The sequence below is a fragment of the Lissotriton vulgaris genome, chromosome 2_1, assembly GCF_964263255.1.
Source record: "Lissotriton vulgaris chromosome 2_1, aLisVul1.2, whole genome shotgun sequence".
Classification (NCBI taxonomy): Eukaryota; Metazoa; Chordata; class Amphibia; order Caudata; family Salamandridae; genus Lissotriton; species Lissotriton vulgaris.
This window is the reverse complement of record NC_141687.1, coordinates 1,396,561,982-1,396,706,160: the sequence shown is the minus strand read 5'-3', so window position 1 is coordinate 1,396,706,160 and position 144,179 is coordinate 1,396,561,982.

Below are 144,179 nucleotides of genomic sequence, written 5' to 3'. Positions count from 1 at the left end.
TTATTGAGTTATTGAAGCTTTAGTCACGCAATCGTTGACTCACACATGCTCTACTCATGCACTCATCCAAACACCCAAATACTAGTGATATACTCATGTAAACACGCAGGCAGTAGGTATGCAGATATAGAATGACCCATGGAGTTATTTATTTATTTTTTATTTTTGCCATTAATAGAGCGCATAGTTACTCCGCCGTTGTGTCCCCGCGCTAGTTGCCAACACATAGCAGACAGTATGGGTTGCGAGTCAATCCTCTGCCTCTGGCCTGTAACAAGGGGTCACGGGAAAGTCTAGTGACTAGCTGGTGGGGAAAAGCCAAGTTTTCTTTTTCTACGAAAGGTCATTTCAACTGGCTCTGTTCTTATTTCAGCTGGTAATGTATTCCATTGTTTAGCTGCTAGGAATCTAAAGGAATGGCCACCCATCCAAGCCTTCCTGATTCTTGGAATCCTTGTAGTGCTTTACCCTCGGATCTTAGGTTTCTGTTGGGTGTGTAAGCTGCTATCAAGGTTTGAAGGTATTGTGGCCCTTTCTTTGCCAGAATACGGTGGCAGTGGCACATTTATTTAAACATTATTCTCTTTTCCACTGGTAGCCAGTGCAATATGGCTAAGGCGTTTGATATGGGTGTTCTTTTAGGGTGGTTCAGCACTAGGCAGGCTGCTGCATTTTATATGGATTGCTGCTTCATTATTCCTTTTTTAGCTGCGCCTAGATACACAACATTTCCGTAGTCAATTTGAGAAGTGACTACAGCATGTACTTTAGTTTTTCTGGTGCTGACAGGTAATAGGTCGAGGACCTTCCTCAGGACCTTTAGAGTCCCAAAGCATTTACTGGTGACTCTCTGGATTTGACTCTCAAATGTCAGGTTGGAATCGAGCCAGACTCTCAGATTTTTTACTTCTGTTTTAGGAGTTGGCAGTTGGCCCAGTGCCTCAGGCCACCATGCTGATGACCAGATAAATGGGGCTTTTCAGGCAATCATCACCTCCGTTTTGCTGTCATTAAGTTTAAAGCAGTGATTTGACACCCATGTTGTTACATCTACCATGCATTGGGAGAACTGATGTGCAGCCAGTCCCGGGTTTTGGGACAATGTAATAATAAGCTGAGTATCGTCAGCATAGGACACAATGGGCACCTTGTGCTCTTCCACTATAGTAGCAAGTGGCACCATGTATAAGTTAAACAAAATGGGGCTAAGGATTGAGCCCTGTGGAACACCCTGTGGCAGGGGAAATCTCTTGGACGTATAAGTGTCTTCTTTGATCTGAAAGCCTTGTGGGGCAAGGAAGGACATCATCCAACGTAGGGCCATGTCCCTAACTACACATGACTCTAATCTTTGGAGGAGGAGACCTTGGGAGACAGTGTCAAAAGCTGCACTGAGATCCAGAAGGATGAGAGCAGCTGTTTGACCATCGTCTGTGTGCTGTCTTAGAGTTTCCATAGCAAGGAGAAGGGCTGTCTCCGTGGAATGTGCAGCTTGGAAACCTGAATGTGAGGGGTGCATTAGGTTGTTACTGTCAATGTGATTGGTCAGCTGTATATTCACTACTTTTTCTGCTATTTTCGCAAACAAAGGTAGCAGTGACAGAGGGCATAGGTTCTCTAGAACCAAAAGGTCTATTTGACGTTTTTTAGTTCAGATATGAGCAGCATAATGCAGTTCTCTCCTTGCATCAGCAAATCTGGGCGAGCCGGATCCAGGATCGGATTTGATTCCCTTCGCTAGCTTCCTCAACTCATCTGGCTCTGGCATCTTAAACTCCTCTAGGCCACATAAAAAAGGGGGCGAGCTCGCTGTCATCTATCATGACTTCCTGGGAACTAACTTTCTCCCGGTCTCCAACACGACATGTGAAGCATTAGCTTTCAATATTCATTCTCTAAATCACCTTTAAAGGCATATTTTTATTCCGCCCACCGGGTCCTAAAAATGGATTTTTGGAGACAGTAAGTACCTTACTTGAAGAAGGACTATGTCTAAGATCCTATTCAGTAATGGGTGATTTTAATTTTTATTTAGAAAGCCATTTGGATTCTGACACTAATTGGTTGGAGCAAATCATGGGGGCTGGAGGTCTTCGACAATTGGTGAATGCCCCTACACATGAAAAAGTACATACCATTGATGGCATATCCTCGAACGACCATGACCTTGTCTGTACTTCCACCCTTCCCATCTCATGGTTGGACCACTGTGCCATTCAGAATTAATTGAATAGTTATGGGAACCAATTAGCTAATACTAAACCAGCCCTGGAGATTGTGACCAGAGCCTGGGGAAAACTGGGTATTAATAAATTCGGAAACTCCCTCAGTAGCTCGATGTGATCCCCTCCCACAGGAGTAGAAAATGCTGTGGCGGCCTATAATCAATGGCTAGCCACATTTTGCAATCAGCTAGGTCCTGGGAAACAGTGGACTCCCAAACGAGCCCTACCGTCAGCCCCCTGGTATTCGGAAGAACTCAGAGCTAAAAAACTGGATTGTAAATTGTTAGAAAGGGCATGGCGTAAAAATGATGGTGAAGCAGATAAGGAAAGCTACAAACACTGCATCACTATTTACAAACAATTGTTACTGTAAGCCAAAAGAAAGTTTTTTCACTCAGATAGCATTGGCCAAGTCCAATTCAAAGGAACTTTTTAACACTATTAAATAATTGTCTACCCCTACTGCCCCAAGGAGCGATAGCAATCCATTATTTTGTAATAAAATTGCTGACTTTTTTAAACATAAAGGTGAAATTATATTTTCTTCCTTCACTGAAGCCAATAAAACAGCACAGTTAAACTTGAATATGAACAGACCAGGCAGTAGTGGTTCTTCATTGGTATTTGACCAATTCTCACCACTGGAGGTATCCGACAATTAAGGTCCTGACTTCGATTCTCTCAGGAGCCCCTAGTGATCCCTGCCCTGCCTGGGTCATTAAACAAATACCTGAAGTGATAGGAATGGCTTTGACGCCCCTGTTAAATGCAATTTTTGCGTAATAACTCTCTGGATCCATCGCATTATGGGTTCAGGGCAGATCATAGCACTGAGCTGGCTCTGTTGAAATCCACTGAGGAATTTAGAGAGGCGGTGGATGGAGGAGGTAGTGCGGTACTAATTTTTTTGGACTTGTCTGCGGCCTTTGACACGGGCCATCATAAATTACTGATGGACCAGTTGTCTGTGATCGGTGTTAAAGGCACAGAATGGAAACTCTTACAATCTTTCCTAGCTCCTCATTCAGTACAAATAGGGGGAACCGGTTCTGGACAATATTTAGCGGGGTCCAGTGAACATGTCCAATCAACCATGAAATGTAGAAGGTGCAAAGTTCCCCGAGAACATAGAAAAAGGAGTGTGTGTGTATGTATATTAGGAGAGTAGAGGCAGGGAGCGGGAAGCTCCCTTGTTGGAACTGAGAGGCCTCACACACCCAGTGAGCTAGATGTCAAGCTTCATCATTGGCCTCTTGCTCCTTGTCAGACTGGCGCTGCAATGTCTGACGGGCGCCAAAAAGGCGCTCTTTGTCGGAGTTCTTTTGTTCCAGCCAATGGTTGTGTGCATGTGGGTGGTAATGAGAAGGTGTAGTCATGTGGGGATAGTGATTTAAAAAAAATTGAGTCAATTCACAAGGACATTTATTCGCGTGACTGACTCCCTTGGTTAAAAGGTGGGAGGGGAGATAGAGACTGTAAGGGGCACAGCGGAACTACCTCAAACCCTCTGGTCAGGTCGACATGTTTCTTGCTTAATTTGCAATTCCTCAGGACCTCAAGTAACATTACTACACAGTGAAAAGAAAAAGGAGTGAATACAACCTCTCTGGGTCTGTAAGGGGGCAGGCCAAGTGGTTCTGCGGTAGTGGGGTGACCTAGAAAATATGTAAGAAAATAAGCCAAACATTTTATAATGGCATTAGCGCCTCATTGAGCATTTGGTCACCCTTGCTCTCCAAAGAAATTCACACACACATAGGAATATTAAAAATTGGGCATGTCAGCAGAATAAGCCCATAGACACATTAGTACATAACAATGATTAAAAACCAGGAAATGAATGAAGACGAAGGCAGATTCTTACCCTAAAGGTGTCCCTAAAGGGCCCCGCAGTCTGTTTCCGTGGGGCAGCACAGTAAGGTATGGTAACCTGGAGAGACAGAAATGTATACACATACCAGGTACCAGGTTTAAAAAGGTATGGGGATTGGACCGCTCACAAGGTAATGGCTAAGAAGATGCCATGATATCAGGAGTCTAGGCATGTATGTGGCAGTACCAGAGCCCGATATCCGGATCACCATGAGCCAAAACCGGCCCCCAGAACCCCCCGTCTGGCCAGCGTGCAGTGCGGCCCCATGATGCCGGAAGGTGGACATTGCGTGCATCACACGCCAACTGATGGCATGGTTCCACCTGAAGTTCTGGTCTTTAAGAGGGCAGTCCTGAAGACTCTAGAGACTAAACCAAACAAGAGAAGCTTTAATAACCTTACCCATGCCGAAAGGCTGGCCGTCAAGACACTTGGTAATGACAATATCATTGTCATAAAACAGGCGGATAAAGGGGGAGCCACAGTGATCCAGAATGTCATTGACTACGACACTGAATGCAAACGACAACTTGCCAACATTACCCATTGCAGACCATTAACAATTGATCCCACCCCTAGGCTGACCACCATGATCACTAGTCTGATTATGGAAGGAGAATCCAATGAGCGGATTACTAAAAAAGAGGCAGAGTTCTTACTCACTACTGATCCGGTCATCCCCTACTTTTACACCCTACCCAAAATTCATAAGGGGACATCACCTGTCCCAGGTAGGCCCATTGTATCTGGCATCGGCTCACTTTTGGAACCTCTTTCCAAATTCTGTGATTTATTTCTCCAACCATTGGTCAAGAATATTTCATCTTTTCTTCAGGATACCAGGGATGTGCTCCGCCTGATTGATTCCATCAAGGGGAGAGAGAGCGTCGACCTCCTCCTCACGTTGGACGTGGAGGCGCTCTATACCAACATTCCCCAACAGGCCACCCTGGAAGCAGTAGAGAGCACTCTCCGGAGGGAAGAGTGGACCTCACCGACACCCATCTCCTTCATTATGGCTTGCGCCAACATAGCTTTAACTGAGAACTTCTTTCAGTATGGGTCCCAGTTATATCATCAGATCCAGGGGACTTCGATGGGTTCCACCTTCGCCCCTAGCCTAGCCTGCATCTACATGGCCACATTTGAGGACCAATACATTCGACCAGCACACAACCCCTTTTCTGAGAATATTGCACTTTGGCGCAGGTATATTGATGATATACTAGTCCCCTGGCGAGGGGACCGGGAGAGCTGCGACACTTTTTGTGCGTGGATCAATCATCAGAACTCTTTTCTGAGATTCACAGGAACTATCTCAGACACCACAATACCATTTTTGGACTTAACTATCAGTCTGGACCAGGAAGGACTGAGTACCTCCCTGTTTCCCAAAGAGACGGATAGAAACAGTCTTCTCCTTTACAACAGTCATCACCCCAAGGCCTTGAGGGATAACCTACTCTTCGGTCAGTTCCTGAGGATACGCAGAAACTTTACCACTAGTTGCAACTACAAAAAGGAATCTGTCCTGCTCCAACATAAATTGCAGGATAGAGGGTATCCCACCAAATTGATTCGTGAGTCACGCAAAAGGGCCCTCAACAACCCAAGAGAGGCACTACTGGAGACACAGCCGAAAGAACCTGACAACTTGATTACTTGTGTGACTTGTTTCACAAAAAATTCGGCCTTCATAAAACAAACTGTGAATAAACACTGGGGGCTATTGAACACAGGGGACTTAGACATCCCACGTCCCCGCTTTGCCTTTAAGCGTACATCCAACCTCAAAGATGCCCTCATTCACACACGCGCAAAAAAACAAACCACCACCAATCAAAGTACCTTGTGGAGCCTGCCACCTGTGGTGGGTCACTACCAATGCGGGGGTTGTGTTGTATGTCCACAGACAGTACAGTGCAAAGAAATTAAACTGTCCGATACATTCACATGGCATCTGAATAAACATATTTACATGCTGATTTGCCCATGTGGGAAAAACTATATCGGCATGACAATGAGGCAGGTTAAGCTAAGGATAATGGAACATAAGAGCAACATCCGATGCTCCAAAACACACACACGCCTCTATGAACATTACATGCAACACGGCCACCAGGCAGATAGTATCAAGTGGCTGGTACTTGAATCTCACCCTGCAATCACGCAACAAGCTCTGTTCAGGATTGAACAGCGATGGGTTCATCGCCTCCAATTGGACACTCTGGGCCTTAATGACTCTGTCCCTTGGTCATCTTTGGCCAGATAATATCCGTCCCATCTGGGTACATAAGCATCCTTTCACTACTTGCCTTGACTAATGAATGTGTATTTACACTGGCCCCCTTATCCCTCTGTGGGGGTGGATTTCAACCCCCTTCCCTCTACTACCATGTTTAAGAATTTTATGATCACCAGTTCTATTATATCTGGCAGTAACTAGGATATATATAACAATGGTCTTCCTTCATATATATTTATATATATCTGGCATCTAAATAAAAGTACTACGGTGATACGATCTTACCGATGTGTTTACATGAGGCATGGCCCCCTTTACATGTTTATAGCAACCTTGGGGCTTATCCCACATTCGAGAGACAGCCCTGTAAGATGGCCGCCGCACTCCCACGATCTCACACTTAGATTTGGCATGGAAACAGCGTACCCCGCCTACGCATGCGCAGACATGCCTTCCTTGAGACCACGCCCACTCGCCCGGTCCCTGACGCTGAGACGCGGGCTTCTTTTAAACCCGATACACCGGAATACTGGTACCAGCTGTTCCGCTCTACTGCAGGAGTGCCTAGCGTGTGGGTAGGTTTGCAAGCTCTGGCTGCACGCACTATAGGTAAGGAATACGCTTTTATCCTGCTCTGCCGGGTCTCATTGATGTCACTGTCTCTGGTCGCGTTGTTGTTGGCGGTACTCCAACCGCGATGTCTCATGGTTCGCTCAAATCTGTTGCTTGGCCTCACTGGACTTCTCTACGATTGGTGGGCGGTGCGTGTGGCCTCCATGGGTTGTGATACTCGTTATGCATTTTGCTTCACGGCGAACTTTGCTGCTTGCCTCACTCCTTGCCTGCATCATACGGGGTCATGGATGGCTTGATTCCTGAGTGTGCATGCCATGTGTGATGCACGCAATGTCCACCTTCCGGCATCATGGGGCCACACTGCACGCTGGCCGGACGGGGGGTTCTGGGGCCCGGTTTTGGCTCGTGGTGATCCGGATATCGGGCTCTGTTGCTGCCACATACATGCCTAGACTCCTGATATCATGGCATCTTCTTAGCCATTAATGAAACACAAAAGAGAAGACCAGGTCAAAGTGGTGTTAAGCTATACTAGTGTCTAGGAGACAGGGAGGTCATGCGATTTTTCTGAAGCCATTTGTGACTCAACTTTTTACGCATGACCTCCCTGTCTCCTAGACACTAGTAAAGCTTAACACCACTTTGACCTGGTCTTCTCTTTTGTGTTTCATTATTGACAGTAAGGGAGTGAGTAGACAGGTCGGTAAATATTTCCCTTTGACCCCCCACACAGAATTGTTTATGAATCTTCTTAGCCATTACCTTGTGAGCGGCTCAATCCCCATACCTTTTTAAACCTGGTACCTGGTATGTGTATGCATTTCTGTCTCTCCAGGTTACCATACCTTACTGTGCTGCCCCACGGGAACAGACTGCGGGGCCCTTTAGGGACACCTTTAGGGTAAGAATCAGCCTTCGTCTTCATTCATTTCCTGGTTTTTAATCATTGTTATGTACTAATGTGTCTACGGGCTTATTCTGCTGACATGCCCCGTTTTTAATATTCCTATTTGTGTGTGAATTTCTTTGGAGAGCTAGGGTGACCAAATGCTCAATGAGGCGCTAATGCCATTATAAAATGTTTGGCTTATTTTCTTACATCTTTTCTAGGTCACCCCACTACCGCAGAACCACTTGGCCTGCCCCCTTACAGACCCAGAGAGGTTGTATTCACTCCTTTTTCTTTTCACTGTGTAGTACTGTTACTTGAGGTCCTGAGGAATTGCAAATTAAGCAAGAAACATGTTGACCTGACCAGAGGGTTTGAGGTAGTTCCGCTGTGCCCCATACAGTCTCTATCTCCCCTCCCACCTTTTAACCAAGGGAGTCAGTCACGCGAATAAATGTCCTTGTGAATTGACTCACTTTTTTTAAATCACTATCCCCACACGACTACACCTTCTCCTTACCCCTCACACGCACACAACCATTGGCTGGAACAAAAGAACTCCGACAAAGAGCACCTTTTTGGCACCCGTCAGACATTGCAGCGCCAGTCTGACGAGGAGCAAGAGGCCAATGATGAAGCTTGACATCTAGCTCGCTGGGTGTGTGAGGCCTCTCAGTTCCAACAAGGGAGCTTTCCGCTCCCTGCCTCTACTCTCCTAATATACATACACACACACTCCTTTTTCTATGTTCTCGGGGAACTTTATACCTTCTGCATTTCAATCTTTCCTAGCTGGCAGGTCACAAACTGTGGATCTGGATGGTAATTCATCTAAACTATTCACACTCCCTTGTGGGGTGCCACAGGGCTCTTCTCTTAGCCCAATGCTTTTTAATATATACGTGGCACCACTGGCAGGAGATATTAGATCCTTTGGCTTTCAGCTCACCTCCTAGGCTGATGAGACACAAATAATGTTGTCGTTGACACGGGGAGGTGAGAAAGAAACTGGGGACCTGTTTCATGAATGCATGAGCTCAATATCCTGTTGGATGTCCTCCAATTGCTTAAAACTTAATTTCAACAAGACTGAGGTCTTAAAGTTTGGGAATTATCCACAGGTGTGGACACCGGATTGGTGGCCGGAAGACCTGGGCTCTTGCCCTGTATCCACCAGAAAGGCCAAAAACCTTGGGGTATTAGTGGACAACAAACTCACCAAGGGTGATCAAGTAAGCATTTTGACCTCAGCTTGTTTTATGACTCTTAGAATCATAAGGAAAATCAAGATCTTCTTGACCAAGAGCAATCTCAAGACAGTAGTCATGGCCCTTATAACGTCGCGCTTGGACTGTTGTAATAGCCTATATCTGAACATACAAAAACAACATATTATAGGCTTCAATTAGTCCAAAACGCAGCGGCCAGGCTGCTGTCCCGAACATCCACATTTGTCTCTGTGAAAGGAGAGCTTAAGAAGCTATACTGGCTTCCGATAAAACAAAGAGCTCGCTTCAAGGAACTCTGTATTGTTTTTAAGGCCATCAATGGAATTGGTCCTGAGTTTCTTACGCAAAAGTTCCACTGGTATGTTCCTGGTAGAACACTACGATCTACCAGTGCTAAACAAGTGCAAGTCCCCATGTCAAAAAAAGTTAATTGGGGGGGCAGGAGTTTCACTCTTTGTGCCTCGAGAGCCTGGAATGAGCTTCCCTTTTTTCTTAAGATTGCCCCGGATCTTCTTTCATTTCAGAAGGGCCTGAAGACATGGCTCTTCTCGCAATAGTGCAATAGTACTCTCTCAGCTTCCCCAGGTAACCAGTACTTAGCGCCAGGACACTCAAGGGTAATCATGTGCTCTACAAGTGCAAATAACATAACATAACATAGGTTTTCTCCCTTGAATATTGTGGTCAGAATGCCATCATTGCTTTTACCGTGTTGTTATGACATAGTCAGGGAATCATCTGGGCACTACTTGTATCCTCAGGGAATCACCTAGGCACCACCTATACACTTATTTAATCATCCAGGGAGTATTGATGTGTTCAACCACAAACCCATGTATCTACAAGTTTTACTTAGGAATATGTAGTCTTTAGACAATTTGGGAAATAGATTTACTACAATTGAACTCTCTACATAATTAGATGAGTGCATGAGTAAAGCCGGAGTGTTTCATCAGTTTAAACCTGTATTTGGTTTTGAACAAGTACACTGTAGCTCGGTCCGGCTCAATCCATCTAGCCTTTATAGATCTGTCTTCAGCTTTCGATCATGTTAATAAATTGAAGTTCTGGCAGATGATGTCCTCTATTGGCATTGACAGGGGCACTGTTTTGTTTCTAAGGGACCTCCACAGAGACTGAAAAGCGGTTGTCCGCTATTCAAAAGATCTTAAGGTAACCCGCGAGTTCGATATTAGGAGAGGGGTGCACCAGGAGTGTATACTGGCCCCCTTCTTTTTTAATTTATATTAACTCTTTGGGAAGGCCCTCTTGGAGGATAGAGGTGACTGACCACAGGTGGGTAAGCGCAGCCTGTGGGTTCTCCTCTATGCGGATGATGCTGTCCTCATGGCGAGGACAGCCAGGGGGCTACAACTTCTGTTGAACTCCTTTGTCAACGTCATGGAGGACCTGGATCTGTTTGTTAATCACAGCAAATCATTTGGCATGCAAGTGGGACCTCGTACAGCAAAGCAGTTTATTTTTAAGTTAGGAACCTTGTCAATCCCTACGACAAATGTCTTTTCTTACCTGGGAGTGTGTTTGACTATGCTCTGAGTTGGTCCTCCCTGATTACCCGGAGGAAGGGGGACCTGGTCAGAGAGACCACAGCTGTTTTTAACTTTGCTTCTAAAGTGGGGGGAACCGATAGGGGCCTTTTTGAATATTTACAGAGCCAAATGTATTGCAGAGGCTGGTTTTGGGAGTGAGATATGGGGCCACACTGGGCTGGAGGCCCCGCAAGTTGCAGGAAACACTATCCTGAGAAGGGTACTCTCATTACTGCAGAGTGTCCAGTCCTATGTCGTGCACCAAGAGTTGGGGATGGCTTTTACCTCTGCGACGGTCGGTCTCCTCAGGACATGATGCGCTTTTTAATGTTTTGTGGTTTTTGTATGCAGTTCCTAGAAAGTGTTTTATCATTCCTATAATTAAAAAAGGCCTGATTTGGGAGGGTGAGACTTGCTTTTATCTTTTTACAACTTCTTTCAAACAATACCGTATTGTATACGCTCAGCTTTTTAAGGATACCCATCTGACTTGGGTCGTGCTGTGATTACCTTTGACAGTGGGATTTATTTTTAAACTGTAATTAGATCACACTGGCCACATTGTTTGGTTATTCTGTACATATGTGGAGTTTTATTGATGTTTGTAAGACTTTTATGGTTTTATCTGAAAAAAACGGACATAGTTTGATTTGATTTGAGTGCATGAGTAAAGACTGAGTCTTTCATCAGTGCAAGCATGTGGCTCAGTATTTCAATTACTGGATGGGTTTGGTAATCGGTGTTTAGATGGCTGCCTAGGTTCTCCACTAATGTTATAATGATTTCATAGTTACAGCCTTGAAAATTTTGTGATAAGTTTTAAAAAAAGTAAAAGAAGGAGAGATGCAGTAAAACAGAAAGAACGATTTGAGAGAGTAGTTGATAGGCCTTTGGTTTGAAGAGGAAGCTTTTTATTTTGATTCTAAATAGAATGAAGACTCTTGACAAAATAAAATTTAGCATGAGAAGACAAAACCACAAGAAAAGATTAGTGAATAGAAGTAACTATTGTACAGTGTTTTGGGACAATGGATACATACTTCTTGTACAGAGTCTTTCTTTAATGAAGAAAGCTATCTTAGGATAACAAATTAGTTCATGCTATTAAAAAAATAGGACTATGTTATGAAATGAAGAATGGTAGTCATATAGCAAAAGAGTTGATGGTACCTAGAAATGTAGAAGAAGTTATTGCAGAAGAGGTACAAGGAACGTGTAGTCAGGGTACTGTATACAAATGGAATTGTAGTAGTGTTTCTAGTATTAGACAGCAATCCATTGATAAATTAAGAAAATTCCTTTGTATCCTACCAAGGCAAAGTTTAAAACACAAAATAAGTTCCATCACTCAACAATGGCAAATGTAGGTTGGAGGCTTTATTATGTGGAAACCTCTGCTTTATGTTTAAGAGAAATAAATAGAGTGCTTTTGCATGTTAGTGTGGCACATGTAGAAAAGGTTTGTGGTGAAGAGCAGTTTTGTTTCTATGGTCCCGAATAGCAGTCTAGGGAAAATGAAGGGTTGTTAAGAAGAAGAGTTGCAGAACAAGACACATATATCACAGCTCATAGTTTTAAAAAAGAGATTACAACATTTAACACAGTGTTCTGTAAAACAACAGAGTATATTTGTATATGTTGCTGATGCTCTTACTAGAAGATTTAAACACAGACTGTTGACTTATATGTAAAAAGTGAAAAAGTAAATTATGATAACTGGCAAAAGTTACCTGTGTATTTATTCGTAGAGAGATGGTTTGACTTGTCTATAAGGCTAGTTATATGTAAGTAGTGTTACAATAAATTGGAAGATAGTCAAATGAATAACACATAGCTATTAGATACCAAATTTGGAAGATAATAAAATGCCTGCTAATGTAGACAAGCATTGGCATAGCCAATAGGTCTCGCCTTTGGGACCTTATAAGTGTTTAGCCATGCAACAGTTGATGTTGTTGCACCAAGGACATTGTGCTGCATAAATAAATAATTATAAGGTACCAAAAGCGAGACCTATTGGCTATGTCAATGCTTGTTATTTATGTGTTGGTTTTTAAAACAAATAAAAGGTAATGTCATTCACAATGCCAATAGATTAAACTTATGCAAATTCAAGACCTATTGAATTGCACATGCTTGTTTGCAAAAGCGCCCCATGCTCCTCTTTCACTTTAATGGTGGGTACGCCCTTTTCTTTAGCTGACCCGCGTCTAAAGAAAGGTGCGCGGCTGCCATTAAAGTGAAAGCGCAGTATGGGGCGCTTTTACAACAAAAAAAAACATTTTTTTGTAAAGTTGACAAACAAATGTTTTTTATTTGTAAAAGTGCCCCATGCCATGCTTTCCCTAATAATATTTAATGTTAAAGCGTGACGTTGCAACGCTTTTAAAAAAAATACATTAATATGGTGAGGGACACATAAATAAAGGCGCATGCTCGTTAAAGAATGGCTCACACTGTTTAAAAAAACATAAAAGCAGGTGAGAGCATGTCCTGACTGCAACGGCAGGCAGGAGAAAGTCATTAACTCTAATTTGAAGATTTTTTTTTTCTTTTTCTCATAACAGGACTTGAGGTTTACACAGATGTATTACACGATAAATTTCAATATACTTTTTTTTACTCTTGGGTACTCACAGTCTAGGTGGGTCAGATCTAGCTAGACAGCATCATCGGCATAAGTTAATCAGGCACCCTGGCATCAACACTTTTTTGTTGACTGAATTTGGCCTTCTATTGGAAATCCAGTTTTTACAATGGTACAGAACGAAGAGCAGAGGCGCTAAAATGTACATTTGCTCTTTAATCTCACTACTAAGTTACAAAATGTGCAAAGGAAGCAAAAGAAAAATTCATCTGATCTAAGTAGGAGATAGCCAGAAACTGGTCCTAGGATGCTTGATTCCAGTCCAGGGAAGACATGGCTTGGCAGTTCGGGCTGGACTGTTCCCATGAGGCACAGGGTCAAGACTGATTTGCATATGGCCATGTCTGAACTGGGGTGGCTTGGTGAGCAAAATAACGATGGATTAAACCCAGATCTGTGACTGGGGGTAAATGTTTTGCCATTGTGCAACATTCCGTCCATCATCTTGTGTGTTTTGCTGTTCACCCTATTTGGGACGGGTATGCCCAGACGTGGGTCCCGTGCTCACTAAGCCACTGGAGTCAAGCTATACTGGATGAAGATGGCTGATAGCCAGAAACCGGTCCTAGGATGCTTGATTCCAGTTCAGGGAAGACATGGCTTGGCAGTTTGGGCTGGACTGTTCCCATGAGGCACAGGGTAAAGACTGATTTGCATAATGGCATGTCTGAACGTGGGTGGCTTGGTGAGCAAAATAACGATTGATTAAACCCAGATCTGTGACTAGGGGTGAATTTTTGCCATTGTGCAACATTCCAACCATCATCTTGTGTGTTTTGCTGTTCACCCTATGTGGGAAGGGTGTAGGAAGGTGGATATCTGACTATATGGTTACCCCAACTTTTTGCCTAGTGTTTAGCTGGTTTTTGACTTAGTTGGCCTGGGATCCTGCTACTCAGGGCCCCAGGCTATCTGCTCTCACTGTAAAATGGACTCCATGTACTTTAGGTACATCTTCAATTGGATATTGGGTCACCTTATGAGCCCCTGTATAGTGTACCTTAGGTACCCAGGGCATAGGTGCATCCAAGGCCTACCAGGGGCTGCAGCATGTATTATGCCACCCCTGGCTGGCCATCCAAATTGAAACAACTGGTTGATCACTCAGCTGGGGCAAGGTGGTGTAATCACCCTTTGCTTTAGATATAGTATACCTATATCTAACCTTATATATAGACACATATACACCGATAAGTCACTCCTATGGCAGGCCTTAACAATCCTGGAGGCAGAGTGCTTGGTTTTATGTGAGTTGGTGCTCTAGCATGAGATGCCCAGATGTGGGTCCTGTGCTCACCTTGGGCCCGATTCACAGAATGAACTGAAGACTCAATCCTAAACTTACTACTGTTTTGGTATTCACAGATTGCACTTACTACTTTTGGTATTCACAGACTGAACTTACTACTTTTGGCATTCACAGAATGCACTTACTACTTTTGGTATTCACAGAATGAACTTACTCATTTCGGTATTCACAGAAGTTAGGACTCCTAACTTTAGGACTCCTAAATGCCTTCTGTGAATACCAAAAGTCCTAAGATTACGATTTTTCTCAATTTAGTGGTAGTAAAGTTAGGACTACTAACTTTAGGACACCTAAATGCCTTCTGGGAATACCAAAAGTCTTAAAATTAGGATTGTTCTCAATTTAGTAGTAGTAAAGTTAGGAGTCCTAACTTTACTACTACTAAATTGAGAAAAATCCTAATTTTAAGAATTTCAGTATTCACAGAAGGCATTTAGGAGTCCTAAAGTTAGTAGTCCTAACTTTACTACTACTAAATTGAGAAAAATCGTAATTTTAGGACTTTCGGTATTCACAGAAGACATTTAGGAGTCCTAAAGTTAGGAGTCCTAACTTTACTACTACTAAATTGAGAAAAATCCTAATTTTAAGACTTTCGGTATTCACAGAAGGGATTTGGGAGTCCTAAAGTTAGTAGTCCCAACTTTACTACTACTAAATTGAGAAAAATCGTAATTTTAGGACTTTCGGTATTCACAGAAGGCATTTAGGAGTCCTAAAGTTAGGAGTCCTAACTTTACTACTACTAAATTGAGAAAAATCCTAATTTTAAGACTTTCGGTATTCACAGAAGGCATTTAGGAGTCCCAAAGTTAGGAGTCCTAACTTCTGTGAATACCGAAATGAGTAAGTTCATTCTGTGAATACCAAAATTAGTAAGTGCATTCTGTGAATGCCAAAAGTAGTAAGTTCATCCTGTGAATACCAAAAGTAGTAAGTGCAATCTGTGAATACCAAAACAGTAGTAAGTTTAGGATTGAGTCATAAATTCATTCTGTGAATCGGGCCCTAAGCCACTGGAGTCAAGCTATCCTGGCTTAAGACGGCTGATAGCCAGAAACCGGTCCTAGGATGCTTGATTTCCATCCAGGGAAGACATGGCTTGACAGTTCGAGCTGGACTGTTCCCATGAGGCACAGGGTCAAGAGTGATTTGCATATGGCCATGTCTGAACTGGGGTGGCTTGGTGAGCAAAATAACGATGGATTAAACCCAGATCTGTGACTGGGGGTGAATGTTTTGCCATTGTGCAACATTCCATCCATCATCTTGTGTGTTTTGCTGTTCACCCTATGCGGGAAGGGTATGCCCAGACGTGGGTCCCGTGCTCACTAAGCCACTGGAGTCAAGCTATCCTGGCTGAAGATGGCTGATAGCCAGAAACCGGTCCTAGGATGCTTGATTCCAGTCCAGGGAAGACATGGGACAGATCACTGAATCACAACATGATTTCTGAGTATTCGGATGCACTGAAGATGCATAGACACCAGCCTTTAATGAGAGGACTAAATGTACCTCTATTTTGTGCCTGGAAAATGTATATGCTGTTTTTCAAGACGCAGTGGAAAGGGATTTGTACAACGACTAAGATGTTTTGAAATATCGATCCACCCTATAGAACGGGACAATTTACAGACTTGGACTAGTGTCAACTAACTGGTATCAAAAAATCTCAAGCGGCCCAAAACTATACATTATGCTTCGTACGGAAATGTGGAAGATCCAAAAGGAGGCATGTAGTCAAGTTACTCAGGAGCCCACAATGCATGAAATTGTTTATATACTTTAACTCGCTTATGCAAAGTAACATATATTTGCCAGTAGGTAACTATTGTTTGTCTATAACAAGCAATATGGTTCAGAAATCAGGGCTACCATCTTTACCGTTCTTGATCGGGCAGTGATTTCAGCATCTTGATGGATTCCGCTTTAAAAAGAGTCTGGCGCATGCGCACTGGTTAACTGTAAAAATGAACAAAGCGTTAAGCTTTCATTCTTTTCTTGCCTCATAACAAAAATGAAATTTAGCAATGTTTGGCGTCCTCAAGGACTGGGAACAAGGTACAAGGCCCTGCGCCATTTCAGGACTTGTAGTAATATAAGTCAGATTTCTCTAGGATTTCAACGTTATGGATGCTCCACTTGCTGGTACTGCTCTGTCAGCATAGCAGCGGACCTCTTTGAAGAGCATGAAGTGGCCAACCACCCTAGCGTAGGACTGAGCTCAATGAGACTCTCTTGCCTCATGCCATCTCTTCTCACGAACTTCTCCTCTTGTCTCTGATCTCTATCTACATAAATGAGGAAACAAATTCAGTCTACATAATGGAAATGTAAGGGTTTATCACTATGGATTTGGTGTATCATAGTTCATATGATGTCAGGAATTTCATAATGGTAGCTGCATCAATTAGGAATAAGAAATGTCTGCAAATTATTTCCTGTGCCTAGCTGCTTGTACCTCAGTGCACAGCCTTGCAACTCTTGCGATGTAGTTCACTGAACCAGCTATTTCAAACTAAGACTGCCTCTAACATGTAAGTGACCTTGGTTTTTAATAAAGATAAATAGTTTAACCTAAAATGTGATTGACCCTGCTGTCAAAAACTGAATGATGCCACCTCCTGTGATGTCATGTGTGGGGGGGGGCAAAGGGCGGTTTGTGTCACCTAGACTACCCCTATGGTTATCGTGAAGTAATGGTTGTACATAAAGGATGTTACTGCTGGAACGTAAGTGAGTGCTTTTTTTGCAATGAAAATTAGTTGGAAAACATAACATTATTCATTAAAAACTTTTTCTGTGCATTATTCAGTCGAATTTAAATTGTGTCTTTCTGTTAATCTAAAGGTTGCCAAAATGAACGTGATGAGGATGTCTTAGACATGGATTGATGTGAAATACCATTGCAACTGCTAGGAGATTTTTTTCTTTAAAGGAGTATTGCGAAATACTTTGTTTTGCCGGTTTAGGAAGAGTAGAAAATAGCAACTTTCCAAAATAAGACTTGACATTTAATTTCCGGAAATATTTGTAAAGCCAAACGCATTTCATTAGCTTCAACTCCCTTGAGCATGTGACTATCACAGAGATGGGGAATAGTAAGTCAACTGTCCTTCCTCATCCTTTGGTCCCAATTAATAACACTTCATTAGTGTTGCATGAAGTAATGGCAGAACTACTTTGACTTCTAGCATCAAAGACAGTATATGTTAAGAGACTTTGTAATATAAATGATGGCAACTTTCATCAGTACCAGGAAGTTAATTGATGCCGTTGTGAAAACCAGTATCCAAAATTGCCCTATCTCAACAGAAGGGCCTTAGAGAGGTCTTGTGACAACTGAAATGTATTTCTGAAAATCCGCACTCCAATGATGCTAGAAATGTATTTCCATTGAACAATAATGCCAATCTGTTAGAGGTCCAACTGAAGATGTTACATCACAATCATCTCGGCATTGGGTGACAGCACACACCTGCGATCACACTATCAGTTTTACACTATTAAATTTCATTACAAGAACGGAGGCTACATTATGCATTATTTCTTTAATGCAGTCCAAGCAGCCGCTTACATCACAATATTAAAAGGTTCCAGAATAGAACAATAGCAACACATGAAAGGCATGAGCCAGCAACAATCTGCCTCTTTTAAATGCGGCTCCAAGCAGATAAGTTAATTTTCTTTCATTACGATTATTCATTTTTATCTCTATTTAGAAGTTCCCTAGTGTGTGAGTTAACCCCACCTCCCCTTCCTACTGCCTCTATACTGATCTCCAATTTACGGAGATCTTCCTAGACCCCCTTCCCTAGTCCCATCCTTGCATGATCGACCAAATTAACCTGCCTTTTCTTTCAGCTTATGTACTATTTCTAATGTTTGAATATATTTAAAGATTTTTAGATGTTTAATTGAACCTTAATATTTTGTTTTTTGTGTAAACGATTATTCTTCAATTTCATCCTTGTTCTACTTCCTCATGCCATAATGAGCTTACCTAATGTCTTCGTTTAACTCCCGTTTTTCACCTCTTTCCACCGATGCAGGCTGCGCACTCCAACGCAGCTTTGCATCGCTACCTTTTATTATTTCGGATTTTATTCGCAAGTTGTTATTGTTTCACATACTTATTCATAAAAAAAAGGGTTTTAGCAGGAAATCCTCATTTAACTGGCCTTTTCAACATTCTATAGCAAAATTAATTATAAAAAGAGAGGAAATATTCTCTTGACATTCCTTCATCTATAAACCTTGTCACTATTATTAAGGGAAATCCTCCCTAATTATCTTTCATTAAAGGGCTTTACCACTTTTTACAAGTTAACATTTCCTATATACCATGTCTGACTCTGACTCAGACAAGGCTTCTGCCCCTACTCTTAACATAGACAACAAAGCCCTGCAAAAAATCCTTCATAAGGAATTGAGGTCCTGCATGTTTGAGACCTTGAGTCAGATCATGTCCTCTGAAAGGTCACTCCCTGATGAGGACAAAATGTCAGATATTCCAAACCTCTACTATGACAAGATCACTGAATTAAGGGGTAAAAGACTTAAGAAAAGTAAAAACATTAATAAGAGCAATATAGGAGGTCCAGGCACCTCATCAATTCAGGGAGGTCTTAGCACCTCAACTTCTAATGGAGGTCCTCGCACCTCAAACTCCCAAGGTGTCCCTAGTGGCACAACTTATCTGGGTGTCCTTAGCGGCACAACTTATCTGGGTGTCCTTAGCGGCACAACTTATCTGGGTGTCCTTAGCGGCACAAAACATCTGGGTGTCCCTAGTGGCACAAAATATCATAATGCTCTTTACAATGTGGGAGATAATAAATCTAATGATCTATAATCCTTAGACACACCTGATGAGTATGTCTTTGATCTTGATGAAGATAATCAAGAATTTTACAATCCATAAGAGGAACTCCCATCATCTTCTAAGGACATTATCCTTGACCCCTTAGGGGAAGAAATGTTTTCCCCATTAAATCTGAAACTCCCAAGAAGTTCTGAGTGGTTCCCGCAGGAGCACGTCACAAAATTCATTAAAAAATGGGATTAGAAACCTCTTAGAAAGGGACACTCGTAACATCCCTAGAGCTGAATGCTCTAGACCTTCTACTGAGGATAAAAGCTGCTATTCCCCCAATTTGGACCCTGAACTCATTAAATTCCTATTCAAACTTGGACGATATCCAAGAAAAGGGATGGAAAAATCCCTGAAAGGGTTCCAAGATCGTCTTCTCAACGTACTGGGACCATTAGCCAGCAGAAGACAGCCACATCTATGGCACCCCTCTCAACACCAATCTCATCAGGGGATGGAGCCAGAGAGCATTAATTCTACAGGGTAATGCCAACGCTAGCATTAATGCAGAAAGACAAAGAATCGTTTTGACTAAAATAAATCCAAAACTAACTGACATGGTGGATAAAGAACTGTCAGAGCTCAAGTTTGTTTTAACACTCGTTTAATAATTCTTACCAGTTCTTGCACAGGAACAGAGATGCTTGGTCCCAAATCCCTTTTGGCAATGCCAGAAGGTCTATACTCAGAACCCTCTAGTCATTACCTTAAGGGAAGGGGGAAATTGGATGAAATAATAAACAAAGAAGAGACTGGTCCAGATAGGGTCCTTCCGTCTAGAGTCGGCGGGCACCGTCTGCTCAGTAATTGGAACCTGTAATTTAATGCACAGTTACTATCAAAACCTTTCTACTCTATTTCTCTATTTATCTACTGAATTTTCTCACCCACCCTGGCTCTTCTGGACTTTTGCTGCTCTTCTGATTTTAGAATGATTATTTTGATCTTCCTCATCAATTAGCTGTTACTAGTGAAGGAAATGACATCATTAGTCTCCTTATTAATATACCCAACTAATTGCTATTTTAATGATAGGAATTTAACTTACTTCACTAACTGAAGGGTCTAACTATATTTGGGGTTCTGTATGTAAGCTTCTTCCTATTTAACCTTTTTTTTCTCTCAGACTCTTTTCGGGTTTCCTTGAAGAAAATTGCTGCTGCTTAGGTGAGTATTTACATATTTACAATTTCTTCAATATGAATTCTTTGTTCCATTCTTATCCTTGAAAAACTAACTTCCTCTTTATTTTCTCTTTTATTCTTCAGGTTAAGGTCTTGGAGTTGAACTGTTAACCTTTGAGGACACGAACTTCCTTCAGGTAAGAACCACATTTTGATTTTAACTTGGCTAACACCTTTTGTCCTATTCTTATTTAAATGTCAAAACTCTCTCATAGATTTCAGGGTTCTATTGTAACCTTTTCGTCATCTTCAGGAAAACGTTTTCGTCTTCAGGTGCATGAGACGCGATGATTTCTGACACTGTTCCGGTTCTTTTTCTCTTCAGGAAAACGTTTTCGTCTTCAGGTGCATGAGACGCGATGATTTCAGACACTGCTCCGGCTTTTCTCTTCAGGAAATAACTCGTGCAAGACTAATTGCCGAGTTGGAACATAAATCTTGTCAATAACTCTCTGGGAAGAGTTTCAGAATATTCACTAGACTAATTCAAAGGATTTTCAATGTTTAACTAGCGCTCCTATAATAACGAACTCTTCAGCCTGGAAACTTCGGTGAAGTGCGTCGTTGTTAACACACTCGCGCTGCGTCTTGATTCTCAAGCAGCTGTGCCCCAAGAGGCTAGAACGCCCACCTCTTGCTCTGTTCCGGCGGCCATCTTAAGTCTCCAGTAGTGGACCAGCCCTGTCCAGTTACTGCTATTTGAGAACTCCTGACTCTTTTGTGGGGTATGTATACCGCAAACACGGGCATCAGCTTTATCGGTTCTGACAAGAACCCTCGCAAAACCCAAAAGGTTTACTCTTTGGAGAAGACCTCATTAAATCCTTGGGGAAATACACCTCCACTTTCACTGCCCTGGACCAGGTACAGCAAAATATGCGCAGAATTTTCAATCCTAACCTTTTATGGCTGGCCAGAAGACGGGTCCTCTCTTTCGGCTGCTTCAATCAAAGGCCATTTCCAAGATCCTGCGGTTTCGGAAGAGGGTATCAGCAGTACAACGTGCCTCAATTCTACCCCCAGAGAATTAGAGGCCAATGCATCAAAGGATTTAGATCCTGTGGAACCTTCTTCTCAAACAACCCTGCAAGTGAGAATTCTCTCTCCTCTCCCTTTTCCTTCTTTCCCCCAAAAAGTGGGTGGCAGTCTCCAATACTTCCTTCACAATTGGAGATTGATCACTCAAGATCCTTGGTTCTTAAACACTGGTAATGGGTTTATGATAGATTGGACTCACATGCCATTACAAACTTCTTTCCCAAGAGACATGCCTCTCTCTCCAGAGCAACAAAAAATAATAGAGGAGGAGATCTCCTCTATGCTTCAGAAAGGAGGTATAATAGAGGTCCCATTAGAAATTTTAAGATTTATAAGCACACTCTTTCTTGTAAAAAGGAAAGACAAAGGTTGGAGGCCTGTCATAAACTCAGGAGAACTAAACAAATATTTGGTTTACAGACACTTCAAGATGGAGGGCATCCATCTCTTGTGGGGTTTACCTCCAGAGGGAGACCGGCTAGTCAAACTAGACCTAAAGAATGCTTACTTCACCATTCTTATGGGCAATCCCACCAACCCTTTCTTTAATTTGTCTAGGAAAAATCACCTTTACCAATTTCAGGCTCTCCCCATTGGACCTCCTTTGCCCCTTGGTGCTTCACCAAGGTCATGAGAGATGTTGCCTCATATCTAAGAATAAGGGGCATTTGTTTAATCATTTACTTAGAGGACGTTCTTATAATGTCTCAAGAGCCTTCACAACTAGCCAAAGACCTGAAGCCAGTGATGGATCTCCTAGAAAGTTTAGGATTCATCCTAAACAAAGATAAATCAATTCTGTCCCCTTCCAGATCTCTGGAGTTCCTAGGTTTCACAGTAGACACATTGAAATGTCTCCTTTTACTACCTTCAAAAAAGATTACCAAAATCAGGAAGGAAATAGGACACGTCCTGAAACAGCAAGACTTATCTCTGAGAGAGCTAGCCAGGATTCTGGGTCTCCTCTTCTACTCCATCCAAGCCATCTTTCCCGGTCCCCTAAACTATCGGGCCCTCCAAAGGTTAAAGGCGAGAGCCCTAAGAACTGGCCTCTGGTACAGAGATCGGATATGCCTTGATCAAGAAGCCAAATCGGAACTAGCCTGGTGGCTCGAGAACCTAGACACTTGGAATGGAATGGAAAAGCAATCTTTGGTTCAAAACCAGAGTTTGTTTTAGAATCAGATGCGAACCTTCATAGCTGGGTAGCTTGCCTTCTCAATCAGAACACTGGTGGTATCTGGTCACAAGAGAAATCATCTCGCCACATAAATTATTTAGAAGTAATAGCTGGGCTTTACGCCCTCATGAGCGCAACAAATCTGCGGACCTATCGAATCTAGCAAAGAAACTTTGGATGTTCTGTCTGGAACATAAGATCGCTCTTCTGTTTGGAACATAAGATCACTCTCAAAGCGGAATACTCTGCAGACTGGAACTCAAGATTCCTGATAGATCACTGCAATTGGAAACTGAATGTTTCCATGTTGAGTACCCTAAACAAGATCTGGGGCCCTCTAGAGATAGACTTATTTGCGAGCAGACTAACCTTTCAACTGGAGAACTACTTCAGCTGGATGCCAGACCCGGGTGCTCTAGCAGTCAACGCCTTACTACAATCTTGGAAAGGAGCCAAGGTCTACACATTCCCTCCCTTTGCCATGATTTAGAGAGTTCTTCAGATAGTGAGACAGGATCAGTGCTTCCTTGTCCTAATAAATCCCTTTTGTCCATCCCAAGCATGGTTCTCCACCACTCTAAAACTAGCTTGCAACCCCCCTTCTTAATTCCTGCCCTAGAGAATCTTCTTGCAGACATAGACAGAGGAGTTCACCCCCTAATTCAGAACAGGAGTTTAACCCTTCTTGCTGTGAGAGTATCAGGAGATCCAATGAAATCTCAGGACTTTTGGCGACGGCTGCAACTCTCCTGAGAGTCTTGGGCCCCAGGCACTCACTACAGATATAACAACATATGGAGAATCTGGGTACGTTGGTGCCTGGAAAGGAACCTGGAATCCTTGGAGGCACCTAATACTCTCAACAAAAAAAAACCTTTCCATTAAGCTGGCTAATCTACAATCTTTTACCCACGTTTTTATTTATGTCCAAAGCTTTGCGTTGTGGACTGCATGAGAGAGTATGATCGCAGAATGTTTGCTCTTCACCCTCAGGATGTTAATCAATTACTTATATCCATTGTTAAACCCCACAAAGGCATAACCTCGACCACTAGTGCTATATGGGTTAAGACTGTTATGAGTTTTGCAGGTTTTGACTTAAAGAAATTTCAAGCTCACTCCCTTAGAGGGGTGCTATGGCCAGTAAATCTCTCTGGTCTGGAGTTAAGTTGGACAACATTCTCAAAACTGCAGACTGGTCAAATTCTAGCACCTTTGCACGTCATTATTGCAAGCCTATTGAACATATGTCTGATGTTGTTTTACAGAGCTACCAACATGCATAATGTAGCCTCCATTCTTGTAATGAAATTGTGATTCTCATATTAACATGACTAGAGAATCTGGATTTCATTAAAGCCATGGAGGCTGACATTACCCCTCCTATCCCACCCCTTGGTGGTCTTACAGTGATTTAATTCTGTTTTTGTGACAGTTTATTACTGTAATTGTTATTAACAGTACTTGTTTCATCTCTTGTTCCTTTTAGCTTGACACTATTTTTTACATTCAAGAGATATTTACTTCTTTCTCTTTTCAGGTAACGCTCCTTAACTGTGTGTCGTCTGGCCTTTGATTTTACCTTCGTTCTCCTTCATCCTGCTCATCAGATCGTTTTGATGTTTCAAGTTTCATAAACTTATTTTCCTCAACATTTAAAAGAGGCAGATTGTTGCTGGCTCATGCCTTTCATGTGTTGTTATTGTTCTATTCTGGAACCTTTTAATATTGTGATGTAAGCGGCTGCTTGGACTGCATTAAAGGAATAATGCATAATGTCAGCCTCCGTGTCTTTAATGAAATCCAGATTCTCTAGTTATGTTAATATGAGAATCGCAAGTGGTCACTTACTATTTGTACTTTATAAATGGCTCCCATCTAAACCCGTGGCATCTACAACACAAGTGAGGCATAGATTTTCAGAAAGCACGTGCAAGATGGCACCGCGGCAAGCGCAACTGCAACACAGTCAGGCCAAAACCAAACTTGCCCAGAACCTACATGAAGTAGACACAGCTGACAGATCCTGGCGCAGTTGCGTAGTACGCTGACCTTTAACTTCCTCACTAGTAAGGAGACTTTACGGGTTGATTACGAACTAAATTTAAAAGAAAATACCAAACATTTGAGGGCATTTGCCTTTAATGTAGTCTTGGATGAGTTATACACCAAACATATATGAAAATTCTGGCCATTAAGAACCAGGCAATGCCAACCTGGTCACGTCATGCCTCGAAAAACACACCCCATAAACATCACAATTAATGGAGCTCCTATTATAATTACCAAAAGTTGGCCAATTTTGTCTAATGAAAAAGAGAGCAACTGGAAACCTATCCAACCTTCCAGGAGGTTAGTGACTACCTGTCTGAAGTCAGTTTTTCAAATGCACACATTCTTCCTTAAAAGGAGACCAGCGTGTTCTTGTTGAGGGCTTAACAAAATGCTCCTTGTAAATATTTGCAGACAAGATATAAGCTTTGCACAGCAACATATGTATGCAGACAGATATCAGTCCCTCGTCTAGGCAAGTGAATGCAAACAGGCGTATCAGTACATAAAGAACAAGCATTGTCCTTGCGGCTGTGAAAGCGACGTGGCCGCGAAAGTGAAAGTAATCACGCTAGGAAGCAGCAGCTGTTTGCGTGTGTGTGTGTGCGCAAGCAGTCTTCTCTTTTTTGAAGCACATACTTGTGCTTGTGGCGTGACCCTGCTCGCTCCTGCAAGGTGGATGCCACCACAAGCACAAGTATGTGGTTCGAAAGAGAGCCGAACGACAGCAAAAGGTCTCATATGCAGCGCATGTGCACTGTGTAGGCGAGACCTAAAACACTATGAAGGGCAAAAATAAAAATGTAATATTCTTTCGGCATTGCGAAAGGCCGTTATGGACTGCTCCCAAGCACTAACTAAAACTCCACAATCCATGCAGTATGATGCCACTGGGGCAAACTGTAGAGCCAAATCTTGAAGTTGAGATTGGACTTTTGAATGGACTCTCTGCTTCAGTGTTGTTGTGCTGCTATTGAAGTCGAGGGCTCTTCAGCTTTGTGTCGCCTTCTTGCTGCTAACTATGAACACCTCTTATGAAATAAGCAATAAATATAAAAGGGGAAAAAATACCATGTATGATTTTTGACAGCATTGTGAATAGCTGTAACACTGCTCACCAGCTGTTATAACAACACTATAGTCCATGCAATACATCATCATTCTTGAAAACTGTGGAACCATATTTGTTGCAGTAGTCTATACCTCTAAATGGACTTTCTGACAGGATATTGTTGCTGCTGTCACTGATATAGATGGTCCTCCAGCTTCCCTCTTGTAGATCACCAGTTGGAGACGTTTCCTATAATAGGTTCTAAGATAATATGAGATGGACATCGTCCCACATTAATATTTTTATTCTGTCCCTCTAGAGAGGATCTTGTCACACATTGTGCATTCCACTAGTTTTGCAACAGATTTTGATTCCCAATGGGTTTGGGTATACATGGATCGTTTAATATTTGTTTGGAAGTTATGCTGTGTTCGTGAGTTCAGATGTTGAAAGTTGTTTTATGAAACTGTTGTTTAAAAACAAATATGTTGTTAAAATAAAGTAAAACTAATATGTTACTAAACAGCTAGACTCAAACTATGTGCAAAATATGTTTATATATCTGTATAACCTTTTTCATTTGTATTTGTGACTACTGATGTCATTGCGACTGCCGGTGTTGCTGTGAAGGAAAATGCATTTTTGATGTAGTTATTTAGACAAATAAATATCAAGGGAAAAGTTACATTAGTATCTCACTAAATAGCTACACTGAAACATTATGTCAAATATGTCTAGATATGTGTTTTGCACTTTGCAAAATACAACTGGTATTGGCAGTCTGTCCTTTGCAATGGCACTCATAGAATCATACCGGCACTACCTGTGCAATCATCAAGGAAGTCCTTTCAGCATCACTCTGCAAATGGGCCTCCTGGCATAGAACTAATTGGGGGATGAAGTCCCCTTGGCTATTGTGGGTATTTGGGGGCCAAGTATCTCTCTTGTTACCTCCAGTAAGTTCCACACAGTCAGTTTGCTAAGAGGTGTTATGAGGCCACACCACTCTGCAAGCACGTCTCCTGGCACACTACTGGTTGGATGCAAAAGGATCGTGGGGACCAAGAAGCCCTCCTGGTGCTTTCCATAAGTCCTACTCAGCGGGATTTCTGAGAGCTGGTCTTTCCACACCATTCTGCAAAGACCCTTAATACTTAAAAAAACATGGAAATTCACTGAAAAACCAAAAGGTTACAGGAAAGTTATAATTAGGAATTAGCATTTAAAAAACCTTAGAAAATCACTGAAAAAACAAAGGTTACATGTCTGTTATAGTTAGGACATAGGATTAAAAATGCCTATGGGGTTCATTAGGATGGCGGACGGAGGCACATCTGCGGTGCTGGCGGTAGCGGAAAACGTCCTTTTCCGCACTCCATCGGCGGTCCTCGCCTCCGCCATATTACGATGGGCAAACAGAGTCCATTTTCCATCTCCTATGGAGTTACGTGAACCACCAGAAATTTCCGTCCGCAACCGTGGCAGAGGGAGCCAATAGAGAAGCACCGCCATGCGGAATGATGTTCTGTCCGCTGTTCAAATCACGATACTGCAAACAGCCCATCACACGGCAGTGGAGAATCCAGCCACCCGGATATGGCAGAAGCACTACAGTGGAGAGAGAAACTTGACTCCTGATCCCCTCCATGCGGTCCTGACCACTATGGATCCAGCTCTTCAAGCCTTTCCGCTGCTGTACCTCATCCCCTACTAACAAATAAGACACCGCTGCGGACAACACTGCAGGTACGCAAAAACACAACTCTGAATACAACCACAACACACTACTTCTGTGCTGACATGGGGTTCCTGTCCACATCAGACACTCTGTAGGGGACAAAAACATATCCCCAGTGTACTCACACATGTCCTACCTGATAGAAAGCCACACCTCCTCATCAGGGTCACCCATCAACCGCAAAATCACTGAAATATCCTGGGAAAGTCACCGCAGCGGTGAAAACGTGGGAATACCTCCCCACAAATGTAGGAGGCAGGGCCTGCGCCAGGCATGGGCAGTCCACCCAGATTCACTGGGCTCCACCCTCACACTTCCCATAGTATGCATCACACGACCATTTGGGCAAAAAGCTGTGTGCCCCTCCTGTGCCCCCCCTGCAGAATTAATCATCCAGGTGTAGCCAGACCTCACACCTCACACATCAAAGGACAAGGGAGATTGACTGGGAAGGGGGGGTGAAGAGGAACACCCTGCACAGAAGTTCAGGGTCTGGACATCCCTCCTTCTCACACCTACCTTCCACTCATGTGAATCAAGCAGTGCATAATTTCACAATGCATATGATCATCCACTGAATTGTTCACACTGCCGGTCAAGTCTCTTAGAAAGACCCCACACTGACACTCTGCCACATACTCATACCATGGGTCTGCAGCAATGGAGGATAATAAATGGGCCAGCCAAAAGTGAAGGGGACAGTGCTGGAAAGCCATGGAGCAAGCCACATAGCATGTGTTCATCACATGCAAGAGAAGGAACATATCACACCACCCTAAGGCCATCAAATCAGACATGGGTGGCACAGTGAGTGAAATGAAACCAAAGTGACCTCTGTGCAACAAGTCAGGGATACATCAAGGTAAGTCATGCATAGGCACATGAATGATAGGAAGTCTTAGAAGTCATACAGTGACCAACCACACATCTGTGTCAACTCACTTGCCATGTGTATATCATCAGAACAACACACATGGCTCATTGTCACACTCCCTGACAGTCAAACACAAGTAGGACCTTCACATATGCCCTTCACCTACCCACCTCACACCTGAAACACTCTACACCCGCATGAAACACACATAATGGTGCAAATGATGTCCTGTGAGTTCACTGACAACCAATCAGACTCCCTGTGGTGCCTCCACAAATATCAGACTCACACTCCGGGATGCCTGAACCAATGCTGACACAAAACCAATAGCCAAACACAAAGCTCACAAAAAACAGCCACAGAAGTCCAACAAGCCCAGCCATGTGCACCCAAACAGTGGAAAGGCAATGTGACCCTAGACAGAACAGGAATACACAACATTGTCACTCTGGACAAATGCACAGACACCATACCCCAACACAAACAAGAATTGCCTCCTCAAAAAACAATCATGAACAATAAGTGGGATCAAGGCGACAAATCAGCTGATACACACATACACACCACAACAGTTATAAAGTGAACATGGTGTCATAGTGTACCACAAGCATGCACATGCACAATCCTGACAAGTGACAGCCCAAGATAGGAGGACACACCACTAGTGTGCACTTAAAACAAGTTCATGAACATGAATCCACATTGCTGCATGTGACATACACACAAGAAATGCACACTAAACATGCAGCACACATATGAATGTATTACAATGCACCACAAACTAATGACACACAATGTCATGCAAATATAACATCACACACACATTGCACCTGTCAGCAGAAAGAGCCAACACAGCACAACACTGTATACATCCACAAGAACAACACAACAGAGGCACATCCCAATCCATCACATAGCAAACTCAGCTGGTCTTCAGGGGGATGCACACCAACCAAGCACAAGACAACATGCACTGACAGCACTGCATGCACACCAAGCAGTGTGTGCACAACTACAAAACCAGTAGCACACATATCTGAATGCCACACCATGAACTCCCACAACACAAATCATCACAGCACAAACATAACATCACACTCAGGAAGGGTAGCAGTACCTCAGCAAACACATAAACACCTTAGCCTTTACCCACAGATGCACATCTCATTTAAACCCAGATGCAAACCATGTGGACACAAAGGTATCCCCCTGTCACTTTGAGGCCGAAGAGGGGGGGGGGGGGTGAATAAATACAAATGGAACAATCTCTGATCTGGCCTTTCTTATTTTCAACATGGTAATAACTCTAATGATAACATTTTCTCACAGTATAGAATCTCAACACACAAATAAGCTTTCTTTTTAGTTTTGTTTATTTATCCAAAAATATTTTTTTATATATATTTGTTTTTTATTTTCACACTCTTTTTTAGATTCAATTATATAAGCATACATATTTGTACATAAAATGAAATCACATTACTGTTACAATTAGAAAAGAGACATCCTTTGACTTTTCTAGACAGTGATTTATATTTCTAGTGACCCCCAAGATTACTCATCATTCTTCCATTCTCACCTTTTATTCTACTCACACATATCAACTGTCATACCACACAAACAAATTCACAATAAAGGCATATCTGTACAAGAGTCCTACTCGCTAATTCTGTTTGTATTTTATCCATAGGTTCCACAGCTTAACACCAAAACACAAGTCCATCGGTTTAGTATTGGTTAATTCTTCTTTTTGGCTTGGTTCTTGGGTAGGGCTCTCAGATGGGTGTCACTGGCCTAAGTACGTTTTGGTGAAACCAGATTTGTATCACCTTCATCAGGACCAAGAAAGCGCATATTTCAACTTTTAAGTGGTCTGGGGGTCTATATTTCTCACGAACCCAGATGCAAACAACATGACTAGAGGACTGTGATGCTCAAACACATGCACTGCACATGAGCAACCATGACTGCAAACCAGTAGAAGAAAATATCCTACAACTAATTGTGAAACAGTCCTGAGTAGCACATTGGTCCTGTACACAGATCATCCTCACATAGCATAGTGTCACACTTTGAAGTGGTGGGGAGGCTCACACACTGGCAAGGCATGGGGTGGAAGATATGAGATTGAAGCGGTGTGTACTTCAGAAGTGGACAGGGGAGGAGTGTACAGCCAACAAACAAAGAGAGGAGTAACTCACAATGTGTAGGCATCAGAAGCATATATAGAGGATGGTATGACTCCACATACCATACTGGAGCCAAAAATGTGTCAAGTGACAGCAATGCATGAGAACATTCACAAATAATGTCAGTGTGGCTGAGCAGGTCTGCACAGTGAGCACAAACAGAAACAAGATTCTTGGCTGATCAACAAAACACAACATAGACTTGGCTGTCACACACTCTGCATACTCACAACTGGCAGCGACAACAAGTAGGTGTCCCCCAGGAGTGCAAGGACACACCAACACAATGCACAGTGCCCAACCTACAACTCCTACATGTGCCCACAATCTGAAGGACATGGCTGACAATTTAAACAAACAGGCACTCGTTACCTGGATCATACATGTGTGTAGTTGACATTGCAGGGGCACACACACATCAACACTACTGACAATGACAGCCCATTCACACGGTATGACTACTCAAGTTCACACATTCAAATGTACCCAAGTGAATATGAAGATAGGCCTACACAAGATGACCACACATCAACACTGCTGTTCACACCTCAAGAAAGATCACACAGATATGATGGACCCTGGCACCCCACAAGTAATCCTGTGGATATAATTCACCTCTGTTGTCGTATTGCATCCTACCATGACATGTGCACAATTTAGCAAACCTGACCATATAATGATCAGGATAACAGTAGATCATCACAAACAACCATCATTGCACCCTCAAGCCTCAGAGTCAACAAGAACAAAAGTGCCTGGTACCTGTGGCAAACTCAGAAAAAGTAAAACAAGCAATTGGAAATGTTAAAGAGGCATGCAGAGCATGTGTCACATGCAACCATACCTATACAGAACACATTTTATTTAGCAAGGACATTGACAAAGCAGACAACAGGAGTAACTGTCTTTATTACATCAGACCCAGATAGCCATCAAAAGTACAAAACAGTGAGGCCATTGGCCGGGTAAATGAAAAGTATGTACAAGGGTGCATGGAAAACTGCACAGGGAATGGGCATCCAAAGTGACAAACAGCAAGGCCATTGGGCAGAACAAATACAAAGTATTTACATGTGTGCATGAGAAACTGCACAGGGAATGGGCATTCAAAGTGACAAACAGCAAGTCCATTGGCCAGTCATTGGTTCCGATGTGCTCATGTGTGCATGAGAAACTGTACAGGGAATGGGTAACACCATCCACTGCCATGGGAATCACCACAACTCTGGGAATACAAATGGGAAGTCCAGGCACCGCTGTGGGAGGGATGGGGTCGGGAGGGGGACTTTGCCTCAGATGTGGCTGTCAGTTGAACTGGGAGGTGGCTGATTGCCGGCCAGTTGGAGGACTGGACCTGGGAGAGAGAGGACCAGCTGAGGTAGAGGCATCAGTGGCTGTGAGAGCTTGAGAGCTGCTTGGACCGGGTGGGGTGGTGGCACAGGGAGGCGGAGACATGTTGCTGTGAGACACAGTGTGTGAGGGTGAATGTTGAGGGCTGGGTCTCAACTTCTTGGGGATTCAATAGCCAACAATTGTCTTGGCAGGAGTGGGAAGTGGGGTGGGCACAACAGCCTCACTCTTCACCAAAGGTGTATCAGGTGCAGATGGCTCTCCCTGTGGGGATTTGATGGATCTGGTGGTACGCTTGGGGTGTCCTTGCCTTTTCCCCTCCAGCCCCTGTTGTCCAGGAAAACCCCCCACTTTGCTCTCCTGTCCCAGCTTCGCAGAGGTGTGGGTGGGAGTTGACATTGTGGGTGAATCTGCCTTAGAGAGGTGTTTGTGCTGAGTCTTTGCAGGCAGAATGTTCACAGCAGACAGGGCAACTGTTTGTTTGTCTTTGGAAGAAGGTCTGGGGATGGGAGTGCCCTTGGATGTGTGTGATTTGGATGAATGTGAGCTTGAGGCCTGCTACTTAGCCTGATGCCCCTGAGTGTCTCATGAAGGGCTTTTGCCCTTGCCCTCCTGTGTGCCTGTTTTGTGTTTTGGGGCTGGTGTCTGTAGACTGGTCCACTTGGAGTGCTGCTGTTGTGTGCTGCGTGTGGAGGTCTTGGCACCTCAGGGCTGTGGCAATGTGGCACTCTCGTCAGGTGGTGCCACTGGCAGGGTGGTTGCTGAAGGGACTGGAGCTGGACTGGAAGCCTGTGACACCAGAATTGCTGCCGTCACTGTTGAGGACAAAGACTGGACAGTTCTGTGTAGCCCATCCACATCAGAATGAATGCCTTTCATGAAGACAACTACCTGTGCCAATTTCTTGTCAGGATCCTGGAAGGCATTCATGAGAGCAGCCTGACCCACACACAGCTGGTGCAAAAGGTCCACCTCCTCCACACTGAGGGCAGCAGAGGAGACAGAGGCAGGGGCAGGGGCAGCGGTACCTGGGGGGAAGGACACTCTACCCTTCTCAGGGCTGTGGGTATGGACAGCACAAGTGGTAGATGCCGGGAGGGTGGGCACTGGACGATGTGTGGTGGAAGAAGAAGCAGATCTCAAACTCCCTGTGCCCGCCAACATCAAGGAGTCACCACTGGGGTCAGAGGATGTTGAGGTTGGTGTTTCCGGGCGTGATTCTTCCAGGGCACTCCAGTCCCCCTCTGAGGCGCAGGTCATATCAGTGTCAGGGAGCTCATGGGTAGCAGTCATGCCAGAAGCTTTACCACTGGTGTCTGTCCCCTGTCCTACCATGCCCTCGGGAGATGGTGCAATATACAGAGACGTAGGTTCAGTATAGTGCCATACTCACAAACATCATATGCAAGCAAAGCACAAAACTATAAAATTATACCCCCATGTTGCCCACCACCATGTACAGTCTGCATGTGCAACCTTTATGCAATCCTCAGAAGATGCATAGAAACATGCTCATTGACAATAATGACCCATATGACGTTGAAACAGCCAAATAGCTGGCCCTTGCCTCCTTGTAACCTAACATACTAATCTCTGTGAGCATACCTATGTGCCTGTAGGTGAGATACCTATACATCTCAACATGTTGTCTCTGTCACATATGGATTCACTTTAAGGGAACAACGCAGATACTGACTCCCAAATGTCCTTTTGCAATGGTCCTGACCCACTGATATCAACCATGTTGTGCTTTGAAGCACAACAACAGTTGCACATTGGTGTCAGATGAGTAGTTCTCACAATTTCCAAGTTAAAAACTGCACATATCTACAAAAGCAAACTAAGATGATGCACACTGCTGTTCACTGCCCAGTGATGTCTATGACAACCATAATGCAGAAGATGTCAGAAGGCCACATCTCATCTTGCAATGTCAAGGGCCATTGATTAAACACATAAGAAAGTACATGTAGCAAAAATACATGGCAGCTGCACTCAACGCAGAAGCCACTTACAAGCCATTGCATCACACTAGAACCATCACTGAGCTCCGCACTGGCTCAGGGGTGGGATACATGCAGTCACTCACACCCAAAGTCACCCTTCGCAGAATACTCACCCCAACTTGCTGCTGATGGGTCCTCAAACGTCCATCCAGCTCTGGCTGTGTCAATGCCAAGATGCGGGCCATTAGTGGTGTCATGCTCCTGCACGCCAACCCTCCAGTCTGAGGGAGCAACCCCAAAGTCATCTCTGCCACAGTTTTGCTCAGCCGGCAGATGGGATCCCACCTCCTGTGACAGTGTGTGTGCCGTCGGTTTGAGACACCCAGAGCTCGCACCTTACATGCAATGGCCCGCCTTATGCTGGTGGACTTTAAGCTGCAGGCATGGGAGACAAGAAGAGGACGTTTCAGTGACACTGTGTTATGTACCACTGTGTGTCAGTACAGGGGCATGAAAAAACATAGCACACCAATACATAAATGTTGAGCCGAGCCCATACAGCATGAAACGTAGGACTTTTGCATCAAATACTTTCATAGAAATGTATACATGTTTGATGATGGACACAGTACCCGGCCATCTCATACACATGCAGAGTGCCAGCACAGAAACCATTGTGAAGAAGGCCCTCATCCTTGATGCAGTATGTGAGTAAGCAAAAAATATAATGCATTTGAAAGGATGTATCGGGCAGACTCACTGTGTCCAACACTACACATCCCTCAATGTCCTTGGCCAGTGAATGGCTACCTGTGTCATGCAGGTCACATTTAGGGACATGATCTTACATTCTCACACTCTTCTCACAGGGTGTAGGCCTGTCTTGTGCAATCCACTGGCCTATGATAGCTCATTGAGAAATAGGGTGGTGGACAACACATATGTTTCACTCAGTCCATTTACTGATGGGTCCTTCTGTGCAGGCCAGGGTGACTCACACCGAGGTGAAATGTGGGCCATCAGAAAATTCACATGCATGTACAATATGAGAGGGCAAACAGTGCCTACACATGAGAGAACACATAAGGAAAATAATGGAAGGATCATATCTCCGAATTACATTTATCTGATGTGTCTTAGGTGAATTACCACCGAGAGGGTTACACTCATGCGTTTTAGTCTTGTGCATAATGCACACATATCCAAGGGGGCAAGATGAAAAATGTACACACATTCTTCAATACCCTCTGGATGAAATACATTTGTAATGTCACAAATGAGCATGTGAAAACCTCATAGACTATGACATCACATAGCACAGGCAATGTTTTTTCTGACTTCAACTGTCCAAACCAGCAGTGTTACTGTATGGCTGCAAAAACACTGCATGTCTCTCCCATCCATAAATGCAGCCATGGATCTGCGGAAATAAGGCTACATACCCCATTGACATTAAGTCAGCATGCTAGGCAGTGTATCACACATTTACATTACCCAGTCTCAGACCTACGTTTGAATTTTTATTGCTGAAGAAGGGCTGTAGAAATGTCCATGTTGCCATCCTCCCCAAATACTCAAGTGCAATATGTACTAGGCCATGTATGGACCATGGTATATGCAAATGAGGATGCATCCACATTAACTTGCACTCACAGGCACATACTACTGCAGAGAAACATCATGTGAGCACTCTTTGCACTCTCACTCAGAAACACTTACCAGTACATCTGGAGCACCATATAACCTCCCAAACTGTGAAAGCACCTCTTCCACCAGCTCCTCTGTGGGAAGAGACAGGCCCTGATGTTCTCAGTTCTCGCCATCAATGGGTCCAGGAGACAGGAACAGCAGCAGTTGGGGGTGAAAAATGGCAGGCAGCAGTGTCTGGATGCAGTGGAAATGTGTGCCTCTCTCACAGACATATATAGCCCCCTGGGGTTGTTTCAGTGGTACTCAGCTACTGCAATTGGTGTTCCAGGTCAGCTTTTTTCGAATGTAGACAAGGACCGGGACAGCGGTGGCGGTGCATGCTTACCACAATTTTCAAATGTGTATTTCATTACCTTGATCGTGGTTCCCATTGGCTATAAGGTCATGGGCACAGGTGGTGTCGCATTGCGCGGCCCAGGTAGTCGATATCGCAATTGTGCATTTTTCAATTGTACACAATGACCGGGCCCGCGGTAGCGGAGCACGCCCACTGCGGGTTTCACATGTGTATTTCACTACCGCGGTCACTGTTCCCATTGGCTGGTAGGGCATGGCATTGGCAGTGTCACAACGCGGGCCCAGGTGGTCGCTACCGCAAATTGACATTTTTCAATGATTGCGGTTGCAGTGCACACTTACAGCACCTATGGACACATCATGCTGCAGCAATGGCAATGGCCAGTTCTCATCATTGAAGAATAGACACTCACAATGAATCATGCCACCAGATTGTTAAATTCAGTGCTAGTGTGACATTGAACTCACTGATGACTACACATGCCATGTCAGTGCACAGGATTACATGCATTGGCATGTACTCCCTCACATGTCACATATGATATTTGTGTGCATGTACACAGATCTGTTGTGTAATAGACTCTCAAATTTGTAAACATGTCAATGTGTGAGATGGCCAATCAACCCACAGTAAGGATGGACTGACTACATAATGTGCTTATTTCACTGTGTAGATTGCTGAACTCCTGTTGATAGTTGATCTTTATACACACACTGTGCTCATTGTGTTGTTAATGTGTGCTCTGTCCGACTCACACAAGAAGGTGTGGCAGGTACAGCAGCTACGTAGAAGCCAGCAGTGTTGCTGTTTCAGACATGTGCTGTGTCAACTACTCTCAGGGCAGGTCACACAAGATGTTGGAATGTACCATTTTACATTCATAATGTCTGAATCTGTTTTGGGGGTACTCAGCATGCACATACAGAACACATGTTCAACTACTTGAGATCAAGGTGTCTCTGCATGTGACTTGTGGTGTAAACTGTTGTTTCAGTCCAGTTATTGTTGGTGCTGTGTCCATCAGGACGTAAGATGTTGGACACATCTCATAGAGGAATTTAATTGACAAGTGTCCCCTTTTATTTTATGTAGGAGATGGTCAAATGGGCATCGTCCATTTACATTGCTGGCGGGCATGGAGGATGAGGACATCATACGTAAATTCCATTTGGATCAACCTACCCTTCAAGACCTATGTGGTCAGTTGGAACCCCATCTGAGGCCTCGCAGAACCTATCCGACTTCGTTGACACCAACATGTAAGGTGATGGCGGCCCTGCATTTCTTTGCAAAGTGTTCATTCCAGTACTCGGTTTCCAGTGCAGGTGGGATGTCTCAACCAATGTTCAGCATGGTGCTACGTGATGTTCTGTCCGTAATGATGACATACAAGGACCACTACATCCATTTTCCCAGGAGACATGAATTGGCAGCTGTGAAGGGTGATTTTGAGGACCTGGCCCACATCCCTAATGTTGTTGGCGCCATTGACTGCACACATGTTGGCTTGGTTCCACCACAGGCACGTGAGCCCATATACAGGAACAGGAAGCATTTCCATTCCATTAATGTGCAAGTGGTATGCCAAGCGGATATGATAATCTCCCATGACTGTGCCATATTTCCAGGATCTTTTATAGCAAGGAACAAGGGAACCTTACTCACAAGGACCCTAGGGTGAGTTAAGTATTTGACTAGAAAACAATGGCTCCTGTGGACTAATAACCTTTAAATAATAGTAGGAAGGTCTGAGCAATGGCAATAGAGTTATAGTGTGATATCTGAGACAGAGCAGCGAAACACACACGGAAAGCAATAAACTATTTTGTTTATAAAATAAATTGAAATAATGTGAATTAAGCATGGGCGAATTTTGCGAATCTCGCGTTCGCGAATTTTGCGGATTTGCGAACTCGCAATCCGCAAAATCCGCGAATTCTCGCGAATTTGCGGATTTTTTTTTTGTGTTCGCGCGGGTTTCTGCCAGTTCGCGAGGGTTTTGTACAATGTCGCAAAACGCGAACTTACCTGTCGGGTCGCAAGTTTCGCGAACTTGTTGTTTCTACGTGTCCAGCCTGTTTGGGACACTCTTCTTCATCACTGCCACTCTCTGTCACCACTGCCACTCTCTGACTACTCATGCCACCCTCTGGCCCACCCATGCCACCCTCTGTTTCATCACAGCACCCTCTGGTTGTCCAGTCAGTGTACATTATTGTGGCAACGCAAGCACACCTTCCCTGCCTCAAGTGACCTGAATTAATTTGGGGCTGATTAATGTGTCACAGAATATTTTTTTAGCTGGCACCTGCTTCCTTAGTGCTTCCTGATTAGTGATCTTTTGCACTTGCTAAGTGCTTTCATTGTTGCAAAATTAGTTACAACACCTGCCCTGCCCCAACTGACAATAATGAATTAGGGGCTGATTAATGGATTTGAACTTCCAGCCTGGCTCCTGCTTGTCTCCCTTAGCTGTAATTCTGGACCTTTGTGGCATATGTGTAACTATTCTGAGGTTCAGAGCAGGGTCACATAATAGTTGCAACTGGCAACTGAACTCTGGAGGGGCCCCTCAGGAAGCACTACAGGAAATGGCTACTAATGATGAGCCTGAACTTTTGAACCTGGTAAGTAGTTTCAGTTTTGCTAAAATCGTATTTCTGCAATTTAGCGCTTATTCGCGGGGCGCGAAGTTGTACTGGGAAGCCGCGAACTCACGCGAACAGTGCGAGCAAAATCTGATGCTCGCGGATTTGCGGATTTTGCGGGAGATTCGCGAATCTCGCGGATGCGAATTTACCGAAAATCCGCAAAATCCGCGAGTGAAACGGATTTTCCGCCCATGCTTAATGTGAATGGCAATGAACAAAAATACTTTTTTGTGAAAGGGGTCCCAGTGAAAGTATAAGGAACCTTTAACGAAAGTGACATATTTTTGTGACATATGTACATGGTTTCCTTAAAAACAAAAAGCGATCATTGACAGATACATATTTTATAATCAACACTTTATACAATAAAAAGTGCTGAATGTTGATTCGCTTTTAAAGTAGTCAACGGCGTTTCAACCCTGTTGTGCAATGAAGGGTCTCTTCAGGACCTACAGTGGTAGGGACACCTGAAGGAATATAGGCACTATCTTGTGTGTGAAGTGCCTATTGCAGTGAAGAAAAAGGAAAAGGTTACTCACAGGGTGACCCAGCCGGGCACCCATGTGAGGGTAGAGTTCGACAGTGCTTATAATGGATGGCATGTCTTGTATAAATCTGGGGTGTGGTTGATCCAGAAGAGGGTGCCAAAGGTTGCGACTGCCCGCCGAGTCACCGGGAGACTGATTGCTTCTTTAGCAATGATAATGTTCAAAGTTATCTTACATTTCCTGGATTTAAAAGTATCTTCTCCCGGGTGGATGCGAAGCAGACGTGTGTTAATCACTCTGCTTGGTACATCGAACCAAGCAGAGTGATTAACACACGTCTGCTTGGTACGATGTACATAGTTTTTAAAATGCGGATTAGCCAGCGCTTTCTTGGTTCGTTGTAGAACTTGCAAAATAAAACCGTATGCAATGAGGATTGGGGGGAGTCGTCATCGCAGGGGAAGGTTGATAAAATCTATGCCCACTCACTTATTTTTGGAAAAGTAACTAAATGGTGGAAAATATCCAGTTTGAACCGTGTTAGTAAAAATCTTTCATACCTGCTCAGGTTGAAAGATAAATAGGGTTGCATGGTCAAGGTCGTTAGGACTGTTAACATATGCTGAACTGTTGTTTTGCTGGCCTCATTGGTCAGCTCCAGCTGTTATAAATGCGTCAGACATAGTTTTTAAGGACTTTTTGGGGGAATTCTGACATTAATATGGGTCAATGATAGTATTTTGCCATGCCCAGATCATACAATTTTTTTAAATGTAGGCAATCTACCCAATCTTGTGAGCATTTTCAAGAAAAAGACAGCCCTGTATAAACCCTTGACAGAAAGCAGTTTTAGTAGACGTCCAAATACAATGCCATAACAGAAGTGGTTTGATTTTAATTATAACTATCAAATATGGCAAACCCAATTCCATATGGCATGAATAAGTCGAGGTACCCTGAGGTACAGTGAGAAGAAACCTTAAAGAACGGTTTTCAACCTTTTGCAAAACGTCCACCTTCCCGTAGCCCCACACTCCTGCCCCGTAAGTCGTAATGCTTATGCATTTTGCCTGCTATATCTACATAAGTTCAGTGGGGGGCCTTTTTCCTAATCTGCGTGTAAAATTGACTAGTGCGACTGTTGCCCTCATGAAGAGCAATTTTCTAGTCTCACTTGTTTGCCTCCAGGAACATTTATTATCTATTAAGATGCCTAGGTACGGGTACGTCTTTGTGTTCTCAAGTTTTATATTATCGATAAAAATAGCCCTAGTTTCTTGATTCTGGAACCTGCAGACATAACAAAAGTTTTTTTAATGTTAATTTTCAGGTCCAAATTGGCCATGAAAGTATGATATCTGGCTAGAGCACGTTGTACTTCTAAGGGGGTACGGGCTAGAATCACGTCATCATCAGCGTAGAGTAAAGCTGGTATAGAGCGTTTGTTGATAAGTGGTAGGTCCTGGCACCCTTTTACCATGTCTTGTTCTAAGCCTTTGGTATAGAGTGTAAAAAGAAAGGGCGCCAGGACGCAGCCCTGCCTAACCCCCCTCTCTACCCTGAATGACGCTGTTAATTCCCCCCCAACACCATACCTCACTCTTGCTGTGGCATCAGAATATAGTTCATGTAAAATTTTTACAAGAGCTGGTCTACCCCCATATCCAGTAAAATGGACCATAGTTTAGAATGACTTACGCACACTAAAGCTGCTGATACGTCGACATACGCCATATACAATGCCCCGCCCTTAGCATTTGCATATTTACCCATCAAGAGGGTCAAGTTAAGAGCTTGCTCTATGGTGCCAAGTCCTTCTCGAAAGCCGTATTGAAGCTCTGATAAAATCTTGTTGTCATCCGCCCAATGCTGGAGTCGCTCGAGGATGACACGTCCTCCCACTTTCCCCAGCAAATCCAGCAAGGATATCGGACGGTAACAAGAGGGGGATTGGCGGTCCCCCTTTTTGAAAATCGGTACCAGAATAGATTCTGACCATTGAATCTACCAACCCTACAGCACAGGAGAGCTTCCAAAACTCTGGTCAAAATTGGGATCCACAGTTCCATATTGAGTTTAAAAAAATCAACTGGGACCCCGTCGGGGCCTGAGGCCTTTCCACTTTTACTAGCCAACAGGGCTAGCTCTACTTCACTATGCATTATATCGAGGACTATAGGAAACGAAATTGCTTCCGTTTCTATATTTTTTCCTTCCATGTCACTATGTTCATCTTGTCCCTCAAGGGGCAGGCCAAATATCTGGGCAAAATGTTCGACTCATGTTGTTCATCAATCGCTATTTCGATTTTTGGATTATCTCTAATTTGTAGAAATTGACCAGCACAAAGATGTCAGTCTTACTCAAGTGCATAATTATTATTTGGAAGTTAGGTTCCAATTTAAATGGAACGATTTGCTTAATTTCCAGGAGATTAGAAACAAAGATGGTCATACCTCCTTTGGCTCTCCCAGAAGGTGAAGGAAGTGCTTGCGAAAAATAGGTTTTAAAGCCCTCTATACTCTCCAGCAAGAGCAGCCATTGACGCAGCCCAGTTCACTATCCCAAGTTCCCCCTCCTGAACTTGTCAGTAAGCGCAAACTCCATACCCTGTATGACGGCTGCAATGACCCTTAATTTACATGCAGCATGCCTTCTGCTTTTCTGTTGCGCGCTCTTCCTTTTTTCACTACTACGCCGATCGGCATGAAAAAGAATATGTGTCACTACTACCATGTATCATCTAGGATCCAACTTGCTGTGCTTGCAATTACTATCCGTACCTTGCTCCGTATTTCAATTGTTTTATTGTACTGTTCGTCATGCCAAAATTCCGTACATAGGTTGAAATTGATTGTATATGGTTTACACCTAAATGATCAACGGCACATGCATATACCTTGTAAATTTTTCGTCTAATGTCACTGATTATATGCATAGCTTCTTACTACGGCTAACTGTCTTATCTATAACAATGGCTTTTTGCACCTAATGACACTGTCCTCATGCACAGTTCCTTCCTGCCGGCAGACTGCATACCCTGAAAATTCCACAGCGTAACCTTACTGTTAATTGCACGGATTCCGCTCCTTCCAATTTAAACACCTTGGCAATGCATCGCTATTCCCCGAATACTCCCTGGTTTTATCCAGGGTCACTACAAACCCACCACGCACAATCTCTATACTTTCCACATCGCAACAGTAATGTACAGATCACTTATCTGGCCCTGCTCAATTGAACACTTGATACTGTATTTCACTCCTTGGCTTCACCAAGCGCCACCACACCTTCTTAAACCTGACTTGCATGCTGCGTTGTCACTACTTTTATACCAGCACAATTGCGTACCAATGTAATCTTAAAACCTCTCCTAATTTTTCGTTTATGTATTTTCCTTCCTCACCATGGTCTCCCAGGTAAATAAGGCTCTACTTAACAGGCATGAATTGAATGTCCTGATGATGATCCGTATATTACCACAATGGATCGAAACGCAGTCAACACTTTAAAACACCTTATACGCTCAAAATTCTCCATTTTTATATTGTAAAAGTGTTCTTTGCGATTTGTTCTCAGACACTGTGAATTGCTTCTATGTAACAAACCTCGAGCTTTGCCTGAGCCCCCTGTGTTGCTTTTTCTTTTCTTGTTTTGTACTCCACTGGTTAAATAGGACACAGGCTTGTGTCCCATCATATGTATCAATGTTTAACCACTGTTTAATTATTTATAAGTAAATATTAGACCTCTGTCTGGCTGGACATGTCCACTTAATATAGCAACAAGTGAGTCATTCATTGCTTGGTTACCTATCTCGAACGACCCTGGCATGAACAGGCACATTGAATACCTCACTATTTGCAGCCTACAGGACTGCACTGGCAGGCCATCCGCAATTAGACACTCATGCTAGATCAGGGTGGGAATGCGGAGGGCTAGTGTCTCATAATACTATGCAAAATAATCTGCAATGATAGGCACTCCTGTGACACCATTTCCCCCCGCTTCCTGTACTGGAACAACGCTCGATTCCTCCTCCTGAAGGGCTAGCCATAACAGGGGTTTGCCCACGTTATCCCCCATTCATATATTTTATGCTGCAATATGAGCATATGTGGCCCTGGCCATGGCCAGATGCTTTCTGTGTAGTGTTTCCCTGACAGCCTCAAGCTGTCCCCGGATGATGTTTTTGAAAGTATCCACCTGCACCTTCATCTCCGGGAACACCATATCCTTGTCCCTTTCTATTGCCTTTACAATATGGCAATGCCTGTCCCCTGACAACAGCTCTAAAAGCCTCAAAAAGAACAACCTTGGAACTAACAGAGCCCTCATTGAGCCGAGAATATTCTTCTGCACCTTCCAAACGTTGGTCTACCAGCTGAAGGTCCAAAAGCCTTCAGGCACTGAGTCTCCAGACCCCTGGCCGTACCCCCAACTGCCTAGTGGGCAGGATTTTCATCAGGAGTGATCAGACAGACACTAGGGCAGAATCCACACCCGCAAAAGAATGGCAGTCTCACTAGCTGGCTTGAAGATGTAGTCAATGCAGGAGAGTGAACGGTGCACAGCTAATCAGTGTGTGTGTTGCCTAGTCATCATATGCCATCTGTACCAGGTGTCTATTAGGCCCAGTAATGACTCAAACCAGATAATCTGTATCTCCTGCCCGTTTGTGCCACACTAAGCACATCTAAGGTCAGGTCCATTACTATATTAAACCCTCAGCCAGTGATACCCACCCCCAAGGGTAACCCCAAGATCAAACTGATAGACAATCAAGCTTCTCACCAAGCAGCCCGGGCGGGATATAAAGGCTAATAAGTGTTCTGTAAGGATCCTCCAGGGCATCTCTTGTCACCATATATATAAAGCAAAACCAAAGGGGATGATGGACGGAATGTTGATCATTGCATGCAGTCATCCCCAGTCAACCGATCTGGGTTTAATTCATCATCATTCTTTTGCTCACTCCGCCACCCCAGTTCAGACATGGCCATATGCAAATCAGTCTGACCCTGTGCCTCATGGGAACAGTCCAGCTCGAACTGCCAAGCCATGTCTTCCCTGGACCGGAATCAAGCATCCTGGGACCGGTTTCTGGCTAATCAGCTGTCATCAGCCAGGCTAGCTTGAATTTAGTGGTAAAGTGAGCAAGGGACCCACGTCTGGGCATACCTTGCCAACTTAGGGCGAACAGAGCAAAACCAAAGGGCATGATGGATGGAGTGTTGAACATTGCAAGCACTCACCCCCCATACAACCGATCTGGGTTTAATCCATCATCATTCTTTAGCTCACTCCGCCCCCCCAGTTCAGATATGGCCATATGCAAATCAGTCTGACCCTGTGCCTCATGGGAACAGCCCAGCCCGAACTGCCAAGACATTTCTTCCCTGGACCGGAATCAAGCATCCTGGGACCGGTTTCTAGCTAATCAGCCATCATCAGCCAGGCTAGCTTGAATCCAGTGGCAAAGTGAGCAAGATACCCACGTCTGGGCATACCCTGCCAACTTAGGGCGAACAAAGCAAAACCAAAGTGGATGATGGACGGAGTGTAAAACATTGCAAGCACTCAACCCATTTAACTGATCTGGATTTAATCCATCATCATTCTTTAGCTCACTCCGCCATCCCAGTTCAAACATGGCCATATGCAAATCAGTCTGACCCTGTACCTCATGGGAACAGTCCTGCTCAAACTGCCAAGCCATGTCTTCCCTGGACCGGAAACAAGAATCCTGGGATGGGTTTCTAGCTAATCAGCCAGGCTAGCTTGAATCCAGTGGCAAAGTGAGCAAGGGACCCACGTCTGGGCATACCCTGCCAACTTAGGGCGAACAAAGCAAAACCAAAGGGGTGGATGGATCGAGTGTTGAATATTGCAAGCACTCTCCCCCAGTCAACCGATATGGGTTTAATCCATCATCATTCTTTAGCTCACTCCGCCACCCCAGTTCAGACATGGCCGTCCATCTGTAAATCAGTCTGACCCTGTGCCTCATGGGAACAGTCCAACCCGAACTGCCAAGCCATGTCTACCCTGGACCAGAAACAAGCATCCTACTGGGGTGAATGTATGACATTGTTCGGCATTCAGTCCATCAACTGTTGTTTTTACCATATATATATATATATATTACCTACTGGCTATCGCCAGTAGGTATATATAGTTAGGATTTATTCCCTATGGGATTTTTGAAAATTCTATGTCTAATAACTTTGGCGTTTGTGGACGGAATCGGCTGAAATTTTCAGGAAAATGGCACATTTTGTTTCTGAGCAGCCCTTGAAAATTTGGGGGGGTTTTGTCGAGGGGGGGCCGAGAAAAAAGGGGGGTCCCAAAACGCGTTTTTCCATGTTAATTTCCATAGGGCGGTTGGACTCACTTTTAGCTCGAACGGCTGAATGGATTTGCACGAAACTTGGCAAAATTGTAGGGACTGTTAGCCCGATGTGCCTTTGCTAGGTCTCAATATATGTGCTCCAGTAGTTTTTGAGAAATTAACGTTCAAAACAAGATATATATCTGTAACAGCGCTCCGGGCTGCGCTCCGGTTCGCTTACTTTTCGCGAAACGGAACTTTGCGCGCAGAAAGCTGATTGGCTCTCCGGTGTCTGTCAACATTCCAAACAGTCCGGTGCGGCCGCCATCTTGTCTCTCGGTAGGATCGAGGGAGAAGAAGAGGTGAAAAACGAAGGGGGAATTTAATGAAAGGGGGCAAGGTATACCTCTCTTGACCCCCTAGGAATGTTGTTGGGGTTATTAAAGGGTCCCGTGGGGAAAATAAAAAAAAAATGATTTTTCACGGTAGAAGCGCTTCACGGGCCGCGAACTGGGCCGCAAACTGGTAGCGAAACAGGAATTCGCCATTTTGTGTTTCGTTTTAATTAAATTACTAGGTATAAGGGGGTGCGGGAGACGTATCCTGACCCCTTATGTTTTCTGAGGGTGGCTGAGGAGGCTCATATATGTTGATACATGTCTTCCAGCGGCTGTGCGTGAGCTTTTTTTTTTTTTTTTGCTGCGTGACGTTTGTTAACGTTCGATTCGATGGAAATCAGGAAGTGTTGACCGCCATTTTGACACTGCGAGTAAATATTTTGTTATAAATGAATCCTTATTGATAAACATTGTCTGCGCCATCTTGCCTTTTTGTCCAATGCCACAATTTTGTCGTGCACGGCAGCCATTTTAGATGCCTTGACCAGACCTAGTCTCTGCACGTTGTCGATTCTCAGCACGGCTCCCCACCCTCGCAAGCATCTTCCCCACGCACTGGTCACCCCCGCTCTCTCTCTCATGCATGGGTCATATACTTCTCCCCATCTGCGCTGCTCTTCCCTGAGAATCACACCCTGTGCCGGCCCGACACCTCCCTTTCACCCTATTCACTACCGCACCCTCTGACACTCCTCTTCCTCTGTGTCCGATTGTGCAGGCCGGACCCAGGCTATCACCTAGCCCTGCGGATGTAGTTTATGGCCCCAGCTGTAGAGAATCCAGACATACCAACCCTCCCGATTCAGGCGTGAGACTACTGATTTCAGTGCTAGTCTCCCGCCTCCCGATTTCTGCAAGCAAAAACCCGGGGGCATATTACCAACAACTAGCGATAATTTTTGTCTCTAACTTGTTTAGAGACAAAAATTATCGCCGCACATCGGCGATTTTTATCGCAGATAAACCTTGCTATTAGCAAGGTTTATCGCAAATGCGATAAAAAACGGCCGCAATGCATGAATATCGCTGAAAAGTCAGCGATATTCATGCATTATCGAGCAAATGCTCTTAGCCATGTTATCCACCTCCCATTGGATAACATGGCTAAGAACTGCTCAGGGCAGGTGTTAGCTTTTGGAGATATTCGCGCTTAGCGCGAATATCTCCAAAAGTTGGTAATAGGAGATAGCGATGTTAGGGACTGTTTCCAGTCGGTAACATCTTGGGACGCCCACTTTGCATGTCATTAGTGATAAATATCACTGACATGCAAAGCGGGGCCCAAGATGGTCGCTATCTCCTTTTAGCTGTCACTAACTGGTGTTAGCGACAGCTTGGTAATAGGGAGATAATTTTATCTCCGCTTTCTTGGCTTTTAAAGCCAAAAAAGCGGAGATAAACCCCCTTGATAATATGCCCCACGATTCCTCGGGGGTTTCAGCTGACAGGGCTTGGTATTGTGTTACGTGGTAATTTTTCCAGGAAACGTCAGAGGGTCGATGCAGGGGTTCTAGAAGGGGTGATAAACCATTTATGCCTCATGAACAAGCGCATGGTCTTTTAATGATCTGTGAAGTACTCGGGGCGGCGGTGTGTGTGTGTTCTCTTTCAGGAGCGGGCGGGGGGGGGGGGCACTGCCAGCAACTTGCCAGGCCAGGCAGTGTTCAACACTTGCATCACCCTTTCTCTGCCTGCTATTGCGCTCCATGCTTCGAAAAGGTAAGAAAAAGAACGTGCATTTGAGTTTGAAATGTCCGATCCTGTAGCAGTACACTTGCAAAGCCCACACATGACAATAACCCGATTCAAGGCCCCATTCACCCGATTTTTTAAAAATATATAGCACTCCAATAAAGTGGGATTATAAAACTTTATTAACTTTTAAATATAACGAACGGAACAAAAACTGTAACAAACATTTAAACATTTTTGACAAAAAAAGCAACAATGGTCAGAAGCTGTCTTTTGTGCGAATAGTCCCAAGGCAGCACAACGTGCTGAGTTCTGGACGGCACCCAGGTGATGTCACCTGGGTGCCGCACAGGTTTTTGGGATCCTACAATGCAGCAAAGAAAAACAGCGTGGGGCGTCCCGGGTGGTGCGGAGGAGGCCTCGTCAGTAGCGGTCTGTTGTGCAAATAGTTCCAAGGCAGCAGAACGCGCTGAGATGTTGATGGCACCCAGGTGATGTCCAGTAAACTGCTGCACTGGTTTTGGTATCCTACAATGCTGCTCCGAAAATTGGCGTGGGGCGGCCCGGGGGGGGGGCGTGGGGGAGGCGGCGTGAACGGGCCTCCCCAGGTGGCGGCCATCCAGCTGAGTTGCGCCCGCTCTTGCGGCTACAGCGTCTCGCTCACCATGTTGTTGATTTGCTCCCACTCTTGCAGTGCAGCGATAGGCGGCTGCCACATGACTCTTGAAATGGCGGACGGCTCTTCGGTTTTGGGCCTGGTCCACTAAAATGGCCCTGGGACACCTTGGAACTCGGACGCTTGCCTGCTAGGGCTTGGGCTCCATTCTCGAAAGCGTCCCCTCAGCCGTGAAGATTCTACAAAAGTCTTGGGGGCCCTCGACTCCTGCAGGCTTCCGGTGGGGAGCGGCTGCCATGATTGCTCGCGGAATGACCACGACGGAGCCACGAGATGGTGGTGCTCTCATGCTGACGCCAGCTTCAGTCTGAATCATCCAGAAACAAGGTGAGGCTTTCATCGTTTGGGAAAAAAAAATGTTCTAAACCAATGAAAAGTGTTATTTTTAGGTCATATGACCAAGCCTTCCATCTTTAGGAAACCAAAAGTAAAATGAACCAATGAAAAGTTTTATAAACAAGTCACATGACCTGTTATGCGGCATAGGGCTACAAAAAGCGTAGAAAATCCGTTGGCACGTGAGGCGGCGTCAGTAGCGGATCGATGTGCGAATAGGCCGAAGGCAGCACAACGCGCCGAGATCCGGATGGCACCGAGGTGGTGTCCAGCAAATTGCCGCACTGGTGTGGCTATCCTACAATGCTGCGCCGAAAGTCGGCGTGGGGCGCCCCGTTGGCCTGTGAGGTCACGTCAGTCAGTGGGGGCTGTGCGTCTCCCCCAAGATGGAGGCTCCTCGGCTGCAGTGCGGCGCCCCTTAGCGTTTCACTCGCCGTCCAACTGAGTTGCGTCCGCACTTGCGGCTACAGTAGGCCAAAGGCAGCACAACGCGCCGAGATCCGGATGGCACCGAGGTGGTGTCCAGCAAATTGCCGCACTGGTGTGGCCATCCTACAATGCTGCGCCGAAAGACGGCGTGTCCAGCTGAGTTGCGGTCACTCTTGCGGTACAGTGACTCGAACGAGCAGAGATCCGGATGGCACCGAGGTGGTGTCCAGCAAATTGCCGCACTGGTGTGGCCATCCTACAATGCTGCGCCGAAAGACGGCATGTCCAGCTGAGTTGCGGTCACTCTTGCGGTACAGTGACTCGAACGCGCCGAGATCCGGATGGCACCGAGGTGGTGTCCAGCAAGTTGCCGCACTGGTGTGGCCATCCTACAATGCTGCGCCGAAAGTCAAATGAATTCAAGTAAGAGGCCTAATTTCACTTGTGTGTGTTGTCGACGCACTTATTATAAGAATCAGACTAAGTTGAAGACTGTCTGAAGCTTATTTGCACCTGCTGCAGCTTCACTATTGCCCTGGTGTGGCCAAAGGTCGCACATGACATAGGCGGCCGGCTCCCGAGGTCCGACGGAACTTTTTTCCTTTTCCTTTTTGCTTCTTGTTCCACAATCCGTTTCATCTGAAGACATGACCAGGTCCCTGAATGTGTGCAGGGGGACGTTATTGATTGAATCAAAATGGCGGCTTGACACAAAGCTGACTCAAGCGTTGCTGTTGATGCTATACAGACAAAAATTGGTTTTCAGTTTGTACATTCTTCAGGATTTTTTTTTCCATCCAAGGCTGATTGAGAGTTTGTAGAAAAATGGCTTCAGATTTTCCACATACTACTCTTCAACATTCTTCCTAAATGTAACAATGTGAGACTCACTAGGAGAACGGCTGTTTATGTTTCCTTTCAAAATGCTGCCAACAATATTTTCTGAATGGAAGACACCATCTTGTAGCATAAAGGGCCGAAAGGGGTTCTGGTCTGGCCGATTGTTGGTGGAGACATTTTGACTATATCTTGGACCTGCCCGGCCTCGTCCAAAATGGCGCCGGTATAAATGGGACTCGTAACTCATTGTTGTGTACTGGTTGAACAACCTTGATATCACGAGATATGAATGCAGTTTTGATGCTCATGGCGGGCGGGGACGAGAATTGATTGAATATTTCGACATCCCTATTGATATTAAGTTCTGATGTGTTATTGATTACTGTACTATTGAAAGTTCGAATTTCAGTTTGTTCCGTGGCCGGCCCACGTGGTTATAGGCCCGTATTTGTATGCTGACATTTTCACAATAAAGGTTTTTAAAACAAAACATGGTAGTAGTATTTACATTGGTAAAGTTTTTACTTTTAGTCACTGTTTTCGAATCAGTAAAAGGCAAGTGAAATAAAGTAGTCCAATTACATGATGGATAAAAGGTATAATATGTAGGAACGCAGTAAAGATAAATGGTCAAGGGCAGTTGTGTTTTCCTCTCCTGCAACATAAAGTGATCGATAAGAATCTGATAATCAGGCGTATCGGCGACTAAGACAGCAGGCCGAGTCTCTTTTACTCAACGGCTCCGTCATGGAACGAAGAAACGCCCTTTTTCTCGAAAAAGGAATATATTTTACTTGCAGGACAGTTGTAAATTTTCGGGGAAAGTACATTAGCCTGGAATATTATAACATATATGTTTTTTAAAAAAAAGTTTGAAATCAATAAAAAGCGTATTTTTTAGGTCATATGACCAAGCTTTTCATTATTAAAATAACAAAAGTAAAATGAACCAATAAAAAGTTTTATTAACAAGTCACATGACCTGTTATGCTTACGTTACGCGCTGCGCGCCGCGCCGCGGATTACTTCCGGGTGCGCTAACGCGGCGTGTCATGTAACGCATTACGCGACAACGTAGGTCAAGAATATAGTCAAAATGTCTCCACCAACCAGCGTTCGGAACACAACCCCTTTCAGCAGTCCAAAAAGTTCTGTAAAATGACAACAGATGGGACAGGCAACAAGAACCATCAGTCAAAGAGGGGAGGGCAAGTTCTTCTCTACCGGGTCATGTTGGGGCGCTACCGGAACTGATCGAATTGGTAGTCTACAGTGTTTCTGGATGTTTCAGACTAAAGCTGGCGTCAGCATGAGAGCACTACCATCTCGTAGGTCCGTCGTGGCCATTCCACGAGCAAACATGGCAGCCGCTCCCCACCAGAAGCCTGCGGGAGTCGGGGGCCCCCAAGACTTTTGTAGAATCTTCACGGCTGAGGGGACGCTTTCGAGAATGGGACCCAAGCCCTATCAGGGAAGCGTCCGAGTTCCAAGGTGTCCCAGGGCCATTTTAGTGGACCACGCCCAAATCTGAAGAGCCGGCCGCCATTTTGAGAGTCCTGTGGCAGTCGCTTATCGTTGCATCGCAAGAGCGGGAGCAACTCAACTACATGGTGAGCGAGACGCTGTAGTTGCAAGAGCGGGCGGTAAACAGCTGAATGGCGGAAGAGGCACAGTGTAGCAAAAGCGGGCGGAATGGCAACTAAAACGGTAAAGGGCGCCCCACTACAGCGTGTGTTCAGGTCAAACGGATTGTGGGACAAGGTCCAGAATAGAAGAGTCATCAAAAGGCAAAAAGTTCCGCCGGACCCCGGGAGCCGGCCGCCTATGTCGGGGGCGATCTCAGGCTACACCGGTGCTATAAGACTTGGGGAGGGGGTCGGAGCCAAGCGTCTTCTCCGAGTCCATGGCCATCACACCGCCCCTCGGGGGCCTCCGTCAAGCGGTTTAGGAAGGTAACATATCACATTGTTTTCAAATGCAGTCAGGTCCACAAACGACACTCACTTACTTTGAGAATAGTGAAGCTGCAGTAGGTGGAAATAAGCTTCAGACAGTGTTACAAGCGCTGCTCAGAACTCTGAACTATGGCACCCAACATCCAGAACTTATGCCATTTGAGAATGGCAGTGACATTGAAGCAACTCAGGGACCAAAACCATTAACGTACTTTCACGTATGAAAATCTTACTTGGGGAGGGGGCAGGAGCGAAGCGCCCCCTCCCAGTCCGCGCCACCACACCGTATGTTGAAAATCTGAAGCCATCGTTCTACAAAGTCAACCAACCTTGGATGGAAAAATCTAGAAAAATGTACAAACTGAAAACCAGTTTTGGTCTGCATAGCATCAGTAGCAACGCTTGCTATCAGAGTGCATGAGTTTCATGCTCGATCGATTGAGCTAGCCGGATCGGGCAATAAAAAGTATAAAATAGTTATGTAAATAGTTATTTAATAAAATGTTTTACCCTGTTTCTTTGCTGGTGTGTTGTCTATATTTTTAATATTTGCATAGGGTTTGTCGTTATTTTGGGCGGGGTGGGTGGCGGAGCCGAGCTGTCTTGCAGCCCTCATGGTGTGGAGCTCAGTTCATCTCACTATTTTCGTATTTCTCATGAAGGGTTGTTCCTAATATTTCTATTTTTGCGATGTCAAAAAGAGATCCAATTAGTGGCCTACTGATTTGCTTGATTACTTTTATTTTTTTACACGATTTTTCACGATTTTTCACTATCTGCAAAGACTAAACAGAGTATTGCGACTTTGTGCTTGTTTGTAAATAGAGAATGAACCAAAGAGAATCAATTGTAAAACAGTAAATGCTTGGATAACAATCAATCAAATGGAGAGACAAGCAGGCACGACGGATTACAACGGGGGTAAAGGCCTGCGTTAACTACTCTTCACTATCTGCAAAGAGAGAGTACTACTAAGAGAAAAGAGGGGAGGGGGGCAGCGTTCAAAGCACATCAGCGTGCATAAACACGAAAACGTTTTTACCTATCACGTACTTGACATTTTACAGCTTTTGATATTTGCTATTAAAAAACCAATGAAATTCACTGAAAAAACCATAGGTTATAGGCCATATATAGTTAGGAATTTGCATTTACAAAACCTTGAAAATTCAATGAAAAAACCATTGGTTATAGAACATATATAGTTAGGAATTTGCATTTACAAAACCTTATTTTACTCGCATAAAACCATTGAAATTCCATATATAGTTAGATGCCCTAACTATATATCGCGCACCCGCAATCCACTGCTGATGATGTTACATATTACATCATTCATGACATGGTCAGTGACATCACTGATGACATCACTGATGACATCTCAAATGACATCACTGATGACATCACTGATGACATATCAAATGACATCACTGATGATATCATTCATGTGATAATACGATGAACCTCTTCAGACTCTAATATAACCTTAGATACAATCAGTGTAAACAGACACTCACAGACTGTCACTCATTCATGGAGTTACTCACACAACTAGTCAGTCATGCAAACAATCAATCACACCTCCATTTCCTCAACTATACAGTTATACAAACTTTACTTATTCAAACATATACTAACACATATTTTCTCTCTTATACAATCACTGATACAAGTTGTCAATGATCCATGCAACCACTGACACATTCACTAGCTCTTATACAGTTATTTATATATGTCAACTCTCACATGTACTGTGTTTTACATATGTACTTACTTTGACATGTAGCACTGAGATATCCTTTCACTCACCAATACACTCATGCACACAGTCAACCGCCCATACAGCTGTTTCCACATGCACTTTTGAAACCATACATCTAGTGAATCAACTGCTCACACATCTATGCACAGAGTCACACACCTCCCAGCCACTCACACACATACTCAGTCTCCCATACAAATACTTGAGCAACCAATCAATAACCCATATAGTTATTCATATAGGTACTGATCAACACATGCAGCAGTTTACAGAACAACAGATATAATGATGCACAAATTAATACAGTTTAATCACTAACCCATGCACTCAGTGAGACACATTTAATCACTCCCTCATACAATCAGTCATGCACCTACTAAATCCTTCATCCAGACATTTATACATCCACTCATTCTTCAATATGTAAGACATATTTTAACTTTACAGAAACATACAGTCACTGGATGTTGTGATCAGTGATGTCATCAGTGATGTCACTGACCATGTCATGAATGATGTAATATGTGACATCATCAGCAGTGGATTGCGGGTGCGCGATATATAGTTAGCGCATCTAACTATATATGGAATTTCAATGGTTTTATGCGAGTAAAATAAGGTTTTGTAAATGCAAATTCCTAACTATATATGTTCTATAACCAATGGTTTTTTCATTGAATATATATATATATATATACACCCAAGGAGTCCAATTACACCATGATAAATGTGAGAGGGAGCAGCTTTTAAAGGGGAATGCCCCCCGTAGGAGGACCTGGTGAAGCTAACATGGAAAACCCATATGTATCCAAGTTTGCCCAGGAACCAACACCTGGTACGCAGAAGGTGCTTCACTTGTAGAAGCAAGGTATCTGAGCTGTGTCGCTTAGCATAGGTCAGGTCTGCCCCACTATATTGGGATTGACGTGGATTCTACATAGTATGTGGTATTTGTATAGTGTACAAATAAGAAAAATAACATTAGAGGAGATGGCAATCTCGTGTGCGTGCTTATAGTGCATCCCTTCGGCCCCCCCCTCTAAGTCTACCATCTATGGGGTGGGTGGTCCAAGTGTGTGATCTGCAGAGGACTGTGTGAGGGCACCCATCACAATGGAATTATCTCAATCCCAAAAGCAAGAGCCAAAAACTAGAAACAAATGTCAACAACAGTGAAAACCATTCCTAATTTACCTCGCCCTACAGTTCTTCCCCTGAAGGATTTGCCACACAGTAACTCCCAACTTACACATGTAAGAGACAGAAAGTCAACACCCCTCCTCTGAACTCAACAGGGGTGGAGGAGATTGAGTCAGCAAGACCAAGATAGAAACAATATGTGTTTCCTGGAAGCACAATAAAAGACTTGAAGCACAGTAAAGAACATGAAAGAAAGATGAACGATGCCTGGACCCCCTTCTATGGTAATCAGTTTGCTATAAACCTCAGTCTTCCTTATATAACCACAGTATCAGTAAGAATTGCTGCTGTTGACAAGCATGCCCTCGGTCGTACCCAAAGGAAAGGGGAGGCTGGGTACCATCTGAGTTGTCACAACGCACAGCATCTTCAGGGCTTGGCAATACCCTACTCTCCTCTACCCTTTTGCAGGGAGCCTCTAGAGTTTCAAGGAAGAAACCCTTGTCTTCAAAAATCACAGAAAGCTTAGCTGGGAACATCAAGATATAGTCTAGCTGCATGGTACGGCATTTCTGCTTGACAGATTGAAAGGAATTACACTGCTGCAGACTGGTAAAGTCTGGCAAGATAGAGATATGCCTGTTCTTTTAAGTCACGTCCTCCATAAAGTGGGCAGCCCTAACGATGTTTCAGAATGAAAGGTACGAGACAAATTGTCACGACCTGACCCACTGCATAGCAAAATTACAATTTACACTTTCTTTTTTACGATTAAACATTGAATCCTTAAATAAACATTGATTCGTTTTTGTTAATGAATGCTTCTATTTCAGTTTTCAATAGATAAACGAACAGAAATTTTTTCAAAAAAATATATATACATGAGTACTGTATCTACAAAATACAGTTATTGTTTCATAGCATAATACATCAAACTTTTCTTATCATTAACATCATGCAAGATTTTGCAGTTCATTGATGAATATCCATCGGAGAATACGATGGTTGGTAGTTGGCCCAATGCATTTCGGGACAAAATTTCCCTTCCTCAGGGGCCACTGTGTCGGAGAAACAACAGGAGTAAATCAAGTTATATAAAGCAAAACGCTGCAGGATTCTCAAGGAGCTTTCCTTAACACCGTAGTTGAAACCTTAACACCTGGCGTGTAAGCTGTGGGTGAAATTCCCCAATGTATTTGCACGCGTGGAAGTAGCCCTAAAGATGTTGCCACAATCCAGGCAATTTAGAAGTCGAGTAATGATAGGGCAAAAGAAAGCCCCTCAGTAATTTGTCTGTAGGGACCCAGGATTTAGGCCTAGTGGTCATGAATACCTCAATTGAAGCGCCCTCAGCCCCTTCTGGTATGCCAACAATATGGATATTGTTTAGTAACACATGGCCCGCACTATCATCCACCCTCTCGTTAAGGCGGCTCCAAAAACTGAAAAGTTAATGATGTTGATGTAGGTGGGGAAGGTGTTGTGCTGCTCTGGCCAAATTCAGAGTGTGTTGATGAGCAATTGCTTTTTACCACACCCAGTTAAATTGGACACCACAGGGTTTTGGAATTTCTTGAGTGCGAAAATAGCACCTATTCTGGGTTCTTGGGGAATAACATGCATATTTTTGGTGCATTAGGCAAGAAAAAATGTCCTCTTTTCCCCTGTTGAATTTTTAGCAGGTTTTACCTGCTGCAATTCAATGAAGAGTGAGGTATTTAGAGCACCAACTTGAGATTATGAACTATACACAAACATGGGGTTTATGTAGGGGTTGGAAAACACCAACCACCTCATAATCAGTGCCTCTGATGTGTGAGGACTGACAGTATAAAAAGTGTTTCCAGCCAAGCGACTGGATAGCTTTTGTATGGACAAGATTGTTCTGGGCTAGCTGGTGTAAGGTATCTGTAAATTATAGTTGTCCCTCACTTATTTGGCTTGTATACTTTCTTTGTGCTGCAACCACACTATTGAAGGCATGCTTGTTTGCCCTTTCTGCCTGCATTTGAAAAATTATTTGGCTTTGTCTTGCCCTTTGTTTACACCACAATTATATTATGTGACATACTGTAGTTCTTGCCTCTTATCTTTGCAACGCTAGAACATTCTACAGTGAATTCCTTATATAAGGTAACACACCCAATGCAGAAGCATTTGAGTTCACTATAAGGCTCTAATTTCCACTCAGAGCCTCCAGCCTCAGAACTAAGCCCACCAACTCCTTGCACTGAGTTCAGGGACTCAGGATGTTCTCCATGATAAGTGTCACAACTATCCTCATGTTCTGTGTCCTATGGCGCATGCTGTGGAGAACCATGCTCAGTAATTTGTTCTGTCACCTAGCTCCCCGTCATTTCTTCAGTGGTGGTTGCAGTTGATGATGCATTGCAACAGTAGCTGCAAAGGTGGTAATAGTTACTGTGGCAGAACTTCCTACACTGGACCCTTGTGGTGTTGTGGTGGTAGCTTTGGTAACTGATGGTCCCCTTCTCTTCCTAGTTGTTTTCCTTGGTGGCTGGAAGGCGAATCCTCACCCTGACCAAGATCACCAGCAAAATAAAGGTACACGTGATCAAGATTATTAAATGGCCAATACGTTTTGAAACATTTTTTAAACAACATAAGTAAATGGTTGTTGATTCTGAGCAGTATTGCCTCCCAAAATGAAGTATATGCGGCATTAAAATAATAGGAAAGTTTATACATGTATTGCACTTCTTAATTCATAAGCTTAAAGGTGCCATTAGATGTGACATATGACATCTGCCTGCCAAATAAAATTTTATGATGGTGGCCTCAAATACTTTCATGTTCCACCTTATTTTTGTTTGTACATTATTAATGCAACTCTTAGAGATGTGTGTGATAGGTTTCATTTATTAAATTATGTTAGATATATGAATATAACAATAAAATATTACTAACATTATGAATCACTCTTATTGAGGAGTTAAAAACAAATTTTACGTGTTATGCAGCATTTATTACCTCACATAACAATTTCTGTAAGAAATGGAGGTAAACATAATGGGTTCATGACCCCTTCAGTCTTAACACCATAAGGCAGCTTCCTCTAGGCTTGCAGGATTTATGATGGTCCTGACAATGTCCTCCAATAGATTTTCTTTTAATTCAGGTGCAGACCTCCACATCTGGCAAGTGTGTCCCTCTGGTGCTTTGAATGTAGTTCTGACACCCTTCTCATGAGGCAACTAACCTGTTTTACAGACTTCTGCTGTACATTGGATTGTAGAGACTGTATTAACCCGATCTGTCCTAGTCTGCCAGAATTAGGCCCTCACATTCCGACTAGTCTTTGTGATGAGGTTACCTGCTAGGCATGGTTCCTCTTTGACTACCTCAACTGCAAGAATGTTAATTTATGAAGCCTGCCAGATGCTACCTTCATCAATGAATCAGCTGGATTTAAATGGCTGCCTATTACTTTAGCTGCAGGTTCTCCAAAGAGTAGCTCGGGAAATGCAGGTAGCTTGCCAGCACCTTAGAAAGAAGTAGCTCTTAGAAGGGAAGCTCAGCTAGTATGTCATGCAGAGGCGCTAGGCAAATTTAGGAACCAACACAAAAATCCAAACCTTCACTACCAAGACCACTTAATAAAATTATATCAACAGTGGTTAAAACCGTCGTGATGCATGCGTCCCTCAAGTTCCGAAAAACTTTGAGTGGCATTGGAGGAAGATGTCGGTAGATTGGAAGCCAAAACTGGACAACACCACTGATGGTTCCGAGGCAGGCAGTCATATCAACAAGATTCAGACTGATACAATTCCACTACCTACACTGAATAGAGTATACAAGACAACAACTCTGGCATTTGCTGAACAATTCCACTCCACATTGCTCGAGATGTGGGCAAAACAAAGGCACTCTCTTGCATACAATATGAGAATGAAGCCTTATAAAAAGAGAGTGGAAAGGCGTTGAACACATTCGGTCCAAATAATCGTTGTTACCTCAAATTGCCCTGCTCACATTTGAGAATTAGATATAAATAGATTTCAGCTTTAATTTGTTGGTCTGGAATTGGTAATGGTCAAGTGGGATACTGTGAACAAATGTAGAGCAACTGAAGCACCTTACCAAATACAAAGGAAAAGATATATGAACGCAGAAAAATGGAAAAATCCATATATGAATCGAGAGGGTGCCCACAAAAACTTCAAAAGATATTCAGGCACAAGCATCAAGCTAGGATTTTGCGAGTCCTTAATTGCGATTATTAAGGAACCGCAATTAAGGACTAGCAAAAGCCTATGCATGTAGGAAACGCTATAAAAATAGCGATTCCTACACATTCCTAATTTGCGAGTCGCAAATTACGATTCGCAAATAAGGAATGGCTTCCCATTCATTCCTATGGGCCTACAGGCCCATAGGAATGAATAGGAAATTGCATGCGCAATTTGCGAGTACCAATAGGTTCTCGCAGATTGCGCATGCAATTTCAAGGGTGCAAGGGTGTCAAAAGAACACCCTGGTGCACCCCTGAAATTGATCTGTGCACAAATGTTGCGCACACACATGTCCCAAGACATGGGTGTGTGTAACCCACAACTTTGAAAAATGCACTTTAGTGAATTTTCAAAGATTTTGCAAATTACCATGAAGTTCAACTTCATGGTAATTTGTGACCCCTAGTAGCGAAATCGCAACTTCAAAGTGGTTCTTGCATTGCATTTCAGGAAACGCAAAATGCAAATCCTTAAATGGAATCGTAATTTGAGAACTCACAATTAATTGCGAATTCTCAAATTGCGAGGGCCTTGACCCTTGATGCACCGCAAAAGCTAATTTTGCGATCGCAAAAAGCTTTGATGCATGTGCCAGATTGTGTGGAATGGACAGGTTTACATAATCATTTCGAAGTGAATTCATAACGGAGTGTAATTCTTCTTTGATTTGATAAATATGAATGCTGTGCTGTTGTTACACTTATAACATTTTGATAATAACAAAATGATATGTTAAAGAAAAGAAAACAGCCCTGCTAAGATCAAGACTGTTAAAGTAGCAGCCCGCCGAACAAGTGTCTGGCCCTTTTGCTATCACACACTGTGTCAGCCAATGGGACCGTCTGTCCCTCACTCAATCTTGATAAGTCACAAGGATCTTGGTCTTGTTGTAGGCTCCACTCCACCAATCACAATTTGATTATAACAGTGGTAAATGAAAAGAGAATGGCAGCAGTAGCCAGCTAAGGAGCCCAATTGAAGTTACTGAAGTTGGGTACTATAGAGAGAAAGTGTATGAAACCATGATTAGCCCCGGATCTGAAGAGAGTAGAGGCTGAATCCAAAGCTGAGACAATTAAGACCATCATTTCTTTGAGAAGGAGGGATCTAGTCTGTGCGTGCGAAAGTGTATTTGTTTGTGTGTATGCATCAGTTTTTGTTTTGTGTGTGTTTGGGATAATCTCCGGCACAATTATGTCCATACCAGGCTTAATAGTGTACTCCGCATAAGGATGGTCATTCTTCACATTTTTTACCATTCTTGGTCAATTTATTTCATACTGGCAGCCATTATTGGCACATTGTGAGCATGACTGACCTAATTTTGGCTATCTCATATTTAATGGTGGCCATTCCTGGCATAAAAAAAGGCAATCACTAAAGTACTGTTGGCGTCCTAGCCATTGTGATATCAAGCCTTGAAGCCCTAATAGAATGGTGTGCATTATTGACATATCATGGGCATCTTGGGTGTTATGGTGATAATCCCTGGTTTGTAGAGTTATCCTAGGCATTTAAAATAGAATCTGTCAATGTGATGCATTTGTACATCTGAATAACTGATGAAAATGACAGGCTGATGTTTGGGGACCATGTATTTATTACATATGAAAACTGGTATATTGAAGGCAAAAATTGTGTTTAATTTAAAAACTGTTTTCCTTCGGGAAATTGAATTTGTTTCAACAACATTAAAACAGGTACTTCAGAAAAGTGGTGTGCTTTTTCTCATACTGATATGGTGATGAAGGCAAATGGTTACACTTTCAAAATATATTTTAAAGTGATAGTTGCAATTCAACCTGTGTTGGGGGGGTCTATTGCTGTGGATTGGCCTTTGTGACAGAGGGCATATATGCTCCTCAGACTGTTATTTATTTACTCATACTTATGACACTTTTCTTGCCATTTCTACTGCTAACTTTGGGCCCGATTTATATGTTGGTGGAGAGAAACCTCTGTCGCAATGGAGATCCCTCCTAGTAGTAAATTAACCGCGATTAGATTAAGCATTAGCAGATAACATTCGGTATTTTGAGACTATCTTGCCTGTTTTACGGAATCCATTTTTTATTTTTGTCGGCCATTTTGCATGCCATGTGCTCTGTCCTACCTTCCTGTCAACTGCTCTTGAAATCTGCCTAGAGACAAGATATGTTTAGTCTCCTTTGCTTTGCACATGCCCAGTAAAGCTTACAGCTGTCCCTAACTTGTAACTTAACTGTCAAGAGATGTCCACCAGAATTAGGTTACTGTCAGCCCTTCCCACTTGTTGCTAGCACACTCTCTGTATGACCTTATATGTATTTGAAACCAATACTCTGTGCCTTGTACCGCCTTCTTTTGAGCCCCTGTGTGGGTATAAAAGGACCCAGCTCCTTCCAGTCAGTGTGCTACCTCATACTAAACCGAAGGGTGTTGTGTGATTGTAGTTCCACCTCAAGAGGTTTAATAAATACTGTCTTTTCTATTCCAGTTTCTGTGCCAACTTCTTACCATTGGTCTAAGGACTCTAAGCAGAGAAGGGTGAATCCCTTGCACTAGTAGGCCTGGCTGGGGCTTGCTACTACAAATTGGCGCGTCCAACGTGGGGCTCATCAGCGACTCGGATGCCCGAAGGATTGGTCGAGACGAAGGATTGGAATCTCGCTTTGGACGTGATCACTGCCAGAGGAGACTGGAGTGTTAGCATCCACAGCGTTTTCCCTTTCTTTCTGATCTGACCATCCAGGTGGCGCCAGTCCTCGACTGAGATCTCTTCTGTTGATTCGCTGTGTAGTGACCGTTTGGTCGATTTGAGAACTTGGCAGGCGGAACCTGGACCATTTCACTGGTAGGAGCCGTTTTAGGGCACTTGCTGTAAGTATGAAGCCTTGTAATTAGTAAGGTAGTTTAGATACGCTTACTACGGCAATTTTCTATGTATTGGCCAAAAGTTTGAAATGATTCTATGTAAAGTTGATATATGTCTTGCAACACATATAGGCAGGTAATGAGGAGATTTTTCTCTACTCCTATGAAATTCGAACGGCGCAACGTACAAAGAGTACTTTAAGCACTACTTTTTTATAATACTGCATATTTTGCACTATTTTCAGCATGCCTGTTTTTAGCACACTTCGTAAGTTGTGTTGCTTTTGTAGTGGGTCCACTTTGAAACTTGATGAAGCACAACCGGCCCCCCCGGAGGGGACGCCTAATCGGGATATGTATATTAAATATGGTATTTCATCCATAATGTACAGCAAAATGTGGAATAAATACACTCGCAAGGATCCTGAGTTGCGTTGGCCTATGCATGGGTCATTTGATTTGCGAAAGATTCAGTATGTGGAGCAATGAATGTTTAAGCGAAAGGCTAGGCAAGATATGTTTGACTGTGTGCGAAAGTGGGAAAAAGAAGTGCGTGAGCGAATGAAGCGTGAACTGGCCTTGATTGAAAAAGAACAGCGTAAAAGTGTGCACGCAAAAGACTTAGATATGAAAAATAAAGAGATGAGAGAAACTAAAGAAAGGGAAGATATGGAGCGTCAGTTACAGGTAAATGGCCAATATGCTATTCGTAGGCCTCTCTATCCTATTCTTAATAAACACCAAGATGATTCGCTCTTGTTAGATCGTTCTCCACCTCTGTATATTTTCCCTTCTGCTCCTAATGAGTCAGATGAGGACTCTCCTACAGATCAGTATAAAGCCTGAGACACTCGCTCAATGTTAAATACCGAACGTTCCTCTGAGATTAGATCTGCGGAGCGAAAAGCCGATCGTGGTACTCTCACTGCTTCTGAACTTCTAGATACTATTAAGAATTGGTCAGAAAAGGAACAGAAATATTTTACTGAGATATTGGCTACAGAGGTTGTTGAGCGATTCAGGAAACATTCAGTGGAAGTAGAGCCAGATGATATAGCAGCTGATTGTAAGCAATTACGTGAAGGTTCTTTTGTCTTTTCCCAGGTGGCTGACACGATCTGACCCTTGGTTAAACTACGTGATGAAGCAGTCCGTTTGCGGGAGGAGAAAAAGACCGCAGACGCAGCTGCACAAAAATCTTGAATTAATATGGCACGAGCACCGACGCCTGAAACAGATAAGAATGTTGTAAATGTGAAACCCATGCGGGAAGCCGCGCCTTTATATGTTACTCCTAAAGGAACAGGCACACGTGATGATAAGACTTCTTTTGACACAAAAGGGTATTTTAATTATAATTGGGTTTACACTCCTTGGAATAGAGCAGATGTCATGGCTCTTAAAAATGCATTGCCTGATCCGCGAAAGAATCCGACAGCTATTTATGAAGAAATTGAGGGTGCCATTAGCTCTTGTATTATGACTTTGTCTGACATTGATTTGTTTTTTGGATTAATATTACCGCCTGATATGTGGAGAACTGTGCGTAAAATTGACAATTGTGCGGTATTTGGAGCATTGTGGTCAGATATAGAAAAATCAGATAAAGATAAAACCTGCACAAAAACCATGTCAGCAAATTTTAGATCTTCCAGCAGCTATCTTGGTTAAATTAAAGGCGATTATTCCCCTTAAAAAGATAGATTGGACTATGTTAGCATCCTGTAAGCAAAAGACGGATGAATCGGTTTCAGACTTCTTCACATGCTCTGAAGAAGCATTCCACGATTTTAGTGGTCAGACATCGACAGATGACACGGGCAGGCATCTGTTTGTCGATAAATATGTCACAAACCTTTTGCCAGAAATAGCTAGTCGCCTAAAAGCCAGCGAAAGTTCATGGACTACCTCCTGTCCGGCTTCTCTCCTAACTATGGCTCAGTATTATGAACAACAGGAATAGAAGCAAAAAGTAAGTAGGATAAAAAATCTAAAGAGTTAAAAACAAAGATTATGATCGCTAAAGCTTATGGCCCACCTTTTAGAGGTTATAATAGAGGAGGACGTGGATATTATGGTTTATCTTTTCCTCCCTCTCCTCGTGTACATTTGTCTATTAATCAGTGTGCGTGTTGCAGACAATTTGGCCATTGGATTTCTAATTGTCCGGTGCTACGTGCCCAGCAGGGTTCACGTGGTCGGGGACAAATGAGAAATTTCTCAGGATATTCAGGGCCTAGAGGAAATAAAAATGATCGTGCTAGGTTTGACGCTAATACAAGTGGACAAGAGGGGGCAAATACTTTTGACAGACGGAATCAATATCGAATGTCCGATTATGAGCTGTCTGATTTGCAAGATTCTGCTTATGCATAGGATTGCCTAGGATGGGGTAAGGAATCAGTTGAAGTTCCAGTAGATCAGAAGAGTCCCTATGTTACAGCACACGTTTTGGGTTCTACTGATCAGTTTCTGGTTGATACAGGAGCTACTTGTAGCGCCTTGTCTAAACACTTGATTCCAAGGGCTCCCCTGGCTGGCTTAACTATTATATCGATAGGTTTCGATGGAACACCTTCCCTTAGCCCATTGTCACAACCGCTTGCACTCCATGTTGATAAGTTTATTGCTCCATGTTCATTTTTGCTTTCTCCAAATACACCAGACAACATTGTGGGTCTTGATATGCTCAAATATTTCAGAGCCACGATACGATGTTCTCCGGAAGGAGTACGGGTTATCTTAAATGACAACGACCCGATGATTGAGAGATCCTGTATTGTTAAAGAGGACATTGCCCTAGCTTCACTCCCTAGTACTTTGTGAGCTACTTCAGATACAGATGTAGGACAAATGGTTATTCCACCAGTACATATTAGTGTTAAGGAATGTGCTATACTGCCGAGATTGCCTCAGTATAAAATTTCTCGAGAAGGAGAAGAAGCACTTACACGTATTGTACAAGACCTGATTGAAGTGGGGGATGGTGGAAGACGTTCCTTTTAATGTCTGCAATAGTCCGATTCTCCCCATTTTGAAAAAAGATACTGACACTAAGATTTATAGATTTATCATAGATTTGAGAGAAGTCAACAAGATTGTAATACCACAGTACATTGTAGTATCAGACATAACGACTCTGCTTACCCTGGTCCCTCCAACAGCAACTACATTTTCAGTAGTGGATTTGAAGAACGCTTTCTTCTCAATTCCTATTCATCCTGATAACCGATATTTGTTCGGTTTCAACTTAACTAACAGATCATACAGATTTTGCAGAGTTCCTCAAGGGTACACTGAGAGTCCGAGTATCTATAGCCAAGCCTTCAAAAGACAACTCGATTCTTTTACTTTGTCTAAAGGAGTGGCTCTCACACAATATGTCCAGGACATCTTGTTGGCAGCCGATATGCCTGAGCAGTGTGAAAAGTGTACTTTGTCTTTACTTTCTTTCCTTGCTACACACAATCATAAAGTATCACGGAAGAAATTGCAATATTGTAGACCGAAGGTGACCTACTTAGGTCATCTTCTGTCTAAGGAGGGACGTGCATTGACACCAGATCGCATTCAAGGAATTTTAGACACCCCAGTACCTTCCACATTGAAAGATGTCTGTGCATTTATTGGTTTGATTTTGTTTTGTAGGCAAGGGATATTAGGGTTTTCACACATTGTTAAACCTCTGCTGGCGCTTTTGACTAAGAACACTCCTATCCCCCTTCCATGGACAGAAGAATGCCAAAATGCTTTTCGTCAGTTAAGACAAGCTCTTTGCTCTGCACCAGTGTTAGGCACACCAGACTACATGAAAGCTTTTACACTCTATGTACACGAGAAATATGGATGTGCATTGTCAGTTTTAGTACAGACACACGGTGACAAGCAGCGTCCCTGTGGATATTTTTCTGCAGTTCTTGATCCTGTTGCCCGTGCATTGCCTGGATGTTTCCGTTCAGTTGCAGTGACAGCTGTGTCTATACGTCAGAGTTAAGGGATGGTTTTGTCACACAAACTGTTGGTGCTAGTACCCCATGCAGTAGATGCCCTTTTGAATCAGACTAGATCGCAGCATTTAACTAGTGCTCGCTTGACAGGATACGAAATGACATTGTTAGCACCTCATCTTACATTGAAGAGATGTGCTACACTAAACCCAGCCACTTTGTTGCCATATCCTGGGACTCAGTCCCAGTCAAAGGAATCTCATGATTGTATATTCCTTACTGAGGAACAGACAAAGGGTCTCATTGATTTGCAAGATACGCCCCTTTCAGATGTAGATGGGGAACTATTGGTTTATGGGTCTTGTTTGAAGTTACCAGATGGCACGACCTCAGCTGCATATTCAATCACCATGCTTGAAACAGTAGTGGAAACAGCTCGCATACCTCAGAAGTCGGCTCAAGCAGCTGAACTAATAGCTTTGACACAAGCGTGTGAACTTAGCACTGACTTATGTGTGAACATTTACACAGACAGCCGCTATGCTTACGGAGTGGCCCATGATTTTGGCCTACTTTGGAAGGAAAGAGGCTTTCTTACATCCTATGGAATGTAGATAATGCATGGAGAACTGGTACATAACCTTTTGACTGCACTGACATATCCAAAAAATATAGTGATTGTGAAGTGTAGTGCACACAAGAAGATCACTGACAAAATAGGACAAGGAAATGCTTTTGCAGATTGTGTAGCTCGTGAAACTGCGATGTAACGAAGCAATACTTCCATGTATGTAGGAAATCTCAAGCTGAACGATGGCATGATGTTAGAGAAGACGTATTAGATGTACAGAGATCTGCCTCTGTAGCAGAACTTGAGCAATGATCCAAAGAAGGAATATTGGACGATGAGGGTTGTTGGCGCAACAAAGATATGGATAAGTGGAAGTTACTTGCAACCTATTTACAACCTATGGGCCAAATGGCACATGGGCTGGCACATGTTGGAACTCTAGCGATAACAAAACTACTTACACGAGTTTGGGAGCATCCTGAGATTGCCAGCGCAGCTAAGAGAGTAGTACACTCCTGTTTGATCTGTTGGCAGTACAATCCTGGAAAAGGGACACAAACCCCTACAGGAGGGTTTGCTACACCAACCGCACCTTTTGAAGTTTTGCAGATGGATTACATCCAGCTTGAACGCTGTAATAATTTAAAATATGTCCTAGTGGTGGTATGTGCCTTCAGTAAACGGATAAAAGCATACCCTATGAAGGATAATACAGCGCTCACTACAGCCAAGGTGCTTTTAAAGGAGTTTTTCCCACGGTATGGTGTTTGTACAATTTTGTGGAGTGACAACGGACCTCATTTTATTGGGCACGTTGTTGCTTATGCCATGAAAGGATTAGGGATCAAACAAATTCCATGCAGTCTTCCACTCACAATCAGCAGGGTTGGTGGAAAGGTACAATGCTACCTTGAAATTGAAGCTGGCGAAAATAGTGGCTTCCACGTCCCTAAAGTGGCCGGATGCATTGCCTTTTGCACTGCTTTCCATAAGATCAGTACCACATTCACGATCAGGTCTCAACCCATATGAGGTGGTATTTGGAAGACCGATGAACATTTGGGGAGTTCCGAAGCCACGCCCTATACATGATGTACCTTGTGTTCAGTTGAATGATTATTTGGCACAGTTAACTGACAGTTTGACTTCTATTCATCAACAGGTTCGAAAAGCCCTTCCTGATAGATCTACAGGTGAGGCCCATGATCTCCGTCCCAGTGACAAGGTGATGGTCAAGGTCTTTGACAGATCGAACAGCTTGGAGCCGAGGTGGCGCCAGATCCAGATTACCCTAGACAGACGAATGTATTCAGCAAATTCTAAATGGGTCGTCTGTAGTAAATTAACTGTGATTAGATTAAGCATTAGCAGAAGACATTCGGTATTTTGAGACTATCTTGCCTGTTTTACGGAATCCATTTTGTATTTCTGTTGGCCATTTTGTATGCCATGTGCTCTGTCCTACCTTCCTATCAACTGCTCTTGAAATCTGCCTAGAGACAAGATATGTTTAGTCTACTTTGCTTTGCACATGCCCAGTAAAGCTTACAGCTGTCCCTAACTTGTAACTGTCAAGAGATGTCCACCAGAATTAGGTTACTGTCAGCCCTTCCCACTTGTTGCTAGCACACTCTCTGTATGACCTTATATGTATTTGAAACCAATACTCTGTGCCTTGTACCGCCTTCTTTTGAGCCCCTGTGTGGGTATAAAAGGACCCAGCTCCTTCCAGTCAGTGTGCTACCTCATACTAAACCGAAGGGTGTTGTGTGATTGTAGTTCCATCTCAAGAGGTTTAATAAATCCTGTCTTTTCTATTCCAGTTTCTGTGCCAACTTCTTAACATTGGTCTAAGGACTCTAAGCAGAGAAGGGCGAATCCCTTGCACTAGTAGGCCTGGCTGGGGCTTGCTACTACATCCCCACCAAAATAATGGTCCGCCGATCTGATTCAAATGTAGATGGAACACAGTTTGATGATGGCGGAGACTACTTTTTTGCCATGGTCAAAATCATGTGACTGTCCGACAGAGTAAAGGATGTCGGAAGTTTGGCTGAATGTTTGCCCACCTAACTTAGATGGGCAAACATTCAGGCATTTTTCAATGTCCACCACTGCCAGGGAAAACCTGGTGGCAAGGGTCACTGAAAAGTGCTCAATGCTCCCTCTGCATGGGAGGATGTGGGATTTGTTTTTTTTAAGATTCTAAAACAAAATCTCACTTTGGATTTATTTTAATTTTTTGAAATATAAAAAATTCTATAAGTTTAGCATATGGCTCCGTCATGTTGGCAGAGCCGTCTGTCGAACTTACAATGCTTTGGCAGGAACCTCCATGTCAGTGTTTCCTGTCAATGCTGGAAATGTCTGCATGGCTAGCAGAAATTCAAAATGTGGTGGACGCATCAGCAAGGAGCGACCCTTAACCCCACCAGGTAGGTCGTTCCCCCTCCGCAAAGCACCGCATGTGTGTCCCTGCCCCAGCTGCTGCTGCTGAGGAAGTTCGAGGCCCTCCACCACCCGTAGGCTACCACCTGGGCCTCACCCCTTGTAGCCAGTGGTAGGCCGTAGGTTTGTTCATCTTCCGCTTTATTGTTTTATTGTCTTGTCTGTATTTTATTGTTGTGTCTGTGGCTGCTGTTGTTCTGTCTTCCCCTGCTGCCTGTTCGTGGTCCGTGCCCGTTTTCCTCCCTCTGTTCCCCTTGCTGTCCCCGTGTCTCTCAGCCCAGATTTTCCTTCTGAACCCCTCGCTGTCCCCGTGTCTCTGTCCGGTTTTTCCTTCTGTACCCCTCGCTGCTCCCGTATCTCTGCCCGGTTTTTCCCTTCTGTACCCCTCGCTGCCCTCGTGCCTCTCGGCCTATTTTTGCCTTCTGTTTCTTAGCTGCCCCTGTATTCTTGTGCCGTTTTTGCCTTCTGTGCCACTCGTTTTCCCACTGTATTTCTGTGCCCTCTTGCCTTATGTGACACTCGTTTTTCCTGTATTTCTGTTACCTTTTTTGCCTTCTGTGCCACTCGTTTATTTCCCCCTGTATTTCTGTGCCCTCTTGGCTTCTGTGACACTCGTTTTTCCGGTATTTCTATGCCCTTTTTGCCTTCTGTGCCACTTGTTTTTCCCATTATTTCTGTACCCTCTTGCCTTCTGTGACACTCATTTTCCCAGTATTTCTGTGCCCTTTTTGCCTTCTGTGCCACTCGTTTTTTCCCTGTTTTTCTGTGCCCTCTTGCCTTCTGTGACACTAATTTTTCCTCGATCTTGTGCCCTTTCTGCTTCTGTATCCCTCGCTGCCCCCGTGCCTCTGCCCGGTTTTTTCTTCTCTAGCCCTCGCTGCGCCCGTATCTCTGCCCGGTTTTTACCTTCTGTTCCCCTCGCTGCCCCCATGTCTCTCAGCCCGGTTTTCCCTTCTGTTCCCCTCGCTGCCCCCCTGCCTCACTTCCCGTTTTTGCCTTCTGTTTCTCAGCTGCCCCTGTATTCTTGTGCCTTTTTTGCCTTCTGTGCCACTCGTTTTTTCCCTGTATATGTGTGCCCTCTTGCCTTCTGTGCCACTCGTTTTTTCCCTGTATTTCTGTGCCCTCTTGCCCCACCCCCCTGACTGCCCACTCGCTGCCCCCGCCTCCCAGCTGCTCCTCCCTCCCACCTCCCCATATATGCTGGCCGCTGTGCGGCCGTGCCACTGGCGCTCCAAAAGGCAAGCCCGTCTGCGCCGTCTGGGTCTGGACTGCACCCAGTGGGAGATCCCCTGGCCCCCACACCCGCCACAACAACTGCCGCCACTACGACGCCAGCACTCTGCACGCTCTCAACTCCGGACCGACCCACACCTGCTTCAAGGCTACCCCGAAACGCACACATGGTCCCTTCACCTGCCGGAACTGCAGCTACACCAGCCTCAGAGCTGATGAACCACCTGCCAAGAAAGACCCCAACCACCTCTGATGCATACTACTGAACACCCACTCCGCACGCAAACACGCCATCGAGCTCTGGGACCTGCTCAACACAACATCCCCGGACATCACCTTCCTGACAGAGACCTGGTTGAACGACTCCTCCGCACCCGACATCGCCATAGCCATCCGAGACGGCTACAAGATCACCCGCAGAGACCGCACCAACAGAGTCGGAGGAGGAATCAGCATTGTCCACAAGAACAGCATCAGGGTCTCGACTAGCACCGATGACACATTCAGCACTGCCGAACACATGCACTTCCAGATCCACGCAGACCCTAACTCCACCCTCAGAGGCACCCTCGTCTACTGACCCCCATACCCCGCATCCATTTCAGCGACTCCATCGCCGACTTCATCAGCACTCACGCCCTGACCTCCACCGACTACATCCTTCTCAGGGACTGAAGGACTGGGTTCTTTAAGACCCAGCGGTGCCAGGGCACAACACCTGAAACCTTCGTGGGTAACCTGTTCCGGCGTACGAATGACAGAGACACGGGACACTTCCTTCGGCGTCAAAGATTTCAAGGTTTATTTACTGCAGGGAACACAGAAGTCACGACAAGTACAACACGTGCAACTTGGGGAGACTGCTTCAAATTGGTTCTGTGGATCGCTCCTTTTATACACGATCTCCCCTTAGGTTTGCATAGCAGACAAAAGTTTACAACCCGGTTCCCACAATTATCCCCCAGAGGGGTCGTTTTGGTCACTTTGATATACATAAGGTCCGGAATATAAGTGCGGAAACATTTGGCGGTTCCCAACTGTAAAAACCCATCTTCCCACCATTAGTACATTCCAATCAGCAGTAAAACAGATCGTAATAGGAACAAGGACAGGTGCAGAGGAAGATGGAGACAGTGGGGAGATCGGAAAAGGGTGTAAAAGGGGAGGTATCGGGAAACACGAGATACAGGCATCAAAGGGACGTGCCTAATGAGATGCACGGCTGAGACAACAAGCCGGCCGCTCGAGATGGGCCTCGAGTGGCGCCATCTGCCGTACAGTATCATCCCCCTCATCATAAAGACACTTACAAAGGACATGTGTCTTCCGCAAAATATCTTGGGAGTCCCAGGGTCGCGAAGCGGACAACGTCCGTTCGCTGGCTACTTGAGGGCAAGAGACAAAATGGATGCCGTATCTAAGATGGAACCCGTGGGTACAGATGAAAAACCCACATAACAAACGAACGGTTTGAGTTAGCACAGCGAAACTGCGCTCACTTACTAAACTCGTCATTTGCGGTTCATAGATACCAGACTCGACCATATTCGTGCGAGTCGAGAACACCACTTACAATTGTCACGGAACCTCAGACGCTCCTTTTGCCCTCATGTAGGCAAGCACTAGTCGGAATCATACTCGATATTCATCAGACCATCTAGATGTTGCTGAAGCATAGCTCTGTCCAACCGAGTTCCATTGGTAACAGGCGGCTGTCTTATACACGTTGTAGCACAGAGGCCACATAAGGCAGGACCACACTGCACACAAAGGCAACACGTGAACAGGAACGCCACGACAAATCCGACGATCATCAGAATCTTCCAACCCCAAGTCGACATCAGGCCCCAAAACCACCCAAGTAGCGTCCAATCCCCTACATCCACGTGTATGGATTCGGAGATCTTATGCAACTTTGAGATGGCTTGATAAACGGTCGGAGCGTTATCAGGAATGAAAATACAGCAGCTCGAATGGATCACCTTACATACCCCACCTCGATCTGCTAAGATCACGTCTAAAACCATACGGTTCTGTAACGTCATAAGCCTGTCCGCCTGAAGTTCTGTGGTGATATTACCAAGGGCACTGGCGGTAATGTTAGCTGTCGATTCTACCACTCGAGTCAACTGTCTCAGGTTCCTACTATTAACCATAGGTCCCCAAAACGGGAGGAAACCCTTGAAAAAGTCTCCTGCCTCTTGACCGGCAGTATCCTCTTCGCTAATTACGCCTCTCACAACTCTAGTCTTGTGATAATCTGCATCTACAGTAAACGTCGGAGGCAACAAATTTGCGATAAAACATGAGCCCATAAAGTCAGAGGGCAACCATGCATACGCACGATCATGACAGAAAAAGTATGTACCCTTGGCAGCCAGAAACACAGGGGACGAGACCATCGGCAGAATGTAATTTTCAGTGCAAGCACTCTCTCCAAGTCGGGCTTTCGATCTTCGGCCTCGACCTATGAGACAAAAATTACCAATGTGGGGTACGACCCATATCGGTGGCGAGCTTTTAAGCTGTTTTTCACTAGTGAACACACTATACTCGCCTCTACTCAGGACCCTATAGGCTTGTACCTCTTCTTCGGGAATAAGCGAGGGATCATAGATATCGCTATCTAAGTCCTCTATTGCTATAGACAGAGGTTTTTGATACGAGCTAGAACCAGAGTAGGGGGAACGTGGTTCTCGAATGGGGTGGAAGCCTAGTGCGCTTCGAAACATTGTTTGAAATGCTCGAGCAGACCCTTGGGAACTATACGGTAACACCAGATATGGAATTCCCCTATCCGTAGTGTGTGGCATCAACCCACACACCCAACAATTAGTAGTGTTAACCACTAACTGGTGCTGGTGAAGGAGCTGAATAAAGGAATTGTTGCGGAATTCGGCACGTCTAGCATGCTCGTGTTCAGGTAAGATATGGAAGGAATGAGGAGAAACAGTGGAGGTAAGTTTAGGATCAGGGGTAGGAGTAGGTATAGCAGAAGGTAAGAAGTAAGACATCGTGTAATATGCCCCACCCGCCAATAATGCAGAAACAGTCAAAAACAATACAAATATTTGGAGCATAAAACATTTGGTACGACTAAGTTGTTGCAACTTGAACCTTTGCGCCTGAGCTTCTTCCAAGTCCATCAGCTTTGAAAACGCCATCCCCTATGACCGTCCGCTACGTTTCTTGACGCACTTCGTTCTGTGTAGCAGTAGTCAATTCCCAGGAGTTCCCAGGAACCAACGGTCTTTAACCTAGCGTCAAGACCTACTAACCAGAAAGAAGTACGCGCGCGGCCCTACGGCCTTTATTTTATAATCAATGTCTCTCAGCTGTGGAAACAAAAATATAAGGAACAAAACTCAATGTATATATATATACAAGAATAATCACAATAATACGGATTTTCAAATTGATCACGGAAAACGGGATACTGCAGTTGTCAACAAATTAAAACAGGATCTTTTATTAGTCTTTCGTGCTAGATCGCAAAAAGTATCGGGTTTTCCCAGGACGCGTCTTGAAGGACTGGGCTATTTAGAACCCAGCGGTGCCAGGGCACAACACCTGAAACCTTCGTGGGTAACCTGCTCCGGCGTACGAATCACAGAGACACGGGACACTTCCTTCGGCGTCAAAGATTCAAGGTTTATTTGCTGCAGGGAAACACAGAAATCACGGAAGTACAACAAGTGTAGTTCAGAGTGACTGCTTCAAATTGGTTCTGTGGATCGCTCCTTTTATACACGATCTTCCCATAGGTTTGCATAGCAGACAAAAGTTTACAACCCGGTTCCCACAATTATCCCCCAGAGGGGTCGTTTTGGTCAATTTGATTCACATAAGGTCCGGAATATAAGTGCGGAAACATTTGGCGGTTCCCAACTGTAAAAACCCATCTTCCCATCATTAGTACATTCCAATCAGCAGTAAAACAGATCGTGATAGGAACAAGGACAGGTGCAGAGGAAGATGGAGACAGTGGGGAGATCGGAAAGGGTGTAAAAAGGGGAAGTATCAGGAAACACGAGATACAGGCATCAATGGGACGTGCCTAATGAGATGCACGGCTGAGGCAATAAACCGGCCGCTCGAGATGGGCCTCGAGCGGCGCCATCTGCCTTACAGTATCATCCCCCTCGTCATAAAGACATTTACAAGAGACATGTGTCTTCCGCAAATATCTTGGGAGTCCCAGGGTCGCGAAGCGGACAACGTCCGTTCGCTGGCTACTTGAGGGCAGGAGACAAAATGGATGCCGTATCTAAGATGGAACCCGTGGGTACAGATAGAAAAACCCACATAACAAACGAACGGTTTGAGTTAGCACAGCGAAACTGCGCTCACTTACTAAACTCGTCATTTGCGGTTCATAGATACCAGACTCGACCATATTCGTGCGAGTCGAAAACACCACTTACAATTGTCACGGAACCTCAGACGCTCCTTTTGCCCTCATGTAGGCAAGCACTAGTCGGAATCATACTCGATATTCATCAGACCGTCTAGATGTTGCTGTAGCATAGCTCTGTCCAACCGAGTTCCATTGGTAACAGGCGGCTGTCTTATACACGTTGTAGCACAGAGGCCACATAAGGCAGGGCCACACTGCACACAAAGGCAACACGTGAACAGGAACGCCACGACAACTCCGATGATCATCAGAATCTTCCAACCCCAAGTCGACATCAGGCCCCAAAACCACCCAAGTAGCGTCCAATCCCCTACATCCACGTGTATGGATTCGGAGATCTTATGCAACTTTGAGATGGCTTGATAAACGGTCGGAGCGTTATCAGGAATGAAAATACAGCAGCTCGAATGGATCACCTTACATACCCCACCTCGATCTGCTAAGATCACGTCTAAAACCATACGGTTTTGTAACATCATAAGCCTGTCCGCCTGAAGTTCTGTGGTGATATTACCAAGGGCACTGGCAGTAATATTAGCTGTCGATTCTACCACTCGAGTCAACTGTCTCAGGTTCCTACTATTAACCATAGGTCCCCAAAACGGGAGGAAACCCTTGAAAAAGTCTCCTGCCTCTTGACCGGCAGTATCCTCTTCGCTAATTACGCCTCTCACAACTCTAGTCTTGTGATAATCTGCATCTACAGTAAACGTCGGAGGCAACAAATTTGCAATAAAACATGAGCCCATGAAGTCAGCGGGCAACCATGCATACGCACGATCATGACAGATAAAGTATGTACCCTTGGCAGCCAGAAACACAGGGGACGAGACCATCGGCAGAATGTAATTTTCGGTGCAAGCACTCTCTCCAAGTCGGGCTTTCGATCTTCGGCCACGACCTATGAGACAAAAATTACCAATGTGGGGTACGACCCATATCGGAGGCGAGCTTTTAAGCTGTTTTTCACTAGTGAACACACTATACTCGCCTCTACTCAGGACCCTATAGGCTTGTACCTCTTCTTCGGGAATAAGCGAGGGATCATAGATATCGCTATCTAAGTCCTCTATTGCTATAGATAAAGGTTTTTGATACGAGGTAGGACCAGAGTAGGGGGAACGTGGTTCTCGAATGGGGTGGAAACCTAGTGCGCTTCGAAACATTGTTTGAAATGCTCGAGCAGACCCTTGGGAACTATACGGTAACACCAGATATGGAATTCCCTTATCCGTAGTATGTGGCATCAACCCACACACCCAACAATTAGTAGTGTTAACCACTAACTGATGCTGGTGAAGGAGCTGAATAAAGGAATTGTTGCGGAATTCTGCACGTCTAGCCTGCTCGTGTTCAGGAAAGATGTGAAAGAAATGAGGAGAAACAGTGGAGGTAAGTGTAGGATCAGGGGTAGGAGTAGGTATAGCAGAAGGTAAGAAGTAAGACGTCGTGTAATACACCCCACCCGCCAATAATGCAGAAACAGTCAAAAATAATACAAATATTTGGAACATAAAACATTTGGTACGACTAAGTTGTTGCAACTTGAACCTTTGCGCCTGAGCTTCTTCAAGTCCATCAGCTTTGAAAACGCCATCCCCTATGACCGTCCGCAACGTTTCTTGACGCACTTCGTTCTGTGTAGCAGTAGTCAATTCCCAGGAGTTCCCAGGAACCGACGGTCTTTAACCTAGCGTCAAGACCTACTAACCAGAAAGAAGTACGCGCGCGGCCCTACGGCCTTTATTTATAATCAATGTCTCTCAGCTGTGGAAGCAAAAGTATAAGGAACAAAACTCAATGTATATATATATATATACAAGAATAATCACAATAATACGAATGTTCAAACTGATCACGGAAAGCGGGATAATGCAGTTGTCAATGAATCAAAGCAGGATCTTTTATTAGTCTTTAGTGCTAGATCGCAAAAAGTATCGGGTTTTCCCAGGACGTGTCTGTTCGTCGAACAAAGGATCCTTTGAAGAGACAACGTCCTGCTGATCAGTTGAGTGTTCTGGTCTTGAGTCTTTTGATGACAAATGTTCAACGGTGTCTTTCTGCTGCACTGAGGATTCTCCGACAGGTTGTGCGTCGCTAAAAGGTACAAACGCCGGTAATCCTTCGGTTTCAGTAGATGCAATGCCTCTCCTCACCCACGGGTCCGCCGGCAAAGGGATAGGGACTTTTTTCGTGTGGGTGGCGTGCACCCAGTTCTTCCGTCCCTCAAGACGAACAGCAGTCCTCGTGGCGAGGAGAACCTGGTAGGGTCCAGTGAACCTCGGATCCAAATTGTTCCTGCGCGAAAAGTTCCGCGTCACCACCCAATCTCCGGGTTGGAGCTGGTGGCCTGGACCCTCCGTCTGCGTCGGCAGTGCGTCGTAAACCTGTTGGTGAATTAACCTCAGTTTAGCAGTCAAGTCATGAAGATAATCGATCAACATTGGATACTCAAGATCACAGAACGCACCTGGCCTAGGAACCCCCCACACATTCGCAGGGCGACCGAACACTATTTCATAGGGACTAAGCCCTACTCGGGAGTGTACAGTCGCTCTAGTTGACAGTAATGCTAAGGGTAAAGCGTCAGGCCACGAGAGACCAGTCGTAGCCTGAATCTTTGCTAGTTTCAGTTTAAGGGTGCCGTTGTACCCTTCAACCAAACCAGCGGACTGGGGATGATTGGCGCTATGGAATTTCTGATTAATTCCAAGGCCCTTACACACACTCTTCATCACACTCCCCACAAACTTACTTCCGTTATCTGACCACACGACTCTAGGCATTCCATACCGAGGAAAATATTCCTTCAGTAGGATTTTCGCAGTAGACAAGGCAGTATTGTCTTTGAGAGGATAGGCCTCGATCCATCGGGAGAATGCGCAAACCACAACTAAAACGTATTTCAGGTTATTGCATCGCTCCATATGGATGAAGTCCAATTGAATCACCTCAAAGGGGCATGAAGGGGGAGCAAAACCTCCAGGAGGAGTTGGGGTTCCCTTACCAGGATTGTACAACATGCACACCATACAATTCTTAACCAAGCGTTCAGCACATTTCGTGATACCCTCATTCTTCCACACAGGGGACAGCAACTTACAAATACCTTTCGCGCTAATATGTGCTAACCCATGCGCCATTGTCACAACAGCCAACACATACGTATCAGGCAACATCCATCTTTTCTGATCCGATAAATCAATCCAACAACCATTCGCATCCAACTTTCCCGTACTTTCTTTCCACTTCGTCTTTTCAGTCTCGGTGGCCTCATTCTGAATTTCTTTCACACTCTCAATAGTGTCTTCGCACATGCTCGACTCTAGAGGCCACCTAACCGAACTCGTCACATACATTCGAGTGCTAAGGTTCCGGGCAGTCTCCTTAGCAATCTCATCCGCAAACGCATTACCACGACCAACATCATCCGTCACCTTACGATGCGCACTACATTTAACAATCGCTACCTGCTTAGGCAACGTAAGTGCATCCAAAAGATCATTCACAAGCTGACCATGCTGAATCTTCGTACCATGCGATGTTAGAAAACCTCTCTCTCTCCACAATCGTCCAAAGCTATGAGCGACGCCAAACGCATATTGGCTGTCGGTAAACACATTCACACGTTTCCCTTTCGCTAACACACACGCTCTAGTGAGAGCGATCAGCTCTGCAGCTTGGGCAGAATTCTGATTCAACCTTGCAGTCTCAACAACAGTATTCAATGTTACAACAGCATAAGCAGTAGTCACATCGCCATTCGGCAACTTAAAACATGAACCATCCACATACAGCGTTCCATCTGGGTCTTCCAATGGGGTGTTTTTAAGGTCCACTCGACCTTTGGTTTCCTCTTCTGTCCTCAAATAACAATCATGTTCTGTTATTTCATCTGACTCTGAGTTAATTGGTAACAAAGTCGCCGGATTCAGAACATTGCAACGTTTTATCTGGATATGACTTGCCAGCAACGTCAACTCGTACCCAGACAATCTCGCACTTGTCAAGTGCTGAGTTTTTGTACGATTCAGAAGAGTGTCGACTGCATGCGGAACCATCACCGTAAGCATATTATCCATGACCAATCCTGCTGATTGTCGGATGGACACCGCAGCTGCCGCTGTTGCTCTCAAACAACTCGGCAATGCTCTAGCTACCGGGTCCAAGGTCGAGGAAAAATATGCACATGGACGTTGCTTACCACCAAAAGGTTGCGTTAAAACACTCAACGCACAACCTTCCCTCTCGTGAACATATAATGTAAACGGCTTGCTATAGTCAGGAGTACCTAGCACAGGAGCCGAACACAATGAATCACGTAATTCAGAAAAACTTTTCTGACATTCTTCCGTCCATGGTAAAGGAGTTGAAACATCCTTGCACGTAAGAGCCACTAATGGTTTCGCTAGCAATGAGAAGTTAGGAATCCATTGCCTGCAGTACGACGTGATACCTAGAAAGGCACGCACATCTCTTTGGGTTGTTGGCACAGCCATTCGCGCAATCGCTGCGATTCTCTCTGGGGTCAACCGCCTTCCCTCCTTTGACAATAAGTGACCTAAATAGGTAACTTCTTGGCAACAATATTGGAGTTTAGAAGGTGACACCTTGTGATTTAACTCGCAGAGATGTTGCAGCAACGACACCGTAGCAATTTTGCAAATGTCCTGAGTATCAGCAGCCACCAATAGGTCATCGACGTATTGGATTAAGGCCGCACCATCCGGCAACCTAAACGCATCCAGTTGTCCCTTCAAGGCTTGACTGTAAATCGATGGACTTTCACAGTAGCCCTGAGGAGCGTGTTTGAACCGGAAGCTGCGTCCACCGAGAGAGAAACCGAAAAGGTCTCTGCTCTCCTCTGCAATCGGGATGCTGAAGAACGCATTCTTCAAGTCAATCACCGAAAACTACGATGCAGAAGCTGGAATCAGAGTCAGTAGCGCCGTGATGTCAGGCACAACAGGCAACTGAGGAATCACAATTTTATTTACCTCCCGTAAATCGATAACAAAACGATAAACAGGTGGTTTCGAAGGATCAGTACGTTTTAGAATGGGCAGTACAGGGCTGTTGCACACGTTTCCCCGTGTTTCCTCAATAACGTCTTTCTCGATCAGATCATAAATGATCGCTAACAGTGCTCGTTCACCATCAAGAGAGATACGATACTGGGGAATACGTGGCAACTGCACATTAGATTTCAACTGAACAACATAAGGGGAGATGTCAAGCAGGCCCACATCATTGGGACCTGTTGCCCACAAAGACGCAGGAAGAGAACTCAATTCCGGTGGAAGCTTATCGAGAGACAAATACATAGGAGAGACAACCCTCTCTCCCAACGTAAGCTTTACACCCGCAGGAGAACAATACAGAGTTGCATACAAACGTTTAAGCAAATCCAGCCCCAAAAGATTTTCACCACAACCAGTAGTCAAAATCAACGGAGCTTGGAGCTCACGAGGCCCAATTTGAAGGGGCAAAGGGCGCGAAACTGGATTGCTAACCGGGGCGCCAGAGAATCCAACAGAAACATTTGTTAAGCCAGACAAAGGTGCGCCAGGGAGTTTCGAATGCATAATGGAACTTTTCGCTGCACCAGTGTCCAACAGAAAAGGCTCGACGACGCCCGAAGTAGCAACTGCGACGTAAGGCCCTCTCTGATCAACCGGAACTGATACCACTCCCTCTCCTTGTCTTTGGCTGTCCTAGTAATTACTGTCGTCAGTTCCCTGATCGACGTAGTAATCGTCTACATTGTACTGCGCAGATCGTCCTTGCGATGATCCACGCTGATCAAAACAGTTGTTAGAATTTGATGAGTTATCTGAACGATCATTCTGAGCGCCACGACCTCTACCACGTGACATCTGCTGTGAACCACCACGACCTCCTCTAGATGAATTACCACTATTACGATCGTTCAGAACAGGACAATTGAATTTGATATGACCCTCCTGTCTACAATAGGCACATTGATTGTACCCTAACGAGGATCTTTGGGAGGAGGAGTCATTACGTGATTGTGATCGGTTCGACTGCGGCTGTGATCTATTTTGTTGCGAAGCATTCTGATTCGAACGCGGAGGATACGCTTGCTGTAACAACACTTTAGTTTTAAGCTCTTTCGTCTTTTTCTCAGCACGTTCGTTCTCTTCTTTCTCTCTATTCTCATAATATTGTGCTGTGGCCAATATCTGTGCTGAGGTAGAAACGGCCCACGCACTTTCTGAATTCTTTAATTTATTGCTCAAATCGGGCAACAAGTTGGAAACAAATTTATCCACGAACAACCGCTGACCACCCTCAGTGCTCATATCCTGACCACTATGATCAATGAATGCCTCCTCAAACCTCGTAAAGAAGTCGGAGACACTCTCGTCCTTCTTTTGTTTACAAGCTGACAATTTGTCCCAATTTACCCTCATAGCTGGCATAAGAGTTTTCATTAACGTTATTATTCTTTGAGGAAGATCAGCAATCAGCTGGTCGGGTTTAGCACCACCAGTTTGTCGGGCATCCGCCGCTACTATGGCAGCCCAAGCACCACCTAATTCATTCGGATGATTTTCCTGACGAATCTTAGCCCACACCGGTTGCGGTACAACATTGCCAAACAGCATATCGATATCAGCAAGGTTCATTATCGTAGCATCTACGAGCTGCGATAATTCTTTGTAATACCCGGTAGGATTTTTGCGAGGGTCAGGCAGAGATTGCTTTACCTGTAGCACTTCTGATCGTTTCCATGGGAGATGTATCCATACTCTCTGGAAGAACGGCAAAATCGGAGGAGCAGCTGCGGGATTACCTGGCATCCACACTGGTGGAACTTAGCGCATAGGAAATTGACCAGACTCATCTGGCTGTCTTTCAATATCCTCAACAAACAAGGCTTGGGGTATAGGAGTGGGACGAAAAGATAGCAACCGCTCAACAGCACGTCGAACGTTGGTATCCACTATCAGTCCAGTCGAGAACTGAAGCTGTAGGTCAGACAAAGCGGTCAGCACCTCGTCAGGTGCATCAGCCGATATCTGATCACGAAGGACCTTACACATTTCCTCGAACACGTATCTTTGGGTTGGTATATTGAATTGACAAAATGTGTCGAGTACAATACGGGGTGGATTTCTAAGAGGATGTGTCATCCAACCCATCGCCATATTGTATAGCGAAGCGCGTTCTCTGTTACCAGGAAGCTGACTACGTCTCTGAGGACCATCGGAACCAGCGGACCCAAGAACAGGTCCGAGCGAATGAAAGAAACTAGCCGCAAGAGGAGAATTACGGCTACGAGTAGAGGGAGAAGTATAGGACATAGGACTAACAAGTGAAGGAGTAGAGACAGAAGCAACAGCAGGGTTTAACAGAGCAGGAGCAGTAGCGGGAGCAGGAGTATGTGGAAGCGGAGGAGCAGTAGGGATAGCAACAGACAAAGGAGCAGGAACAGTCGGGAGAACAAGTGCAGGTTGAGGAACAGGCAAAGGAAGAATAGGTGGAAGAATAGGTACAGGAGGAACCACTGGAGCAGCGGCACCCTGTACATACGGAGGTGGTGACTTCAGAAGATAAGACATTAAAGGATCCTCAACTGGTTCTTCCTTCTTATCCGACTCCGTAGGCAAAGCAGGATAGCATTTATCTATGGACATACGCTGTAGCCTATCGAACACTTCCTTTTCCTTATCCTCCTTATCACGCTGAAACTGCTCTGCTTTCTTTACAATGGTAGCAACACCATCTCTCTGATTTCGTTTAGTCTGTCTGATTTCTTTCTGTCGGGCTTCTTTACGCCACAACCGAAAGGCATCAAACATGGCCGGCCTTGACTTTTTCGCAAATAGCTTAACCTCTAGATTATCTAAGATTGGAGTCTCAAAACTACCATGAGGTGGCCAACTAAGGACACCGTCCTTCTTTGTATAACGGATCCAATGATCATTAAAAGTAATCGGGCCTAGCCCATGCTTACTGTACAATTCATAAGTCGGAGTTCCAACCGGAGGTATCGGACACGAGTCCTCCAGTCGGGAATCCACACCACAAGGTCTGAAACAACTAAACAAAGTACTGCGACTAGGCATCTTGCACACTAGCCGAGTTTCACAAACTTCAAGGGTTACGGGATTTACCAAGTCCCAACAAAGAGCGAAAACCCTCGGTTTTTGGCGGCTGCAGTCGTCAAACAACACAACAAAGTACCAAGAACTACAAATGCAATGGAACCATGCAACCACTAAGTAACCACAACCAAGAACTCTGGGAGCGACCCACAAATACTTAACTCAAAGATCGATGGCGTCACCAGGAAGGCCCGTCAATCGTCTCGCTCTACCAAGGTCTACGCCAGGCGCCAAAACAAGTCTACAGTCAGGGCAGCAGTCCGTCGCAGCCGTCAGGAGGCGGGAATCTTCGCGGGAAAAAGTCTTCGGGCCACTTATTTCGACAACAGGATCGATGAAGCGGAGTGCACCTTCCCTCGGAGATTTCACACGAAGTTCCTCACGATCGTCGGGCTTGGACCGGTACCACTGATGCAGCCCCACGTTGGGCGCCAACTGAAGGACTGGGCTATTTAGAACCCAGCGGTGCCAGGGCACAACACCTGAAACCTTCGTGGGTAACCTGCTCCGGCGTACGAATCACAGAGACACGGGACACTTCCTTCGGCGTCAAAGATTCAAGGTTTATTTGCTGCAGGGAAACACAGAAATCACGGAAGTACAACAAGTGTAGTTCAGAGTGACTGCTTCAAATTGGTTCTGTGGATCGCTCCTTTTATACACGATCTTCCCATAGGTTTGCATAGCAGACAAAAGTTTACAACCCGGTTCCCACAATTATCCCCCAGAGGGGTCGTTTTGGTCAATTTGATTCACATAAGGTCCGGAATATAAGTGCGGAAACATTTGGCGGTTCCCAACTGTAAAAACCCATCTTCCCATCATTAGTACATTCCAATCAGCAGTAAAACAGATCGTGATAGGAACAAGGACAGGTGCAGAGGAAGATGGAGACAGTGGGGAGATCGGAAAGGGTGTAAAAAGGGGAAGTATCAGGAAACACGAGATACAGGCATCAATGGGACGTGCCTAATGAGATGCACGGCTGAGGCAATAAACCGGCCGCTCGAGATGGGCCTCGAGCGGCGCCATCTGCCTTACAGTATCATCCCCCTCGTCATAAAGACATTTACAAGAGACATGTGTCTTCCGCAAATATCTTGGGAGTCCCAGGGTCGCGAAGCGGACAACGTCCGTTCGCTGGCTACTTGAGGGCAAGAGACAAAATGGATGCCGTATCTAAGATGGAACCCGTGGGTACAGATAGAAAAACCCACATAACAAACGAACGGTTTGAGTTAGCACAGCGAAACTGCGCTCACTTACTAAACTCGTCATTTGCGGTTCATAGATACCAGACTCGACCATATTCGTGCGAGTCGAAAACACCACTTACAATTGTCACGGAACCTCAGTCTGCTCGTCAAACAAATGATCCTTTGAAGAGACAACGTCCTGCTGATCAGTTGAGTGTTCTGGTCTTGAGTCTTTTGATGACAAATGTTCAACAGTGTCTTTCTGCTGCACTGAGGATTCTCCGACAGGTTGTGCGTCGCTAAAAGGTACAAACGCCGGCAATCCTTCAGTTTCAGTTGATGCAATGCCTCTCCTCACCCACGAGTCTGCCGGTAACGGAATAGGGACTTTCTTCGTATGGGTGGCGTGCACCCAGTTTTTCCGTCCCTCAAGACGAACAGCAGTCCTCGTGGCAAGGAGAACCTGGTAGGGTCCAGTGAACCTGGGATCCAAATTGTTCTTGCGCGAAAAGTTTCGCGTCACCACCCAGTCTCCGGGCTGGAGCTGGTGGCCTGGACCCTCCGTCTGCGTCGGCAGTGCTTCGTAAACCTGTTGGTGAATTAACCTCAGTTTAGCAGTCAAGTCATGAAGATAATCGATCAACATTGGATACTCAAGATCACAGAACGCACCTGGCCTAGGAACCCCCCAAACATTTGCAGGACGACCGAACACTATTTCATGGGGACTAAGCCCTACTCGGGAGTGTACAGTCGCCCTAGTTGACAGTAATGCTATGGGTAAAGCGTCAGGCCACGAGAGACCAGTCGTAGCCTGAATCTTTGCTAGCTTTAGCTTAAGGGTGCCATTATACCCTTCAACCAAACCAGCTGACTGGGGATGATTGGCGCTATGGAATTTCTGATTAATTCCAAGGCCCTTACACACACTCTTCATCACACTCCCCACAAACTCACTTCCGTTATCTGACCACACGACTCTAGGCATTCCGTACCGAGGAAAGTATTCCTTCAGTAGGATTTTCGCAGTAGACAAAGCAGTATTGTCTTTGAGAGGATAGGCCTCAATCCATCGGGAGAATGCGCAAACCACTACTAAAACGTATTTCAGGTTATTGCATCGCTCCATATGGATGAAGTCCAATTGAATCACCTCAAAGGGACATGAAGGGGGAGCAAAACTGCCAGGAGGAGTTGGGGTTCCCTTACCAGGATTGTACAACATGCACACCATACAATTCTTAACCAAGCGTTCAGCACATTTCGTGATACCCTCATTCTTCCACACAGGGGACAGCAACTTACAAATACCTTTCGCGCTAATATGTGCTAACCCATGCGCCATTGTCACAACGGCCAGCACATACGCATCAGGCAACATCCATCTTTTCTGCTCCGACAAATCAATCCAACAACCACTTGCATCCAGCTTTCCCGTACTTTCTTTCCACTTCGTCTTTTCAGTATCGGTGGCCTCATTCTGAATTTCTTTCACACTCTCAATAGTGTCTTCACACATACTCGACTCTGCAGGCCACCTAACCGGACTCGTCACATACATTCGAGTGCTAAGGTTCCGGGCAGTCTCCTTAGCAATCTCATCCGCAAACGCATTACCACGACCAACATCATCCGTCACCTTACGATGCGCACTACATTTAACAATCGCTACCTGCTTAGGCAACGTAGGAGCATCCAAAAGATCATTCACAAGCTGTCCATGCTGAATCTTCGTGCCATGTGACGTCATAAAACCTCTCTCTCTCCACAATCGTCCAAAGCTATGGGCGACGCCAAAAGCATATTGGCTGTCTGTAAACACATTCACACGTTTCCCTTTCGCTAACACACACGCTCTAGTGAGAGCGATCAGCTCTGCAGCTTGGGCAGAATTCTGATTTAACCTCGCAGTCTCAACAACAGTATTCAATGTTACAACAGCATAAGCAGTAGTCACATCGCCATTCGGCAACTTAAAGCATGAACCATCCACATACAGCGTTCCATCTGGGTCTTCCAATGGGGTGTTTTTAAGGTCCACTCGACCTTTTGTTTCCTCTTCTGTCCTCAAATAACAATCGTGTTCTGTTATTTCATCTGACTCTGAGCTAATTGGTAACAAAGTCGCCGGGTTCAGAACATTGCAACGTTTTATTTGGATATGACTTGCCAGCAACGTCAACTCGTACCCAGACAATCTCGCACTCGTCAAGTGCTGAGTTTTCGTACGATTCAGAAGAGTGTCAACTGCATGCGGAACCATCACCGTAAGCATATTATCCATGACCAATCCTGCTGATTGTCGGATGGACACCGCAGCTGCCGCTGTTGCTCTCAAACAACTCGGCAATGCTCTAGCTACCGGGTCCAAGGTCGAGGAAAAATATGCACATGGACGTTGCTTACCACCAAAAGGTTGCGTTAAAACACTCTAAGCACAACCTTCTCTTTCGTGAACATATAGTGTGAACGGCTTACTGTAATCAGGGGTACCTAACACAGGGGCCGAACACAATGAATCACGCAATTCAGAAAAACTTTTCTGACATTCTTCCGTCCATGGTAAAGGAGTTGAAACATCCTTACACGTAAGAGCCACTAATGGTTTCGCTAGCAATGAAAAATTAGGAATCCATTGCCTGCAGTACGACGTGATACCTAGAAAGGCACGCACATCTCTTTGGGTTGTTGGCACAGCCATTCGTGCAATTGCAGCAATTCTCTCTGGGGTCAACCGCCTTCCCTCCTTTGACAATAAGTGACCTAGATAGGTTACTTCTTGACAACAATATTGGAGTTTAGAAGGTGACACCTTGTGATGTAAGTCACAGAGATGTTGCAGCAACGACACCGTAGCAATTTTGCAAATGTCCTGAGTATCAGCAGCCACCAATAGGTCATCGACGTATTGGATTAAGGCCGCACCAGCCGGCAACCTGAACGCATCCAGTTGACCCTTCAAGGCCTGACTGTAAATCGATGGACTTTCAGAGTAGCCCTGAGGAGCGCGTTTAAACCGGAAGCTACGTCCACCGAGAGAGAAACCGAAAAGGTCCCTGCTCTCCTCTGCAATCGGAATGCTGAAGAACGCATTCTTCAAGTCAATCCCCGAAAACCACGATGCAGAAGCTGGAATCAGAGTCAGTAGCGCCGTGATGTCAGGCACAACGGGGAACTGAGGAATCACAATTTTATTTACCTCCCGTAAATCGATAACAAAACGATAAACAGGTGGCTTCGAAGGATCAGTACGTTTAAGAATGGGCAGTACAGGGCTGTTGCACACGTTTCCCCGAGTCTCCTCAATAACGTCTTTCTCGATCAGATCATAAATGATCGCTAACAGTGCACGTTCACCATCAAGAGAGATACGATACTGGGGAATACGTGGCAACCGCACATTAGATTTCAACTGGACAACATAAGGGGAGATGTCAAGCAGGCCCACATCATTGGGACCCGTTGCCCACAAAGACGCAGGAAGAGAACTCAATTCTGGTGGAAGCTTATCGAGAGATAAGTACATAGGAGAGACAACCCTCTCTCCCAACGTAAGCTTTACACCCGCAGGAGAACAATACAGAGTTGCATACAAACGTTTAAGCAAATCCAGGCCCAAAAGATTTTCACCACAACCAGTAGTCAAAATCAACGGAGCTTGGAGCTCACGAGGCCCAATTGTAAGGGGCAAAGGGCGCGAAACTGGATTGCTAACGGGGGCGCCAGAGAATCCAACGGAAACATTTGTTAAGCCAGACAAAGGTGCGCCAGGGAGTTTCGAATACATAATAGAACTTTTCGCTGCACCAGTGTCCAACAGAAAAGGCTCAACGACGCCCGATGTAGCAACTGCGACGTAAGGCCCTCTCTGATCAACCGGAACTGATACCACTCCCTCTCCTTGTCTTTGGCTGTCCTAGTAATTACTGTCGTCAGTTCCCTGATCGATGTAATAATCGTCTACATTGTACTGCGCAGATCGTCCTTGCGATGATCCACGTTGATCAAAACAGTTATTAGAATTTGATGAGTTATCTGAACGATCATTCTGAGCACCACGGCCCCTACCGCGTGATGCCTGATGTGAACCGCCACGACCTCCTTTAGATGAATTACCACTATTGCGATCATTTAGAACAGGGCAATTAAATTTGATGTGTCCCTCCTGTCTACAATAAGCACATTGGTTGTACCCTAACGATGATCTTTGGGAGGAGGAGTCATTACGAGGCTGTGATCGGTTCGATTGCGACTGCGATCTATTCTGTTGAGGTGCATTCTGATTCGAACGCGGAGGAAACGCCTGCTGTAGCAACACTTTAGTTTTGAGCTCTTTCGTTTTCTTCTCAGCACGGTCATTCTCCTCTTTCTCTCTATTCTCATAATATTGTGCTGTGGCCAATATCTGAGCTGAGGTAGAAACGGCCCACGCACTTTCTGAATTCTTTAATTTATTGCTCAGATCGGGCAATAAGTTTGAAACAAATTTATCCACGAACAACCGTTGACCACCCTCAGTACTCATATCCTGACCACTATGGTCAATGAATGCCTCCTCGAACCTCGTAAAGAAGTCGGAGACACTCTCGTCCTTCTTCTGTCTACAAGCTGACAATTTGTCCCAGTTCACCCTCATAGCTGGCATAAGAGTTTTCATTAACGTTATTATTCTTTGAGGAAGAGCAGCAATCAACTGCTCGGGTTTAGCACCACCAGTTTGTCGACCATCCGCCGCTACAATGGCAGCCCAGGCACCACCTAATTCATTCGGATGATTTTCCTGACGAATCTTAGCCCATACTGGTTGCGGTACGACATTGCCGAACAGCATATCAATATCGGCAAGATTCATTATCGTAGCATCTACAAGCTGCGATAATTCCTTATAGTACCCTGTAGGATTTTTGCGAGGGTCAGGCAAAGATTGCTTCACCTGTAACACTTCTGAGCGTTTCCATGGGAGATGTATCCACACTCTCTGAAAGAACGGCAAGATCGGGGGAGCAGCTGCGGGATTACCTGGCATCCACACTGGTGGAACCTCTCGCATAGGAAATTGACCAGATTCATCTGGCTGTCTTTCAATATCCTCAACAAACAAGGCTTGGGGTATAGGAGTGGGACGGAAAGATAGCAACCGCTCAACAGCACGTCGAACGTTGGTATCCACTATCAGTCCAGTCGAGAACTGAAGCTGTAGATCAGACAAAGCGGTCAGCACCTCGTCAGGTGCATCAGCCGATATCTGATCGCGAAGGACCTTACACATTTCTTCGAACACGTATCTTTGGGTTGGTATATTGAATTGACAAAACGTGTCGAGTACGACACGGGGTGGATTTCGAAGAGGATGTGTCATCCAACCCATCGCCATATTGTATAGCGAAGCGCGTTCTCTGTTACCAGGAAGCTGACTACGTCTCTGAGGGCCATCGGAACCAGCGGATCCAAGAACGGGTCCGAGCGAATGAAAGAAGCTAGCCGCAAGAGGAGAAGTACGACTACGAGTAGAGGGAGAAGTATAAGACACAGGACTAACAAGTGATGGGGTAGAAACAGTAGCAACAGCAGGAGTTAACAGGGCAGGAGCAGTAGCGGGAGCAGGAGTATGTGGAAGCGGAGGAGCAGTAGGGATAGCAACAGGCAAAGGAGCAGGAACAGTCGGGAGAACAAGTGCAGGTTGAGGAACAGGCTGAGGAATAGGTGGAAGAATAGGTACAGGGGGAACCACAGGAGCTGCGGTACCCTGTACATATGGAGGTGGCGACTTCATAAGATAGGACATAAAAGAATCCTCAACTGCCTCTTCCTTCTTTTCCGACTCCGTAGGCAAAGTAGGATAGCATTTATCTATGGTCATACGCTGTAGTCTATCAAACACCTCCTTTTCCTTAACCTCCTTATCACGCTGAAATTGCTCTGCTTTCTTTACAATGGTAGCAACACCATCTCTCTGATTTCGTTTAGTCTGTCTGATTTCTTTCTGTCGGGCTTCTTTACGCCACAACCGAAAGGCATCAAACATGGCCGGCCTTGACTTTCTCGCAAATAATTTAGCCTCTAGATTATCTAAGATTGGAGTCTCAAAGCTACCATGAGGTGGCCAACTAAGGACACCATCCTTCTTAGTATACCGAATCCAGTAATCATTAAAAGTAATCGGGCCCAATCCGTGCTTACTATACAGTTCATAAGTGGGAGTTCCAACCGGAGGTATCGGACACGAGTCCTCCAGTCGGGAATCCGTACCACAACGTCTGAAACAACTAAACAAAGTACTACGACCAGGCATCTTGCACACTAGCCGAGTTTCACAAACTTCAAGGGTTACGGGATTTACCAAGTCCCAACAAAGAGCGAAAACCCTCGGTTTTTGGCGGCTGCAGTCGTCAAATATCACAACAAAGTACCAAGAACCACAAATGCAATGGAACCATGCAACCACTAAGCAACCACAACCAAGAACTCTGGGAGCGACCCACAAATACTTAACTCAAAGATCGATGGCGTCACCAGGAAGGCCCGTCAATCGTCTCGCTCTACCAAGGTCTACGCCAGGCGCCAAAACAGGTCTACAGTCAGGGCAGCAGTCCGTCGCAGCCGTCAGGAGGCGGGAATCTTCGCGGGAAAAGTCTTCGGGCCACTTGTTTCGACAACAGGATCGATGAAGCGGAGTGCACCTTCCCTCGGAGATTTCACACGAAGTTCCTCACGATCGTCGGGCTTGGACCGGTACCACTGATGCAGCCCCACATGGGCGCCAACTGAAGGACTGGGTTCTTTAAGACCCAGCGGTGCCAGGGCACAACACCTGAAACCTTCGTGGGTAACCTGTTCCGGCGTACGAATGACAGAGACACGGGACACTTCCTTCGGCGTCAAAGATTTCAAGGTTTATTTACTGCAGGGAACACAGAAGTCACGACAAGTACAACACGTGCAACTTGGGGAGACTGCTTCAAATTGGTTCTGTGGATCGCTCCTTTTATACACGATCTACCCATAGGTTTGCATAGCAGACAAAAGTTTACAACCCGGTTCCCACAATTATCCCCCAGAGGGGTCGTTTTGGTCACTTTGATATACATAAGGTCCGGAATATAAGTGCGGAAACATTTGGCGGTTCCCAACTGTAAAAACCCATCTTCCCACCATTAGTACATTCCAATCAGCAGTAAAACAGATCGTAATAGGAACAAGGACAGGTGCAGAGGAAGATGGAGACAGTGGGGAGATCGGAAAAGGGTGTAAAAGGGGAGGTATCGGGAAACACGAGATACAGGCATCAAAGGGACGTGCCTAATGAGATGCACGGCTGAGACAACAAGCCGGCCGCTCGAGATGGGCCTCGAGCGGCGCCATCTGCCTTACAGTATCATCCCCCTCATCATAAAGACACTTACAAAGGACATGTGTCTTCCGCAAAATATCTTGGGAGTCCCAGGGTCGCGAAGCGGACAACGTCCGTTCGCTGGCTACTTGAGGGCAAGAGACAAAATGGATGCCGTATCTAAGATGGAACCCGTGGGTACAGATGAAAAACCCACATAACAAACGAACGGTTTAAGTTAGCACAGCGAAACTGCGCTCACTTACTAAACTCGTCATTTGCGGTTCATAGATACCAGACTCGACCATATTCATGCGAGTCGAGAACACCACTTACAATTGTCACGGAACCTCAGGACCTAAACTTTCACCTTGAGAACAACAACAACAACAACTCCACAACCCTGATCGATAACCTCGGCAACCTCGGACTGAAGCAACTCCGCCGGCCACACGCTTGACTCCATCTGCTGCTCAAGCCTGCACGTCTACGTCAGCCACACCACTGAACTCCTCTGGACTGACCACCACTGCATCCACTTCGCCTTCCAGAAACCCACCACACACCACCGCACCCAAAAGATCCCCCGCCGCTGCTGGAGCAAAATCACTGAAGACCAACTAAATGCAAACCTCGCTCTCAGCCCACCCACCGAACCCTCCAACACCGACGACGCTGCCCACAGCCTCAGAAACTGGATCGAGGACTGCAACAACACCCTCACCCCACTGAAGAAACCCCTCACAGAGACACCAGCAAGAGGGCCTGCTGGTTCACCCCAGAACACCTTGCCTCCAAGCAAGCCTGCCGGAAACTAGAGAAGGAATGGCACAGTGAACAAACTCCGGACAGCCACGCAGCCCACAAGGACGCCATCAGCAACCGCCACCACCTCATCAGGGCGGCTAATAGGACCTCCTTTAAAGACCGCCTCGACAACAACGCACACAATAGCAAGGAGCTCTTCAACATCGTGAAGGAACTCTCCAACCCTTGCTCAAACACCAACGACATCCCACTGTCACAAGCCCTGTGCCACTCCCTCGCCACCTTCTTCCATCGCAAGATAGCAGACATCCATGACAGCTTCAACACCCAGACAGCCCCAACAGACAAGTACACAACAGACCCTCCGCACACCATCGACCACGACCCCCTCCTACCCTGGGCCAGCGTGAGCATTAATGACACCATCAAGACCATGACCACAATCCACTCCGGCTCTCCGTCAGACCCTTTCCCGCACCACGTCTTCAACAAAGCAAGCAGCTTCATGGCACCCCACCTGCACAACGTCATCAATCTCTCCCTTGAGACCGCGACCTTCCCAGAGAGCTGGAAACAAGCCAAAATCAATGCCCTACTCAAAATCCTATGGCAGACATAAGAGACCTCAAGATCTTCCGGCCCATCTCTCTGCTCCTCTTCCCTGCCAAGGTCATTGAGAAAATCGTCAACAGACAGATAACCTGATACCTCGAAGAAAACAGAATCCTGGACCCTTCCCAGTCAGGGTTCCGCAGCAACCACAGCACCGAGACTGCCCTCATCACTGCCATCGACGACATCAGGACCCTGCTGGACAATGGTGAGACTGCAGCACTCTTCCTCCTAGACCTCTCCACCGCCTTTGACACCGTCTGCCACCGCACTCTACGCGCTTGCTGCCACGCCGCAGGGATCCAAGATAAGGCTCTGGAATGGACCACCTCCTTCCTCTCCGGCAGAACCCAGAGCGCCCACCTCCCCCCATTCCGTTCCAAAGCCTCCGAGATCATCTGCGGCATGCCCCAGGGATCCTCCCTCAGCCCAATACTGTTCAATATTTATGTGGCCCCGCTCGCACACGTCGCCCGACAGCACGACCTCAACATAATCTCCTACGCCGGCAACACTCAACTGATCCTCTCCCTCACCAAGGACCCATCACCGCCAAAGCCAACCTTCATGAAGGAATAAAGGCCGTCGCCGACTGGATGAAGATCATCCGTCTGAAGCTGAAAAAGGACAAGATGGAGGTCCTCATCCTCGGCTCCAACCATTCAGCCTGGAATGACTCCTGGTGGCCAACGGCACTGGGGGCAGCCCCAACACCCACCGACCACGCACGCAAACTGGAAATCATCCTCGACTCAATGCTCTCAATGACCAAGCAAGTCAACACCATCTCCTGCTTCAACACCCTCTGCATGCTCCACAAGATCTACAGATGGATCCCGACAGATACAAGAAAGACAGTCACCCAGGCCCTCTTCAGCAGCAGACTCGACTACGGAAATACCCTCTACGTGGGAGCCCCGACCAAGCTCATCAAACGACAACAACGCATCCAAAACACCTCTGGACGACTGATCCTCGACGAACCACGACACGGCCACATCACCCCCCACTTGAGAAACCTGCACTGGCTCACCGTCAACAAGAGGATATCCTTCCAGCTCCTCATCCACGCAGACAATGCACTCCACAGGACCGGCCCAGCCGACCTCAACAGACGGCACTCCTTCTACATCCCCAACCACCAGCTACGCTCCTCTGACCTCTCACTCACCACCGTCCTGCGTATCCGAAGAACAACCATGATGGGAGATACTTCTCCCACCTCGCCGCCAAGACATGGAACACCCTCCCACTGAGCCTACGACAGACCCAAGACCTGCTGACCATCAGGAGGATACTCAAGACCTGGCTGTTCGATCAGTAGCGCCCCCACCCCCACCCACTCCCCAGTGCCTTGAGACCCTCGCGGGTATGTATGTAGTGCGCTTTAAAAATGATTGATTGATTGATTTATTGATTGATTGATTGATTGATGGAGTAATTTACTCCATCCCCCTGGCAGAGGATGAGCCTCCCACCCAATATTTTATCAGGCCCCTTGTCTAAAATGTTTGGTTAGTCACTACTGATAATCCTACATGGGGTGGTCACTACTGTAATAATAACAGATGTGGTCCCTTTTGTACTCTGAAAAACGCCTGTTTGTACCTCAGGATATTTTTCATTCAATATAGAAAATGGTGGAGACTTCTGCTCTACAGAAATCTCTCCCTCATTGGATAAAAGCCAGGATCCATGCTCTCTTAACATAATGTATATTTGTAATGCAGATGTTCACCCAGAATACAGCGAATAACAGATGTTTATTGTTACCCAGCTCAATGGTAATTATTTTATCAACTTTCAAGAAATGAAAGCTTGCCATGATTTGAGACTGTCACCATGAGGTCAAAAATAGATCCCTGCACTGGAGTCATTAGTCAACTGAGCCACCAACACCGGCAGTTCATGATGTTTCCATGGTTTTCAGTCTCCATTTCCTGGTGAGGATGGATTTGTTTAAAGTTTACAAGCATACAAAATTCTATTTCATAGAGACTGATTAGTTGAGCCGATCTGTGCAGGTAAATATTGAATTGTTGGAGGTAAGTGATGACCTTCTGGAGAACGCCTCATGCAACTTATGTGATTTATAATAGAGTGGCATGGCATAGAGTGCAGTGGCGTAGAGTGGTGCAGAGCTGAGTAGGACATGATATATATACCAAATAGTATGCTGGATACATGTCAAGAAGTGGCATAGCTACACTCTATGCCACTCTACTCTACTGTAGACCATTGCTGTACGGTACTGCATACTACTGTACTCTACTTTACTTTGCACCACTGCACGCTATACCACTGCACTCTATGCCACTCCACTCTATGCAGCTCAACTCTACACCACTCCATTCTACACCACAGCACTCTACGCCACCCCACGGCGCAGCTCTATACCCTGCAGCACTCCACTCTACGCCACTTCACTCTGCTCTGCACCACTCTACTCCATACCACTTCACTAGACTACTCTGCACCAATCTACTCTATACCACTGTACTCAACTCAGCACCACTCCATGCTAATGCAATCCACTGATCTATTTTGCACCACTCCGCTCTATGACACTTCATTTTACCCCACTTCTGTCTATCCCTCTCCAGTGTACTCTACACTAATGCCCTTTACGTCACTGCACTCTACTCTGCACCACTTCACTCTGTGCTACTCTACTTTGCACCACTGCTGTCTACTCTGCACCACTCCATTCTACGCCACTACACTCTACTGTACTCAAGCGCACTGCACTGTACACAACTGCACTTTGCTCTGTACTACTCCACTCTGTGCCACTCTACTCTACACCACTGAACTCTATTCAACTCTATTCTACTCTTCACCACTACACTCTATGCCACTCCACTGTACACCACTGTACTCTATGCTGCACAACTCTACTCTGAGGCACGGCACTCTAAGCAAATGCACTCTACGATACTCTACACCACTCTAATCTACATCACTGAACTCTATGCCACTCTACTTTACTCTGCACTACTCTACTCTACGTCACTGAACTCTGAACCATTCTGCTCTGCACCATACTGATCTATGCCACTGCAACTTACTCTAAACCACTGCATTCTAGGCCGCTGAACTCAATGCCACTCTACTGAATGCCACTACACTATGCCCTGCACTCCACACCAGCCTACTTTATACTGCACCACTCTACACCACTCTACTGTGCACCACATCACTTTTTGCAACTGCACTCTATGCCACTCCACTCTGCACCACTGCACTCTATGCCAATCTACACCACTGCACTCCATGCCACTCTACCCTACACCGGTCTACTCTGCACCGCTTCACTCTATGCCACTTCACTTCCATGTCACTCTAGTCTACAACACTGCACTTTACGCAACTCTACTCTACTCTTAACCACTCTACTGTATGTCACTGCACTCTATGCCACTCTACTCTGCACCACTCTACTGTACTCTATGCCACTCTACTCTACACCACTGCACTCTATTCCACTCTACTCTACTCAGCACCACTGCCCTCTTCACCACTCCACTCTAGGCCACTCCATTCTATGCTATTCTACACCACTGCACTCTACTCTGCACCAATCTACTCTATGCCACTGCACTCTGCCACAGCACTCTACACCACTCTACTCTATACCACTGCACTCTATGTCACTGCACTCTATGCTACTCGACTTTACTCTCCATCACTCCAGTCTACACCATTGCACTCTATGCCACTGCACTCTGCCACAGCACTCTACACCACTCTACTCTATACCACTGCACTCTATGTCACTGCACTCTATGCTACTCGACTTTACTCTCCATCACTCCAGTCTACACCATTGCACTCTATGCCTCTCCATTCTACTCTGCATGACTGCACTTCATGCCACTGTACCTAGGTCACTCCACTCCACTGTACGCCACTCTATGTCACTCCACTCTATGCCACTCCACTCTGCACAGCTCTACTCTACACCACTCTACTTTATGCTACTATACTCTACCCTGCACCCCTCTACTCTACACCACTGAACTGTACTCTACTCTGCTCCACTGCACTCTACACCACTCCACTCTATGCAACTCTACTCTGCATCACTCTACTCTATGCCACTGTACTCTACGCCACTACACTCTGCCACTGCAGTCTACACCACTCTACTCTATATCACAGCACTCTTGGTCAGTGCACTCTATGCTACTCGACTTTACTCTCTATCACTCCAGTCTACACCATTGCACTCTACGCCTCTCCATTCTACTCTGCATCACTGCACTCCATGCCACTGTACCTAGGCCACTCCACTACACTGTACACTGCTCTATGCCACTCCACCATATGCCACTCCACCCTATGGCACTTCACTCTATGGCTCTCCACTCTATGCCCCTCTACTCTGCTCTACTCTACACCACTCCACTTTATGCCACTCCCCTTTATGCTGCCAAACTCTACCCTACACCACTCTACTATACACCATTCTACTCTAATGCACTATATACAAATGCACTCTACTCTGCACCACTCCACTCTATACCACTGCACTCTACACCTCTCTACTCAACGCTGCTGAACTCTGTGCCATTCTGCTCTGCACTACACTAATCTATGGCACTGAAAGCGCTCAACTTTAAACCACTGCATGTTAGGCCACTGCACTCTATGCGATAGAAAGTAACAGTATCCAGGCAACAATAATAAGAATAACTGGCAAAAGGAAATTTAGTACAACAATATGTAAACACAGGTAAAAGAAAGTAAGATAATCATTAATTATAGTCACATATAAAATTTAATATCATTGGTACAAATTGATAAAAATGTTAAATCATGAACATCAAATATAAAATAGCAATAAAAGAAGGGGAGACTACAGTATACAGATATTGTAGTCTCTTAATAACAAGGGGGAAGTTAGAGACTGTGATGGTTCCCACTGCTGATAGTTCGAGTTGGTGTCTGTCTGTCAACGCGTTTCGACACAGAGTGTCTTCATCAGGACCTTATCAGCGTATTTCTAAAATTTAGGAGGATAACAAGAAAACTTTTACTTGTGTTTAAATTAATATAGTTCTTCAAGTTTGATAAATTGCACTAACATTTAATGCCAGAAAATACTCATGATACACTTTACCGCAGAGAAAGGACATATAAAAAGAACAAGACAACAAAGTATATAAGTTCAAATTATAACAATTTGTTAACATCTTTTTAAGTTTCTTATTCATTCAGCGAACTACTATATGACACAATCTTTAGTTAAGCAATCATTAAAACTGCATCGCATAAACACATTATTAGAGACAAAGATGGTTGATAGGTCCCGTGTGGATATAAACAGACGATTTATATTCTGATCCTTAGACTATAGAAGAAAGGAGAAATTAAGGTTCAAAGTACTGACATCCTGCCTGATTTAGGAGTTGTTTTGACAAGAATGGGGTGGTTTTGGGAGGGTTTTTTTTAAAAAAGAAAGCATGTTTTTTAATAATCATTAAGATCTAAGTTGTTAAGATCTATGTTGTTAACACTAGTCCTAAAGCTATAATTTAATGTGGGCCAGCGTTTATATATGTATAAAATTCTATTGGGCACTTACAAACTAAGCATACTTTATATAGCCTATGTAACAAAATTGTGCATATTCGTGGTAATTACATACCTGAAACCGTTTCTCAAGAGTTTCTTCAGAGTTTGTGAATTCAATGGATGTATCCATTGAATTCACAAACTCTGAAGAAACTCTTGATAGCTTTAGGACTAGTGTTAACAACATAGATCTTAACAACTTAGATCTTAATGATTATTAAAATAGTGCGATCATCACACGAAATAATTGCTTCTGAATGAATCTTAAGATTATAATACAAGGTATCACCGTTCTTGCTTTCTTTTAAAAAAAAACTCCCAAAACCTCCCCATTATTGTCAAAACAACTCCTAAATCAGGCAGGATGTCAGTACTTTGAACCTTAATTTCTCCTTTCTTCTATAGTCTAAGGATCAGAATATAAATCGTCTGTTTGTATCCACGCGTGACCTATCTACCATCTTTGTCTCTAATAATGTGTTTATGCGATGCAGTTTTAATGATTGCTTAACTAAAGATTGTGTCATATAGTAGTTCGCTGAATGAATAAGAAACTTAAAAGATGTTAAAAAATTGCTATAATTTGAACTTATATACTTTGTTGTCTTGTTCTTTTTATATGTCCTTTCTCTGCGGTAAAGTGTATCATGAGTATTTTCTGGCATTAAATGTTAGTGCAATTTATCAAACTTGAAGAACTATATTAATTTAAACACAAGTAAAAGTTTTCTTGTTATCCTCCTAAATTTTAGAAATACGCTGATAAGGTCCTGATGAAGACACTCTGTGTCGAAACGCGTTGACAGACAGACACCAACTCGAACTATCAGCAGTGGTACCCATCACAGTCTCTAACTTCCCCCTTGTTATTAAGAGACTACAGTATCTGTATACTGTAGTCTCCCCTTCTTTTATTGCTATTTTATATTTGATGTTCATGATTTAACATTTTTATCAATTTGTACCAATGATATTAAATTTTATATGTGACTATAATTAATGATTATCTTACTTTCTTTTACCTGTGTTTACATATTGTTGTACTAAATTTCCTTTTGCCAGTTATTCTTATTATTGTTGCCTGGATACTGTTACTTTCTATCGCTTGTTGTGCCCTGATCCAGGAATCTGACTTTACTCAGGGGGTCCCTATTTAACACAATAAGCCAATGCACTCTATGCCACTCTACTCCACTCTGCACCATTCTACTCTATGCCACTACAAAGTGCCAATCTGCTCTACTCTGCACCCCTGCACTGTATGCCACTCTACCCTACACCCCTCTACTCTACACCACTGCACTCTATGCCACTCTAAACCACTGCATTCTATGCCACTCTCCCCTGCACTCCACCACTCTACTCTATGCCACTGCACTCTACGCCACTCTACTCTACTGCACTTTTTGCCACTCTACTCTACACCACTGCACTCTATGCCACTCTCCTCTCCACCACTCAACTCTACCCACTCCACTCTACACCACTTCACCCTAGGCCACTCTATGTTACTCTGCACCATTGCACTCTACTCAACACCACTGCACTCTGCACCATTCTTTTCCACTTTGCACACTACTCTACTCTATGCCAGTACACTCCTTGCCCCTGCAAACTCTTCTGCATCACTCTACTCTACAAGGGACGGAACGGCAGGGGAATCCAAAACATTATTGCTCAGTGATGGGATGGGTAAAGCAAAAAAACAATTCTGTTTTTAAAAAGAACCCTCACCCACCAACCTAGTTGGTGGCATGCTTCATCATCGGCTTCCCACCTGGGCGGCCAAATGCAAACAAAGTGTGCTACGATGCCCGATTACAGTGGGCTGGTGATTTTAGTGCCAAGGGAGATAATAGAGTGGAGATTAAAAATGCCTCTAGGATTCTCGATCCAGATAGAGCAATTTTATTCAAGAGGTCCAAGGATAGGTTAAAAGCTAAAATTGTGGATAATGTAAAAACGAAATTAGTATTGTATTTCCAAAACAAAAAGTGGTCTTCATGCTTTAGCCTGCATAACAAAAATTCAAGGAAGCTTTTTTCAGGACCAGGCAATGTGTTGTGGCCAGAATCGAGTGGCCACATGAATAATCAGCACACACACAATAAGGTGTACTGTGAGTGGGTGTTGCCGTACTTACAGTTCCCATCAACAGTTGTGCGATCTTGTAATGAACAGATAAATGAATGTCCGTTTGTTGTTGGTAACTTCAAGTATATTTATTGAAGGTTGAAGTTACAAGTAAGAAAGTACATAGAAAGCGAGCCCCACCAGGAGCAGCCTGTATGCTGCTCATCCCATAGACCAACTGACTCAAACCATTCCCACATTCTAGCACACACACATAGTGGCTGAGGAGCATGCTACAACATCTCCCTTCTTTACAATGAGAAGGGAGAAACTCTAAAAAGGTATAACAAAATCATATTAAAAGAATTAAGCAAAAACATGGCGAGATATGATGATAAATGAAAATTGAAAGAAAATGCCAAGAGAAAGTAGTGAGTGGAAAGGAACAATAAGGAAGACAAGAGGCACGAAAGACGACTCAATCACCCATCTTCCTTTCTCCCACGAAAACAGCCAACACACTCCCACAACAAAAACAAGAAGAAACTGAGGTACAAGATCATGAAAGCTGGCCGGGCCGACACGAAGGAAGTACAAGAGTACGATCAAAAGAGTGAAGAAGAAAACAAGGAAAGCATAACGCACAAAATGACGCATTGAAAACAAATTGCGAGTACAGATGTGGTGTGACCACATTAAATAGATGTGGGGACACACCACATAAAACCGATGTGGGGACGCACCACTTAAAACAGTAGAACATGTGCACAAGATGTGGATGTACCACATTAAACAAGGTAAGTAAAAACTAGATGTGTGAACTCCACATGACACAATACAATAATATGCACACGAGATGTGGAAGTACCACATGAAACAATGTAAAAGCAATATGTGAATTTGCGCATAAGATGTGGCAGTACGACATGAAACAATGTAAATGCAATGTATAAAATGAGCATAGGATGTGGATGTACCACAATAAGCAAGGTATGTAAAAAGTAGATGTGGGAACGCACAATTTGCGCACAAGATGTGGTAATACCACATGAAACAAGGTAAGTGCAATTTGTAAAAATGTGAATGACATGTGGTAGTACCACATGAAATAAGGTAAATGCAATTTGTAACAATGTGCATGAGATGTGGTAGTACCACATGAGGAAGTAAAATTTCCCTCAGAGCAGGTTGAGGTGACAGGTGTGCAGAAATGGAACACGGCACAATGTGCCACGTAAAATTGTGAAAATGGCACACTGTGCCACGTAAAATTGTGAAAATCTCCCTTAAAGCATGTTGAGAAGAGAGGTGGGGGCAGGCACCACACGCACAAAAGTAGGGTGTATAAAAAGTAGATGTTGAGCAAGGCACCACACAGTAAAGTGTATGATTCATACATGAAGAAAACAAAAAGTTGCAGTGAACAATACCACACAGTACAGTAAAAGTGTGGTGGTGAATTCCACACAGTGCAACAGTAACGAAGAAGCTTCGGAGTTTGGTGTGGCTGGTTGTGCCACACAGTAACAGTAAAATGCATTTTGTTTTTTGTTTTATAACCACAATTTATAACATGAAGAAAATAATTGAAGAAGTACCCCTTTTTTTAAATACAACACAGTAAAAATGCAATTTGCAGCAACAGAAGGAGTTTGGTAAGGTATGTAGGAATACTTTCTGAAAACGTAACATACAAATATTGTAATTATCACTGTAAAGATGTCATGAATTACTTAGCTTAAATATGACTGTCAACATATCATGAAGTATTTATTCTAAATGTAAATGCAAAGATTTCAGGAAGTACTTGTTTCAAATATGACTGTTGTAAATATATAACGTAAAGTACTTATTTTAAAAATGAGCGTACAGGCATCATGAAAGAAAAGTACACAGCATATTGATGGTGGCATCTACGAAGGAGAGAACTGATGCTGATGCAGGCAAGACAGGTAACACTTGCTAGGAACTTCAGGCAGAGTTGAGTTTCACGAAGAGAAGTTGAATTAATGGATCAGAAGGAAAACTCGAAGATCGGAAACAGAAGATCGACATGATGATGAAAGTTCCCAAGGGAAACAGATTGTCTCAAAGTCCATATAAGGGGGCAGCAAGATTAAAAATACAAAGTGAAACAGTACCTGCGGATGATCCATTAAGGTGCTCCGATGTCCTTGAATCAAATCGATCTGTCGGGAGAAGGCACGACAGAGATAGCGTGGGAGGGTTGATTTTACTTGACTGAACCTTATAGAAGCCAATGACATCATGGTTAGCACAAGACGTAGAATGCATGGAAACTGCAGATGAAGTGAAGAAATGCGCCAAACTCAAAATGGCGGCACACAAAACGACGTAGGGCAGGGTGGCTCACAGCAGAAAGATGCTCCCAAGATTGCCGAAGGCTTAGGTGACGCTGAGAAAAATCGTCGCAGAGGGGAATCACAAATTTGCTAGCATTCGCGCCAAGAATTTGCAATTCTATTAAGGACACGGAGGCGAGGATTATGCTTTTCAATCTTTACTAGAAGCTCACAGCAGCCAATGAAAATGCTTGCTTTTCATTATTAATAAAGTTAAACATTACATATCCCACCATGACCAGCATAAGACACCCCCCCAAGTCCATAAGAGGCCTCTGCCTGCCGCCATCTTCCTCTTTCTTTAAGGCGAACAGCTCCAAAAACAACTTGGATAACTTTGTAACTCCTCCAACGTGGAAGAACAACATCTTCAGGTGTAGTATCCTGGCATTCTTTGACTTTCAATTGTTCTTCTTATCAGAACCTGGAATAAAGGATATGAGACCGTAACCACCATAACCACCAGGTGGGCAAGCATTTATACATAACATGCCGGGTGGGATAATCCTTGCCTCCGTGTCCTTAATAGAATTGCAAATTCTTGGCGCGAATGCTAGCAAATTTGTGATTCTATTGCAGGACCGGAGGCTTCAGATTATGCTTGTTTAACGCTTATTAAAAACTACAGTGTTAATATCCCCCACCGGCTTATAATAATATGTTTTGAAGGTCGATTCTGACGACCAGTCTGCACTACGCATGATATCTTGAATGCTGGAACCCAACATCAATGACTTTGACGCCATGGCTCCTCTAACAGAGTGCGCACCAAAAATGGTGATGTCAATGCCGGCTTCTTTCATAACATAACAAAGCCATCTGGCAATGGTGGCAGCAGCCACTGCTTTGAAAGGCTTTTGTAAGGCAATCAAAAGTTGCGAACAGCCCTGAGGCCTAATAGACGCTGTACATTCCTCATAAATTTTTAAACATTTAACAACACATAACGTTTTGTTTTCCTGAAATGCATTATATGAAACATGACTAGATAATGTCTTAGTGCGCCTAACGATGGTAAAAGAAACTCCTTCCGGAGTAAATACTCTACCTGTTAAATCCAGCGCGCGTACATCTGACGATCTTCTACATGCCGAAAGGCAGAGTAACATGGCTAGCTTAGCTGACAACTGCTTCCTGGATAAAAGGGAATTTGTCGGCCATCTGTTAAAGAGGTCCAAAACCAAAGATACGTCCCACAATCTGGAGTATTTTGGTTTAGGCGGGTTTGCCACCCTAATGCCTGTAAGTAATTTGCTCACAATAGGGTGCATACCTATTGGTTTCCCATCCAACTGGACATGGCCTGCTGAAATGGCTGATCTGAAGTTGTTGACTGATCTATAGGCCAAACCCTCGGATGCTTTATCCGATAGGAAATTCAACACCTGGGATAACTCTGCCCCCACGGGATCCAGGTGCCGTTCCACACACCAATCCACCCAACCTTTCCAGGCCGAGGAGTATCTTTTCCTCCTGGATGGTGCCCAGGCTTTCTTGATGAAATCGGAAGCCCTGCTCGAAACCCCTGGCACTTGCCACTGCTCCCTGAAAGCCTCCAGGCCATCAGCTGAAGCCTGCCTTCCAGTATCAGGGGGTGCCGTTCCTGATGAGGGCCCAGCAATAGCGTCATTGACTCCGGGAGGAGTCTGGGTAGGTTGCAGCTCCACTGCATCAGCTTGGGGAACCATGATTGAGACGTCCACCATGGAGTGACCATGACCACCTCCGCTTGTTGTCTGATCACTTGAGACATCGCTCTGGAGATCAGCAAGAAGGGGGAAAGGCATACTGTACCCCCTCCGACCAGTCTTGGAGAAAAGCGTCCGTTGCCAGTGCCAACGGGTCCGTTCTCCAACTGAAGAACCGAGGAATCTGGTACGTTAGTCTGGACGCAAATAAATCCGTCCTGAACGGGCCCCAAATAGTCTCCAGCCACTGGAATACCCTCGGGAGCAACTTCCAGTCGCTGTAGTCCCTGAGGTGTCTCGAGTTCCAGTCCGCCACCTGATTGGACTGACCCGGTACATATTCCGCGATTATCGAGATCTGATGTTGAAGGCAGTAGTGCCAAAAGTCCTTGGCTATCTGCACAAGCATGGACGACCTCGTGCCGCCCAACTTGTTGATGTATCTCACTGCTGACACATTGTCCAAGCGCAGGAGAATACAACAGGATGCTTGCTTCGGGCACAACGTCCGCACCGCGAACAACCCCGCGAGTAGCCCTAGACAATTTATATGAAGAGAAAGCTCTTCCGGAGACCATCTGCCGCCAGTGGAGATGTCTCCACAACGTGCGCCCCAGCCCCAGCGGCTGGCGTCTGATTCTATTGTGAATTCTGGGAGGGCGCCGAAGATAGCTCGGCCGTTCCAGGCATCGACGTGCCCCAGCCACCATTGTAGCTCCGTCCTCACTTCTGGCGTGAGAGGGATGTTGTCTGAGTACGAGAGACCCCGTTGAAGATGCCTGATCTTCAGTTGTTGTAAAGCCCTGTAATGTAGAGGGCCCGGGAATATCGCTTGGACTGATGACGCTAATATTCCCACCATTCTGGCAAATCCCCTGGGGGAGACTGTCTGACTGTTCAGCAGTTTCCTGATCTCCTTCTTTAGATCCTTCAGCTTGTCTTTCGGGAGGCATAGCTGCGCAGTCACGGAGTTCACTGTGAAACCTAGGAAGTCTATCACTTGAGTGGGAACCATGACAGATTTTTTGCTGTTTATTACAAAGCCTAGATCCTCCAGTAATGTTGTGGTCAATGAGAGGTGCCGCAAGAGTGTCTGCTGGCACTGGTCCACTATCAGGATATCGTACAGATATATGATGAGGCGTATACCCCGCTCTCTGAGGTACGCCACTACCGGCTTCATCACCTTGGTGAAACACCAAGGAGCCGAGGAGAGCCCGAAAGGCAGAACCAAAAATTCGTACCATTGGTTTCTCCACTTGAATTGCAGAAATCTGCGATGCGGGGGAAAAATTGGAATAGAGAGATATGCGTCTTTCAGGTCCAGCCGGACCATCCAGTCCCCTACCTGTAGTAGATCTGTCAAAAGATGGATGCCCTCCATCTTGAAGTGATTGTATGTAAGAAACTGGTTGAATTCTCTGAGATTCAACACCAGTCTGATTCCGCCTCCTTTTTTCTGTATAACAAAGATATTGCTGCAGAACCCGTGTTGACCTTGATGACTTGGTGCTATCGCGTGTTTCTGCAGCAAAACTGAGATCTCCTCGTCTATAAAACTGAGATCTAGTTGGGAAAAATGGAGACCTGCCGGTATGCCTGATTGAACAGGACGAGAGTAAAACTCCAAGTGAAAACCTTGAACTGTCTGCAAGACCCAAGCGTCTTGTGTAAGCTCCCTCCACTGCTCCAGGCAGTGCTGTGTCCGTCCCCCCAAAGGAAGAAGAGAAACGTCTGCTAGTCTCACCTGAATTCTGCTGGTGCTTGAGGTTCCCCCTGTTATTATTGGATTGGTACCGGTTCCTGCTGAACCTCCTGCGGGAGGGGTAAAAGGTTCCACCACGGGTGGAGTCATATTTATTTATTTATTTTATTTTGTCAATTTGTAGGGCGCAACAGCTACCCAAGAAGGGTTTCCCGGCGCCTAGACACAGCTAGAAGCGAAAAGACAGAAACGGGGGGAACTAATGAGGGATTATTGTTCGTACAACCAGGTCTTTACAAGCTTTCTGAAGCTATGGTAGTTATCTTCCTTCCGAATGCTTGGAGGAAGCGTGTTCCACAGGGAGGGTCCAAGATAGGCAAAAGATCTGCCCCCTGATCTAACACGTTTGAACCTTGGTATACAGAACCATGCTGCTGTCTGGGACCGGAGGTTTCTCTTAGGTGTGTAAAGGCAAGCAAGGGATTGGAGGTATTTTGGGGCTCCTCCTGTTTTTATTTTGAACATGTAGTTCAAGGCCTTGAAGCGAACTCTGTTCTCAATCCTGAGCCAGTGAAGGTCTCGGCGATGGTTCGAGACACCAGCGTTCCTAGGAATCTTACACAGGAGTCTGACCGCAGCGTTTTGCGCCACTTGTAGTCGTCCAATGACAGACTTATTTGCGCCTAAATATAGGATGTTGCCGTAGTCAAGCCTTGATGTGATAAGGGCATTGACTACGGTCTTCTGAGTTGACATAGGCAACATCCATAGGATTTTTCTCAACCATCTGGTTATGGTGAGACACACTCCAGTAACTTTGCTGGCCTGCTTATCCATGGATAAGGCGTTGTCTAGTACAAAACCCAGATTTCGAGCATGGGACACCGGGGTAGGAAGAATGCCCATCTGTTCTGGCCAATGCGCGGGGTTCCAGAGATCTTTGTCTTTTCCCAAGATCAGAATTTCCGTCTTGTCCCCGTTCAGTTTTAACTGGTTTGCTGTCATCCAGTTCAGTATTTTTAGTAATCCTTCCTTGAGTAGTGACGGGGAGTGGGGACAAGAATTAGACAAGGAAAAAATGATTTGGGTGTCGTCAGCATAGTTCATGAGTGTGAGCCCTAGCTTCTCAACAAGTTCTACCAATGGTTTGAGATAGATATTAAAAAACAGAGGGCTCAGAATGGACCCCTGTGGCACTCCATGAGCTGCGGGTAAGGTGTCTGATTCGGCCTGTTCTGATGCGATCTGAAAGGTTCTGTTTGCCAGAAAGGATTTGATCCATTCCAGAGCCTTTCCTCTTATGCCATTTGTGTGTAGTTCTCTAAGGAGCGTTTCGTGGGAGATGGTATCGAACGCCGCGCTTAGATCCAACAGCACAAGTGCTACCGTTTGGCCTTGGTCAAGACGTTGTCGGATATTTTCAGTGACACCTAACAGGGCGGTCTCCGTCGAGAAACCCGCCCTGAAACCAGATTGCGAAGGGTGGAGTAGGAGGTTTTCTTCTGCAAAAGTGGCTAGCGTGGAGTGTACGTGTCTCTCGAGGCACTTAGAAAAAGCAGGAAGCAGAGATATAGGCCTATAGTTGGCCAGTATTTCTGGGTTAGCATTAGGCTTTTTCAAGAGGGGTGTCACCATGGCGTGCTTCCATAAGGCCGGGACAGTGGCGAGGTCGAGGGACAAGTTTAAGAGGTTGGCAATGATATTCAGGGACTGGTCATCCAATTGTTTTATGATTTTAATAGGGATGGGGTCCCTAGGGGAACCGGATTTGACAGTTTTTAGGATTCCTTTGAGATTCTCTAATGAGAGATTCGGCCAGGCTTCCAGCAGGTTTTTGTCAACAGTAGTGGGTTGAGGTAGGCTGGGGTTAGACGGAGGGGGAGGATCATCATTAGATATTTTAGTATTGATGTCTGAGATAATTTTGTCGATCTTCTCAGTAAAGAAGCAAGCTAATGCCTGACATTGTTGAGCGCTTAAGGCGGGTGCAGCGGCTGTAGTATGTGCGCCCGCCAATTCCTTAACTTTAGCAAAAAGAGTTTTGGGCATGTTAGTTGCTTCGGTGATTTCTTTTGAGACGAAGGCCGCTCTTGCCTTTGTACATGCCGCGTGATAGTGGTTTCTGGCTTCATGATAGCATTTTTTGGCATGGGGGTCGTACTTTTTACGCCATTTACGTTCTAATACTTTGCATCTTGACTTTTCGGTTTTAAGGCTGTCGTTAAACCATGGAGCCGGGGGACGATGTCTACTCCCTTTAGTTTGAGTAGAAGGCAAACAGCTATTAGCGGCATTTGTTAGCCAATTTTGTGTCTCAATTGCTACGTGGTCTATGTTGGAGTTTGGGCTAGGAGGGTTTAGTTTGAGTGCCTCATTTAAGGTGTCTATGTCGACTGACTTCCAATTCCTTCGATTAGTGGCAGTAGTATTTTGTTTCGCTCTGGGGGAGGGTGGAAAAGAGATGCTAAAGCTGATAAGGTGATGGTCGGACCAGCCAGAAGGTATGGTGGCGATGTACGTGAGTTCACTGATGTTAGTTATTATGGGGTCCAACAAGTGGCCAGCTGTATGAGTGGGGCTGGAGTTGATAATAGATAAATTCAGTGCAGCTAGATCTTCCAGAAAATTATAGCATGAGGGGATGGTGGGATCTTCCAGGTGTAGATTAAGATCACCTAGCAGAGAGAAATTGCTAGATGACATATAGTAGGGGGTAATAAGATTTGCGAAGTTTGATACCCATTGAGAGGGGTTACCTGGTGGACGATATATCAGAAGGCCTGACATAGTGAAATTGGGGTTCAAGGTAATTTTAAAAAGACCCGCTTCACAGTCTGGAATTAGAACAGGTTCCAAAGTACATTTGTAGTCTCTGTTAAAAATGATGGCTATCCCGCCCCCAACCTGTTTTTCCCTATCGAGTCTGGCAATGGCGTAATTGTCAGGGAGGGCAATAGCAACATCTGGGCCAGCACTGTCGTGTAACCATGTCTCGGTTAGGAAGATGGCACTAGGACATTCTTCAGTGAGGAGATTAAAAATTTCATGCTTGTGCTTGGGCAATGATCTGCAGTTTGTACTGTAAAATACGTATGTTGGCTGTACATTATTACGTGGGATTTTGCATTTCCTGCGTCTCCTAGGTGGGTCAGAGTAGGGTTTCCGGACGTCAGTGGATAGTTTACACTCGGAGCAAACATGGGTTCCGACAATGTGAAGGTTGGGCAGAGAGCAGTTTGGTTTAGGGGTAGGGCGCAGCGCTCTCAAAGCGGAGGACGTTCTTACCAATCGGGAGGGTGCAGTTGGAGAGAGAGCCTCGCCCTCGTGCCCCGTCCTGACACGGACGGGCACAGACGGGCTAGTCTTTGGCGTGTCTTCGGCGTGCTGAGGGTGTGCCCGCTGCGCTCGACCGCTGCGCTGTCGGGTCCTGTGCATAGTAAAAGGAGATGAGAGGAGTGGGCGTGGCTACGAGGGTGGGCGTGGCCTCGTGTCACGTGATGCAGCGGCGCTGAAAGGGACAAAGGACTTCCCTTTTCAGGCGCTGTTCAGAGCGTTTTAACAGTCAACAAAAGATCGAGTTTTAAAATGAATTTCTAATGTGCAAATGAGCAAGTTTTAAAATACAGCAGCGTTTTAGTAGCAGACTAGATACCCCGGCTTCCGCCTCAGGGTCCTAGCTGGTCAACACCGGCTTCTGCCAAGCACAGCGCTATAAGGCTTCCTGGAGTGGGCGTGGCTACGAGGGTGGGCGTGGCCTCGTGTCACGTGATGCAGCGGCGCTGAAAGGGACAAAGGACTTCCCTTTTCAGGCGCTGTTCAGAGCGTTTTAACAGTCAACAAAAGATCGAGTTTTAAAATGAATTTCTAATGTGCAAATGAGCAAGTTTTAAAATACAGCAGCGTTTTATATGAGTCATACTCATTCCTTCCTCTGCCGAAGTCGCCTCTATGGGAGCCTGGAGGACCTCCTCGGCCCGACGAGCGACCCCCGCCTCATCCGGCCCTGGAAAAAACTCCCTGGTTTAGCGCCCTCTTGATGCCCGATTGGGCCTTGTCTAGCGCTGTGAAAGTTCCAACATATTTGGAGACATCCTTGACGAATTTGTCTCCAAATAACTGACCCTCAGCAAGGGGCCCTGGCTCCGCGTCCGCTAGTTCTGTCAAATTGGTATCCATCTTCATAAGCAAAGACTTCCTCCTCTCCGAAGAGATGGCACTATTTGCGTTGCCTAACAAACCGATGGCTCTTTGGGTCCATCCGGCATACACATCCGGGTCCACAGGAGTAGAAGACTCTTTGGCCGCTAAGGCCATCTCTAAAATCTTGGCCAAGGGGCCTATAGCATCCAACATCTTGTCCTGACACCCTTTCCAAGCCCTGTCCAAACCTTGCTTGGGGTCCTTTGTAAACTTGTTCAAAAAAGTTAGAAGACTTGCGTCTATCTCTGGCGTTTCCACCACCCTATTCGGGATGTCAGGTCTGAGGAATTCTGATTTCAAACGGTTCCTCACTTCCCTCGGGAAGCTTCTACGGAGGTTTTCATGAATGTATGCCGCCACTGCTGTAGGCGGAACCCAGTCCTGCGACCTGGGGTGCATTATTTCCGAAGGATCAAATGAAAAAGGGGTATCAACCGGTGTAAGACCTGTTGCTTGCGCCTTCTTAGCCTTTTTAGTAAGGGGACGCTCCTCTGACGAGTCCGTATCTGTGCCTGTGTCAGTGTCAGTGTTAGTGTCTGTGTCCGTGTCGTGCACCCTACTGTTTGCTTTAGCCTTCCCGCTTGAATATGAGTGGTCAGCCATGTCTGGCAAGGTAGCTAAGGCCTGTGCATGAGGCCATGTGGCAGAGTCACCTGCAGGTTGACCCGAGGTGGAAGCCTTGTTTTTCTTCTTCTGTGGTTTGTCGAAGCCATGTCTCTTGGCGAAGCCCTCAAGTTGTCTTCTTATAGGGCGAAGGGCTGAAGCCAGGGCTTGCTGTACTGTCTGTGGGACCGTAGTCTCCATAGCCCTATTTACAGAGGACTGTACTGAAGCATCCAATGCACTTACTAGGTTGTCCTCCAAGGCAGCCGCCTGCCTAGTATCAAAAGCCTCCTCCTCTGCATACTCTTCATTATAATGCTCCCATTCCGACATTATGGGGTGGCTTTAGGAGAATGAATCCACGAAAGTGTCCTAAATCAGTAGGCTCAGCCACAAGGAGGGTCAAGGGGGGGGTCAGCCCTCTCAGCACACACACTCACTAAGTTTTTCAACCCCCTCAGCAAAGCTGTAATCAACAGGGGTCAATGACCCAGGCCAAAACCAAATCTCAAGAGCGTGTGCGCACTCAATTATAGGCCCTTTATATATTATTACAACCTTTCCAGGCGATCAGAGGGACAGAGAGACAACCGGCATGAAACAAAGGTTTAAACGCTATGAAAATCAGTTTGGAATCGCGCCACGACGTGCAGCCCAAACGCGACTGAAATTCTACTAAAAAATAGCCCAAAATCAGCGCGTTTGGGCGCCCGCCGCGGCCGAGAGCCACCCGGCCGCAACCGGCGTCATCGGCCACTAGGGAATGCCGAATGCGCCTGCGCGAAACGCGCCTGCTCACGGGGGATTACCGGGACACTCAATGCGGCTCAAATGTGCACCGGAGCCCGTCTGTCCCGGGTCAGAGACCACAGCTACCTTTGCGCTTGTGAGCGCGTCACTCAGCCACTGTGAAATGAGGAAGGCGGAGCGCCGAGGCTTCCCGCCAGTGCACAAAACTCCCTGATACAATTAAAGGTATTTACCTATGTAATAAGCCTCGTTTTCTAGCTAGGACATAACAAATCAGTACACAGTTCTAAATTATTACAGAACTATTGCCATCAAACGTGTCAATATGAGAACAGCAGAGGGAGTAAACAAAAGTGCACTTAGCTCAGCTGTGAGCAGCAAAGAAAGAGGAAGATGGCGGCAGGCAGAGGCCTCTTATGGACTTGGGGGCGTGTCTTATGTTGGTCATGATGGGATATGTAGTGTTTAACGTTATTAATAATGAAAAGCAAGCATTTTCATTGGCTGCTGTGAGCTTCTAGTAAAGATTGAGAAGCATAATCTGAAGCCTCCGGTCCTGCAATAGAATCCACGCAACGAAGGCTCGAGGTATGGAGGTGCCTCGCGCTGTCTTTGAATGTTGTAAGGTGATAACGGAAATTACCAAATGTTGCTATGGTGCTCGGAAAATGTTTTTATATAGAAAAATATAGGCAGAACACAGAAGTGAGACAGACCTGCAGTGGATGGTAGTGGCTGTATAGTCACGCTGTCGAAGGTACTGGTCAGTCACAGCTTGAGACGGCCGCATAATTTGTAGAGAAATGTTTGAGATGCAGGGCTTTCTCGTGTGACAGTTGACCTAAGAAAGACCAGGTGGCATAGGTTGACAGGAAGCAGACAGCACAGAAGAAACATCAGAAACACCGTAAGTCCCGAACATTTGGAGCAGATGCGATGAAACTGCAGTAACGTTAATGGAGAAACAAACAGACAGCTCTTCAATGGCATCTGAGGCAGTAGAACACGTCACAGTGGCAATAGATTCAGTAGATCTCTGGGGTACTTGGCAATACCGTGGTGACGTTAAGGAGAAACAAGCTGGCAGACCTCCAAGGGCAGCAGTGGGACGAAGCAAATCAGGCAGGCAGTAGAGAGGAAAACCAAGCAGAGACTAGCACGCTGTTGTTGACGGCGACCGGTGGAAGGTCACTGGTGGGGCTCTCTGTGCCAGTAAGCTTGATCTGCTTTTCCGAGGATTTCCTTTATCTTGAAGTTCTTTATCTTGAAGTTTCTTGAGGGTAAAAGTGCAGGTTCTTTCCAATTGTCACCAATTGAAATGAACAGATAAATGAATGTCCGTTCGTTGTTGGTAACTTCAAGTATATTTATTGAAGGTTGAAGTTACGATTAAGAAAGTACATAGAAAGCGAGCCCCACTAGGAGCAGCCTGTATGCTGCTCAGCCCATAGACCAACTGACTCGAATCATTCCAACATTCTAACTTCCAACATTCTAACACACACACATCCTGGCTGAGCAGCATACTACAGATCTGTAACAACAAAGCGGAGCATACAAACATTCATATACCAGTGTAGTGAATGGTCAAGGTAACCACAATGCATATATCTCACTTGTGTGATGCACAGGTACCCATAGTATTCACAGCCAAAGTGCCAGGGTTGGCCGGTGACCCGGTCAACCTGATTCCCAATAATGATCAACTTATGAATGTGCATGCGTGAACCCACTGTGTGCGAATTGAGTGAGTCGCATGCATTTAGTCTGCCTCTTCCCTGGAAGGCAGGAAATACAGAGCTTTAGGAGCCCAACTGTAGCTTCACAGCTCTGTCATATTTGTACACAATTTATTTAAATGCATGCAAAATACCACCTAAGAATAAAAGGCAAAAGTTGTAAGCCTCCACACCTGCCAATTGCGGGAGTGGCTACCTGGGACTAAACTGACCAAATTAAAACTGACCTATATGGCTAGAGAGTCATCACTTCTATGATGTATAAATCTTACTGTAAATATCTCAATTAAACATAGTTATTGCTCCTGGCGCGGGGTGGACACCTGTAGTCACACACTAAGTAGGCAGTGGAAAAAATGTTCAACCGTAGACTATAGATTGAGAAAAGCATAAAACCTCCATCCGTAGGAGGAGAGGTGGCAACTTACTTCATCAAGGTTGTCCGCTCTCTATAAATAAAAACCAAAGGTGATGATGGACGGAGCGTTGACAATACAAACACTCACTCCCAGTCAACTCATATAGGTTTAATCCATCACCGTTCTTTAGCTAACTCCACCTCCCCAGTTCAGACATGGCCATATGCAAATCAGTCTGACCCTGTACCTCATGGGAACAGTCCAGCCCAAACTGCCAAGCCATGTCTTCCCTGGACCGGAATCAAGCTTCCCAGGACCGGTTTCTGGCATTACAGCCGTCTTCAGCCGGGCTTGCTTGACTCCAGTGGCAAAGTGAGCAAGGGACTCACGTCTGAGCATACCCTGCCAACTTATGGCGAACAAAGAAAAACCAAAGGTGATGATGGACGGAGCGTTGACAATATAAACACTCACCCCCAGTCAACTGATCTGGGTTTAATCTATCACCGTTCTTTAGCTCACTCTGCCACCCCAGTTCAGACATGGCCATATGCAAATCAGTCTGACCCTGTGCCTCATGGGAACTGTCCAGCCCGAACTGCCAAGCCATGTCTTCCCTGGACCGGAATCAAGCTTCCCAGGACCGGTTTCTGGCATTACAGCCGTCTTCAGCCGGGCTTGCTTGACTCCAGTGGCAAAGTGAGCAAGGGACTCACGTCTAAGCATCACCTGCCAACTTAGGGCGAACAAAGAAAAACCAAAGGTGATGATGGACGGAGCGTTGACAATACAAACACTCACCCCCAGTCAACTGATCTGGGTTTAATCCATCACCATTCTTTAGCTCACTCCACCACCCCAGTTCAGACATGGCCATATGCAAATCAGTCTGACCCTGTGCCTCATGGGAACAGTCCAGCCCGAACTGCCAAGCCATGTCTTCCCTGGACCGGAATCAAGCTTCCCAGGACCGGTTTCTGGCATTACAGCCGTCTTCAGCCGGGCTTGCTTGACTCCAGTGGCAAAGTGAGCAAGGGACTCACGTCTGAGCATACCCTGCCAACTTAGGGCTCTCTATAAATACCTACTTAGGTCCTGCACGGGAACCCATTGGAGCCACTCCCTCAGTGTCTCCCGGTTCAAATGGCATCAAACCGGAAGGCGGGGACGCATAGCATGTGTCCCGTCTTGTGTCATACCGCCTGATGACATGTATGCACGATTAGTCTAGAGGGAACCAGACAGTCAAAAGTCCTCAGATAGTAGGGACACATAATTCTGACGGACCATGCTCAATGTGTGTGCACAAATATTGCCCTAAGAATCCTCATATTAAAGGACATATAACAATCATCCGTCAGTTGGTAAATTAGGGTGACCATGAGATCACCAAGAGATTGTACAGTTGTAAAACTAATAATGATGTTCAGGGAGCAATGGTGCATGATTTGTAAGGCATATAAACAAATCTGTTATATTGTTAAATGGCCGTGGTAGAGAGAAATACAAGGCAGCATATAGTCACTCATTTTATGCTGATTGATGACATTTAGTTATGCCTATAGACTCAGGACCTAGAAGGTCTAAGGGGAGAGTTTGGGTTATTATGACCCAAGTACTGTGTAGTAAGCAGACTGATAACCATGTTGGTTTCGACAAAGAGATGTTCAGGAAAATCGCATTAAGGGGTAAAAAAAGTGCGGTCAGAAGTGCTTATAAGTTTCTGAAGTGATTAAACATGATGGGACAGTGCCCGTCAAATATCAGCTGTACCCAAATGTTGCTAAAGCAATTAACCTTACATGGGCAGCGCCCATCAAATACCAGGAATACTGACAGGTGGAACTCCACATTACAAATTGCAACAAAAGGGAGTATAGTTTCTCTCCTCTCTTTTGAGTGATAACTCAAAAGAGAGTTCCACTGGATGTTATCGTTCAGGCTGTTCTTATGTGTTGCCAGGTGGTAGACCCATTGTTGCTCTTTCTCAAGTAGGCGGCTCTGTGAATCGGTAAGACATTTGTCCAGCTTCTCGATCACCATCCACTGGAGGTCGTTAGACGTATGCCCGGCAGACAAGAAATGATCAGTCATTTTGGTGGTGTTCTGCCTGCATCGGATGTTGCTGCGGTGTTCACAGATACGCGTTTTGATTTTACGGCTTGTGATGCAAATATAGCTCAGTCGGCATGGGCAAGTGATTAAATAGACCACATTCCATGAGTTGTAGTTGGTGTGTTTTCTGAGGTTCCATGTCTTCCCAGGTTCCAAATTGAGGATCTTTGCAGTTTTTGTCAAATGACAACCACTACAGTTCCCACATGGGAACGTAACGTTAGGCAGGCTCCAAGCACTGAGGACTGTGTTTGCTACTTGTCCCTGTGTCCTTGGTCTAGTGGACACTAGGCTGTCCTTCAGACTTCACTCTTTTGTGTAGGAAAACAAAGGTTTTTTCTAACCCAGCTTGCCAGTTCTGAGTATCCTCCAATGTGTTTTGGAGGATTCTGGATACCTGGTTAGAGATGGTATTGTAGGTGGTAACACAGGTAAGCAAAATTGAGGTGGTTGATCTAGGTGTCTCCTCCAGGAGGCCATCCCTGTTTTGGTTGTGGGCCCGTTTCTGGGCAGTTTGGGGGATTTATTCTGGGTATCCGTTTTCTCTTAGAGGAGAGTAATGAGGCCTGATCTTTCTAGTCCTCAATGTTGCTACAGTCGAAGGCATTGGCCAAAAGGTGATTTCTCTCAAAATGGTCTCGGGTGGAAACTGTCGAATCTTAAGAAGGAGTTTTTTGCTGTTGGTTTGAAGTATGTTTTTGTTCCCAAGTTGCCACTCTCACCTATGATATCCACGCCCAGAAAGGAGATTTTTTTTGTCCACACTGTGTGTGAATTTGAGATTGTTATCACAGCTGTTGATCCAGGTCAGAAAGAGGGTGAGTGTTTCTTCCGTACCTTCCCAGATAAGGAAGATGTCATCAATGTAGCGTTTGTAAAATAGGATATTCTCATTGAATGGCATATCAGAGTTGAACATATTTCCCAAATTCGTAGAGGTACAGGCCAGCCACACTTGGGGCAAAAGTGCTGCACATAGATGTCCCATATGTCTGTAGGAAAAAAGTCGCCTTCAAATTAAAAAAAGTTGTCTTTTAATGCCAATTCTGCGCATTCAAGTACAAACAATCTCGGGGTTTAGTAATCCCATGCTGCTGACTTCAGGGCAATTCTTAGAACTCTTAATCTGTCATCCTGAGGAAGACTAGTGTAGAGGTTCTAGATATCGAGGCCAACTAGCAGGGAAGTTTTGCAATTGAAAGTCAATGTATCCAGTTGTTTTAGCAGGTCTTTGGTGTCCTTGAAATATGTGGTAGTGGCTTGTACTAGCGGTTTCAGGAAGAAATCGCAGAAACAGAAAAGTTGTTCTAAAAGTGAACCAATACCCAAGACTATCTTGCGACTGGGGTGAATTCCGTTTTTTATGGATTTTTGGTAGTGTATAAAAATAAGGAATCCTCGCATCCCCTGTTGTCAAGAAAGCTGCTTCGCATTTACTGATGATTCCCCTTCCTTCAGCTTCCTCAACCAGGATTTTCCCTTGTAAGATCCTGGTGGGGCCACTTTCTAGATGTCTATAGTATTTTGGATCATCCAGAAGGCTCTACATTCTTTCTGGTAGTCCTCTTTATTTCGGAGTACAACTCCACCCCCTTTGTCCTCTTGCTTGATGACAATGTTTCTGTTATTGCGTAGGGTCTCTAGTGCTGCAAATACGTCACTATTGGTGTTCTTAAATACCTCTGCTCCTGTCGTCTTTTCTACTTCGTTGATAATGGTTTGCTCAAACGTAATCAGTTCCACTGGTATGGTACTTGGTGACGGAGTGAATGTTGACTTAAGTCTTAGGTTGGTGTCACCTGTGTTCTCCAATTCTTCTCCCAGGGTGTGTTTCTAAAAAAAAAGCTTTTACCTTGAGTTTTCGGAAAAACTCGGCAAGGTCCTATTGCAGTTTAACTTTGTCCAGGCGTGCAGTTGGCATGAAGCCTAGACCTTTATTCTGTATGTTTTCTTCTGCTACTGTAAGCGTGTGGGAGGGCAGGTTGGTCACTAGACTCTGTGGGAACTTGGTCCTGCTTGAGGGTCCCTGGTTTTGTCTGTGTGCTGACCTCCATATTTTGTTCTTCCTCCCAGTGAACCTGATTTTGTCTTCTTATTCTGGCTCTCCCCCTTATGCCTCTCCATAAAAAAGGGAACCCGGGATTGCTGTTAAAGAACGGTTGGGGGGCATGTGCAAATTGTTGATTCTATCCGAACATCGGATGTGGACTTGGCTGGGGAAAGGGTCCCAGGAAGTTCATTGGGCCTCCTGGTGGAAATTGTTACTACTGTTGTGGCCAGGTTTCTGGTCTTCCTTTTCCTTGTTGCCTGTTGTGGTAGCTGCCTCTGCTACATCTGCTATTGACCGATGAGTTATCGTCAGAAGTATCAGCGGAACTATCTGTTCTTTTTGCCTGGATGTAGTCAGGTTCCGCATAAGGATACGTTTTCGTGTAGGAAAACCTTTTCAGATCTTTCGGGAATTTGTATATTTTGTATTATGTGCGGTTCCCTTTGGATTCTGCCATTTCTTCATTCACTTCATCCAGTCTTTTCTTAAATGCTGTTAATGTTGTTTTAAAGTTTAAGGTGGATCTCAGTGGCCTGGATTTCTGTTAGCATTGCCTCTGACAATCTTTTCGTGGTCTGGATGATCAAAATGATCCAGTCCCAAGTGCAATCCCATGCTATTTCGCCCAGTCTTTCCAGAAGGCAGCATCTTCCAGGAAAATCCGGAGCACATTGGTGACTATAAAACCTTTCGGGACAGTGTTGTTCCTCAAATATTCGGTAAGTTTTACGCCATGCAGTATAGTTCTAATCCTGTTTTTCTCTGGTTCTCTTAGGTTTTACCATTCTGTTATTTGTGCTATAGTTTGCACTACATTGAGATCAGCCATCAAAGGAGGACCGGAAAGAATTAAATTAACATCCTCCTCCGTAAATGTGAGACCTGGGTTCTCTGCCATGGTGGACCCTATGTTCTGAAGGGTCCCGTAAGTTATTCTCTGTGATTTGTGCAGTACGAGAAGCCTACTATATAGCAATATATATATAAAAGTTATATAGTGCTCTCACAACTGTACCTAACTGAATCAGAAGAAGCGAGGAAGAACATGGGTACGTCTTTATCCCCAAATGACTAGTCAGACAACACAAGGGACGTACCGGCGAGTGGAATCCAAAATGTTATTGCACAGTGCTGGGATGGGTAAAGCGAAAAAACATGCTGTTTTTTAAATAAGAACCCTCACCCACCAACCTAGTTGATGGCATGTTTCAACATTGGTTTCCAACCTGGGCGGCGAAATGCACCCAGGTGTGCTACGATGCCAGATTACAGCGGACCTGGTGATTTTAGTGCCAAGGCTGATAATGGAGTACAGATTATAAATGCCTCAAGGCTCCTCTAGCCAAATAGAGCAATTTTATTCATGCGGTTATAGGACTAGTTTAAAAGGTAAAATTGTGGATAATGTATAGACTAAATTGGTCTTGTATATCCAAAACAAAAAGTGGTCTACTTGTTTCCCCACTCAACCCACGCTACTCCACTCCACACTACACTATTCCACACCACTGTACACCATGTCATGCCAGTCCAATCTGCTCCTCACTGCTGTACAACATGGCTAAAAGACAATGGCAAAGCTGATAGCTCTCATGGAGACACAATCTATTGGCTTTGTGAATGCTTGCTTATTATGAAGCTCTTGGATTGCTGTTTTAATGGGATGCGGTTGCGTAGTAGCTCATATACACTGTATATAATTCACTCCTTGGGCTGTCGTTATTTATTTATTTATTTATTAAGCAACTTGTATTGCGCAGACTAAACCCGAAGGTATCAAGGCGCCTATCGTTGGTGTATATTACATATACTCTATGCTCTTGGGTGAGGTTTGTGGTTCTAGAAGGTTATGTGCTTGCCTGTTCACTGGTGGCTTGCATTCTGGGTTCCAGCTGACAAAAGCTGGTGTTGGCGATCTGAACCTTGGTGCCATGTGTGAGTATCTGCTCTTCTCCAATAAACCCATTAGGCTCTGGAGGTAGGGTTTGGGGGTGCTGCAGCGCCCCCAAAATATCCATACTGGAGTTCAAAAGGTGATGTCTTTAAATGTTGTTTGTATTTTACATTGTCACATCTGCTGTGCGTTTAAAGACAGAGTACAAATGTCAGGCTATGTCTTCTGACAAATTGCTACTTATTATTTTATCATTGAGACTGTTGTTTACTTTTCTTTCTTTAACTGCAAAGGTTTTTGTAAAGCGAGCTATGTGCAATCCCGCTGGCGCACTGGGACCATTAAAGGAAAGGTTATAGGGTGTCATTTTTTCTAAAATATAACAACATTAAAATACATGCACAGGGACTATACAAATATTTCAAAATATATCAGCAGTTAGGATATCACCTACGAAGCACATTTTTAATTATGAATCATGACTGAAACAAAGATTTTAATAGTATATAAAAAAAACTAGACAAGTGATGTTACACAAATGATCAATATTGCTGAAACCCATTTTCTACACATCAGTGTCTGTGGTTTGGCAGTAAAACTGTACGTCTATGCAAATGTAGTGGCCATTTCAATTGAAGATGTGCTGTCTGTAAATTACAGTGCACTTCCGAGACCATGTGTTAGTGATAATATTTTAGACTGTTGTTTGTTTCTAGTTTAGGAATGTTGGGCACATGCCACCATGGCGACTGTTGTTAGGGTGGAATGGTGGCATGTGGAATGGTGGGGTGGATAGGAAGTTGCTTTTGGCTGCCTGCTTCGACCAGTCCTATGCACTCACTCTCAATAAAGGAGTTCTGTTTCCTACTTGGATTGCCTCCAGCCTCATCCTTTCAGTGGCGATGATAGGATCTGAACCAGAGGATCGATGAAGCAGGAGTTGCCGCATCGGTGACCTGAAACCAGCAGGAGTGGTTTTATAGCAGTGACACAGTGGGAGCTGTGACCTAAGTGTGGTATGGCACCATGTCTTTGCTCTGTGCAGCCGCCTTACTATCCATCTGTTCTTTCACTGAATTGGGATTCTGGGACAATTTTGGCACCAACGGTGACATCATCTCCCTCACAACCATTGCGGTTGCGTCATCACATGTTTAGACGTCCGCCTCCTGGCAACTGCAACGCCTGAGCAGCATGTGGCATTCCAGTAACTTCAGTAAACAGCTGCGTCATCACATGTTCAGGCATCCTGGTAACTGAATCCAGGCATCTTCTACGTCTCTTTGCGAGCTGTGTTCACGGCTGTCAGCGCGTATCGGTAATACACACACCTTTTGTCTCTTTGGTGCCGGACTTTATGGTCGGATTCCAAGGATCTTGCCTGTCATTTCTAAGGCACAGTGTGTGTCGGTGACACGCACAACTCAACTGTTTCTAATTCTGCAGTTTGTAAGTAACCATCCTTCAGAGATAGGAATGTAGCATTCATCCAGCAAGTTGCTACATGCATGTCGGTGACAGTATCTCTAATTATTTCTTTTCACAAGTCGGCGTGCATTATTTGGTGACACGCACACCATTACAATAATTAGGCCAATTTTGAGTGCACAGTCAGTGATACGCACACTTTGCATTGTCTTCATATATTACTTGTTTTACTGTTTTCCAGTTCCTTAATCAGCCTTCAAATTGTTCAGTGCACATCCACGTTATAGTTGCATACATTCCAGCACTGGTTGATGTGATTTGCCAATATGCAACAATCAGTGCTACCCCCTTCTCCATTTCTAGAGTTGCTATATTTCGCATTCCTCGGGCATGGAAAGAAGGTCTTAAAGAATTTATCTGTAGCTTTTGTAATGGGTGAAGGTGATTCTGTGGATGAATATGCTTCAGCTATAAAAATGATAGATTCTAGGTTTAAAAAGAAGCACAACCTCATTATGGAAAGGCACAGGTTTTATATGAGGAAGCAACATCCTCGGGAGCCAGTGGAAGCTTTTATGAGTGATCTGAGGGTCTTAGTAGCAACATGTGACTATAAAACCTTTGAGGATGAAATTCTGAGGGATCAATTTGTTGAAAAAACTAATAGCAAGAAGATTCAGTAGAAACTTTTGACAACGGAAAACTTAACTTTGGACAAAGCAGTAGAAGTAGCTGAAAATGTGGAAACTACTGCTATGTACATGAATCACATGGGGTTAGAAATGAACGTGCATGCAGTTACAGCAGATAACGTGTCGAACAAAAGCGACAGGAAGGGTGACAAACAGAGACCAATTGAGTGCTAGAGATGTGGCAGCCGATGTCATTTGGGGAATGCTTCATAATGTCCTGCATCTGAGAAGTAGTGTGCAAGGTGCAAAAGGAATTGCAAAAGTGTGCAAATATAAGCCAGTGTATGTCGACCCTAAAGCTAAAAAAGTTATTTCAATTGAAAGCATATCAGAAACCAATTCTGATGCTGACAGTGAGGTAGAAAATATGGTTTGATGGTGTCGAATGCCTGTGAATCTGGTGATTCTGAAAAGTTGGATGATTTATGTGATTGTGGCAAAGTGAGTGACTTTATGAGAAATGTGGACGATCTTGATGTAATAAAGCTTGATCCTACAAGTGTCAGGAGGCCATTCGGTCAAATTGGAGTAGCTGGAGAACTATTTTCTATGATGCTAATTCCAGATTTTTTTCACTCTCATTGGTCCTGAGGAGTGGAGTTAGTTTATCAATATTCCTCTAAGTAAATCCCTGGTTAAACCTATAGCTTATGGTGGTAAACCAAAACAGGTTTTGGGGGAGTTTGACTGTGTGTTAAGTTTTAAGGGGCATTCCACTTTTGCCAGTGTGTACTTAGCAAAGGACAGGTCTTCACTTCTGAAATGTTTGAAGAAGAAAACTATGGGTGTTATTTTAGACCCAAATACTATAGAGCAGGTGCTGCTCAAAGATGAAAATAGGTCTGTCTGGGCTGTAGGAACACAGGATTGGAGTGTGTGATCCCAAATGGCTTTTGCAAAACACTCAGAAAGATTAAAGCATTTTTGCATCATATAATTTTGAAGCAAGGAGTTCAACCTGTAGTTCACAAAGCCAGACATGTACCATTTGCCATGAGGAAAGAGTTGTCTCAAGAGTTGAAATGTCTACATCAGCAGGGTATCATCGAGCACATTGAAAGCTTTGAATGGTTGTCTCCTGTTGTTTTGGCCAGGAAAGGTAATGGTGCTCTTAGGATGTGGATAGACTTGAGGAATCTTAACAAGAGAATATAAGTGGATAGACATCCCCTGCCCAACATTATGGAGATGCTAGGTTATGTCCTCTGCTTACCACCAAATCACTTTGAAAAAAGAAAGTTGTTATTTAGCATCTTTTGTAAACCCTGCGATGCTTATAGATTCTGGAGAATGCCTTTTGGTTTGGCATTGGCCTCTGCAGTATTTCAGAGGGTCATGGAGATGTTTTCAGGGGTTCCCAATGTTAATGCTTTCAGGACAACATTTTGGTGTGCAATAAGCAGGTGGAATGCCATGATAAGACCTTGGCTACTGTGTTATCCATTCTAACTGAAGGAGGGGTCACTTTAAAGGTGGAGAAGTGTAAGTTTGCTGTGGATGTGGTGGATTACCTGGGTTATAAATTGACTGCTTGGGGGTGAAACCTAAGGAGTATTTGGTAATGACCATAAAGGGTTTCCTCACACCACAAAACAAGGATCAGCTTCATTCATTTCTTGGTAGGCTGTAATTTTATGCCAGGTTCATTCCCAACTGCAGGGAGAAACCCCATAATATGAGGTTCAGATAAAACCAAAACAGCAGTTTGTGTGGTCATCAGAGCAGGAATGTGAGTTCCAAAAAATACAACTTGAATTAAGTTGTGCCATTACCCTTCAATCTTTTGATACACATGATCCATCTATTGTGGTCACAGCACAAATTGGGTGCTGTCTTACTTAAAATAAGAGAGGGCAATGAAGAAGTGGTGGAGTTTGCGTCCCAAGCTTTAAGAGGTGTGGAACGCACTTACTCTGTAATAGAGCGTGAGGCTCTGGCTTGCTGGTGGGGTGTGGACCATTTTAGATAATATGATGTGGGGTTTTGAGTTGTCATCCGGATGGATCACACGCCTTTGATAAATGTGTTTACCACGAAGGGGGCTGGTAATGCCACTCCCTGCATTGCAAGTGGCACTATAGGTTGATGGAATTCAAGTTTCAGTTGGAATATATTCAAGGTGCCAAGAATGTTATTGCGGACTGTTTGTCCAGTTTGTCGCTCAGCAATGAACAGGTGTGTGAGCAAGAGAATGGAGGTGTTTTCATGGTAGCCTCTTTGGGTGAGTCTGGTTTTGGGTGCATATCAGAGGAAGAATGGAAAGTGGCAGTACAGCAGGATGAAACTATTCAAGAGGTAGCTGGAATGTTAGGAAAGGGTTGGGTACCTAAAGATGGGGAAGCCAGCTCTTTCAAACATGTTTCCTGAGCTAAGTATGAGGAGAATGGACTTGGTGGTGCCACAGAGGAATATATGACGTTACAACGCAAACCATTACAACACATACTTTTACATCACATTTTTTACAACGCATTACATTACAATTTTTACTATTACAACTCATACCATTACAACGCATAATATTTTTTCACTGTTTATAGCCAAAATGCAATAAAGTCTACATTTTAGAATACATTCCCTGGACCGGGATGCAAGGGAAATAGGAGGTTGGGGGGGGGGAGAGTATTAATACCCATGTATTCATTTTAATACGCTGGTATTTTTACACTACCGAACCATTAAAATACCTGGGTATTAATAATAAAATCAAAAAGTATGTTTTTAAAAAACTGCAAAAACTAACACATATATTTACAAAACACATTATATAATATACATTACTGTCAGAGACAAAAAGAGATTATACATACAATTAACTTGAAATACATAAAGCGGCAGTCCTTCAACTATTTTTATTACAGCCCCTGACCCGCCATCTGCTCAAAATGGCTGACATTCCGAGAAGTAACGTATAAACAAACATTTTTAAACAAGAAGAAATACATTTAAATTCTGTCAGGTTGTGAATAGTGCAAAAAATCGTTTCCAAAGCATATTTTCATTTAAATGGTTGTTTACCACCAAAAAACATATAAAAGAAACCTTCCACTGACTTCCATGGTGACCACATGTTTCGAATTTCCAGTTGAACACTGCCATCTACAGACAAAAGTACTTATAATATATTCCTAAATTATTTACAGCATTTGCAGCATTTGAAAAACAGCCCCTAGTGTACTGCAGACATTCCTAAAATTATCTTTCCTCTGAAAAGAATGTGAATAAATTAACAATATGTATTTAAGGTAAAAATCCCAAAATAAAAAAAATTAAAAAAATTATTAAATGTTTCCTTTAAATATTTACAGATACTGAACCTCCAGCACCACCAATTACTAACCTTGGACAAAACAGCTGTAACTAAACCCCAAAATATGATCTGAACAAAAAACACTTTATTATTTCACAAATATATCAGCAGGCACTGGTTATTGATATGGTATAAAAGTACTATTCTAACACCTCTGTGTGTTTGCCTCAGGAAAGATACTCAGGGAAAGTGCTGAGTTGTGGTGGGAGCAAATTTACTATTCCTTCACCGACAAGTGTTTGCCTGAGGGAAAGTGTTGAATGGTGGGGGGGGGGGAATTTACTATACCTACTCTGACTGGTGCTTGCTTCAGGGAAAGTGCTGGATGGTGTGGGGCAAATTTACTATTCCTACTCCAACAGGAGTTGAACACTGCCATCTACAGACAGAAGTACTTATAATATATTCCTAAATTATTTACAGAATTTGCAGCATTTGAAAAACAGCCCCTAGTGTACTGCAGACATTCCTAAAATTATCTTTCCTTTGAAAAGTAAGTGAATAAATTAACAAAATGTATTTAAAGTAAAAATCCCAAAAGCATAAAAAAATGTGTTTATTAAATGTTTCCTTTATCCCCTTCCATGCTCATGACAAGGTCAGCTCGTCGTGGGTTTTACCTGCGCTGTGCGTTTGACGAGTTGACCTTGTCATGAACAATGGGATTCAGGTAGGATCAGCACAGGAGGGGAAAATCCCCTAGCAGCCAAGGTGTTAAATATTAACAGATACTGGACCTCCGGCACTACCAATTACTAACCTTGGACAAAACAGCTGTAACTAAACTGTAAAATATGATCTGAACAAAAAACACTTTATTAATTTCACAAATATATCAGCAGGCACTGGTTATTGATATGGTATAAAAGTACAATTCTAACACCTCTGTGTGTTTGCCTCAGGGAAGATACTCAGGGAAAGTGCTGAGTTGTGGCGGGGGAACATTTACTATTCCTTCACTGACAAGTGTTTGCCTGAGGGAAAGTGTTGGATGGTGGTGGGGGCAAATTTACTATACCTACTCTGACAGGTGCTTGCTTCAGGTAAAGTGCTGGATGGTGGGGGGCAAATTTACTATTCCTACTCCAACAGGTGTTTGCCTCAGTGAATGTACTAGATGGTGGTGGGGGCAAATTTACTATTCCTACTCTGACAGGTGCTAGCCTCAGGTATACTGCTGGGTGGTGGTGGGCAAATTTACAATTACTACACCGACAAGTGTTTGCCTTAGGGAAAGTTGTAAGATCCTGGTTTTCTTGAGAAGTAAATAGCAGACACAGGATTAGGTTGAGATGGAGTTCAGGTTTATTGGAGATAAAAGGAGACACATCCAGATCTCATCCAAGCTCAAAGTCATAACCACCTCAGCTTGAAAGCATACATTCTAGTAACTGTGGCAACCACATGGAATACATGATGTCATACAGTGTAGATGAGTAAGTGGAGGATGCTACACATCTTCCCCCTATATAAAAAAACTAGAGCAAAAGAAGAAGAAAATAACAATTATAAAACCAGAGATAAACAACAATAATTTAATTAAGATACCTAGGGCCCGATGTAGGTAAACGCGATTTTCCGATTTCAAAATACCGAGGCGGGCCGAATCGGTATTCTGAAATCGGAAAACGAGATGTAGGGAAAAAAAAGCGAATGGAAACCGAATCGGTCGGCATCGGTAATGAGAATCGGTACGTTCCGAATCGGCACGGTCCGAATCGGAAAGTACCGAATCGGCTAACAACGAATCGGAATTTACCGATTCGGCTACCACCGAATCGGATAGTCCCGATTCGGCGAACACCGATTCGGTAAAAGCCGATTCGGTAAAATCCGATTCGGCAATCAGAGATTCGTAGCCATGAAAACACACCCATGTCGAAAAAGCCCATAGGAATGCATTGAAGGAACCGAATCGGCTTTTACCGTATCGGATAATACCGAATCGGATTTTACCGATTCGGATATTACCGATTCGGTAAAAGCCGATTCGGCAAACGCCGATTCAGCCAATGAGGTGGCTCCCCCTCCCCCACCCAAACAGGGAGTGGCAACACTGGCAGGTGCAGCTAATTAAGAAGTTTCTGGAGAGCCAGCCTGAGCTCAACACTCACAGTTAGCAGCAGTGGGAGTAGGAGGTTGCCAACTGAACTGGAGAACATGGCAGAGCAGTCAGAAAGCCAGAAGTCCTCCCAGAAGAGGAAGCCGAAGTTCACCACCACCGAACTTCAGGTGCTGGTCGAGGAGGTGGTGAGGGTGCACCGCCAGCTGTTTGGCAAGCTGTCCCTCAACGTGCCAGACAGCACCAAGAGGAGAATCTGGGCCGACATCGCCCAGAAGGTGAATGCTGCGGGTGTCACCCCCAGGTCTGTAGAAGAATTGAAAAAGAGATTCTACGACATCCGCAGCCTCACTAAGAGGAAGATGGCTGAGATACAGAGGCAGGCTGGAGGCACTGGAGGAGGCAGGAACCCGGCGCCACCCCTCACCGAGCTGAGGACCTGGTCTCCAGCACCATTGAGAGGGAGAGTGTCAGTGGAATCGGGACCCTGGACAGCTCTGCGAGAGCAACAGCTACAGGTAAGAAGCATGCGCATCATGACACACCCTACCAGACACCTCCCCATTAGACACAATGCATAGGCAAACCCCAGCACAGTACTGTCACCAACATACAAGAGACAAGCATCATGGTACATGTAGTCAGCAGAAGTTAGCTAAATATGGCAGTGCAGAATCACAAGACAGGAAACAGTGTGACACAGCGTAAGGAGATGCAAGGACATGTGGAATGCTAAAATTGTACTGACTGTAATACATCGGCACTCAGTTTACAAATGCTTCTTTGTACCTAGGGGCCCCATCAGGCGGAACAACAGTGGCATCAGAGGGAGCAGCACCGTCCGAAACTGCAGTCGCAGGGCCGAGCACCAGCCAGGCTGGCCAGGAGGAGGAGGAGGAAGGAGACACCCCAGGGCTAGGTATGGAGGGAGTCCTGGTCATTGACTTCGATGGACTGCACTCCCCAGTAATGGCCAGCACACCCCCCTTGCAGTTCTCCCCAGAGAACTCCCCTACAAGGGACACCATTCCGCCTACACCAGCTCCTGCCACAACCGTGGCCTTGCCACCTGTTCAACCTGTCCTGGGAGCAGGGGCTCAGAGACCGGCCAGCTTCACACCCCCACCAGTGGCACCCCAGCCCACTCAGCAGGCCGGAAGCAGCAGTGCCCGGCGCCGTACCATCACCACCACTGCTGCACCAGCACGGGAGGGCAGTGTATTCCTGGGCCTGGAGGGACAGATGGTGAAAATTCAGAGGCAACAGGCAAGATCCACTATGGCCTGCCAACGCCAGCTCCTGCAGCACAACATGCAGATGGGAGAGTTGGTCAAGGGATTCCAGGCCGTCGTGGAATCGAACAAGGAGGTGGCAGCAGGGTTAGGCAGGCTGACCACTGCCATCACCCACTCAAGTAGCAGACAGGAGGAGCATGAGCTGGTGCGCAGGCGGGATGCCCGGGTGCTGAACCGCGCCATGGGCCGCCTTGCAGCGGCGACGGCACAACTGTGCCATCGCAGCGCCAACCAGGAATCTGTCCTTAGTCAGCATACGGCTGAGCTTACTAGGGGGATGGCCCGGATCACCACGGCTATGGAGGCCATGATTATTTCAAACACCGCCTCCAATCCTGCCCTGGACCTGGGTGATGCTGGGGACAGCAGCAGCCGCAGCAGCCCGGCCAGCGCTGCGTCTGAGCCACGGAGGAGCACCAGGCGCTCCGCTGATGCTGCTGGGCATTCAGAGGGGGCTGAGGGACACCCCAGTGGGTCTGGCAAGCGGGCAAAGAAGTAGCCTTGCAAGGGCGGGTGAGGCAACCAGTACCTTGGACTTTATTTCATTTACCATACACCATTTTTTGTTGCACATCAGTGCTGTAACTGTGTTGCAACACTATTAAATTTTGTTTTTTCCAATCAACATTTAGCTGTCTTTGCATCTGTACTCAGTCAGAAATAGTTCTCAGTGATCTCCTCACGTCTGTATCTGCCATCACTTGGCGTACATACCCCAGCTGGCTGTGTCAGTGGCACAGCTTCGTCGTCGTCATGGTCCTCGTAGTCAGACAACTCCACCTCAGTGCCCTTCTTCACCGCAAGGTTGTGTAACATTGCACATACAGCTATGATCTTGCAGCAGGTGATGGGGGTATACTGCCTTGCACCTCCACTCTTGTGCAGGCATCTGAATCTACTTTTCCAGATGCCAAAGGTCCGTTCAACAACATTCCTTGTGCGTATGTGGGCCCGGTTATACCTTCTTTGGCTGGGTGTGGAGGGGTTGAGGTAGGGGGTGAGTATGAATGAGCGGAGGGCATATGCACTGTCGCCTGGAAGAGAAAGGGGTCACATTAGACACATGCATACATGTATTCCACCTACCTACTATGTGTTATGGGGGTCTGATGATGTGTCTCACCTAGGAGGTACCAATCAATCAATGGGGAGGGACTAGGGATTTGAAGGTCTGTTTCATTCCCCAGGGTAAGTAAGAGATTTATCAAAGAGGAAACAGACACTTGTAACACCAGGCCGTTGGTCATATAAATTTAGAGTAACCTCAAAAACCCTATGCAAATGTGGTTAGTGCGGTATATATGGTTCGTCCGCCCCGCATATGGATTCCGTATGGTCACCTTACCGAGATTCAGTGGTTAGTGCTGCGTAGTTCCGCCATTACCCACGTGTGCTTGCAATCACGTCTAGTGCTGACTCTGCCCCCGGAAGATCGTGAATCCGGCTGGGCAGGCGTTTTTAAAGGGGCAGGCACTCTAGGCTTACGTGTTGCGGGCGTATCCTGATCATTTGTTTTTTTGACAAAACTTTATTGCTTACATCGAGAAGAAATGGATTTTTAAATACCAAACGGGAATTATTTATTTCATGAAATAAGCAGTTTCTTGTGTTCTGTGGGTGGTGAGTCATTTAGAAAATTGGTGCCACGGAATGGAATCATTAAGGCCGTTTTCGTAGGTTTTAAGGCGTTCCACCCACCTCTGTTCTTTCTCAAATAATGTTCTTTCACATCTTTGGGATTTATCGGTTAACATTTCGATAACTGTCCAGTGGATTTCGTCGCAGGAATGACCTGCTTGCACGAAGTGGGTACAGAGTTTGGTGGTATTCTTTTTTAACCTTATATTACTGCGGTGTTCGCCAATTCTTGTTTTTATTTTTCGACATGTCATTCCGATATAACGCTTGCCACAAGGGCAGGTCACTGTATAGATAACATGGGTCGAATTACAGTTTGTAATGAGTGTTTTTTAACTACTATGATCTAGTAACTCGATCAACCTAGTAGCAACAGATCTTTTTAACAACCTGGAAATCACACCATCAAATAAAACTATTCAGGGTGATTTTTCAGTTTTTAAACCTTTTTTCCTTTTTTCGAAATTCTATTTTGACACACCCTTTTTTCCTTCTCTGGACACTGCACTACAGGCCAGAGGTGCCTCCGGTTGAGGCTGGCAACATCACTAACTTGGAGTAACCAATGATAACGGCCAACAACCCATATGCGGGGCGGACGAACCATATATACCGCACTAACCACATTTGCATAGGGTTTTTGAGGTTACTCTAAATTTATATGACCAACGGCCTGGTGTTACAAGTGTCTGTTTCCTCTTTGATAAATCTCTTACTTACCCTGGGGAATGAAACAGACCTTCAAATCCCTAGTCCCTCCCCATTGATTGATTGGTATTTAAGCTGCGTGCAGCAGCGGGACTAAATATTATATACGCACCTGGTGTATATATATATATCACCCAGAAACTCCAAATGGAGGGCAATCTTGGTTTGAGCTTTGACGCGAATGACATAGACGAAATCCTGGCAGGACAATCACTCCTACAGAACACTGAACTCACGGAAGCATTAGCACAGGCAGATGATTGGGAAAAATTGACTGAGAAAAAAAGAGAAGAGATGAGAACATCTATACATGGAATCATTATGACAGAATATCTGAGAGTGAAAGCAGCCCCAAGAGGCCTTTGGGTCAACAATGCCCCACGTATCTTCTTGAGTGACCTAGCCTTCCGACGGGATTGGTCCTCAATATCGTGGAAGTGTACTCTCGACTATCTAGTACTAATTGTTAAAACTGCAAAAAGATTATCAGATAGGCTCCTAAAAGAGATAGAAGATTACGAAAAAGAGCTGAAGAAAGGCATAAATCCTGCAGTCTATAAACAAAGGCTGGATGAAATCAACAAGGAATTGGAGGAAACCCGGGAATTTCTCACACAAAGCAAGTTGAACAAACTTGGAAAAGAGTTAAAGAAATTCAACCAAGAAAAGATGCACCCATATACTGTGGAGGAATACTCCCCACAGGATACAGGATCTGACAACGAATCTAATAACTCCTCCAATAATTCCTTCAACAGTACGGATGGATATTTCTCCAAAAGAGGCAGGAGTAATTACAGACAAAACCGCCCGAGGAGAGGTAATAGATGGCAGAGACCATTCTTTCACGGGTACAATATGCCATATTACCAGCCATTCGTTCCACCATATGGAGGCTGGATGGATCCATATAATCCTGGCATGCAACAAATGCCAAACATGGGAGATCAACAGATGGGGCACAACATGCACACTACCCAAAAAGAACCTCATTTTTTATCGAGAGGCCAAAACCAGCCAAGAGGAAAGAAAAAATCACTCAGATGGCAAGATCAACAGAGGAATGTGCAGACACGCAGCATGGCAGCATCGCACCCCTCTACCAGCAAAACCAATCCCTCGTAGTCAACCTCTCAGGTATCGAATTACCACAAGAACAGATCGAAATCCTTAACAAGGGACTGGGATTTGTACCTACCCCCCGGCTTGACACTTTCAAATTGAAGAGTGAATTAGCCGAATTTTGTAGGACGTTGAAATTGAAGGCCTTCTTCTCCAGTCAGAATACCAACATTGGGATGACAGAACAGGGTGATACCACTTTGAGGAACAAATCCACCTTCAATCCACCAGCCTCAACCGTACACCCAGAATTACAGACGTTCGAACAGGCACTTCTAAATGGAGTAGACAAATTGCAACATAAAAAACCCTACCAAAACCTGAGCAAAAACGAACGCTTGGCCCTGGAAGCATTAAAAACCAATGATAAAATAGTGATCAAGCCAGCGGACAAGGGGGGTGGAACTGTTATCTTAAGCAAAGAAGGATATGACTCACAATGCTTAGCTCTCCTATCTGATACAAGGTTTTATCAAAAGATCGACACAGACCCCACTGAAAGACTCAGGAATACCATTTCGATTATGGTTAATGAAGCAGAGACCAAAGGCTGGATTACACCGAAAGAGGCAGATTTCCTGATGGCAAAGGAACCTATTACTCCCTATTTTTACTCTCTGCCAAAAACTCATAAAAACAGAAGCCCACCACCAGGTCGTCCGATAGTCTCGGGCATCGGTTCAATATTAGAACCACTCTCCAAATTTGCCGATGAATTTCTTAAGCCTCTTGTCCAACAAACACCGGCATATTTAAAGGACACACAAGATCTCCTGGTACAAATAGACAAAAAACCTTTTAATCCTCAAACAATGCTACTTGTGGGCCTGGATGTTGAAGCCCTTTTCACCAGTCTGCCTCAAAACGATACCATGCAAGTTTTGGAAGACGTTTTATTTTCGAAAGATTGGCAATTTAAAACACCAAGACATTTCATCCTAGAGTGCTGCAAGTTAGCACTGAAGGAGAACTTCTTTGCCTTTGGAGATGACATGTATCTTCAAATCCATGGAACATCCATGGGGAGCGCCTTCGCTCCCTCGGTGGCAGGGCTCTATGTGAGTCACTTTGAAGAACTCAACATAATCAATGTGGACAACACCTTCTCTTCCAGTATTCTATACTGGAAGAGATACATCGATGATATCATCATGATTTGGGACAATAAACTGGACCTACAGTCTTTTATGAACTGGCTCAATAACCTTGACCCATGGCTAAAATTCACACATACAGCCACCAGCTGCAACCTTGATTTCCTTGATATAACCATATTCGTAAAGGATAATGAGTTGCACACGAAAACGTTCAGGAAACCAACGGCCAAAAACAGCATTTTGTCCTATAAAAGTTTTCATCCCAAACCATTGAGGGACAATCTTCCCTACAGCCAGTTTCTGCGTCTAAAGAGGAACTGTAGTAATAACTCAGATTATAGATTGCAAGCCAACGAATTATGCAACAGACTGAGACAGAGAGACTATACAGAGAAAACCATCAAACTCTGCAAAAAAAGAGCTACTAATCAACCGAGAGAATGCCTTTTGCAAACATTCCAGAAAGAAACAATACCAGATCTAACTACCTGTGTTACAACATTTAGCCAGGCGTCTTACGAAGTAAAGAAATTAGTAAATAAGAACTGGCATATCCTTCACACAGGACATTTTGATTGGCCCAGACCAAGGTTCGCCAATAGGAGATCAAAAAACATCAAGGATGTCTTGGTACATACCCGACCACCGCCAAAAAAACTGAAAGTGATTCTGCCTAGGGATATAACTATGTCACCGGTAACTGGACATTATCCATGTGGGTCATGCGTAGCATGTAAAACTACAACTGCTACAAAAACACTACAACTTTCTGACACCCTCCTCTGGCAGCAACGTCAACACACAAACTGTAACTCGACCCATGTTATCTATACAGTGACCTGCCCTTGTGGCAAGCGTTATATCGGAATGACATGTCGAAAAATAAAAACAAGAATTGGCGAACACCGCAGTAATATAAGGTTAAAAAAGAATACCACCAAACTCTGTACCCACTTCGTGCAAGCAGGTCATTCCTGCGACGAAATCCACTGGACAGTAATCGAAATGTTAACCGATAAATCCCAAAGATGTGAAAGAACATTATTTGAGAAAGAACATAGGTGGGTGGAACGCCTTAAAACCTACGAAAACGGCCTTAATGATTCCATTCCGTGGCACCAATTTTCTAAATGACTCACCACCCACAGAACACAAGAAACTGCTTATTTCATGAAATAAATAATTCCCGTTTGGTATTTAAAAATCCATTTCTTCTCGATGTAAGCAATAAAGTTTTGTCAAAAAAACAAATGATCAGGATACGCCCGCAACACGTAAGCCTAGAGTGCCTGCCCCTTTAAAAACGCCTGCCCAGCCGGATTCACGATCTTCCGGGGGCAGAGTCAGCACTAGACGTGATTGCAAGCACACGCGGGTAATGGCGGAACTACGCAGCACTAACCACTGAATCTCGGTAAGGTGACCATACGGAATATTTATTAATACGATATATTCTAATACAGCTCTGAGTCCTGAGGGCCCCCCGACGCAAGCGAGTACTCTCCGTTTACAAGGTACGAGAATGCGCTGCGTTTAATAAACTCGCCCATCCTGCTAAAAAGGTTCCTGTACGCTTTGTCCTTGCGCTGCGTTTTAATAAACCCGCCCGTAATGCTTGCTCCATAATAGGCCAGCGCGTACCAGATAAACTCACCCTCACAGAGTGTGCTCTCTACAGTACCAGCATACCGCAATTTTCACTAATATGTCTAAAGCGTAAATAGCTCTACCCAGTTACAAAACCCTCCCCACCTTAGAGATGAGTTTCAGGAATGAATGAATAATAATGTTATTCTACCCTTTGCACTAGCCTAAATTAGGATGTTTGCAATAAGTGTGTCTCTCTCGATGTTCTATTCCTATTTCTTTTCAGAAACCGGAGGAGTCAATACCCTGCAAAGTATACAGGTTATTAACGCAATACAACACAAAAGGTGTGAGTAATCCGAACATTGTCTGTTTAATTGTGAGTCCTGACGAATGCTCTATAGACCCCTATGGGCCGACAGAGCAGAAACATGTCGACGTTTGTGTAATGAGTGTTTTTTAACTACTATGATCTAGTAACTCGATCAACCTAGTAGCAACAGATCTTTTTAACAACCTGGAAATCACACCATCAAATAAAACTATTCAGGGTGATTTTTCAGTTTTTAAACCTTTTTTCCTTTTTTCGAAATTCTATTTTGACACACCCTTTTTTCCTTCTCTGGACACTGCACTACAGGCCAGAGGTGCCTCCGGTTGAGGCTGGCAACATCACTAACTTGGAGTAACCAATGATAACGGCCAACAACCCATATGCGGGGCGGACGAACCATATATACCGCACTAACCACATTTGCATAGGGTTTTTGAGGTTACTCTAAATTTATATGACCAACGGCCTGGTGTTACAAGTGTCTGTTTCCTCTTTGATAAATCTCTCACCTAGGAGGTATCCTTCTCCAAATTCGCCAGCCATCAGCCGTGCATATATGCCGCTCTGTTGGAATATGTAGGAGTCATGGGTACTCCCTGGAAATTTTGCTACCAGGTCTGTGATGGTGCACTTTGCATTGCAGATCACCTGCACGTTGATGGTGTGTGTAGACTTGCGATTGCGGTATATGTATTCCGTGTCCGCTGGTGGGCAAATCGGAATGTGCGTGCCATCTATGCAACCGATGATTTGGGGAAATTGTGCCATCTGGTAGAAGTCAGCTTTGGTTTGTAGCAGTTCTGCGTGGGTTGCAGGGAAAGAGATGTAATGGTCCATCCTGTCTATTATGGCGTCAAGGAATGTGTGGAAGAACCTTGACAGGCTGCTCTGGCTCACCCCTCCTGCAACTCCACTTTGATAGCTGCCAGACGCTAGCAGGTGTAGGCTGCATAGCACCTGGACGTGCGCAGGGATGGCGTGTGCCCTTGGGGTGTGGTGGTCCAAGAATGGTTTGAGATCCCTGATGAGCTCAAGTATGGTGTCAGAGTCCAGCCTGTATCTCTGTAGTATCTGCCTCTGTGAGCATGAACAGGGTTATCCTCTGTCTGTAGACCTGTTCATTTCTTAGCCATTCCCTCTGTCCTTCCTGCTGTAGCCGTAGCCGCTTCGCAATGACATAGAAAGCTGCCATCCTGCAAGTTGCAATGCATTTTGGGACTGTTTATATGGGTTGGAGTTGGTTACCACCTGATTGCAATCCATGGTAAATACCGAGTGAATTATACCGATTTTGAGCCGATTTCGGTGTTTCTGTGCCTCCCTACATCTCCCCAACTGTCGGAATCGGGGAATTTCCCGATCGGCGATTCATACGAATCGGCATGTTTTCCGATTCGGCTCATGTCCGAATCGGTCTTTGTACCGATTCGGTACATGGACCGATTCGGTGATTTTCCGAATCGGTGTCACTAACGAATCGGTACATGGACCGAATCGGTGATTTTCCGAATCGGTGTCACTAACGATTCGGTACATGGACCGAATCGGTGATTTTCCGATTCGGTCTTTGTACCGATTCGGTACATGGACCGATTCGGTGATTTTCCGATTCGGTGTCACTAACGAATCGGTACATGGACCGATTCGGTCTTTGCATCCGAATCGGTGTTTTTCCGATTCGTTACATATCCGATTTTCGGTATGTACGTATCGGATTCTTTCCCATTCGGTACTCATTCCGATTCGGTTTTCTATCCGATTCTTTATGTTTTTGGTTCCCTACATCTCGATGGCTGTTTACCGATCGGTAAGGGCCAAAAATCGGTATTTTCGGCCGTTACCGATCGGTAACGCCCTACCTACATCGGGCCCATAGTCTTTTAAATGAGAAGGTTTCTTGATTGACCTGGAAGAGTGTCGAAGCACTCTAGGAACCTCAAGGTTGGTGTCAAGCCGGGAACCATCAACATCCGTGCTAAGATCAAGAGCAGGGGGTTGACGATTTCCAGATAAAACACAAATTCTATTTAAGTTCCATATTCTGTGATCAAGTGTCCTCACAGCATTTTTAAAGACCTTTATCACTTTTACCGGTTCAGAGAATCTGGTTTTTCTACCAGGAAGCTTAACAACTACCATGTCACCAACTTTTACAGGCGTTGCTTTAACAGCATGTCTGGAATCAAAGTAGAGCTTCCTGTTAGAAGAGTTCAAAATCTCTTTCTCACGCCAATTGAGTCCATTATTCAAATCACCATCACTGGAACAATTGGCAATTTCATCACTCAAATCCCTCACCCATGTAGGTTCTAAGAAAGTACAAGGTGACCTTCCCCTAAAGAGGACAAAAGGTGATTTACCAGTGGAGGAGTGAGGAGTGAATCTATAATTCTCCACCTTTTTTAGAACTTGTTCTTTCCAATTGAGACCTGCCCCTTTAGCCCAAGAGATAGTTTCTTTGAGCACTTTGTTAAATCTCTCCACCATTCCATTGGTTTCTGGGTGATAGAGGGCACATTTCTTATGATTTATCCCACACCTAAGTAAGAAAGACTCCATTTCCCTAGAAACCAATTGAACCCCATTATCAGTGAGGATGGATTGTGGAAAGCCTTCCCTTGCAAATATGGTCTCTAAGAATCTTATAACACAGCTAGTCTCAATATTGGAAGTGAAATGTATCTCAGGCCATCTGGAAAATAAATCCATTAAAACAAAAACGAAAACCTGCTGCCCATCAGTGTAAATAGGACCAAGGATATCAAAAGAGACCTCTTTCCACGGTCCACTAGGGAGATCCCTAATGATCATAGGTTGTACTCTAACAACTTTGGATTTTTCACTTAGATTACAAATCACACAATCTCTAATGACACGCTCAATGTGCAAGTCCATGCCAGGCCACCAATAGGATGAGCGAACTCTTTCTTTAGTTTTTGTCATACCAGAGTGTGACTCATGTGCCAGGTCAATGATGTTCTTACGTAGTTCAGACGGAGGAACCAATCTAGTCCCACGAACCAAGAGATTATTACAAACTGCTAATTCATCCTTTACTCCCCAGAATTTCGCACACTCTGCAGATCCTTGTTTCTTAGAATGCCAACCCTTCTCCAAGAGAGACATCACACAAGAGAGAACAGGATCAGAAGATAATTTAGAGCGCCATTCAGATTCATCAATGACCTCAACAGACACAGGACAAACCTGATATTTATTCTCTTCATAGTCATCATCTAGGGGTACGTCCTGTGAAATATCAACCAGCCTTGACAAGGTGTCAGCAACACAATTCTGAACACCCGGTATATATTTTATTGTGAAATCAAATTCTTGAAGTGCAATAACCCATCTAGTTATTCTGCTGGATACTAAATCAATCCCCTTTTTGGTGAAACTCTCACACAAAGGCTTATGATCAGTTTTGATTATGAACTTGCTTCCCCACAAGAATTTCTTAAATTTTTTGACCGACCAAAACACAGCAAGAGCCTCCCGTTCAATAACGGAATAACGAGTCTCAGGGTCTTTAAGGCCCCGTGAGGCAAACATAATGGTCTCTAAGACTCCGTCATTCTCTTGTTGGAGGACAGCACCAAGTCCCTTGAGACTGGCATCAGTGGTGAGAATGGAAATTTTCTGAGGGTCAAAGCTTCTAAGATTAGGCGCTTTTTCAAGTCCTTTTTTAATGTCTGAAATTCAGACTCACAAGTATCATTCCAAATGAATTCAGAACCTTTTTTCAACAGACTCCTTAAACCTGCACACTGACCAGCAAAACCTTTAACAAACTTGTTATAATATTCTATCATGCCAAAGAATTTCATCAACTCTTCTCTTGAAGAAGGAGGAGGCATCTTAACAATCGTATCTAGCAAATTGGCCTTAGGTGCAATACCATCTTTTGAAATTGTGTGACCTAAATAATGAATTGATGAGACACCAAAATGACACTTGTCAATCTTAATGGTAAGGTTGGCCCTTTCAAGTCTACTAAGCACATCAAACAAGATAGACTCGTGTTCAACATCATTTTTACCAAATACAAGAATGTCATCCTGGTACACACAAACCTTTTCACAACCCTTAAGCACCTTCTCCATGATGCGCTGAAAAACAGACCCCGCTGACACAAGACCAAAGGGCATTCTGATGAACCTAAATGTCCCAAAAGGGGTAATAAAAGATGTAAGACTTCTTGAAGATTCCTCAAGTTCAATCTGGTGGTAAGCAGAGGCCAAATCCAATGTGCTGAATATCTTTGCATTACCTACTTTAGTCAAAAGATCAGAGATGTTGGGGAGAGGATATCTGTCACTGATCACACACTTATTTAACTGCCTCAAATCAATGCATAGACGCAAAGAACCATTGGGTTTGCGAGCAGCGACTACGGGCGCAATCCAATCAGTTCCCGTGACCTCCTCAATGATCCCTCCCAACTTTAGTTTATCTAATTTGCTTATCATCTCATCCCTGAGAGAAATGGGAACAGGTCTAGGCTTGCAAGCATAGGGTTGGGAACCAGGCCTTAGTGGAATTTCAAGTTTGAAGTCTTTGAGACACCCTAGTTCATCTCTAAATACTTTAGGAAATTGCATTTTAATGCGTGTCAACAGTTCAACATTGGAATCAACTTGTACAGAGCTAACTAGTTCTTTGAGTATTATGGGATTAGGAGAGCTGGGATCAAGCATTATGTGGAGATCGCCTTGGTGGAACCAGCTGATGATACTGTCACCCTTCTGTGAAACATAGATCTTACCAACAGTGTAACGACCTTTGTACTCAATTCGACCAGTGAAGGATCCCAAAAGAGGAATGATTTTACCTCCATATGCTAATGGGCGAATGTCAGGTCTAGACAATTGAGTCTTGTTGGACAACCTACCCAAATAAAAAGTTCTAGAAATAATTGTTATTTTTGCACCAGAGTCAAAAAGAACATCTGTTGGCTCCCCTTCAATTTCAATGGTGTCAATAGGACAGTTTCTAAGGTCAGCTGTAGTAGTGACTTGGATAATAACCTGCCCACACACAAAATCCTCTTCTAAACATTCGTCATCAACCACTTTCACAGAGGTAGAAGGGGTTTTACTTTTGCACAGATTTGAAAAATGTCCTTTTTTCTTACACTTTGAACAAATGGCATTAAATGCTGGACATTTAGTATCGTTGGCGTAATGACCAACTTTGTCACACCTGAAACACCTAGGTACAAAGGATTTCTTTTTAACTTTTGAAGGATTAAGTGAAGATTTTGGTGGATCAGCTACCGTATTTTTAACAACATGTACCGTAGGTTGTTTGTCTTTATTTAAGGTATCTACACATTTTAAAGAATGTTCAACACTTTTGGCAAGTTGTAGAACCTCGTCTAAGGATGGTTCATCCTTTAACCACAATTCGTCTCTAACTTTTTCAATGTTACATCCCACCATGAACTGATCTCTAATTCTTTCATCAATGGAAGTATCAAATTTACAAGAGGAAGCTAATTTCCTTAATTGTGTAACATAACCCTCGACAGTTTCCCCTTCATTTTGTAACCTCTTAGCAAACTGGTATCTTTCCAAAATTGTACTAACCTTTGGCAAATAATGATTGTCTAATTTTTTCATGCAAATTTCAAATTCATTAAGATTTCTTTCCTCTTCAGGAGTAAGTTCTGCTAAATGGTCAAACACATCCTGACCTTCTGACCCAAGACAATGGAGTAGAAGAGATGTTTTGCGCTCAGCGCTCAAACTAACTCCACAAACTTTTGCATAACGCTCAAATACTTTATTCCATTTTTGCCACTTAATAGGAGGGTCCCCAGGAGATGACAGAAAAAATGGGGCTGCAGTGACATTTTGCATGGTTATCAAAACAAAAACTGGAAGAGTAAAACAGTTTAAAACAACATTCACTTTTGTCTTATATTAGGATGAGTAAAACAGCTTAAAACAACATTCACTTTTGTCTTATATGTAAATTAATAATGAAATCACAGGAAACAAAATATAAGTGACAAACTTGTGAGGCGTTGTCCAGGAAGATGTTGAAAACTGTGTTTCTGAAGAGGAGAAATTCAAATAAAGAGGAGTTGACAAAATGAAAAATGACAAAGGCGTTGAGCACTGTGAAATAAAAATCACACGTTACTAATGCTGCAAAAATGAAATAAGTGTAAACACAGTTAGCGATGTGTGAGAAGTTGTCAAGGGAACGCGATGCAAAAATGGCTGCAAATTATATCAGACGTAGCGTTCCGCACAACCAGTCATAGAGCTGCGTTGAAACGCGTAGCTGCGTGAGTTCGTCAGAAGACGGAGAAGCTGCACAGTGCGAAACAATGGAGAGCAGAAGCCGTGCGCTAAAGTGGATCACAGCGATGACGTTCCAGATCTCCAGCGATGACAAGGGGTGAGTGATGGCATGCACGCGCAAATACTCACGGCTTTGTTATCTTTTAAGATGGTTGCTATGAGCCTTTGTTTACCTTTGAAAGAAAGCACTGACAGGGGTGAGTGATGGCTTAAACACGCGAGCACTCACAAGCGTTGTTTACCTTTGAACAGCCACTGCACGCAAAGGATTTTAACGATGATGAACAGGGTGGCTTGAACACGTAAACAGTCACGAGCTTTGTTTACTTTTAAATAGTCATTGCACGCATTAGGTTTTAACGTTGATGAGAGTAAAGATTAGTTAACCTTTAAATGCGAGCTTTGTTTATCCTCAAACAGTTGCTGATAAAGGTAAAGACTTGTTTTCTCTTAAAACACGGAATTTTGTAGTTTCATCAGGTATTAAGGAATTAACGTGCTCATCAAGCTTTACTGTTTCACTCGGAAATAAGGCATTAAACTTTAGTTTCTTAGTTCTTTTTGAAAATAAAGTCACAATATAAATGGTTGAAAACCAATTAAAGGAGCGGTTGGCACAATTATAGTGCTGTAAACAATACAGTTCCAAGGAATGCTCCGCTGTTGTATTGATGAGTGTCAAAAGACACAGAGTTGAAAAGCCAATAAAAGAAAGCGGTTGGCACAATAATAGTACAGTAAAGAGTACAGTTTAAAAGAACTTTCCGCTGATGTATCAAAATGACACAAAGGTCAATTGCAAGGTTATTAAATTAAGACTGAAAACAGCCGCTGGTGCAATCAAAGCACTATTAATATTAACAGCCGCTGGTGCAATCATAAGCACATAATAAAGAGTAAATGGTACCTTGAAATTGAAGAAAACCTTGAAATTGAAGAAAAGTGTTTTTGTTGAGATAGTTGAGTCTCCCTTTTCTTCAGCTGCCGACTACGCCAATGTAAGATCCTGGTTTTCTTGAGAAGTAAATAGCAGACACAGGATTAGGTTTAGATGGAGTTCAGGTTCATTGGAGATAAAAGGAGACACATCCAGATCTCATCCAAGCTCAAAGTCATAACCACCTCAGCTTGAAAGCATACATTCTAGTAACTGTGGCAACCACATGGAATACATGATGTCATACAGTGTAGATGAGTAAGTGGAGGATGCTACAAAAGTGTTGGATGGTGGTGGGGCAAATTTACTATTCCTACTCCAACAGGTGTTTGCCTCAAGGAAAGTGCTGGATGGTGGTGGAGGAAATTTTATATTATTACACCAACAAGTGTTTGCCTCAGGGAAAGTGTTGGATGGTGGTTGGGGCAAATTTTATATTCCTACTCCTACAGGTGTTTGCCTCTGGGGAAGTGCTGGATGGTGGTGGGCACAATTTTATTATTCCTACACCTACAAGTGTTTGCCTCAGGGAAAGTGTTGGATGGTGGCAGGGGTACATTTACTATTCCTACTCCTACAGGTGTTTCTCTCAGGGAAAGCAGTGGATTGTGGTGGGGGCTAATTTGCTTCCACTTCTCTGACAAGTGTTCACCACAGGGAAAGTGCTGGAAATTTACTATTCCAACTCCAACAGGTGCTTGACTCAGGGAACGTGTTGTATGGTGGTGGGTGCAAATTTTCTATTCCTACACCAACAGGTGCTTGCCTCAGAGAAAGTGCTGGATGGCATTGGGTGCAAATTTAATGAACTTAAATTAAAAATGAAAAACCTGTTTCTTTTCGTCAAGTCTTTCCAAAAAATAACCTTTTTTTTAGCAAAGGTATCAAGGCAGTAAACAATTCCAAACCAACTTTGCCAAGTCAATGCAATTGAATCTCGATTCAATTTTGTAAAAAAAAAAAGCTGTAAAATAATTAATGTACATTAATTTTACTCTTGCAGGCAAAATATTTTTAAAAGCAATCATACACAAAATCATTAAAACAATGTGTTCTCTTTTTCTTCTTTCTACAGAGAATGTCAGCAAGAAACGAAGCCAAATATTTGAAATCAAGCAGGGGAACGTTACAGTGCCTATGTTTATTGTAAGGAGAGATGAGTTCAGGTGTCATTGTAGGTGTGTGCATTATTACTCATCCCATTGCACAGGCAGAGCCGTTACTCTTGGTGACACTGTTGAGAGGACCACCGAGTATAACCACTGTGCCTCTGCAATGGAGATAGAGGTTAGAGAAAATATTAAGGAAATGAAAGACCTGGCATCCACCTCCAATGAACCCTGTGGCTCAGTTTTGAGGGAGGCATCACAAAACATTCCTATCCATGTAGCAAGTTGTATGCCCATAATCCCCAACCTACACAGAATTATACAGCAAAAAAACAGGCAAGTAAGCCCCTACGTTTAACACCTCAAACCTTTTCTAATATTAACATTCCTCCTGAGCTTACTGTAACTGTTACAGATGAAACCTTTCTTTTGCATTACAACAAAAACTCTCTTAAAAATTCTAATCTGTAGCACACCCCAAAATCTTGTTAAGTTAGAGACTAGTGATATTTGGATGATGGTTGGAATGTTTAAATCCACACCCCACCCATTCACCCAAATATACACTATTCACACCTACATTAGTCATACAGTGGTGCCCTTAGTGTATAGTTTACTACCTGATAAACAAGCCTCAACATACACTGAATTTTTGTCAGTGATAAAAGCTAAAACCATGAACAAAAGTCCTAGAAAAGTGTTAATTGACTTTCAATCACCTATGATTAACCCAAGTAACAAAATGTACACGATACCCAGATTCAAGGATTTTTTTTCACTTTTCACAGGCTTATTGGAGAATAATTTTTTTTAAATCCTTATTTGAGGATTGCAGTAAACAGCAATTTGAATTTTATAAACTAACAGCAGTTTGCTTTATTCCTCCTGACAATGTAGATTAATACTACACATCTATTACTAAATCTGACAATTTTCTGCAAACGAG